The 144,179-nt window shown below is 41.5% G+C and overlaps 3 protein-coding genes across 4 annotated transcripts; 2 read left to right on the top strand and 1 right to left on the bottom strand.

The window, feature by feature from the left end:
* Positions 1–28,583: 28,583 nt before the first annotated feature.
* Positions 28,584–106,371, bottom strand: LOC138064565 (succinyl-CoA:3-ketoacid coenzyme A transferase 1, mitochondrial-like). Its single transcript, XM_068927786.1, has 17 exons — positions 106,214–106,371; positions 103,389–103,497; positions 101,810–101,900; positions 90,287–90,422; positions 88,486–88,635; positions 85,603–85,709; positions 80,713–80,773; positions 64,008–64,115; positions 59,701–59,812; positions 59,128–59,222; positions 58,431–58,479; positions 54,877–54,949; positions 54,039–54,114; positions 44,805–44,894; positions 38,685–38,765; positions 36,607–36,708; positions 28,584–29,848 (listed from the first exon to the last, which is right to left on the bottom strand). Exons 1-17 carry the CDS (start codon positions 106,289–106,291, stop codon positions 29,813–29,815), a joined length of 1,554 nt encoding a protein of 517 aa, XP_068783887.1. The 5' UTR covers positions 106,292–106,371; the 3' UTR covers positions 28,584–29,812.
* Positions 106,372–119,446: 13,075 nt separating this feature from the next.
* Positions 119,447–123,481, top strand: LOC138064371 (RAB7A-interacting MON1-CCZ1 complex subunit 1-like). 2 transcript variants are annotated; one of them, XM_068926496.1, is made up of 6 exons: positions 119,447–119,557; positions 120,128–120,234; positions 120,688–120,834; positions 121,245–121,376; positions 121,627–121,741; positions 123,040–123,481. In XM_068926496.1, the coding sequence occupies exons 1-6, from the start codon at positions 119,458–119,460 to the stop codon at positions 123,342–123,344; spliced, it is 906 nt and encodes a 301-aa protein (XP_068782597.1). In that variant the 5' UTR covers positions 119,447–119,457; the 3' UTR covers positions 123,345–123,481. The 2 variants fall into 2 exon arrangements, with proteins under 2 accessions (XP_068782597.1, XP_068782598.1); XM_068926497.1 differs by lacking the exon at positions 121,245–121,376.
* Positions 123,482–123,667: 186 nt separating this feature from the next.
* Positions 123,668–131,297, top strand: FBXO4 (F-box protein 4). The gene is made up of 7 exons (XM_068928787.1): positions 123,668–123,877; positions 123,959–124,194; positions 125,853–126,073; positions 127,093–127,168; positions 127,705–127,883; positions 128,818–128,993; positions 130,039–131,297. Exons 1-7 carry the CDS (start codon positions 123,668–123,670, stop codon positions 130,126–130,128), a joined length of 1,188 nt encoding a protein of 395 aa, XP_068784888.1. The 3' UTR covers positions 130,129–131,297.
* Positions 131,298–144,179: the final 12,882 nt, after the last annotated feature.

Here is a 144,179-nt window from a genome sequence, read left to right as displayed (position 1 = left end):
GAAGGTACTTGCTGAGTACCGTTCCCTAGGCTTTTGGAAGAGTTTGCAATGTGGTGGTAAGGGGGCCTCCCTTCCCAATTCCAGCCGGAGCGGCGCGGCGCAAGCTTCAGTCAAGACTGCCGGACCCCTCGTCACCGACTCGGCAGCGGCCGCTGGTGCGTTTAGCAGAGGGTTTGCCCCGGGAGGTTTAGGGGGCTTGGGCGGAGCGTCTTTCCCGAAGCGGGTGGCTTCCTGGGCGTTTGGGAGAAGCTGTCGCCTAACTGCAGCGTGGCGAGGGCCAACGCGAGCGTGACTTTAGCGAGAGGAGCTGATCTGCGGTGTCTGAGCTGGGGGGGGTGGGGGAGTAAGGGTAAGGAAGGGAAGAGTTGGCTTGAGCTGTGCAGAGCTCGCCGCTGTCCCTCTGTCCTTCAGGCAGAGAGGGGACTTGGCCCTTTGCGGTGCTGAGGGTGTCTGGTTTCCTTTGGAGCTGCTCGCGGAGGAGAAAGGAGAGGAGTCGAGTGGAACTGCGAGTCAAGAGTGAGCAGGAAGAGGAGACGAGGAAGAGCGGAGAGGAGGGCAGAGGAGGGCGCTCTGGGCAAAGGGGCCCTCCCTGTAAGCAGGGCTGCGGTCCCAGAAGAGCATCCCTGGCAGCTCTGGTGCCCTTGCTGCCTGTGCGCTGGGCGACCTCCCTGTAAGCAGGGCTCGGGTCTTTTGCTTTTGCTGGCCTTTTGCCGTGTTGCTCCTTTGGCTGCCTGGAGAGAGCGACGACCCTGTAAGGAGGGTGAGAGTCCCTTTCTCCGCTCCCGAGGGGGAAAGGGAGCTCGCCGGAACCCATGCCCACCCTGTAAGCAGGGGAGGGCCCTTTGCCCCCGCGGCTTTCCGCCCGCTGGCAGCCTGGCCAGCGTGACCCCCTGTAACCAGGGTGCGTCGCAGCAGTTGCCCTTTGGCGACACGCAAAGCCCCTTGGCGTGTTGAGCGCTCTGGCCTCCATGCGGCCTGGGGCCAGGTCTGAGCCTCTCCTCCTGCTCGTGGGTCCGGACTGGTCCCCTGTCGCTGGCTGCCCTGGGCCCGCTTTCTCTCCTGGAAAGTCATGTTTGTGCTTGGCTGTTGTCCGTTGTCCGTTGTCCTTGTCCTTGCTGGGGTGAGTGAGCGAGCGAGTGAGCTTGTCCTGTAGGCCTCTGTTAAAAGCGCTGCAGCGTGCTTAGCTTTGACTTCCCAGGATTGAAAGAGCGGCTTTGGGCAGCGACAGAGCGGGGGTCCTCTCTCGGCCCCGGAGTTGAGGAGGGGGAGTTCAGGCATGCCCCCTCCTTCCTAGGGCAGAGCAAAGCCACTTGGTAAGAGCGTGGGCAACGGGACCCGCCCGTAGTCAGGGCGGAGGTCTCTGTGCGTGTGGCTGCCTGTCCTGCTGGCCGCCTGGCCAGCGTGGCGGCCCTGTAATCGGGGTGTCCGTCACGAGGCATGGAGCCCTTTGTCCCCAGGAGCAGCTTGGCCTCCCTGTAAGCAGGGTTGAGGGGCCTGCCCTCCTGCAGCCTGCTGCTTTAGCCAGCCAACAGGAATGACCCCTCCCTCGCCCTTTCTAGGGGGCAGGTTGAGGAACTGCTCTGCTGGAGGGGTGCAGTCCTGCCTCCGGCACCGCTTTTGGTGGCGGTGACCTCCCCGCAGCTGGGGTTGAGGTCCCTCCCTGGGCTCCAGAAGACACCGTGTGGTGCTGCAGCCAGGATGGCCAGCCCGTAGCTCGGGCGTAGGTCAGCAGGGGCTTGTTGCGAGTGCTGAGCTGTGGGGGGACCGCCCTGTAAGCAGGGTTGCGCTTGTCCCCTGCGCTCTGCGGCAGGTGCTCGGAGCGACCCCCAGTAAGCAGGCGGGTGTCTCGGGCCCCCGCCTTTCAGAGGTGTGGGGCCGAGATCTCTGGGGCAGGGCAGGGCAGGGCAGGGCAGGGCGGGCCCTCCCTGTAGCCAGGGCTAGGGTCCCGGCCCCCGGCCTTTGGCCAGCCTGCTCCGCTGCCTGGCTGTTGAGAGTCATTCCTGTTGCTGTGGGGGAAGGCTGAGCTCTCTGGCTCCCTGGGTGTCGTTGACCTGCCCGTAATCGAGGTCTGGGTCCCGAGCCTTTGTGCTCGGCTGGCAGCTTGTTTTGGGGTGACCACCCCGTTTAGCGGGGTCCAGGTCGGAGTGCCCCTGAGTGGGAGAAAAGGAGCCTCCCATAGCCCCGGGGACCAGGGCTGCCCTGTAGCTCAGGGACTGGCTAGTGCCCTGGGGCCCCAGGTGTTATGCACTCCTGGCAGTGGCCCGAGCCCCCGGTAAGCAGGGGTGAAGCCTCCTGGGCCACTGCTTTCCATGCCCAGCTACGTTTGCCCAGCGTGCCCGCCTCTGACCCCAGCTCCAGCCGCAGCCGGAGCGGCGCGGCGCAAGCTTCAATCAAGACTGCCGGACCCCTCGTCACGGACTCGGCAGCGGCCGCTGGTGCGTTTAGCAAAGGGTTTGCCCCGGGAGGTTTAGGGGGCTTGGGCGGAGCGTCTTTCCCAAAGCGGGTGGCTTCCTGGGCGTTTGGGAGAAGCTGTCGCCTAACTGCAGCGTGGCGAGGGCCAATGCGAGCGTGACTTTAGCGAGAGGAGCTGATCTGCGATGTCTGAGCTGGGGGGGTGGGGGGGGTGGGGGGTGGAGGGGGCTGCGGTGCGGTCGTTGGTGGGGGGGGGGAGGGGGCGCGAGGGAGGAGGGAAGAGGAGGCACACACCTTGCCCTTGTAGTGAGCTGCAGGAGTGGTGCTCCAAGAGTCAGGCCTTGCCTGGGTGTCGGGGTGTGGGCTTGGCCCTTTGCGGTGCTGAGGGTGTCTGGTTTCCTTTGGAGCTGCTCGCGGAGGAGAAAGGAGAGGAGTCGAGTGGAACTGCGAGTCAAGAGTGAGCAAGAGGAGGAGACGAGGAAGAGCGGAGAGGAGGGCAGAGGAGGGCGCTCTGGGCCAAGAGACCCCCCTGTAAGCAGAGCTGCGGTCACGTGAGGGCATCCCTGGCATTGTCGGGATGGTTTGGGTTGCTTTGGAGAAGGTACTTGCTGAGTACCGTTCCCTAGGCTTTTGGAAGAGTTTGCAATGTGGTGGTAAGGGGGCCTCCCTTCCCAATTCCAGCCGGAGCGGCGCGGCGCAAGCTTCAGTCAAGACTGCCGGACCCCTCGTCACCGACTCGGCAGCGGCCGCTGGTGCGTTTAGCAGAGGGTTTGCCCCGGGAGGTTTAGGGGGCTTGGGCGGAGCGTCTTTCCCGAAGCGGGTGGCTTCCTGGGCGTTTGGGAGAAGCTGTCGCCTAACTGCAGCGTGGCGAGGGCCAACGCAAGCGTGACTTTAGCGAGAGGATCTGATCTGCGGTGTCTGAGCTGGGGGGGGGTGGGGGAGTAAGGGTAAGGAAGGGAAGAGTTGGCTTGAGCTGTGCAGAGCTCGCCGCTGTCCCTCTGTCCTTCAGGCAGAGAGGGGACTTGGCCCTTTGCGGTGCTGAGGGTGTCTGGTTTCCTTTGGAGCTGCTCGCGGAGGAGAAAGGAGAGGAGTCGAGTGGAACTGCGAGTCAAGAGTGAGCAGGAAGAGGAGACGAGGAAGAGCGGAGAGGAGGGCAGAGGAGGGCGCTCTGGGCAAAGGGGCCCTCCCTGTAAGCAGGGCTGCGGTCCCAGAAGAGCATCCCTGGCAGCTCTGGTGCCCTTGCTGCCTGTGCGCTGGGCGACCTCCCTGTAAGCAGGGCTCGGGTCTTTTGCTTTTGCTGGCCTTTTGCCGTGTTGCTCCTTTGGCTGCCTGGAGAGAGCGACGACCCTGTAAGGAGGGTGAGAGTCCCTTTCTCCCTTTCCCCCTCGGGAGCGGAGCTCGCCGGAACCCATGCCCACCCTGTAAGCAGGGGAGGGCCCTTTGCCCCCGCGGCTTTCCGCCCGCTGGCAGCCTGGCCAGCGTGACCCCCTGTAACCAGGGTGCGTCGCAGCAGTTGCCCTTTGGCGACACGCAAAGCCCCTTGGCGTGTTGAGCGCTCTGGCCTCCATGCGGCCTGGGGCCAGGTCTGAGCCTCTCCTCCTGCTCGTGGGTCCGGACTGGTCCCCTGTCGCTGGCTGCCCTGGGCCCGCTTTCTCTCCTGGAAAGTCATGTTTGTGCTTGGCTGTTGTCCGTTGTCCGTTGTCCTTGTCCTTGCTGGGGTGAGTGAGCGAGCGAGTGAGCTTGTCCTGTAGGCCTCTGTTAAAAGCGCTGCAGCGTGCTTAGCTTTGACTTCCCAGGATTGAAAGAGCGGCTTTGGGCAGCGACAGAGCGGGGGTCCTCTCTCGGCCCCGGAGTTGAGGAGGGGGAGTTCAGGCATGCCCCCTCCTTCCTAGGGCAGAGCAAAGCCACTTGGTAAGAGCGTGGGCAACGGGACCCGCCCGTAGTCAGGGCGGAGGTCTCTGTGCGTGTGGCTGCCTGTCCTGCTGGCCGCCTGGCCAGCGTGGCGGCCCTGTAATCGGGGTGTCCGTCACGAGGCGTGGAGCCCTTTGTCCCCAGGAGCAGCTTGGCCTCCCTGTAAGCAGGGTTGAGGGGCCTGCCCTCCTGCAGCCTGCTGCTTTAGCCAGCCAACAGGAATGACCCCTCCCTCGCCCTTTCTAGGGGGCAGGTTGAGGAACTGCTCTGCTGGAGGGGTGCAGTCCTGCCTCCGGCACCGCTTTTGGTGGCGGTGACCTCCCCGCAGCTGGGGTTGAGGTCCCTCCCTGGGCTCCAGAAGACACCGTGTGGTGCTGCAGCCAGGATGGCCAGCCCGTAGCTCGGGCGTAGGTCAGCAGGGGCTTGTTGCGAGTGCTGAGCTGTGGGGGGACCGCCCTGTAAGCAGGGTTGCGCTTGTCCCCTGCGCTCTGCGGCAGGTGCTCGGAGCGACCCCCAGTAAGCAGGCGGGTGTCTCGGGCCCCCGCCTTTCAGAGGTGTGGGGCCGAGATCTCTGGGGCAGGGCAGGGCAGGGCAGGGCAGGGCAGGGCAGGGCAGGGCGGGCCCTCCCTGTAGCCAGGGCTAGGGTCCCGGCCTTTGGCCAGCCTGCTCCGCTGCCTGGCTGTTGAGAGTCATTCCTGTTGCTGTGGGGGAAGGCTGAGCTCTCTGGCTCCCTGGGTGTCGTTGACCTGCCCGTAATCGAGGTCTGGGTCCCGAGCCTTTGTGCTCGGCTGGCAGCTTGTTTTGGGGTGACCACCCCGTTTAGCGGGGTCCAGGTCGGAGTGCCCCTGAGTGGGAGAAAAGGAGCCTCCCATAGCCCCGGGGACCAGGGCTGCCCTGTAGCTCAGGGACTGGCTAGTGCCCTGGGGCCCCAGGTGTTATGCACTCCTGGCAGTGGCCCGAGCCCCCGGTAAGCAGGGGTGAAGCCTCCTGGGCCACTGCTTTCCATGCCCAGCTACGTTTGCCCAGCGTGCCCGCCTCTGACCCCAGCTCCAGCCGCAGCCGGAGCGGCGCGGCGCAAGCTTCAATCAAGACTGCCGGACCCCTCGTCACGGACTCGGCAGCGGCCGCTGGTGCGTTTAGCAAAGGGTTTGCCCCGGGAGGTTTAGGGGGCTTGGGCGGAGCGTCTTTCCCAAAGCGGGTGGCTTCCTGGGCGTTTGGGAGAAGCTGTCGCCTAACTGCAGCGTGGCGAGGGCCAATGCGAGCGTGACTTTAGCGAGAGGAGCTGATCTGCGATGTCTGAGCTGGGGGGGTGGGGGGGGTGGGGGGTGGAGGGGGCTGCGGTGCGGTCGTTGGTGGGGGGGGGAGGGGGCGCGAGGGAGGAGGGAAGAGGAGGCACACACCTTGCCCTTGTAGTGAGCTGCAGGAGTGGTGCTCCAAGAGTCAGGCCTTGCCTGGGTGTCGGGGTGTGGGCTTGGCCCCTTGCGGTGCTGAGGGTGTCTGGTTTCCTTTGGAGCTGCTCGCGGAGGAGAAAGGAGAGGAGTCGAGTGGAACTGCGAGTCAAGAGTGAGCAAGAGGAGGAGACGAGGAAGAGCGGAGAGGAGGGCAGAGGAGGGCGCTCTGGGCCAAGAGACCCCCCTGTAAGCAGAGCTGCGGTCACGTGAGGGCATCCCTGGCATTGTCGGGATGGTTTGGGTTGCTTTGGAGAAGGTACTTGCTGAGTACCGTTCCCTAGGCTTTTGGAAGAGTTTGCAATGTGGTGGTAAGGGGGCCTCCCTTCCCAATTCCAGCCGGAGCGGCGCGGCGCAAGCTTCAGTCAAGACTGCCGGACCCCTCGTCACCGACTCGGCAGCGGCCGCTGGTGCGTTTAGCAGAGGGTTTGCCCCGGGAGGTTTAGGGGGCTTGGGCGGAGCGTCTTTCCCAAAGCGGGTGGCTTCCTGGGCGTTTGGGAGAAGCTGTCGCCTAACTGCAGCGTGGCGAGGGCCAACGCGAGCGTGACTTTAGCGAGAGGAGCTGATCTGCGGTGTCTGAGCTGGGGGGGGTGGGGGAGTAAGGGTAAGGAAGGGAAGAGTTGGCTTGAGCTGTGCAGAGCTCGCCGCTGTCCCTCTGTCCTTCAGGCAGAGAGGGGACTTGGCCCTTTGCGGTGCTGAGGGTGTCTGGTTTCCTTTGGAGCTGCTCGCGGAGGAGAAAGGAGAGGAGTCGAGTGGAACTGCGAGTCAAGAGTGAGCAGGAAGAGGAGACGAGGAAGAGCGGAGAGGAGGGCAGAGGAGGGCGCTCTGGGCAAAGGGGCCCTCCCTGTAAGCAGGGCTGCGGTCCCAGAAGAGCATCCCTGGCAGCTCTGGTGCCCTTGCTGCCTGTGCGCTGGGCGACCTCCCTGTAAGCAGGGCTCGGGTCTTTTGCTTTTGCTGGCCTTTTGCCGTGTTGCTCCTTTGGCTGCCTGGAGAGAGCGACGACCCTGTAAGGAGGGTGAGAGTCCCTTTCTCCGCTCCCGAGGGGGAAAGGGAGCTCGCCGGAACCCATGCCCACCCTGTAAGCAGGGGAGGGCCCTTTGCCCCCGCGGCTTTCCGCCCGCTGGCAGCCTGGCCAGCGTGACCCCCTGTAACCAGGGTGCGTCGCAGCAGTTGCCCTTTGGCGACACGCAAAGCCCCTTGGCGTGTTGAGCGCTCTGGCCTCCATGCGGCCTGGGGCCAGGTCTGAGCCTCTCCTCCTGCTCGTGGGTCCGGACTGGTCCCCTGACGCTGGCTGCCCTGGGCCCGCTTTCTCTCCTGGAAAGTCATGTTTGTGCTTGGCTGTTGTCCGTTGTCCGTTGTCCTTGTCCTTGCTGGGGTGAGTGAGCGAGCGAGTGAGCTTGTCCTGTAGGCCTCTGTTAAAAGCGCTGCAGCGTGCTTAGCTTTGACTTCCCAGGATTGAAAGAGCGGCTTTGGGCAGCGACAGAGCGGGGGTCCTCTCTCGGCCCCGGAGTTGAGGAGGGGGAGTTCAGGCATGCCCCCTCCTTCCTAGGGCAGAGCAAAGCCACTTGGTAAGAGCGTGGGCAACGGGACCCGCCCGTAGTCAGGGCGGAGGTCTCTGTGCGTGTGGCTGCCTGTCCTGCTGGCCGCCTGGCCAGCGTGGCGGCCCTGTAATCGGGGTGTCCGTCACGAGGCGTGGAGCCCTTTGTCCCCAGGAGCAGCTTGGCCTCCCTGTAAGCAGGGTTGAGGGGCCTGCCCTCCTGCAGCCTGCTGCTTTAGCCAGCCAACAGGAATGACCCCTCCCTCGCCCTTTCTAGGGGGCAGGTTGAGGAACTGCTCTGCTGGAGGGGTGCAGTCCTGCCTCCGGCGCCGCTTTTGGTGGCGGTGACCTCCCCGCAGCTGGGGTTGAGGTCCCTCCCTGGGCTCCAGAAGACACCGTGTGGTGCTGCAGCCAGGATGGCCAGCCCGTAGCTCGGGCGTAGGTCAGCAGGGGCTTGTTGCGAGTGCTGAGCTGTGGGGGGACCGCCCTGTAAGCAGGGTTGCGCTTGTCCCCTGCGCTCTGCGGCAGGTGCTCGGAGCGACCCCCAGTAAGCAGGCGGGTGTCTCGGGCCCCCGCCTTTCAGAGGTGTGGGGCCGAGATCTCTGGGGCAGGGCAGGGCAGGGCAGGGCAGGGCAGGGCAGGGCAGGGCGGGCCCTCCCTGTAGCCAGGGCTAGGGTCCCGGCCCCCGGCCTTTGGCCAGCCTGCTCCGCTGCCTGGCTGTTGAGAGTCATTCCTGTTGCTGTGGGGGAAGGCTGAGCTCTCTGGCTCCCTGGGTGTCGTTGACCTGCCCGTAATCGAGGTCTGGGTCCCGAGCCTTTGTGCTCGGCTGGCAGCTTGTTTTGGGGTGACCACCCCGTTTAGCGGGGTCCAGGTCGGAGTGCCCCTGAGTGGGAGAAAAGGAGCCTCCCATAGCCCCGGGGACCAGGGCTGCCCTGTAGCTCAGGGACTGGCTAGTGCCCTGGGGCCCCAGGTGTTATGCACTCCTGGCAGTGGCCCGAGCCCCCGGTAAGCAGGGGTGAAGCCTCCTGGGCCACTGCTTTCCATGCCCAGCTACGTTTGCCCAGCGTGCCCGCCTCTGACCCCAGCTCCAGCCGCAGCCGGAGCGGCGCGGCGCAAGCTTCAATCAAGACTGCCGGACCCCTCGTCACCGACTCGGCAGCGGCCGCTGGTGTGTTTAACAGAGGATTTGCCCCGGGAGGTTTAGGGGGCTTGGGCGGAGCGTCTTTCCCGAAGCGGGTGGCTTCCTGGGCGTTTGGGAGAAGCTGTCGCCTAACTGCAGCGTGGCGAGGGCCAATGCGAGCGTGACTTTAGCGAGAGGAGCTACCAATTTGTTGTCAAAAAATTCGTTTTGTATTGTTTTGTTCCCACACTGGCTGAGGAGAATGAGCTGTCCTTGTGGAATGGGTTGCAATTTTTCCCTTTTTCGGAAATTGGCTCTGAGTCTGTACACAGGCTTTGGGAATGGTTTTTAGGAGCAGGGATTTAGACGTGGTTTCCTCTGTTCTAAAGGTATTTTTCTCCTTCAGCTTGGGCACAGAGGAGAGATCAGAGGGACCTCTGCATCCTGAGAAGCATATTCATCTTGTCCTGAAACGTCTTGTATATACCCTTTTTCCGTTTACTCAGTGTTACCGTTACCCAAGAAAATGGTTTGTCAAGCTCTATGTTACAGTGAGCAACTTTCACACCCAACTCTGCCTGCATTCATGGAAACAAAATTGCACTGCTGAGATGGTTTTCATTTTGCCCCAACCACTGGAGTTTTTGCTCTTATGAGGCTAGTGTGGGGTTTGTCCTTTGCGGTTCCACGTGGCATATCAGGGACTGTTTTGTGTCTTTCAAGTATGAGGTTTTAATGCAGTGTTGTTGGGGAAGTTTTGTGTTTGGAGTTTGGTAGTACTGCATAGTTGTTGTGGATGTTTTATGGTAGGAGGTATTGCAGTACTGCAGCATTGTGGGAGTGTTATGGTAGGGGTATGGTGTTACTGCAGTGCTGTAGGAGGATTTATTTTGGTTTATCTTTGGCCTGCAGTATAGGACAGTGTGGTTAGCATATGAAAGTCGGAGAGCTGAAGAGGCCTGTTAGGGGCAGAGTTGAGGTTGCCTGTGCAGTGCAACGGGACTAGGGTGCAGAGTTCGTCTGAGTTGGGTTTTGAAAGCTGCCTGGCTGTGAGGCCTCCCTTGCTTCTCCAGCTTCTGTCCTTGTGCCTTACGGGGCTAAGGCACGGCCTGCGTAACTGAAGTGCTTCAGTGATGCACTACAGGGTTTAACCTCACTGACTTCAAGAGAACGTGTAACTAAATTCCAGAAAATACAGCTAGAACTTCTGTTAAGCATCTGCTGCACTCTTCTCTGCCCACAATCAATTAGGGTAAAAGTCCCCCGTTTACCCTGTCCTGTTTTTACTGTCTGCTCTGTATCTCAGCTGGACGAAAGCAAATAAATAAATAAATGAAATAAGAAGTGTGTTTAGTTTGGTGTACACTGAAGTTGCATTTCCACCGGGCGACTGTGAGGGCGGGATGGGCAGGAGTCACCAGAAGCGCCAGGGAGGAGGCCCGGGCCCGCAGGGCGCGGTGGGGCAGGGTCCGGGGAGGGCGGGGGAAGGGGAGAGGCGAAGCCGCTTCCCAGCAGCCGGGCTGGAAGCGGGACGCCCAGTGGTGGTGCCGCAGCGCCTGCTCCGAGGGCTTTGTGCCGCGGGAGGGACCCGCACAGCCCCCTTGACATGAACCTGGGCGTGCAGCTGCCCGGCCGCACCGCGCTGCGCCACGCTTAGTTATAGCAGGGTTTTATACCGGGTTTATTCACGCGTCGGCTCGGAAGCCTGTTGTAAAAGGCGACCAGAAGGGTAAGCGGTAAAGCGGTGGATGCTTCTAGAGCATCAAAGGGGAGGGCTGTGCCCTCAGTACTGCGGTTTGTTTGGTTACCTGCTTTGGAAAAGGGTTGCGGTACTAGTGTGGAAAAGCCCGGGAGCTGTTTTGGGCAGGAAGGAGGTGATTGGTCACAGCTTGTTGAAATGAATTGATGGGTTAGTTGCAGTGAAAAGTTGCAGTGTGTATTTAGCAAGTGGAACATTGCTAAGCTTTGAAGGCAATAAGAGCACAAATTTATGAGCAACTTGCTGCTAGTGCAGATGAACAGGTTCCCTGGTACCCCAGTAACCAAGGGAGACTTCCTGAGGTGGTCAGCATGTCAGCACAGCCCTGCTAATGCTAGTTTGCTTTCCTGCTTGCTTGACCAAGACGTTTCTGGTTTCCTTGAACTGGATAGTTTCTCTAGATTGTTTCTTTTTCTTTTTTTGCATATTCCCATTTATTCTTTTGGCCAGCTTTCACAAACATGGTCAGTACATTCACAAACCATTTGTTGGTTTGTGAATGTGCTGTCAAGATGGTTTTTCTGCTGGTGCATGCTTTGCAAAGATCAGTGTCCCGCACTTCAGTCTGATATTCAAGTCTGATTCGTGATGGCTGCCAGAATGCAGCCAGAGAGCACCTGCTTACAACAGGGCAGAGGCAGTAAATCAAATCTGTTTACAAAATCTGCAGACAATTCCTCAGGGATCATGAAGTGTTTGAGAAGGGCGAAGCAGTTTGGCAAATAAAAGAGTTAGTGAACTTGTGGAGGTTTCCTATGCCTGATTTTTTCAAACTATGCTTGTACTGAAGCAAGTTAAAGTGAATTAAAATGCATTTTTGACAGTCTGTTATTTTTCTACATCCTATTAAGTCAGAATACCCAGATAATAATAACAACCAATAAGAAAAATTTTTGCACTTTAACTGTCAGGAAGATGATTTGTTAGGGGAAAATGGAGACGAGTACATATACAGTGCTTGGGGCAGGCAGTTTTGTAGGAGAAAATGAGTGTCAAGCGATTGTGGCTCTGGCTTTTTTGTGTTCTGCTGAGGCATAGTGTGTGCAGGTTGTGGACCAAGTTCCTCCTTTCACTATTACTGACCTAAATCATAACATCCGTGTTGATATTGTAGACCCTAATTTCCAGGGCTCAGGAAGCTCACCACGTAGCTGAAATCCCTTCAACCAGGCAGCTTCTGTATGAAAGCTGTGCTTAGGGCAGGCAGTCTTTTTCAAACTTTCCCTGCTCCTCACAAACACGATTGTGCCTGGTCAATGTTTCATTTTTTGTCTCCTGCCCTGCAGTTAGACTTAAAGTGCTTTGAGGCCAGGCCTCTTTCTTGCTTTTTGTGCAGCAGTCAGCCCCAGGAGACCTCTGTGCTAAAACCAGGGCTCCATAAGGCTCCTTGGGTCCTCTAGGGCTCTGTTTTTATGCTCAGAGGAGGACAAACTTGCGACAATACAAGCTAAAGAAGCAGCAGGCTGGGATACAAAAAGGCAGACAGAGGAGCACTTTGCTGAACAGCTCCTTGCAGTCCCAGAGTGCGGGCTCAGGGCTGCTTTACTAAATATGCTCTCAGGGCCTCCCCTGATTTCAGTAATGCAGGAAAAAGCCTAGTGTGGGGAAGAACAGAAGCTTCAAAATCTGTCCCCAGAGTTGTATCTGCAGCTAGCTCGGAGCAAGGAAGATGTATATGGGTGCTAGCAGCAATAATAGGGGATCTTCTACACTCAGGTTTTACCGATATTCCTGTGCTGCAGCATGTCTAAGCAAACAATCAAGTCAACAAGTAGCTGACTTTGCCGTGCTTCTTGTTCCCCTCTGCTCTGAGTCTGGGGAATCCAGGGCTCCACAGGGAATAGCTGTTGTCCAGTCCTTCCTTTTGGGAGATTGTTGCTTTGATGTTGTCATTTTCTTCTTTTTGCATGGGTGGATAACAAAATCGCTCCCAATTTGTAATAGCAAGAGGTGGGGCAAAAACATTCATGTTTGCTGGTAGTCACTAACCATAATTTATACAGACAGGTTTATGTCTGCAGTAGGGAACTGAAGGCTTTTTAGCATTTCTCAAAGTATTTGCCAGTCGTTTGGGCTTGCATTCTAGGTGATGTGAGGTTGCTCCTGATCGAAATGGGAAAAGTGGCAAGGAGGTACGTTGTAGCATTTTTTTTTTGTCCCTGGCAGTGGTGCACAGTGTTACTGAAACCTCTCTGCTAATTAGCTGGGAATGTTGAAGCATTTCATTACCGTTTTTGTGATAAACTGAGTAGAAAGAAGGGGAACGTGTGCCCCCACATTATAGCACTAGCAAAATAGATATTTATTCTAGAAAGCAGGTCAGGCAGGTCGGCACCTGTGATGCTTGGGTGAAAAGATACCTGCAGTATTTCCTATCTACTGGAAATTTCAAATCAAATTGCATTTTATTTAACAAGTAGTTTTGTGAGAAGTGGAACCTCTGAGGCCTGAATTTCTGCAGCTTTCGTTTGTAGTTCTCTCCAGTGCAGATTGTTGGGTTTCTAGTAATGCAGGTGAACTCACACAACCAGTTTTATTCTAGCAAGAGCAGGGAGCTGGGCTGTCTACTCCTCTATCCATCTGTTGGTTTGCTTAAGTTTATCAGCAAACTTACTGTCTCCTATTTAATTAAGTCTTTGTTAGTTTTAGCTGAAATTGGACAAGGGTGAAAGTGTGTTGGTGGGAGAAAGACAATTAGCTATTTTGTTAGTGGACGTATAATTTTCTAGGAAACCTGGTATCCAGGAGGCTTTCACTTGGCTACTGGTATTTGCTTATTCTGCTTATAGCAGCTCTCCAGTTTGGTATAGGGCCATTGCTAAACTACATTGGGAAAAAGAAGAGGAAAGTCCTGTTTGGACTTTTGACCCTCTAGTAACGTTTGAGCTCTGAGAGAAGGTTTACCTGTGACTACGAGTTTCACACTGACCCCTTCTGAAGGATGTGCTGATGTCTAACAGTAAAGTTGAATTTATGAAGTACCCTTTTTCTACTGAGATACTAATTTGGGGCATTCCTCTTTACTCAGCTTCATACTTTGATGAAATGTGCTAGAAATACAGTCTCTGAGAACCTTTTCAGTCTGTCAGGTTTGTTTGAAGTTAACCAAGGGGGTCAGAGATTGTAGACTGAACTAACATGTCATTGTGTGGAATGGCACAGACAGATATGTTTTCCTCAGAAACTGGGGAGAGAAGGAAAAACAAAAGGAAGCAAAGGAATAGTAGAACTTGCAAAAATTGGAGGTAACGTCAGGCTTTTGGTATCCACATTGCAGAAGTGAGCAGAATAATGTTTGTTACATTTCCAAGGGTGATGTGAGAGTGAATTAGTTTTGAAGGAACTAAAGCTCATTTTTGTTGTCCCCATTTGCATCCCACTAAAGCTGCATTGTCAAAGCTGACTCATGTGCACTCTTGGTTAGACAAACTCACTCCTTGAATGTGACCTTTCAACTTACGCTGCAGTTATTCATCGCTAAATGCATTGCTTCCTGCTCTGAGTTAATTGGAAATGGCTTTTGGATTGCTTTTGAAGAGGCATAATGCAAACACCTGAGAACAGTCCTCGAATGATTTCTCAAGGGATTGTAAGGTGGACACATATCACTTAACCTTGAGGATCAGTTTACCTAGATTGTTCAAGATGGCATTAATACAGCTGGATCTGTTTCCAAAGGACTTACAAACATAGTCCCTCTCATGCAGTGTTGCTTATAAACTGATCCTCAATGGATTTTGTTCCCAAATGGGAAAATAAAATTAAAAAAAAAACAAATCTTCAAGTTTGTTTATTATGAAAAAATAGTGTCACAGAAATTATGTGTTTGAATTGTCACAGAAGGAAAACCAAATGCCAAGTTCATGTTCCTATTGTTATTACCATTGCCTTACAATTTGGTTAGGTCTTACATATTGAGCATTTTGCTAAGCTGTTGTGGCCTGTGAAATGCAAAATATCTGTGATCAGGATCTGGAGAAGCTCTGAGCAAGAAAAATTCAGAGAAGACAAAACCTGTGCCTTCCTTCCGCCCAGCCTTTTCTGTCTCCTGTGTCTGAGGAGAAAAAGCCACTTATTGTGTCTGTGTATGTGAAGGGCCTCTTCTAGTGGAAGAAAAACCTGTCTTAAATAGAGCTCAGGGTGGGTGTCAATTTTATTTATGAACCTACTCCATAGAGCACCTGGCCTACAGAGACCTCTTGTTCTAAATGTCCCCTCACCTGGCTCCTCTTTCTGGAGCTTTTTAAAAGCAAAAGGAAAGGGGTTGGGTTTTTTTTTTTTTTTATCTTTCAGCAACTAGGTCAGACCTCTTTGGACACGGAACTCAATGCGACTCTATGACCCTAAATGCTGTGTCTCGATTCAAGCAGCCGTTGCAGAGAAGGGAGTTTGCGGGTGTGCGTATGGCAAATCTCAGAGCAGGAGCATCACAGCTCTCCACTCACACAGCTCTGCAGGATACAGCCCAGATTAACCAGCAGGGTGTAGCTAAACCTTCTGGCCTATATAAATGAGGAAAAAATGTATCCTATAGTAGATTTTCTGTGTGAAGTTTTTTATTTGGGATATGAATGAAATTTTGTAGCTGATCCATACAGATTTAATTGTGATAGTAGTTTAATGCTGTTCTTGTCAGCTACCCACTAACTTCCCAGGCAAAGAAAGCATACGTCCAAATCCAGCAAGAGCAATTTTGCTGCTTTAGAAATGTCATTTTGCAAAGAGATGCAGTTGAGTGTGATGCCAGTGTGACATATCAGAAAATTCAAATGTACTATAGGGATTCTGATAGCAATAATTTGACTGTAGGTTAGGCACAAGCTACAGGAGCCCTTGGTTTTTGCACTTTAGATCCTACTATTTAGATTTTACCCAGGCCTAAGTAGCCTCTTCCTCAGACCAAACCTTACATTTGGGAAGAGCAATTCCAGAGGTAACATCTGCAATGTAAATCTGAGATCTTTTAACTTTCAGGTCCCTTAAACTCTTAAAGAAACTTGTTGTTTAACTTTACAGCAAGTTAAAAGACCTAACAGTTCGGCTTAAAGACAGTCTATTTTCTTAGAGTCTACAGGGCTTTTCACGCTTGCACCTCTATTCATGTTTTGAAGAGTGAGTGACAGATGTCTGGGTACAAATGGATCCTTTGTGAGCACCTCAAAGTGATAAGGCTGATAGAAGCTTGTCCTTGGCATCTTTCCCAGAGTGACAGGAAGCTTGATAAGACGTGTGGCCTGACTGTCCCTGGGCAGGGCTCTTCCCTCACAGTCAACCTTTGCCTTTGACAGGTATGTTAGGGTAGAAGCTGCGGCCTTTGCTGGTTTCGGAGCACGTAAGAAGGGGTTACAGAACGTGGATGCTCAGCGCTCATATGTGTATTGGTCTCTCCAGGCGGAGCCTCTGCAAAGTTTAGGAGCAGGCTTGCCTCCATTTACACAGAGCTCACCAGCCATAATGTGCTAGAATCTGTGGTAGGAGAGTCTTACTCATATTTCTTTTAAATAAAAACCAGTAAAGGTCAATGCTGCCTGCCAGATTATTTAGGTTGGAGCTTGCAGGATTTTGACCAAGAGGCTCCTGCATTTGAGGCCAGCATCCCAGAGACTAGGCTTTTCTTTCATTCTCTCCCTTGAAACTCACAAATCAGCTGTACAAAACAGTATATTTAGGGAAAAGTTACCTCCTCCTTCTAACCATCTCCATTTACTGAGTTCTTCCTGTTCTCCCCTACTAGCCAAAGAGCGCTCTGAGAGTTAGTAAAACAGTTTTAGTAGGTGCTTGGAGATTATCTGCATGGTTTTTTTCCTTTCAGTCTGCGCTTACTTCGGGTTTAACCATCTAATCTGCAGAATGTACTGCTGCTGCAATCAGAACACTTATGTTATTAAAAAAGAGGGGGATTTAACTACTAATTGTACACACACACAGAAGTTCTGCAGTGTGCATCTCACATGCAATTTAGATTAAATCAGCAGGTAAATATGATAACAGGCTGCTTTTTATTGACCTATCAAACAGGAAAACTCTATCTTTAGGAGCTGGCAGCAAAGCTGCGTGAGCAGTCAGCAATGACTGGGCAAACCCTCACCTACTGTGATTGAGCATTTTAGGCACACCTCCAGAAATTCTACATGAGAGAGAGTGCTATTTATTGTTACTTTAGACATGTCTTTCCACTCTGGAGAATATTTCTTTGCAGCCAGCTTTATTTCTCCATGGCTTTAGAATTGTTATCACCAATTGGAACAGTGGGAGAGGCACCAGCAAGACCTGCCTTGGTTTTGGACTCAACCATGGGTTTAAGCTGTCTGCAGGTTGAGGCCCAGGGGCTCTTACTGGAGGTTCAGGATATATGCCTGCCATGCAGTGGTCCAAGGTGTATTGCTGGGTACCACAAGAAGATTTACAGCTGTCTTTAAATTCATATGGGCATGGGCATTCTCCACCCCACCACTGTTAAACATGGATCTCTGAAAAATCCCTGATTTCTCCACTGATTGCAGAGGAGACCAGCCAGGTTATGGCTACAGTCATTGACAGAAATGCTCATGTTAGAGCTCTTTGGTAGGTGATCTAGTGCCGTTCATTACCACAAGGGTGGTGTTCCTGTTTAGAGAATAGGAGATCTGCGCTGGCTGAGAACTGGTTCTCTGCTCTGCTGCTAACTTCCCATGTGATTGTGGGAAAATCAATGTCTCTTCAAGCCTAGAGTCCTCACTGATAAAATAAGACAGTGACAGCAGCATTTCTGCCATTCACCAGAGGTCCTGGTCCTACAGAGGTTTAAGCAGGAGTAGTCCTACTGGAGGTAAATAAATGCTTAGGCAATTAAATGTTTAAAGCTTTAGGCTGTAAACCCTCCCAGAAAAGGGGATGTTATCTGTTATGTCTGTACAGTATCCTGCACCATGAGGCGCCCGTTGGAGTCAGAAGCCTGGATACTGCTGTTGTACAACAGTCTATAGGTAGGAGAGAGAATTGCTATCTTTGTAGGGAAATCATCTTCCAGCTGCAAGGGAAGCTGCTACCTTTATTTTAATCCTGTTCCTCCATTGAAACTGTCCCTGGTGCTCAGTTTGCTCACAATCATTGCAGAAGGGGTATCTCTTCAGAGGCAGAGTTCCCAGCTGGCTGTTGGCATGTAAATAGGAAGCACAGGTTTTCTCCCTGTATGTAGCCTCTTGGGGTGTGTGTCCAGCTCACTTATCTAAAAACAAACAGCAAAAAACCTCCCCTGCTTTCTTCTATCTCTGCTCTGCCCCCATGTTGTCTTTCCCTGACACCTGGCCTGTGGCTGTCAAAAAGTGCTGATGATACCTGAGTAGCTGGGTGAATTAGTGTGTACACTGATTTCATTATGATTTCCAGAAAGTGTGCCCAGTCTGGGAGACGGATTATTCTGTGAGGAGGCAAGTGAAGGGGAACAAAAGACAGACTCTGGTGAGCACAGGCACTGGAGAGCACACTGCCATGGAAGCCAGCAGGCTGTTCCCTGAATGCCTGATCCTGGCCAGGATTTAGGCAGATCTGAAATACTGTGACACCGAACTAGGTGGTGAGTCCATCTGTGCCTCAACACCTAGCAGCAGTTCATGCCCAGCATCTCAACTACTGAACCACCCAATTCTATTTTTTTCTTTACCACAAGGTCAGTGCAACATTTACCTCTTTTCTGTGTCCCAAAATGCTCAAGGGTTTTTTTCACTTGTTGGCATAAAAGTAACTTTTGAAGTTACTTTTGAAGGGAGAGAAAGAGAATTAGAAAGACGTGCAAACGCACAGGGTTAATTTTGCCTATCCTACCGGAGCTCCTGGAATGGGAGCAAGGTCATAGAGAGCAAGGACTGAAGCTCCTATAGTTGCTCTGATGACACTGCACTGGTGCATTAGTCTGTCCTGCTGCCCCACACATGGAGCAATGCTATCCATTGCACAGTAGTCAGTTCCCTGACTTTGCTGGGTGACCCCAGCAAAGTGTGGGGAGCTGGTGGTCAAATCTATCTTTTATCTTAATCTTCAGTTCTGAATGAAGTGAGAGGGTGAGAACTATTAGTGATCCTATCAGATGAGAGGTAGAAAAATAACTTCTGGTAACCAGAAAACTATCTACCACCATTATCCACAAATGTGCTTTAAAACAAGTTTCACAAGACTTCTTGTAGCCATGAGCAATAAGCAAACTGTTCTCTTGGACTTAAATTTATCTTGTTCTTCTGCATATTCTTAAATTCAGAACAAGTTTTGGAAAGAGAGGAGCTGTTTCATCACTCCTATGTTGTTTTCTACTATGTACCAAGACCCACTAGGGATTACTCCAGAGTCCTACTGATAGCAGAAGTCCTCACCGAGTGTGCCATATCTACCGCGCCATGAGCCCAATCCCTGCCTTTGTGGCCCCCTTAGCTGCTCAGCTGCTGGAGAAGCCGTTCAGAGGCTGCCGGGAATGTCACGCTACATCGCTACCAGCCAGCCCTGGGACCAAACACGCTTTCCATTCTGTAAGCAGAAATAGTTGTTTTAACCTGCCCAAAAGAAACTAGAGTAGGTAACACACATCCCAGTTACTGGAACCAGATCTTGCTTTGCTGCATACTTCTGTGCCAGCTCTTTACCTTGCCCTGCCTGGTTTGGAGTTGTCCAAAATACTAATTGGCAAATTGCATACCGTTCGGTTACAAAAGAATGTTTTAAGACTCTAAAAGGTGAATGTTTGCCTTTTCCCTCATTTTAAGCTGCTTAAATACCGAGACATGGGATTTTCAAGCACTATGGGTCATGTTACAATGTACTGTCCCTTTTCTGGGACAGGTAACATGGCAGTGATCTAGCCATAAGAGCTTTTTAAACTACCCTTAAATTAAAGCATTCCTCACCCCATGGCACTTACTATCACTTTAACATGATCGAGTGCCATCCGCTCCCCCTCTTTCTTGAACATGCACACACAAGCACACAGACACACAGATGTGCAGAGGATCCTGAGTCTATCCTGTTAGCAGCTGTGGAAGAAAAGGTGCAAAAATAAGCTCCCTTTCTTGTTGCAAGAGACAACTTGAAAAGTTGGTAATTTTTTTTTTTTATGCCGTACAGGGCAAAGGGTGAAAGTCAAAGCGTGTGTGTATGTGTGGGACTGAGGGAGAAGAATCATCGTGAGGGAAGGCCAACTCTGCCTGTGCTTTCTGGAGATGGTCCTCCACTGCAGGGATTTTTTTTTTTTGTTTATTGGCATTAGCAGTTATCTCTGAGATCTTGCTTAAGTGATGAACCACTTGAACAAAAATAAGATTCAATTCACCTGAGAGGAAGCAGCGGCCTTCCTTCTCTTGTATTGGGTATTTGTGACAGAGGCAAGCTAGGAATTTACCTTTTCATTTTTCATTTTCAGCCTTTTTGGATACTGACCTTTTAGAGGTGCAGACTCAGGTGTGTGTTTGCTGAGTAAACCATTGCCAGCCACCTTTGCTGTCGTGCTGATTGCTCACACTATTAGTTATACACCGTGCCTTACGCAACAGGGGCAGAAAACTCCCTTAGGAGCACTGTTTTCTACTGTAATTCAAATTAAAAAAATCCTAGGCATAATGGGTCAACAGTAGAGACTACAGTGCTGATGTATTCGGCAAACCGAGTTCTCTTTTTCATTTTCTACCCTAAAGGTTCAAAATAGCTAAAGAAAATCAAGCTGTATTCATTCTTACTTTCAACAGTTTCACCTGAAAATTAGCATGTTGGAATTATCACTTTTTTTCTATTATGTGCCTCTCAGTAATTATGTAGATGAATGAATGCTGCTTTGTTTGATTTGCCCTGTTCCTATTAAAGTGTCAAGCAGTGTGCAAGCATCGGAAGTTTTGAAAGCTAAGCGACAAGAAAGTCAAGGTGAAGCCTGTCTTCTTCGGCACTCTTTCTTTACTGGATTTTTATAGACCTTTTCAAATTAGATTTAGCTATTAGATTTTTTCTAGATTTTAATGCAACCTTTCTCGATACTTGAAAGCCATAAGGTTAAAACATTTACCCACTGACCTGGGAGAAGAAAACTTGGGATTCTTAGGCCACAATCACATTGAATTATTAAATGTATAATATTTAATGTTTAACCAATTAAGATGTGAGTGTGCTTGGGCTCATGGTGAGGCCAAAACATGCACTCGGTGCAGGCTTTTGCTGTAGCTTTTGTATGTCTGTGCAAAACACACTCTGTTTATAATCCCCAGCTTTCAGAATTCTGTTTCATGCATCTTTATTAATCAACTCCTATCTATTTTAAGGCGCTGTGCAGTTTTAATGCTAAATATTTTAACTGACAAACAGGCTTAGATGAAAAGACAAAACAGATATTCCAGGAAACTCAGTATTTCACTACTATTCTAGATGGGCTGTTTTCATAGTTTATGTTTGTACTTTTTTAGAGGAAGGGCCTTTCCCCTGGCACATGAAAGCAGTACCCACACGCTCCCTCACCTCGGACCACCAAGCAGAAGCCAGGGGAATAAACAACTGAAGGTCACTTGGAGGAAGATGATGTCCATGCAATGCAAGGAGCAGCAATGGAACAGGCTCACCCCGCTGAAGGTGTTAATGCATGTAATGACCATGTGGATGGAAAAACTGTATGACATTCTACCAGTTCAGATGGGTTTTAAAGAATTCTGAGAAGAAACAGCTGTGTATCAGATTCGAGGCGGGGGGAGACAGAAAGGAAGGGATGAAGGAAGAAAAATAACTACTTAATCAAGGCAACGATTGTTTGGTTTATAATATTTTAAGCCTTTATGAGCAACAAAAAAGCAATGTTTCTGCAACTTACAGATATCCTGTACCCTTTTAACTTGGAGCATTGGATAGGTATTGCAGATATTCAGTATTTTAAATAGATATTTGTCATTTAAACGGTGCTTTGTTGATCCTGGTTTGTAGGAGCAACTCAGGTCCAAAAACTATTTTCCTTGTGATCTGTGGACGATCTGAGTCTCATGCTCCATCGCTCTGGGATGAAGCATCACCGTCGTCACACTTGTGGGGCTCACAAGGTCCATGCTGTTGAAGACCTCTCCCTGCCCAGGCGGGAACCTGGCCTTCTGCGGGGCACAGCAGCGACACTCTATAAGGAGCAGCAAATGCCCTACCACTGAGGAAAAGGGAGGAAAACCAGAGTCAGGGCAGAAACCTTGCTATAGCCAGGACTTTCAGAGTCTTTGTTCCTGGATCTGCCTGCAGGACTGCCGAAGTCTTGAGAATCCTAGCAGGAGTCCTGAAATCCTGTATTGAACCTACCTTCATCTCTTCACTCTCTGTCCTGCTAGTATAATGGAAAACCACCAGACAACACTCTTGTGTGCTTTCAGGTGTGACAGTGTCTAGAGAAAGGGTTGTGGCCATGAGGTCATTTACCTGTGAGTTTCCCATTTGCTGTGCATTGTTTCTATTTGCTGCTTTCTGATCTTTCTATCCATTTCAGCTCAGCTGTGAAAATTATCTGCTGCACAATTAAAATCCCCATAGAAACAAGATCTCCAGTTGATATATTCTCAAATGGATTATTCTGCAAAGGGTCAAACAACTTGTTAGGTAGAGATTTATAACGCTGATGATTCAGATAATTACCATTTATGACCTTTCTCACTTCTGGTATGAACCGATCAATGATTCTTAGTGTTTCTCTGATCAGTTCATGACAATGTAGTCAAACTCCACACGCAGACTGGTCTGTGGCATTTTCTTTGTAACTATTGACCTGTTTACATACTGCAAATGACTTTCCCACATGACTGAAGGAAGGTACTTTGCCAATTGTAAATTGGATTTTGCAAATCTGCGGTTTATGTTAAATCGATCTGCAGCCTCTTTTCCTCACTGCAGCAGTTAACATGTCCTAAAAATGCGGAATTGCTCTTAATGAGAACAGGGATATGCTATTGCAGACTAATTTCACCATTTTTCAGTTTTATTGCTAGGAGAGTTATGCAGTTGGCTTTCTTTTTTTTTTTTTTTTTTTTTTTCCCTAGGCTGTAGGTTGCTTAAGAAAGAGAAGAATCTGAAAATGTCTATATTAATCAATACACTGGCATATCAGAAAATACCATTCTGTAAGACAGAAGAACAAGGAATAATCAGGAATACCATGATACCATGAGAAGCATCTCCTCATGGAACCAAAAGCTTAGCAAGGCTTCTGCCACACAGGATATAGAAGGTTTTTAGTGTCATTTGAGTCACTAATCTCAACCCTGTCTTTTATCCTGAAGAAGTCCTGAGCCATTAACAACCCACATAGCCAGAGGTGCAGATGTATGGCACTGCCCTCCCCTGCCACTGGCTAAGCCTGGGACCTACTAAAGAATCCCGAATTTGAAAAGAGCCATGTCCAAGTCTGATATCTTCCTTCTTGCCTCTGGCCTAGAAGAGGTGGTGTTTCAGCCACGCAGCATTCACAGGCCAACTAGCTCCCAGGGCTCCCCACTAGGATGTCTCTATCTCACAGAAGTGCATAATTTTCCAAACACAGGCATCCAAACGACCAATCGCCAAGTTAAAATGAAATGAAAACAGAGACAAGAATATATTACCCACCTTTTAGGAAGGACCTGAACAGAAGTACGTTAGAAACAGGCCAGCAGACCACACATCTGAACTTCAGTGGTAGCTTTAAATGGCATACTCCAGCACCATCTCTGCCTACGCAACCGCAGCTACAGTCAGGCTGAAAGGCAGCCAGACTAAGCAAGTCTCCCTTGTGCCCGAGCTGGTCCTGGCTGAGCTTTGTGGCATTATGAGGGGGCCTCTTCTCTCCTCACAACCTCCCTTTTCTGATTTTAGTTCTCCCTCTGTCATAGGTCAATGGACGCACACTTCGATTCTACAGCTGAGAATGAGCCCAGACAAGCAGGAAGATCACTGAAATCTGAGCACGTCGCAGCAATATCTTGAGCAAGGGGAGCTACTCCTTTAGCATTAGGAAGGTGCCAGCAGAGCTGATTGATAGTGGGGAAGAAGCAAAGCACATGGGATGGATATTATTCTAGAAAATGCAAGCTGAAACTAGACAGAAATGTCTGACAAGCCAGAGTTCCTGATAATAGCCTTAAAGTTTATATTTTAGGGATATTTATTGAACAAGACAACTTTCCCTGCTATCGCCTTCCTGAGTTTGCTTTATTCTTGGACAGATCTAAGAGAATGTGTTAATTGCTCATACAACCAGATTTTTATCCAGAGGGGTGATGAAAGGACTGTTTTGCAGGCTATGAGCATCAGATCCAATTTGTAGTAGTTATTCACTCATCGCCTAGACAGTTGGGATAGAATTTGTCCTAGAAATAATGTATACTGTCTGTAGGTGGTACCAATGTGCTCCTTCTGTGGCTTGCTTTTATTTTTTTGGGTAACATGCAAGTTTGCTTTTCACATTGTTTTTGCTCAGTTTATGCAAGTATTCTAATTCTCCTGGCTGCAGTTGTTACGCTTCTGCTGGTGATGTATTTTTTCCTCATTAATTAAATTTTTCACTTCCATTTTCTACCTACCTACTTTCCAACTGACAGATGCAAAGAGAACGTTTAGGAACATATCCAAAAAATAAAAATATTTAATGTAGACACCTACAATACAATTTGATTACTTAGCACAACCTAGTTTTAAAACTGTGGTCTGGAAAGTCTGCTCTGTACCTCGCTGCGTTCCCAGGGCACCTCACTGCTTGACCTGCCAGTTCTGTAGGTGTCTTCAGATTTTGTTCTGAGTTTGCCTAGAAACACTTGCCTTAATATAGGTAGGTGCCTACTCACTGGCGATCCAGAAACAAGGGGAAGTGACTTGCTTAACACAGTTTATAAAATAAAAACTATTCTTCAGAGCATACTTCAGGCCTTTCCACTACTGGGTGAATGACTTGCACACTAGACAGTCTTCTGCTGCTTCTTGACTTCTGTAGTTATAGTCCCATAGCCCTTGCAATTTTTCCTACAGCATAACTCAGTTTCACTAGGAGAAGCTCTCTTACTCAGCTGTCGTGTGGTGGTTTAGGTTCTTTCTTGGGATAAGCTGCATGTGGTTTGAATCTTCTTGGACACAATTTGGAACTGCAACTTGACAAACACTCTCCTCACTGGGTTATTATCTAGAAAGAAGCCTCATCACTATTTTTCAAGTGACTGCAGTTGTGCGACTTCTGTGTTGAGAACTGCAAGGGTTGCCTCCCTGGTGAGACCTCCCCCCCCACCCCCAGCACAGTCAGGCAGACAGACACCCAGCTTGTGAATCTCATAGAGGCACCAGCTCATGACAAGCAGCATGCTCTGCACTACACTGTGTGCAACACTTGTCACTCTGCCCAACAGCAGCGTCAAAGTCTAGAATGCATTGCAACAACACAGCCTACCACAGCTTTACACAAATTTACCAATTTCTCTCCAAATTGCATGCTCAGGAGACAGCTTTAAGAACATGGAAATAGAGATTTTAGTCCTAGACTCTATTGCTTGCATATATCAATAATGTTCTACTTGCTTTTACAAGCCATTATAGTAATAAAGTAACATGTAATACCTCAGGAGGCAGACAGAGACCCCTTGAAGGCAAGAATTTCTCTTATGCTCTCACTTCTTCTATGTATGTAACTAACTATGTAAACCAGGCATATTTTCTTCCACACAAGTTTTCTTCCACACAAACACAGTAACTGCTGTTTACAGATCCTGGTGCCTCAAAAATATTAAGGTATGTAAATAGATTCAGGAAAGAAAAGCCCTCCCTCCCCAACTTGGCCCTTAAGTTATTCCACCAAAAACTGTCACATATACTGTGGTATAAGTACATCCCTACAGATAAGAAGTCTGGTTTATAGCAGCAGATTGACATGGGCAGAAGAGTGGCTCAGAATAATGCAGTGCATCAAAGAAAAACACTTGGATACTGTACAATAGGCAACAATGCAAGGTACATAGGAAGCCACAAAACTGCTCAGATATGCTTTTAACCAGCTGGGTTCTTTCTCCTCTTGTCAGGGTTGTCCTCTAAAGGGTATAGATGAAACTTTACTTTCTATATTTGTATGAGTGAACTTTTAAAGCTGCAAGAATGGAGTAGTCTCTCAGTGTTTTTTACTTACCTTGCATCTCTAGTTCATGGGAGCAAGAGACTGTTGGATTTTGACAAGGCACATACATAAATTACTAAAGATTCTCATTTAAGAGGAAATCGTCAATTTTTTTTTTAAGATTAAACATTTTTCTTCATGCTTTTCAACAGTTTTGTTCTATGATATTGGAGATAAAATGGTACCACAGCATATTTACTCATAACTTATATGTATGGAAGGATGAGCCTACTATCCACAGACAAGCCTTTTCATCGCTTTGCAGTCATCCAATTTGTCATTCACTAGGTTGTTAATGGAATTTTCTTCATCCGTCATCTAGTACCATCTTCAAACTGCAGCCACACACTAATATCAGTAATAAACATGTAAAATGCCATTTCTATAGCAGTTTTAATCAAAAGGTAAAAATTGCTTTTTTAAGAACTATGTTTGTAGGCCATTCTTCAACCTGTTTGAAAAGCAAGTCATTAAAGAAAATGGATGTGATAATTATGTTTCAGATTCTCCAGTTCTACTTCTGTCCTTGATGTCTGTGTTGGGTCAATCTGTTAGCTATCTGAGCTTCACTCTGTTTTATCAAATCCCTCCACCTTAAGTCAGGATCTTCACGTTTTTCTGTCTTTTGAGGTGTGACATGCTCATTTGAGCACGCGCTAATTGTTTGCTGTTCCTAATGGCAAAGCAGAAAACCATTAAAAAGGTAACAGTGGACATAACCTGGTATTTTTAATCTTTTTTTTTTATTTGATTGTTTTGCAAATACATAGAAGGACTTTGACATATAGTTTACAGCGCTTACAGTACAATTACATTTTATATAATGCTTTCATTTTTTTTGTTTCTCGGGGCAAAAGTCAAAAAAACATCATGTGAAATAAGTGCAACATGATAATATGGCAGAATCATCACCTTTGCAGGACACATATCTGCTGTCCTCATCTTGTGAAGTGCTGTCAAACAGGGGATGATCTCTGTGATATCACAATAAACCTTCATGCATACTATTTTTCTTACAGCCATGGAAGAGAAAGAGGAACAAGACTCTCTCATGCTCATAATACCAGTCATCACAGCTACTGCTCAGAGTAGACCTTTCAATAGCTATGAACCACACTTGCTTCCACAGAAAGAGAAATGCTTCAGGAGTGCTTTAATTTCTAAGCCTACTTTGCAATCCTTAATAAAAAATGGAGTCACAGCTTGTTGCAATTGGCTTGTGGGGGCACCTGACATTTTCATCACAATACCAATAGCCTACTACCATATAACGTTTCCAAGATAAAAAATTTGAGTGTGACATACATAGAGATATTTGCACCACTGATGTCTAGTGAGAGAAGTCTGTTCTTCTTTCTTCCCCAGTTTTTGGCACCATATTGACTTTTGTTTTCTTGCATTGCACTAATACAAATAAGAGAGAGAACTAAATATCCAGCATGTATGACAGTCTTCAGATACTCTTCCACACTCTTAATCGAGTGTGATAGCCAAGCTAAAGAGAAAAAAATAACCTTGTTGTACAACCTTAGCTGGTTAATCCTCACAACATCCCTGTGAAGTAGGAAGCAAAATATCTCTCTTCAGCTACAGGAACTGAGGCAGAGAGTACGTTTCTCAAGGCAATAAATGGAGAACTAGAAAAGCTGAAACTCAGGAGTTCTTGGCTCCTAATTCTTTATGCTGGAAACCAAGGAACTGGACTCATAGACATTATCAAGTCATTAGTCTTTTAACAGCCATAGTTTAATGACAACTATGGCTTCTGTGCGTATGCCAGCAAAGCATAATTCCATGGAAGAAGAAACATGTACCTAGTGCTACCCTTAGATACTCCTCCTGTACCTTACATATGCTGATAAATGTATGCTCTAATTAACTATTCAGTACTAAGATTAATATAAATGCAGGTGATTGCAATAGATCAACATTTCATTTCTAGATTTTATTAAAGGTTTCCCCATTTATTTAAATATATAGCTTTCTTTCTGGATAAGTTAATAGCAACTCCCTGTTCCCCCTTGCATAGTAGTTTTTATATTCCCCCCCCCCAAAAAAAAAAAAACAGCATCCATTCTGAGTGCTCTCTACTAGACCTCTAAGTGATGATGAACAAGACTCCTCCTGGGATCCCACCCATGCCCTCGGTGTAGCTCTTAACCCATCCGCAGCTCTGAAGGCAATGAGAGGCATCTTCTGCTCCATACAGCACCACAAACAGTACAGTTTTCAGTGAAATCTCTCTATGGACTGAGGCTTTGACTGAGCCAAAGGTCTCTTGGCTGCTCTATCCAAAACCAAAATTGTTTCATACTGGGCGACCATATAGTCACCTTTTGTTATATGGAGACTTTTAATCTGCAAAACCTCAGTGAGTAGAACTTAAGTCCAACACTTAGATTATTCCATAGCAATAGAAATGGCCAAACTTTAAGCAAGCAACTTTGCTGGAAGTAGTGAATACCATAGGGACTATACCTAAACAGAGAAAACAGATGAAAACTAAAACTAGGTTAAAAAAAATTGTGCTTATCCTGGGTTAAAATATTCTGGAGCACTTTGCTCAATGTAGGTTCAAACCCTGCATACAAATCAGGCCCTTGCACAACACATTTCTTTCTCGTGTGTCCAACACACTGGGTCTTGCCTTACACATACAGGCTATACAATGGCCTACCACCCCTTAGCATCACAGTAAAATTCAAGTCATACAGCCTAGTATGGGAAGTACTTCTGTACTAGTATAAAGGTGCTTACAAAGGTATTTTTCTTATTCCTTTGTGGGAGGAAAGGTAACTTGTATTGGCAAGACATTATCAAAGAAACGTTTAGAATAAGTCCAACTGAACCAAAGTAATCTCTCTAATCAAAACAGTTCTATTGCTGTATAACCCATGTGTGCATCAAGACTAATTTTATAACTGTCCCATGGAAAAAAAAGTATTTCTTACTTTAGAATGGAAAAAATGCAGGGCAAAGGCTACTTAACCTGTCCAAGGCCACAAGGAGCTAGATATTGCAGGAATTTCATATCTGGTTCCCTAGAAATGTGTTATATTCCTTCCGTAACATGCACTGAACACAGTGAATACCATTTAGCATTAGAATGCCCTTCTGTACCATATCTCAACTCTGCTCATCACATATATATGATAGGCATATGTATATTTATGCCTGTATATTTTACCTATTTTTCAATTACTTAACATGCTCCAGTGCTGATGTCAGACACACGTCAAGAACTGTTTTAACTTAAGTCTTTTAAGTGTTTCTATTGAGATGAATGATAAAACCATTGTACCTGTAAATAATATTATATTCTAGTAATTGCAGATTTCCAGTCAACTCGTGCTCTACATGACAAAGATACATTGTGCTGATCTGGGATGTGAGATCGAAAATATAATCGTAATTATGCTACGTAGTCACTTCGTAATTAAGATCAGGAAAAGGGAGATCTTCACCATACATCAGAACCAGTATGAGAGAATAACTTTTCATTTTGATTGTCTCATGGCATGCCTTCTAGTTATCATGAGTTTGGGTTCAAAAGACTTGACTATTTGCTGATGCCTTGATCAGCAAATGGTGCAAACTTGCTGCTTTTACCCTCAACCAACTGTATTTTCTTCAGAACAAATCTAAGCGCCCACATCACCTGTTTCTCTATGTAACACTGGAAGGACAGCCCTCTTGCCAAAAACAGTCTTCACTTACCTCTGAATGGAGGCTGGGGAGGAGAATGGTCATCTCTAGAGAGTGACAGTGATTAACATGGGACAACTGTGCAGCTCTCAGTTGTCTGGACAGAGATGGGGCCTTTTATTTTTCTCCTTCAAGCTAGTCTCATTTGAGCCTGTACCATTTAAATAGAAGGGGTCAGAGCTGGACTTTGGCAGGACTAGGCTTCTTAATGCCAGCAAACAGACACCATGGAAACAGCAGATACATTCAGGGTTAAGGACCCAGTTTCCAGTGATATAAACAGTTTTGTCATCAACTCATTAAAAGAGAAGTCCAGAGGTCCAGATGCCTCTCTACAGCTGCGTACATTTGTTATATACCACTCCAGAAGAAACCCACAGTTTTACAGGAGAATTAACATAGTTAAGTGCTGTAGTTCTAGGGCAAAGGAGTGATTTGTAGGTTTAATGACATCATTAGCAAAAGCCGAGGCAATTATAAATTTGCACAGGCATTTTCTGAATCTCTGTTTAAAAAAACGTAGTCTTTGGCAGAGAGACTACAAGGCATTTTTCTGACAAGGTTCGCTAACATTTTAGTACAATGTTATTCAAAATTTAGGGAACAAATTCACCATTCCATTACAGTTGGTAAAGTTACATAAGTAAAAATACAATTTAGGCTGCTAGTCACAGCCTGACCATCTGGAAACTACTTACAAAGCCCTTAACAAAAAAAAAAAAAAAAAAAGGTAAAATTGCAAAACAGACATCCATTTCTCTTCACTGAGCTCCCATTTGATGACAAGCCTTCTGGCAAGTCAAGCCCAGTCTGCATTTCAGGTTTAAATCTGCCTCATTGGTATGAGTTTTGGCGAAACCTAGCAAAAAGGAGGGGAAAAAAAAACACAACAGTTGGCATACAGATATAGCAATGTAACCCACAGTTCACTTCCGCCACTGAAGATTAGAGACACTATATTTATTTAAAATTATATACTTGGAGTATTTCAGAGGTAAATGCTCCCACCACTAAATTTTCTGATGCAGTAATACAAGATACACGTGATGCTAGTATCCAGCTTGTAAGCTTCCTTTACTGAAGAGCTGCGTTATTGATTTAAGACTGCAAGCAGATTAAACTTGGATAGCTGACTCTGTATTTGCCCCTGCTAACTTAAAGGTCCTCTTAGAGGGCCCCAGATGCCAGAAAAAGGGATAGTTGAATGCCACTGAAGCAGCTCCTCAGTTATACAGCGTACAGGATGGTGCATTAACATCACTCAAATATGCTGTGGCTTAGGTTAATGTACCGGACTAGAAAAAGTTTTATTTTGTGTATGGTGAGGCTGCACTTGCCACAAACAGCAACAGGACAGATAGCTGGAGACAGGCAACCACTTCAGCCATCACCTTTTAATCCACTTGCATTCACACATCAATGCCCGGAATGATTCAGAGGCAACAAAACAGATTATTTTCAACACATTACTGAATTGTCACTGCAATAATAAAACAAGCCTGCCAAAGAATCTTAAACTACTGATTTCCCTTCTTTGCTCAATAGCCAAGTTCATTCTGCCTCTCTTCCCATACACCAAGCAATAGGATGCTGTCAGCCAATGGTGGGTCTACACAGAAGGAGTCAACTGGGTTTTAGAACGTGGGTATTAGCAGTGGATAGACAATCAACTCAAACGCACAGTATACTGCATGCAAAGTTCAATATTTCCAACTCAAACTAATATCAAATTCATTTTTATTCCTTGCCTTCTTCCATTCACGTTCATTTTCATGTCAGGACACATTTATGTATTGCGTTCTTTTGGTTCTACACAGTAATAAAAATCAATTAATGGTATTATAAGAAATCTAGCAGACAATATATAAAAGACCGTAAGCCTAAATAGGGAAGTAGAGGAGGAAAGAGGGTGTAAATAGGAACAAAATAGAGAAGATTTTGGAGTGAGGAGTACCAATGGTTAACAAACAGTTGAACCTTGACTGTAGCTCTACACAAATATTCTGTGGAGAAGATCTCCACAAAAGATCTCTTAAAATATCATCTGGTCCCAGCCCTATTTAAATAGGTGTCTCAGGAGGAAGATCAGAAATGATTCATATGATCTTACTTGTGCAGGATGAAAAACAATTCCATGGATACTTGGCTCTTAGTTGATTAAGTGTCCCAAGTGAAATATCACCTAATGCATTCCTTCTGCCTCCTTACCCCATCTTTTTCACTTAACACTACTGAACAAGCTAACTTATGAAAGAATGACATATAAAGACCTTTCCAAGCACTAAAGCCTCTTTCTTTTAGAAGTATAGGTCTATATTTCCTGTATGTTAGATTTCTAAGTTACCCTTCCTCCACCACAATATAGCATCACTTATAAACAGACCTTATGAAAACAGCCACTGAGGGAAAAAGCTTAGTTCATGAAGAATGTGTTTACTGTATCAAATGCTAATGGAGTATTTTTGGTGGATGGAAACCATTCACTGATCTTTCAAAGTTCTGTAGGGAATGGGATAATAAATAGATGTAATAGCTACAAGTGTGGAGGAGCCGGAGAAACTTCCTGACTGTACAAACATTCTTGGGTTAGTTTCAGAAGTGTTTCAACATTTCCAAAGTGGATGCGTGCTTCACTTAATGTAGTCTATTTCTGTCGTCCTGAAGTAGCATCCCTCACCCAGGAATGGTTCCATTGAAGTACAGACAAAAACTGGAGGACAGAGATGGTACCATTAAAATCTATATTCTGAAAATCATGACAACAGACAATTACCAGAAAAGATTATTGTTTTTCTGCTGTCATAGTTTTTGGTGCCATCAAAACCTCAAGTGTTTTATATCTGAATGAGCATATTACATTAAATGTAATGTCTGCACATTTGATGCTAACAGCTGTCATTTGTGTGTACCACGATCTGCTCCAGTAAGGGTCTGATCCCAAGAGGTGCTGAGGTGCCACACGGCCTGCTGAACATAAAGGCGGTGAGAGCTCAGCACCATGCAGAAGCTGGCCCAAGCAGAACAGTTTGCTCTAAAGAAATATGATTAAATAAGCAGAAAATTGCTAATGTAATAAACGAGACAGTTTGGGGTTGGAAAGCAGGGAGTCATCAAGTCTGAAAGCCCCCCCGAGTCCACTGCTTTAAATCCCAGTAGAGCCTTTTAATTCAGTATCACCCTATGCTAACAGCATAGCATTCGCTAAGGGCTGAACGCGCTTACCAAAGACTATTCCAAAGTGTACTACCACAGAGTAATTACTTTCTTAAAGATCATTCTAAGCAACACATTCCCTTAGTATTACTTCATGGATGGACAGACTAGCTCATCTTGGAAGCTTCAGAATAGTCTGCCAAAGGTGAAGACGTATACTGGGAGCCGTGTGCCTCACCAGCCTGCTATGCCGCATCAGAACTGGGTAAGAGGAAAAAGTTGGCTGAGGACAGATGATCTCAGGAACTCCCTGCAATTCAAGCAGGTTGACTCCTTGATTTTCAACCTCATACTATCCTTTTCAGCTACACAAACACCTGCACGCTCACTTTGTTATGTTTATTTATAGCAAGCTAGCAGTTCTATCTAGGCCTGATCTTGAATGGTACTGAATCCTAATAATCTTTCCTGATCTCATCAGGAGTTGCAAAAGCAAATTATTGTGCCAACAGTGTAAAAACATTCCCTCAAAAAAAAAAAATGTATTACCATATTTGTTCATTAAAATAATAAAAGTTGTTTACTACTTCTTAACTCCAAATTACTTGAAATTACAGATAAAAGCAAACCATAATTCTAGCATCAGCTTTTGCACAGAAGTCTGTTGCTAACATGATTTTTTTAGCGGAGCTGAATGATCAGGACAAAATGCAATTCCATTTAAAAACAGACTTCATCCTCCAACATTTCTTTTAAGGAAAAAATACTGCTGTTAAATAAAACTACATTGAGCTTGCTGATATCATATCTCTCTCAATGCTATTTATTATTTTTCACTCATTGGCTTGAACTTGGATGGTTTCAATTTCTTTATAACCATAGATGAGGCAAGTGCTATTCAACTATGTTGTGTTTCTTTTGTCCTGGCAGCCGCTTTTCCTAAACTCCATGGTATCTTTTCAGCTCTTTTTGTAAAACTCAGCTTTCAGATTGGAAAAAGGGGAGAGGAATTTTTACATAGAGAGACTTTCCCTGACTATTTTTATAATGAAATACATCTGCAAAAGTTTTATTTCTTGGTCTGTTCTCTGATGGTCTCATCAAAGGTATGAGCCGGTACAAGTCAAAACAGATTACCTGCCAAGGTGATCTATATGCTAGGCAGCAGCAGATCTGATTTAAGCATACAAGATAAGCCAATACTTTGTCTTCACAGCACAGTGAAACTGAGGGTGAATTGTTTCTTTTTGATATGATGCCAGTCTATAATCAAGATTGCTGACTCTAAATCATTTTTCCTTTGACATTTTGCTGTTGCAAATGTCCTTTAGGAGATTTTTTCCCAAATAAGCAGACTGTGCAAATGGGAATGCATGGCCCAACGTCTCTCAATGTCGTAGAGGCTACAAAGCTCTCCTCTACAAAGAAAAGTAGCTCGCACAGGTAGTACAATGTGAACGTACAGTCAGCCCTTAAATTCTCAGTTGTAATGAATATAAAGACGTGCTAATTTTAGTTAAGATTGTTCTCTTAACTGCAAAAACGTTGTCAGAAAAACATCAACTCCTCATTTTCCATCTACTAGTCTTGTTTCAAACTAGCATGATACATGATGCTAAAATTCTGCTTTTACTATCGCAATAAAATATCATTATAGTCCCTGTCAGCAATGTAAACAAGACGTTTCATTCAGTGAACATAAAGAATCACAAGTGCAACTGCTACTCTTGTAAGGAAGCCTGAGGCAGTGTATTGATATGTGGAAAAAAAGGACCAAGGATACTACTTTTTGAACAACTGTCTACCACAGTGCTCAAACCTCTATTTTCTTAACTTCAAAATGAAGTGAGGGAGCGGTAGGTATTCTCTGTGTATGAAAATCAGGCCCTCAAGGGTCCAACTTCACACAACAGTAACCCAGGGTTGCTGTCACTGGTATCAACAGAAGTTTTGCTAAGGACTGCAATGAGAGGAGGACTGGGTCACCGTGGCCTGGAAACATTCTTTAAAGGAAAAAAAAAAACAAACAGCGAGGAAGAGCCAGTGATTTTCCATGCTATTGCTGAATTAAACAAATCCCTTCCGTCTGCAGAGCTATAAAGATTTCAGGTGCTTTTGGAACTACCAGTCAGCAGGTAACGCTGACCCAAGCACATATCCTGGCAGAGCTCAGCAAAGTATGTGCTTTGCAAGCGTTTATGCAAGCTGCACGCTTTCAAGATATGTATATGAAAGCACATAAACCAAGCAGCATCTACATTTTTCATGCCCACAGTTCTTTTAGTGCAACTCATCATTTCATGCATGACCAAGCAGTTGTACAAACAGGCTGCACTGGAGTTTGCCTTTTTGAGCGTCAGGAATCCAGGTGCTTTTGAAGAGTCCCTTCCTGATCCCAGTGAGACACATTCCAGGGACCTCAATGATATATTGCTCTCTCTCTCCTCAATTGCTATTTAAAGGCAAACCTAAAGATTCAGAATTTGTACCACTCCTGTCCATTTACAGGAAAGCAGTAAGTGCCAGTGAGTGGTGATAAACTTTTCTTTGGTCCTGATAGCTACAGTCTTGCCCTGTCTTACCCATTCAGAGTTACTGCTGCAAGGCTTAATCTCATGACCCATAATTTTGAGCTTGTCACCTCTTTCTCTGAATCCCTTGGCTGGTTCTGCTTTTACTGCCTCAAGCATAGGCTGTTGGACCTCACTTTGGGTAATACACAGCCAGTTTAAAACAGCACATTGTTTACCTGACCAAAAATAAAGCAACTCCTTCCAAACAAACAGGTAATGCATCTAAGCACCAGTATCCTCTGACAATAAAGTCCTTTCCTGTAACTTCAGTCTATATAAATGCTTACTAATCGTGGCACGTTCAAATTCATCATGAAGTGAATCCCAAAATTAAACATGCAAGAATAAAATAGTGATTGACTGCAACAAATATAAATCTATAAGTTCAGTTTTTATGTTTCAGGTTTGGATGTTAGCTGTTTGAGAGGCTGATCAGCCAAAGAGAGATGAGCCATGACATTATCACAGTTTTAAAAAATTGATCACTTTTCGCTAAATCCCTGGGAGAAACTGAATAAACAACTTCTTTTGCACATAGAATGGCTGAATATGGAAGTTTGCTTTCACTGTAAATTAAAAAATAATAAAGACTTCCACCAAAATCTTCCAAAAAATGGAAAATGAATAATGGAGCAAAGTGGCTTGTAGCAAATTTCCTCCTGCACGATGCAGTTGCAGGTCAATCATCTTTAAGATAATTTTTCTCAGAGAAATGAATATATTCATGTAAATGAATGACTATGTAGTGAACTGCTTTTTATTTAAAATATTTTGAACTCCATAAGAAAAACATATGCTATCATATTTGGCTATCAAAAATTATTTTTATGGACACAGAGAATGAATGAAATTCCCCAGGCTTTCAAAGCACATTGTTCAGAATTTTTTTTACTTACTGCCAATAGTTTTCAAAGCCTTAATAACAAACTCTTTGACCTAATAACTGCTCTGCAGGCTTACAATTATGTGCCCTAGCCCTGCCATGCAACTCTGCAAAGAGGAAGATATCCAGAGTACAGCGCTCCATTACCAAATGTTCCCCAGCTGTTCTTACAGCACAAACTGTATACTGTCATAGTCAGTGTCCTCACCTAAAGAGGGCTGACCTACCCCACAAAACTTTACAACACAAGAGAATAAACATCATAACTCGCATGTGGGAGAAGGACATGAAGAAACTATATTTGTTATCAGCCACACATATGGAATCAGTTTCATTAAATGTCTCTTCAGTTATACTCCAGTGTATTACAGCTTTCCATTAATCAGTCAGTTTTGTATTGGCATTAAGTGAATCTCTTAAGAAGGAATGTGAAGGTGTAAAGGCAGTGACTTTATGGATTAATGCAGAACACAAGTTTCATTCATGTAAGACAACAGGAAAGAAAGAGCAAAAATACCAGCAGTAGAATCATGTAAATGAACAGCATCAGTGGCACAGAGTGGACACATGTAGTCACCCTTGCTGAGAAGAGTCACAACCCCATCTACAGATATTATGAAAACTTACCAATAGAGGGTTAGGTAAATCAATGTATACAGAGGAAGAACGAATATTCATCCACCTCAGATATGAATCAGCTGTCCTCTTCAGAGCATTACAAAAAGTTCCCACATTACCCTTTTTAATCTTGACCATTTTCCTATCTCTTCTGTCTTATCCAGGTGGATTCTAATTCCAGTGCCTAATACAATCATACTTGATTAGCCCTAAGATGTCCCATAGGGTCTCTTCCTAGTTTCACCGTAAATCCCACAGGCAATCTACCCAATACCTTTCCACCTGCAAAGGGGAAACTTACTGGATCTAGAAGTCATCATGTATTAACTAGCTGTAAAGACTATTTTTTCTGACAAGGGAATAATTATATTTGTTCATAGAATGACTTACTGTGAAGTCACAGCCAGTGCTTTTCTTGATATCATCCACTGACAGTCCTTCCCAGATTTCCACAAGGGTCAGCCCCTTTTTCTTGTCCACATCAAACACAGCCTGCCAGGTTCAAATAGCATACAAGTAGTTGGTTTTTTTTTTAAACATGAAAACAGATAGCAAGGAAATAAACAGTTATATTGTACAAAATCCATTGAAATAAGTTTTATCAGTAACAAATGATACCATTATCAATCAGTATCACTTTACACATTTCTGACTGACCATTAAAGGTTTCTCCAACATTCATCTCTACTTGAAAGATTATGAAGTATGAGGCATGTTAATTTTGAATGAAAAACATGTTCCTGCTTTTCTGCACATAAAATAAGGACTGTGCCTTCTGCTTCAATCTGGTGAGAACTGGGAGAGGGCAAAGGAAAGGGCAGAGACATACTTTGCTACAAGGCAATGCTCACCAAGAGATCACAACAGAAAATAGGGAAGAATAAGGGAGGTATTGTCTGTGTTTTTAGGGCAGCAGAGAGGTACAGAGTGGCTTATCACTGAATCATCAACAGAGGATGATCTTCACCAACATCAGTTGCACACCCGATTTCAGTACAGATTTTACTGTTTTCAGAAGTTAGCAATGAGAGAAGGCTTTTTGTTTTATCTGTAATAGAAAGCCTGGGAGGAGATGGCTAAAGGGGCAAAGGCTGCTCTTTCTAATGTCTTCACAGGAAATGATTTTCACTCCCAAGACTCTCAAGCACATCAAATAAAAACACCTGTAAAATGATGTGCACTTTAATAGTGCCTGCCAGAGGAAGATATACGAGTCACAAGCTAGTTGCCAGGGAAACCATAAAGACTAGACATTTCCATAAAGAAAGTCAGTAGAAAAAGTCTAGTGAAGATTGAACTCGGACGGAAAGTGAAGTTTTAAACTCATCACAGAAGTGTACTGAAGCTCAGCTATCCTCCTCTGGGTATATGAGACTGATTCACGGGACTAAAATGTGATAGCCAATCTAAATCTTAAGACAGAGGTTGGGAGTAAGGAACATCCACCCAAGGAAGCTGGTAGGGAAACAGTTTGCAATCCATTTTAAGTGCTGTTATAACTTTGTGTCATCTCCTTACAAAACAACAAGATCTAGGTGGTGATGCTTAAAGAAATTTCTCCAAGTGTTTATTTTCTATCAGTTCTTGTTCAGACTCTTTTTTTTTGCACTTTACGTCTGTATTTGGCAAGATAGTAGAAGACTGTGAACAAACTTCCACGTGTTCATCTATTTTTCCCTACTATGTGGAGGAAGCCTTTAAATAACGGTGGTAACAGACCACAGGGAGAAAGTAAATGTGCACTTTGAAGCGTTCTACTTAGTGTGACAAAAGGATCACAGGGAGACTACTTTTAGCCCTTAAATATGTAAACATTGACAATGAAAGAAGTATGATTACAGCAAAAACCTAAGTCACTTATCCTGTACTGAAAACATCCACTAACTTACTTTGAGCAGCAGCAAGGTCACACACTCTCATGGACTTAAACTGGAGAGTAAATTGCTTCACAAACGGACTTCAGGTAAGGACAAAAGAATTAAAGCCCTGGTATAATTACAGGTACTGTTAACATCTTCTCTAAAAGAGCCTGAAGCGTACAGCAAGGAAGGTGCCAACTGTCTGATGTATATTGCTACAGTTGTTCTTCCACTGGAAAAAGTGATTTGTGACACAGCTCCCTTAAAATTGTGTTTGAGAATTTACATCTCTCAAGGACAATTTTCAGATACGCATTGGGAATAATAAGTAGATACATAACTTTGCATAAATAGTGCTCATGCGTGGCATCTCTGTTCTGAAGGTATTTAAGAATGTGGTCCAGTATGTTAGATGTCTCTGGTGAAAGCTTTACAAGAAAAAATATGAGCCACTGAGCCTGGGGAATTGAACTCCAAGGGAATCTTTACCCTTTGTTGGTAACAGATACAGAATACAATCTTCACTTTTACTAAGCTTTGCTACTTCTACTAAGCGGCATTTCTCAAGGATAGAGGATGAAAGGATTGACAAGGATTCAAGTACTTTACCTTTTCTGTAATGATGCGATTTACACATTGTTTCCCAGTAAGTGGTAAACTGCATTTTTCCAGGATTTTATGGACATTGCCCTGTGTTTAACAAGATACAGACAAACATTAATTTTCAAAAACAATCCAACTTACTCAGCATTCAAATATGAACATGAAAAAGGAACATCACAGCTGAAGACACTCAGCATTATTGAAATCCCACAGTACTCACAGAACATTGTTAGAATGCGCCTCTATGGCAGATTATATCTCAAACAATTTGGGACAGTTCTTACTTAAATCCTACATAAAGCGAGATGACTAATAAGACTCTCGCTATATCACAGTGGATTCCTGAGTTTAGAAGTTCAGCATACTTCTGCTTAATTTTTTTCCTTCCTACTGGCACGTGAGGAAAAGAGACAGATGGAACCTCACTGATGACATGTCAACGACAAATTAGAGAAAGGCAAAAAAACAATTTACTTTCAGGCCCTTTCTTTCTGGGACACCAAATGCCAGCTATGCTAAATCTTGTAAGAAATATCACCTGATGAAAAGACATAGTTTTGATAGGAAGCTGGATGTTTAGGGTTGGGTGGGGAGTTACTCTTTTTTTTTTTATATTGTTCTTTTTTTTTTTTTAATAGGAGTTCACAAATGGCTTTAGATCCTGCCAAATGAATGTAGGCTGAAAGCGCTCTGAATGGATACGAAATGGATGGATCACTGCACTTTTAGTCGCTATTTGTAGCCATTTTACAGAGGTAGCTTTGAGCATCTCTCCCTTTATCACATGCTTTTAATTTTTCTCTAATTATCAGTTTTCAGTTATGCATTTTAAAGATCTCGGAGTGTAGTAAGTCTAATTTAATCATCTGAATGCAATTTTTAATTTAATTTTTTTAATTTACAATCATCAATTAATTTACAATCATTCTGTGATCATCCATTTGCCTTAAGGCTTAAATAAACTGGGCAACTATACCTCAGCCAGTCTGATTTCTGAATGATGACAAAATGAGCAATCTGTGTGATCTGAATTTATCTTCTTCTGTGAAGAATTATTTCTTCATTCTAATTATGCTGGCAAGATCCACATCTCATATCAAGGCAACTACTCTGATTAGACTGAAACTGACTCACTTTTAATGAAAATAATGACTTGAGGCAGAGCATTACTTGTAGTCGATCAGCTTATATTGTGTCCATCTCAAGGACCTTCTTGCACTCTTTCCCTAAGAGAGAAGATTAATCTGTGCTATTTTTAACATTTTCAGTAACATATCAGGTGTACTTCTAAGGCATATGATATGCAATATCCCTTCCCGGCACCCAATTGAGATTGAAACATATGGACTTGAGGAGGTGACAGCTTGAATGGTTCCTGTGACCCTGAGCACTGACACATTGCACCTTCTTAACAGTTGATCTGAAGATTATAATATTACCAGTTAGCATTAAAGGTGACTTTTAGAACTCATCCGTCACCATCTGTGCTTTCAGGGCACCATCAGAATGGGAGTGCAAATGGAACTGCATGCATTTTTTTATAGGATTTGTTCAGATAAATTCATAGGATTTTTTATAGGATTTGTTCAGATAAATTCAGGAAAGATTTTTTTTTTGTAGATGTCCAAAACCTTAAGGTACTTCCATCTGCTTTAAACAAAATATTCTGTTGCTGAAGAACAAAAAATGTCCTTAATACTCCACAATGCATCAAAATCAAAACTATTCACAATGATAGAAAAGAGCATTTCAATTCAATATTCCATACTTCAGTCAGATCCACAGAATCACAGAATGGCCGAGGTTGGAAGAGACCTCTGGAGATCATCTAGTCCAATCCCCCTGCTCAAGCAGGGACCTCTAGAGCCCATTGCCCAGGATCGCGTCCAGGCGGGTTTTGAATATCTCCAGGGAAGGAGACTCCACCACCTCTCTGGGCAACCTCTGCCAGTGCTCAGTCACCCTCACAGGAAAGAAGTTTTTCCTCATGTCCAGACAGATCTTCCTGTGTGTCAGTTTGTGCTCATTGCCTCCCGTCCTATTGCTGGGCACCACGGAGAAGAGGCTGGCCTCATCCTCTCGACACCCCCCCTCCCCTTCAGATACTTATACACAGTGATCAGATCCCCTCTGAGCCTTCTCTTCTCCAGACTGAACAGGCCCAGCTCTCGCAGCCTTTCCTCATAGGAGAGATGCTCCAGTCCCTTAATCATCTTTGTGGCCTTTTCACTGGACTCACTCCAAGAGCTCCATGTCTCTCTTGTACTGGGGAGCCCAGAGCTGGACACAGTACTCCAGGTGAGGCCTCCCCAGGGCTGAGGAGAGGGGGAGGGTCATCACCCTTGACCTGCTGGCAACACTCTTCCTAATGTACCCCATAATACCATTGGCCTTCTTGGCCACAAGGGGCACATTGCTGGCTCATGGTCACCTTGTTGTCCACCAGGACTCCCAGGTCCTTCTCTGCAGAGCTGCTTTCCAGCAGGTCAACCCCCAGCCTGTACTGGTGCGTGAGGTTATTCCTCCCCAGCTGCAGAACCCTGCGCTTCCCTCTGTTGAACTTCAGGAGGTTTCCCTCTGCCCATCTCTCCAGCCTGTCCAGGTCCTTCTGAATGGCAGCACAGCCCTCTGGTGTATCAGCTGCTCCTCCCAGCTTTGTATCAGCAAAGTTGCTGAGGGTGCGCTCTGTCCCTTCATCTAGGTCATTGATAAATATGCTGAACAAGACTGGACCCAGGGCCAATGACCGCAACCCTCTGAGCTCTGCCATCCAGCCAGGTCTCAATCCACCTCACTGTCCACTCATCCAACCCACGCTTCCTGAGCTTGCCTCTGAGGCGGTGATGAGAGACAGTGTCAAAAGCCTTGCTGAAGTCCTGGTAGACGACAGTGGAACAATAACATGGAACCATTATCAGCCAGTACTTTATTATTTCTTGCAAAGAAGGCCAGTGATGGTATGGGTTAAGAACTTGATTTTTATTTCTCTTATAAGTAAGAGAAACCTATAGCAATATTTCACAACTTGGGCACAGTGTCTGTTCAGTAGATTAAAAAACATTACTACTCCTGTACTATTGTTCTTCACAGTTATAAAGAAAAAAGTTAATTTAGTAAAAAATACATTAAAGAACTACCATTAAGAGTTAGACTTAAGGTCCCTTTGCCCAGTCTCCCACAGTGCCCTCCTGGTTCCTGACTTGCTGTGATTTATGGATTTCTTGAGATGGAGGCTGCTTCTGGACAATCCTATTTATTTGTCAATGATGAGCCTAGCCTCATAAACCAGTTTAATCACTCCCAGATAAACTTAATACTTTGAGCTCCTACAACATCCTGCCAATGATGCACAACTTTGTTAGTTGTCTGCGAAAAAATATTTCCTTGTTGTTTTAAACCTGCTACTTACTAATTTCACTTGGCTCTCACCAGTTCTTTTACAGGATAGTAACAAAACATTGTGCATCCACCTTCTCCATGCCATTATTTTATATGCTTCTCTGTTACTCTCCCTTAATGATCTCTTTCTTAAGCTGAAGAGTCTTCTACAAAAGTCATTTCATGTCATCATCCTTTTTCTGTACCTTTTTATTTTCAATTAAATGTAAACATTGTTATTGAAACAATGTGGAGCAGAGGGTGTTTAGTTTTGTTTATAGCATACTGTATATCACAGTTTAAAAAGAAGAAAATCCCTGGAGTATTTCTTTGAGCATTAAGAGAGATACTAGATTCACCTTCATAATTTAAGCATAAATTGTGTCTTGTGTTCACTGCAAGGACTCAACATCGTGAGACGTTTAAAAACTACAACGCATACTGAACAGAGAATGAACTTTTAAATTCTAAGAAATTGTATTTTAAGGTTTAACATGCCATCGCGCTTAATAAAAAGAAACTTGAAAGGGATTACAAAGGTCCTTTATAAGATCACAAATCAGACAAAACTGATTACAAGAACTGTCTACTGCAACAACTCTTGAACGTGTTCATTGAAGATACTGTGTACATCCCATAGCCTTCCACTGTATTTCAGGCCATCAGTTCTTGACTCCTGTTGATTTACAAGTGGCTTTAGTATCTAGTAATAGATACTATTTATTGGGAAAACAAGACAACAAAAACATCCCTGTTCTTATAAGCTAGAAGACATACAAAAAATACAGCCACTGTATCATCAGCTTCTTGCTAGTACACCTCTGAACAAACCAGCATATTCTCACAGTACATACATACATTTCTTTCACTCAGTAGCATACTGTGCTCTGAGCAGGACAAAAGAGTGCTCCTGAGATGTTTGAAGTGCTTCTTAGTTACGGATGAAATAACAGTTTGTGAGAACATCTTTAGAGTAAAGAAATAAAAGGACCTGAACGTAAAATCAGCTCTATAAGAAGTAATCACTCCAATAGAAGGCTTCTGACTTTCAGAACTTGTGTCACAGGTACTATAAATTTGTTTGTGCATACAAAATGAAAAAAAAAGGAAAGAATAAAAAAAGGAGCATCTGTGGCTGTAACAACAGCTTTGGATTTCTGAACAAAAGATTTATATATTTCAGCCTCTTCACTTCTGGAAGAAGAAGTATGAAGACCCCCAAAAAGAAGCTCCTTAAGAGGAAAGTGCTCCAAGAATACCAGTAGCCTCCATTTTAAAATAAGTATATAATGCAAAATTACACTGTTTATTTTTGCAGTGCTTTCTAACAAAAAGCAGAAGCAGAAGAAATACTTTACGAAAGCCTACAATAGTCTTTCAAGAAGTCCACCCCAGGCATCCCTTGTACCTAATGGCCCAAACTATGTATACATACACAAAAATAAGTAAGTCTATGCCTGCACTGTTTATAATAGTGAACCAACCTGTGTTTCCATCCTTCTCAGGTTTCAGTACTCCTACTGACTAAAAACAACCAGCAAACAACTTCCAAGCACTTTACTGAAAAAAGACTTTGGCAATAGCATTTTAAAGAGCTAAAATGGCATGAATCATTGCAGTGTGTGTGGACTCAAAGCCCTAACTGAATTCCACAGTATCTGGAAGTTAGAAATAAAAATTCATTCAGACGACAGTAATAACAGAAGCATGTGTCTAAGCAAATGGGTAATTGCACATCCAATTTTGGGGGGACTGGGATAGAGGAGCAAGACACACACAAATTTGCTTTTCCCATGCACTTTTGGGTCAGTCTCAATCCTGTTACTGAAAATGTGCCCCTTGAGATCACAGCTTAGTATAAATTGTGCAAATTCCATATTTTTAATAGTAATTTTTTGAAAGTGAAAATTAATTCCTTAAATCAGATTTTAAACAACCAAAACTGTTAATATATTTAACTTTCCTATTTACTACCATGAAGACTCCTTACGCTTGCCCTAATATGTCCTGGCAGGGATATAAACCTCACACATAGATAAGTAATTCTTATTGCAGACATACAATAGAGTTGGAATAACAGAAACACATAAATGAAAGAAAAGGTTAATTTTAAAATATCTATTCCAGTTCCCTCAGAATAGAGATTTTGGCCTTCAGTCCATTTTTCTCATATCCTGGACAGCCCAGTTTTAGACGTTTCAAATGACAAGGTTCTTAGGACTTTCTGTGGGAGGCTGTTTATGTCTACAAACCTTCCACACAAAAAATTCTCCAGATTAACTTCTATCATATAATAATATAATATGTAAGGCAGCTCGCACCATATCATACCAAAAAGATCCACTTTATTATTTGTAAGTACTAATTTGATTGGCAACTTCAAAGGTAAAAATATTTTCATAATAGCAAGTGTTTAGCCATAGGAAAACTCATTTTTCCAGTTGTCCTGAGGTAAAGAGTAAAAAACCTAGGCAGCATTTACTGCAGCTCTGGCGATTGCCACTAATTAAATTTGCATAAGTAACTAAAAAATGTGTGCAGTTTTTAAAACCCAACTTAATATTTAATTTTTCCAGGGCGAATGGTTCGCTTACAAGAGGCAAGGAACCACACTAACCCCCTGTTGTACCTCCATAATAGCTAACAGCAAAACTGTCAAACCCTCACAAAGAGGGACAATCAGTGTAAGATATCTTTTTTTTGGTACAGCACAGAATATTCATTTAGAAAGAAGCGGCAGAGCCTTACCTTGGCTGAATGTTCCATGGTGACAACCACTTTTGTCTGTGCGCTGGATACCAGGTCCATGGCACCCCCCATGCCTTTCACCATCTTACCCTGAAATTAAATTTTTACAAGTTTAACCTTTTTACTATAAACAAGATAGCTATATTGGCTGCATTGACAGGACACTATATTGACCTTTTTTCTGTATAGAAAGACCACATATTTCACCACTGTCTTCAGACAAAACAGGGCTTCACTTGAGAGCAAGCAGTTGTTCATTGTAAGCTCTCTGTGATGCAAATGGTAGAAGAATAACCGGTGGTACATGGGGCTGATTGTTATGCTTGGTATCCTGGGGTGTAACTTAAATCTAAGTAGTGTCATTGACTTGATGGAAGCCCTAACACAGAGAAGAGATGAATTTAGTTCCAATGGTTCTGACATTATAAAAGCAAAACGTTCATTCTCATGGTGACAGAAATAAACTTTATTCCCTCCAAAGAAATCTTTGCTTATGAAAACGTAGTAACGAGAACATCTGAGCACTCTCAAGCTCTCCACCTGCCAGTTTAGAAAACCATGGCTTGTATCACTGTATCAGCACAAACTGCTCTATTTATTTCAGTCCAGATGTCTTTGGATGCCATTTTGGAAAATGGGTAAATAAATGAATTTGGATCAGTATGCATTTCTGTTTGTCCCCCAAACCAAGTACTGTTTATCACAGCAGCTGTATTATGGCTTGGTGTTCAGCTACCTATATTTTTATTTTCTGTAATGCCTCACCATTCATTGAAATTTGACCCCTGCCTGCTTCTACCACCTTAAAAAAATGCATCTGGTCTTGGAAGGTGAGAAGTCCAGGTGAGAAGTCCAGACTCAGCTCAGTTTGCGGATAAGCAATGACTAAAAGTACAACATTCTACCAGTATGAGCACAGCAGTTATGTTTGGGCAGCTGGCAAACACCAGACCCCAAAAACCAAGCTAGGTTTGGGAGAGACTTGTCTCATTGAGCTGTCAAGCCAGCAACTTAGTGGAAGTCTCTTTAGCATAGTGAAGGGAATATACACAGAAAATGGTATTTTCTTATTGTTTGCAGAATGAAGAATAAATGACCTCTTTCTATATCTGTAAACACCCTTGGTATTTCTCAGATCAGATTAATATTTAATATTAATTACCTGAAACATTTCAGGCTTTGTCTTAACACACTGCTAAATATTTCTTTGTCGATACAAACCTAAAAGGGTTGACAGGATTTACCTCCGCACTTAATTTCCTGGCACTGCTTGTATAATTCTACATCCTATCTTGAAATACAGAGTCCTTACAGAGACTGCAGTGACCTCTCATCAGCCTGCCAGAGGCTCACCAGCAAAATAACGTAGAGTTGCTGAAGCTGAGGCATTATCTTCCCATTAGCTCAAAATATGTTTCCATCAAGGATTATGCTATCAATATATCTATCTATCTGCCCTAATAAAGCCATTAGTTCATTTTCCTGGCTTTTTAATTCTGTTAAATAGTAAAGAGCTGCAGCAACTGGGAAGTTCCTGAAGAAATAAGTACAGATGAAGGACAATGAACATCTGCTGCTGGAGAAGATGTCATACAAGACGGAGACAGGGAATTTCTTCCCTACATGTGTGCAGAAGCAGTAAAATACAAACTGAGAAGGACTTTGGGACCCTTAAAGCAATCCATGTGCTGTTCTTCTTTAGGCAAACATACTCACCCTGGCAAAGCAAATAACTTAAAATATAAACATGGCTAGCTGGAGTTAATGCTTGAGGAATATCCAGAGAATAAGAATCTTGTATTGCTCTTAGGGCATCATCTGTTGAAATTTCACAACTCTAAATTTGAATTAGGATGCTCCACAAAAAAGATTCCCAAAAGACATTTTGTTTTTTTGCCCAAGATAAACATGCAGAACAAAACGGTTCTACCACTTATGGTGGTATATTGCTCATTTATGAACAATGAGCAATTTCTGTTTCCTTCAAATTTTAATAGTACATTTGATTGCACCTGACATAAGCCAGACTGTTTTATTTGAATACTTTGTAAAATGCAGTGGGTCATAGAAAGAAATATTTACACTTACTGGGCACCAATTGCAACAGCCAGCTGTGATGTGAAATCTCTGATAAAGGCTAAGTAGGGCTGATAGCACTGTATACTAGTCGGGACGGCAACTGTACACTCCACTTTTAAAAAGTAGTCTTCACTTTTTTTGTTTGTTTTTCACTGAACAGGCCAAAGTGCAAACAGTATAATTGTTCTCTTTTTGCAACTTGTTAAGACACAAGTGTAATTTTTAAACCTACATTGAGTTGAATTGTTTTAGGCAGCTCATTAAAAAAAATTTCAAACGAGCAGCTCCTGAAGTACACCTGCAGTTTTCCTGCTCCTTCTTAGCACGTTGTCAGGGGCTCAAGGTTTACATGGTTGTACGCTTATTTTAGATGAGCTTTGTAAGCTCCTAAATAAATTAGTGCTGCTAGCTTTAGAAACTGAAAGATTTAGTTCAGTGGCACCGCTTCAAATTACAGTGCTCTATTATAAAAACCCACGTTATCAGTTAGAGCTTGAAGCTAGAAGAAAGTTCTTCAGATTACCTTTGCGCTTTCTGCGAAGTCCAGTATTGGGAATACTTTTTAAAAAGGGTTAGAGAGGACAGAGACAAGCTGGCAGTTTCCTTGCAGCTCTTCTGTTCCCAGAGTTACTGCAAAGGGTTTATGCTGCTGAGAAGAGTGTTACCTCTCTCAGCTCACCTTGTCAGCAGTTTTGGCTAAGTCTCAGTTCCAATATTTTTGGGAGGGTGTGGTCATGCACAGAATGGATTTTTTTTTTTTTTTTTAAGATATTAAGCTTGTCTTCTTTCTTAGAGCTATTTGCAAAAAAGAAAATTACAGAAAAGAGGGATTTCTAATAAAGCCTAGGTATTGTAAAATAAAACGTCATGGTTATAGTGGTGATGGGGTATTTTTCAGAAAATACAAGAGAAGATTATGTATTTTTCACACAGACAAAATAGGATAGGAAAAAGCCCTCAAAAAGGTGAAAGGAAGATTGAAGTACAGCTAACATGATGTATTTCCCTTCTCTTTTGAGGCTCCAGGACTCTTCCAATGGTAGCAATTATGACCTGCAAGGGCTCTGTAGGCTTTGTAGGGAGAGAAAGAGTAAGCTGATATGCTACTGTAGGCTTCATTCCAAGGCAGGTGTCCACAAAATATCACTTCGTATTAAAATAATATCCCATTAAAACCTAAGTTTCAAAGGACAATCTAGGTAACTGCAGGTCCTGTCCTTCCTCACTGTTAAGTTACTACTAAGTCCTACTCAGGTATGTCCTAGGCATTAGACAGACAGCTTCACATTAGTGCTGAGAGATGCACACACTCATTAAACGTAATTAATCTAATTGCCTAATTTGCAGTGCTTCATTCATTATTTTACTGACAATAATTATAAAAAAGGAAATACGTTTCTCATAAAATTTCTTGCAACTTCATGCTGTTCAACTTGGGAGCAAATGCAGACAGTTCAATGTATTCAGTGCAACAGAAATGCTGGAGGTAGCACTTAGCAGACAGTGCATCTGGATTCCAAATGAAGACAAGCCTTGTTCAAAAATCCTCCTCTTTAAGCAAAGGTGTAAATAGCCTGCATTGGGACTCCTTAGAGAAGAAGCTACAATGCTCTGAGGAATCCAGGAACAGGTATGCTTCCTCCCACCATCAGCAATAACCACGTCAAGTCGTCAGAAAACCTGTTGCTTTGGAGCCTTCTGCTTTTAGATTAGATGTTACAAACAAATAAATAAATGAAATAGATAGATCAGCAACATTTCTGCATTCCTCCTGCCATTCAGCTGGCCTCTGCCATAGTTCACTTTCACTGTAGGCATACAAATGACTCGACTGAGGAACATGCAGTTCATCTTATGCTCAGAAAGTCCAAAGTCGTACAAAAAAGATGTACCTTGAATGCCTGTAAAAAATCCTACCATTTAATGTACAGAACTGCATTCCTAACATCTTAGGTTATACTGACCTCTACAGATAGTAAATTAAAAGAATTATTACTAGATTTGATTGGGTTTCCTCATTGTTTCGTTTCAGATAATCTCATTTGATAAAGCTCTAGAATTTTTGTATTGCTTTTCTTTCTTTTCAATTTATTTCACTATTAACACTTTAATCCTTTAAAATTGGCTGCTCCAAGTCAGAGCATTTAAAAGTAAAGGCTGCTGGTTTTAAAATCCAAGGGTTTTTTTTTTTTTCATTTTGTTGTTTTTGGTTTGTTTAAAAAAAAATCCACATTCCAGTGTCCAACAGAACCACCCTCCATACATTACAACAGCCTCTTGATCTGCCCCTTAACTGCATTATCTATCTTAGCTATCAAAATGAATCCTGCACTCCAGCAGCAGAAGGTACAAAGCTACAATTAATTTTCTTGCTCAGAATTTTATTTGTTTCATATTGTTTGTCGAGAACAGAGATATTAAACAAACAGTATCAGCCCAGCATCAACCCAGAGGCTGTGTTAGTCAACTGTTGGTTACTACACTACACTTTGAGCCTCGTGGCAACTACCAGCTTCCTCGGCACCTTCAGATGCATCCTGCCCAGCCTCATGGACTTCTACATGTCCATTTTACTTTAAATAGCTTGTAACTCAATCCTCTTCTATAGTGGGTACTCCCCCAAATTCCGCCACTAGCCACAGAGACGCCACCAGTAAACTCAGGCAAATAAGTTGTTGAGTACCTCAGCCTTTTTCCATGTCCTCATCCAGAAGTATGTTACCCGCTCATTAATGATGTGCTTCACCACATAACTTCCATCTGTAATAATTTTCTACCTAGGGAAATGTTATGTCACAGAAAGCTCATACATTTTACTCTTTCAGATTCTTTGACCTCTAGCTGCAGGGCATCTCCATCATTGGTTCAATGTTTCTTCTGCTGGAACATCATATCAGCAATATCAGTAGTTATGTTATTAATATCACTGAACCCTTAGGAGGTCTCATCCATCACTTTTAATCTTTTTTTTTTCCTCCTGCTCTTAAAAGATGTTGTTTAATGGCTAGGAGATGTTCAGAAATGCAGAAACATTATTAGTTAAAGAAACTACATTAATAGGCCATATCAGGTGCCTTTTTTCCTTTTTATCTGGAGACAGTGTAACTGACTTCAAAAATTGTACTTTACCATGTACAAATCAAAAGACCAGAATTAAATGCTCAAGAAAAATTACATATGTCGTTAAATATAAAGCTATCCAGGTACAAAAGGGACCAAATTCCGCTCAGAAGTCAGGCACTAAAATGCAAGACACAACAGTACTTCACTTTTTTGGTACCTAAACCTTGTTTTTTGATCTCTCCTTTAGACTACAGAAAAGTATTTACTCTGAGCTCTCTGAAGGAAGTGAAATTTCCTTATACTAAAATTTTAAACAAAAGCAACAATTAAAACAAGTAGAACCAATAATAAGGCAAAGCCTCTGGTGTCACAGGGGTGACACTTTCAGAAGTTCTGACGTTTTGCTTTGACCTATGCCCAGCTTCTGCTACGTGTCTCAGCGGCAAACGGAGTCATATATTTTCTATCAGGAAGGTTGTAGAAAAGGAAGCAATATTTCCCAGTATGATGCAGCCACTAGAGAGGCTGCAGAGACTGAGGCGCTTCATAAAACCCTTCTTTAGCAGGGTCCCAAGAAGTCACAGGTAGAAAGGAACTACAAATGAAGCAAATACAGGCAGGGAGAAGTGCAGTCAACTCCCTAATTTTTAAAAACTTGAGTGAGGCAAGTACACTGCCACAGGAGCCAGGACTGTTGTGACCGTCTGTGCTGCTGCTCTGTAAGCATGCACTGAAGCTGTCCTGCTAGCAGCAATTTCTGACAGTAGCTTGAGAGAAACAGGTTGGATAATGTGTCCTTCACTCTTGAAGTGAAATGTGGCTCAATCCAGCAGCTCCCAGCAATCATGGTCACCCATCTTCTCTTGCCTGCTTGCCTGCCTTCCCTCAGTCTCCAGCCCTCCTCCACCATGGCGTCCTCAGCATTTCTATTCCACCCTCCTTGGCCACCCTGCCCCAACTGCACTCAGTTCCCAGGGGCGCCTCAGAAATTTGCCGCCTCCTTCTCCCTCTCCTTTCCCTCGTTTCCTTCTCCAAAGCCCACTTGTCAGTTTGAGAAACACCACAGGGATGAAGTCAAAAAAGCCGTAAGTAGTGTTTAATGAAATAAATCTATCAATAAATGCCTGCATTTAGGAAGAATCTCCTGCATAAGCAAACGAATAGCATGGTTTACTGCATGTGCTTTGAATATTCTCACATTCTTCTCTTAATCATAGGATTTTCCTCTCTATTAGAAATCAGCAGATAAGAGTGAAGACAGGACTGCAATTATTGCAATGAACCTTCCTAGTTCAGGTCACTTTTCAAGAACAAAAGCTCCAGTTAAAGAAAAGCTTTTGGACTCAGTACAGAGGCACTGTGTGAAATCTAATATTAAGTGTGGTCAGATAAAATTACATGGATCTTTGGCATTAAAATCTGTCCATTGATGAATCAGGAATGCCTATTTTCAGACATTCCAGCTTTGTGAGATATCATTATATGTTCCTTTTTGCTAGATTACAAAGGAATACTGTACAGCAGGGACCTGTATTTATCACTTGTTCACTTGTGTATTTTGAAGATGCTTCTCTTGCCCTTTCAATTTACAACAGCAACAATAAAGCAAACAAAGCAATTCTTCCTGCCTAGAATTCAACCTATCCCTGTCTACTTTCTAGTAGGTCTCTCAGAGAGGAGCGTTCAACAGAGCTTTTGCAGGACAAAAAAACAGAGGAAGAAGAAAATCCCAGAGTTAAGTTAGCTTGATTATAAAGGGCAGTTTATAGATATTTTAATATCGTGACTTTCGGTTTGCAAAAGTATAAAGAAACTCAGTCTAAGACAACCCAGCCAAATGAAACACAGAATTTATCTGACAGTTGAAACTGAAAAAAAACTATGGATTAAAATCATCTTGAATTGTGCCTATAAGAAGAATACCTCTAAATTCACAGAGAAGTAAATTATTAGTTGGGTTTACACGGTAATAATTTACTTTTAAATATGTTTTCTAGTCGATCTCAAAAAAGCAATTTGACAGAGAATGCAATGACTCAAAATAATTTTTCTAGACATTATATAAACAAGTACTTAATTTTATGCTTGTGTAAGACCTCATAGCCACCACGAGTTAAAGTAAGGAAGTGCTTTGACAGAAGCAAAGCTACTTCAGCAAGTAAAAGTGAAAAAGAGAAAAGTAGATCTTAAATTGATGTAAAGGAAAAAAACATCCAACCCTACTTCTCGGTGACCTGTATCTGCACTATTGGACTAACACTACAGATTACTTAGATTTATTTATATCTACCATTTGGAAAACTACAGCTTAATAAATGTAACTTTCACACAGTTAGCTATTTAAAATTTGGGTGACACATTTATCACACCTTTGAGATACAGGGCATGTATAAATGAGGCAAACTCCAATTTTAGTACCCAGTTAACTCCTTGAAAACTTTCAAAATCATTCTTTCGCCTTGGTTCAAACAGCAAACCTGGGGTTAAAAACATAGTTATCCCTTATATTTCAAAGTGTTTTCTTCCCCAGTAAAGGCTGATTTCATTATTTTGGATTCTAGTGACAAGTCCTTGTAACCCAAGACAAGAAAATAAGTTCCAAATCAGATTCAGGAGACCAAACTACCCAAAGATTTTAGTACAAATTTGGAATTTGGGTAATGCAAAGCTGACCAGCATTACCTTCATGCACATCACACTTGGACGTTTACAATTTATCTGATTCAAATATAGAGCGCTGTCAAAAGACACAGAGTAGTAAAAGAAGAGCGCATATAGGATCCTAGAGAGATGCAATAGGGGGAACCATTAACTCTCAGGCCCCATTTTTCACAATATTATTCAGCTAACACTGCAAACAGAAAATCATCACAAAAAAGCCAGAATGTCTATCAGTGGGGTCTGAAAAGATCTAACCAGCACTAGTCCCTCTATTCTCAGTTAGGTGACTATAAAAGCAAGTTATTCTGTGATCAGCAGAACCAAGGAAATCCGCTTTTCTTACGGATTTGTGTCATATGCCCCATATTCCAGTCTAGCCATAACCCCTTCACATTCCCTATGATTTCTCTCACGCAGACACCTGCAATATCCCTTCAGATATCCCTTTCTCCCATATCTGCCCTCACAGATCCTATGCCCCTCTCGCGAAAGGTATCTTATGTTCCAGCCACTGCTACGCTGCCTGCATGCCATAGGCCTGTTGGAAGCTTCCCGCAGGCTGTTGCGCTCCACTAAAGCTTTTTCCTCAGACAGGACATGCATTTGGATTTTTTCCTCCTTTATACAGCTCCCAATTTTTAACTACAGCTCATTACCTTGAACCAAACTAAAAAGAATATTTGGATCAGAAGAGATACCTGGAAACAACAAACAGTATTGTAATGTAAGCAGTTATAAATATCCGAAACAAATTGGTAAAACATGTAAAAAACATTTATGCTGTTTAATGTTAAAACCTAAACTGCATTCAAAGAATGGTTAATGCTATCAGCTGCTTAAATAACACTGAGACTAGCTTATATTTCTCTGTTCGAAACCTGTAAAACTATTCATGTTAACTACAATAGTATGACTTCATTCTAGATGTATTTGAAATGGCAATGCTGTGATCCTTTGACAGGAACACTGGGGAAAGAAAGGCAGCCAATCTTTACAGTCTTACAACTTTATAATACCTACGCACTCCTTCACACCTTTTGTCAAGCTCTTGTTCTAGTCACGTAACCATACAAAAGCCGTTGCTTTCTCAAGAAAAAGCATCGTCCTCCGTCCAAAAATGTGACATTTCAAAGACTTACACCCAAGAAGAAGAAAAAATGCTAAACTAGATCATGTTTGGTTCCTCACACATTATGCTTAACATAAGCGTAATTTTAGAGGGCTGACTTCTGATATTTGATTGCTTGGTTCAACGTTATCCAAGAAAAACAGTATTAACCTTAAAGTAGCACCCATCTCTATTTTAATGCTTTGAGCTTCACAACTCCCCTTCTGCTTCAGCCCTTTGCTCCTTTGCCCGACTCTCAGCTTCTCACACATGTATATTATCCTCAGTACAGTGCAGTGACAGAAGTACAAATGTCTACTTACAGGAATCATCCAGTTGGCTAGGTCACCATACTTGGACACCTGCATAGCTCCAAGCATTGTCAGGTCAACATGGCCTCTGGCAACAGAAGCAAAGTGTTTAACTAGCGTATCATGTTCAAGGAACAGCCCACAAATCTTTACAAACTTTTGTTCACACGCTCATCATACCAATGTAAAAATGGTGGTATACCGCAGAGACAGACATTACGTTTCATGCGTGTAGCCATTCTTTTCTCTAGATCTATCACTGATGCAAACTTTTGTCTGCCTATTGAGCCTCAAAATGTTATTTTTGTCAGGTTTTGGTTAACTGCATGCACAGTCAACCAACTCTGAACTCATATTTTTATAAGTGCACTTCTTCACATATTTATATGCACTCATTATCTTTTCAGAGCCATTATGATTTAGTGTTTGTTTGCATCCAACCTCCTTCCCAAAAAACAAACAAAAAACAGGTGCAGACGGTGAATTAACATTAGCGGGGTGGAATGAGGACTGCAGTTGCAGGCTGAGGAACGAGAATATACAGTGTGCAAGTATAGAGTAGATACTTGGAAATGACCAAAACGTATTTGTTAAAACATAGTTATAAATGTGTTTATATATGGCCAGGCAGTGCTAGACGCGAACATCAGTATGGTATCTATTAGTTACAGTGTATTTCAATTTCCAACAGCCAGACCTAATTCTCTGTAAGCCACCACTGAGCAAGTCCATGATTATTTTACAGGTGTTAAATGCTCATCACATTTCGAAGAATTACTAATGAGTTCAGTCACGGGCTCAGTTCATTCTTTTCAAATTTCCAAAGATATGGGTTTATGTTGTTACGCACCCTCTTATCATTGCAAATGATTCATCACTAGAGAAATAGGAAGAACCTGGAAGAACAGTCACTGTCTCCTTTCCTGTAAAAGAAATAAGCTATTGTTTGTATATATTTTGTGTCTTTTACAAATACAGTCACAGCTATTAAGCAGAAGGAAAGGATTTTTTTTTTTTAACTAATTCCTTTGGATTTTGCACAACTATGGACTTGATTACACTTCTTAATCAATCATAATGAACTGTGGAGTAGTTTATGTGACAGTTTTTATCACAGCATTGCCCATTGTTAAACCACCAACAGCACCAGGCAAGACATCATTGAGGCCAGAGGTTAAGCAATCCCTGTGGACTTCAGCTTTCTCTTCTAGCCACAGGAAAAGTGAGGGATAATCGCTTTTGGAAGAGAAAAAAGAGCATCTTCAAGAGACAGAAGGGTTGCAAGGAAAAGAGAGCAGATCAGATGCTACGTAGTCTAGTCTGAGAATGATATAGAAAACAGAAAAATAAACAAAGGAAGAGCAGACTAAATCTGTCATTAAAGTGCACAAGAAAATGTGCTTCTTTGTGCTGTACTGTTCTTTGCATGGTTCTTGGGTCAAGTAATGGGGCACACAAAACTTCAGCCAGTGCCTAGTGCATAAATCACATGGAAGGGTCTGATTTTGACTCCATTCAGAGCCCTCTCTTTCCTCCCCTGCCAGTTCTTTGAATCAGCCTGCGCAACAACCATCTATAGAGAGTGCCTGTGGAAATGTGTAAGAAGCACAACCACGGGTAGAATGAGCAGCCAGGCATGACAAACTGGAGAGAAAAGAGACCATACTGCAAGATGACACTGAGAAGAAAAAGTCAGTGTAAAAACAGAGGGTAAGAAAAATGAGACATCATTAAACAGTTTCCAGAAAACAGGGTGGGGTGGGGGCGAGGGAGAGAGAAGACACTGAGGCAGCAAAAGTGGCAGGAAAACATAAGGAAGCATAGTTGGAAAGTTAAAATGGAGAACTAAGTTACTTGTTTTAATTTATTTAGTTCATATATTATACCAAGACACCGTAGCAAATTAAATTTTGACATTGAAAATAGTATAGAATTAGGGTCATACAAGTGGTCTTGCATTCAGATCTCAAGAATTCACCATGCAGTCACCCAGACCAGCAGTGAGACCGCCTGAGCTGTCTTTCCCTCTCAGGTACCCACGGGGCTGGAGAGAGCGCAAGGCCTGTAAGCAATGACGTGGGCCGAGAACCCTGGGCTGCAGAGAGAACCTAAGGCAAGGCTGAGCAGATAGAAGCACAGACTGAGGGCCAAAGGATAATGTTATGAGAGCTCCAAATGACCCAGTTCTTGAAGATGCTGTGAGCAAGTCAGTATTTATGTATGTTCATTTATGCTATAAGACACAGAGGTCTACCTTTATGTTACGGTGAAGATAAGCTTCATATAATTGAGATATTCAGCAAAGTGGACAAACAAAAAAAAAGACCATATCTCTTTTGGAAAAATATTATTACATTTTCAGATTAAAAATGGGAGAAAAAGCCCAAAGCAGTTTATTTTGAAAATGTAGGGAAAAATTTTTTTTTTTTTGTAACAGGCTTTTGAATGATGGGAGGAGAATTAAATCCTATTCCTTTGCCATTTAGCTTCTGTCCTCGTCATATGGTTTTATAAATTTGGCTGAAATGCTCAAAGGCACCTCGAGTGGTCTGAACCCAAGTCAGTGGGATTCAGCAGTTTCTGAATGTTTTACCGATGAGAACAATAATAGTCTTGTTGGTAGTTCTGAGATTCACCTAATCCTGTGCCCTGTTTAGCTTCAGATACAGACGTTAAGATGCTCAACACTGAATTACCCAGTACTAAAATAACCTAACTTCCATGTTGCATTTTATTCTAATCTCTCATCTGTTATGCTTCATGTCTATGCTTCAACCCAGCGAGGCTACCTCTTGAAAAATATTTGCTGATCATAAATAATAATTCAAGATAGTCTTGATATCTACAAAAAAGCACAATGATTTTCTGAGTCTGATAAAATTCTTGGAGTTTTAATAATCCTCACTCTGCTAAAATGTTTCATTTCTAATACATCCATATTAGACCTTATCATTACCAATTTTTATGGTAAATTCTTTTATTAGAATTTTTTTTCTTTTCAATGACACCCTTAATCAAAAATAAAAAAAATACTCTGTTTAGTTCAGGCATTAATTCAACTCCCATATGTCTCTGATATTTCCCTTCTTACAGTGTATCTCAACAGCTAGCTACCGGTAAAACACTGAAGATGGGCTTAAATAACTCTTTATTTAAAAGATAACACTGAAACGAGGAATAACATAGTGGGTATCAATTATCATATATCAAATATCGAAGTGGGTAGCAAACGTTTTAAGTCAGTGAGCAACTGCTGGAATGTATCATGTTATTAAATTATAATGCTTTATCGATGCTTTTTCTCATTTGGCTATTCAGAGTTTAATTGTACTAAGAAATAGTGATTGGCAAAGGTACTTTTTTATATATAAAGATATAGTAGTTTCTGATAAAGACAACTTTGAAAAAACAACTCTAAAATACCAGCTATGGATCCATAATCTATGCTGTTAATATCAGTGGGAATTTATAAGGTCCAAAGGCTTCCTGAAGTTTATCACAATGCAAAAATAAGAGGTCCAGTTTTATACAGAAGCAGTCAAAGAGAACAGGTACATGCACAGCTTACCATTAAGAAAACAGAAATCAGGCCAAAGACAGACGCACTAAACCTTAAGAAGTTTGTGTTTTCACATTTCATGGCTGCTTATGAGGTGAAATGCCCCAAAACAGATGGGAACAGTGCAAAACTGAACTGGATAAATAAAAGGGAGCAGTAGCAGGTGATATGTTTGAAAAAGGGAAAGCTCTTTCAGACAGAGCAGTCCCAGAAGCGCTCCTCCTTTGCTGACCTCTCTCACGGCCAGGCTGTTCTCAGTGCCCGTGGACCTCTATTCCTCTCCTAAAGTGCCAAAAGTAGCAGCCCAGCAGCAGCTTTCCAGCATGCCTGGCCCCTTTTGGCAAGCCCTTTGGCTCCTGGCCTGGCTACAGCTCCCTCTCCAAAGACGTAATTGGGTATCACTTATACAATTCACTACATAGGGAGAAACCAGGCTGTTATACACACAACCCTGAAAACCGTGTCCCAGACACGAATCATTGAAAAACATTTTCTAGAAGATACGATGTGAGAAGTAGCCGGAAAAATATATATATTCACATACAGGCCTCGCAAAACAATCTCACTTCTGAAAAGGAAAATTTGACCCTCTGCTGCCTGGGCTGTAAAAGAATTTCCTTCGGTAGCTACTAATATGTACCAATGCATAAGCGCTAACCAGAATATTAAATATCTACGTTAATTAAAACCAACTATAACTTAAAATACTAAAAGAAGCCACACACATCATTACTTACAAGTAAACAAACCAGGAATCTGGGTTCAAATACTGAATCAAAAGAAACATTTTAGATTAACAATGAATAATCACTTTCCATAAATGAAATTTATTTGAAAGATTTTACCTGCATTAATCAGGTCTGGATCCACTTCATTTTCAAGTGGATAAGGACCCTGACAACAAAATAGACCTATGTCAGCTCTATATTAAAATACCTTTGAGATACAATTCATAGCAGCTTTATCATTTCTCATGCTTATTACTTAAAGCAGATCATTACCAACTTGCATTTTTTTTTCCTCCTTGGCACAACATCATCCTATATATACAAACCAAAATTCACATTAACCAACCTATCAGGACTGAAGGACACATTGCTGGACGTTAGAATTATTAAATGACCACAGAGTCATTTTCACCAAAATGACAGATATTTTTCAGAGGCAGGTATCCAATGCAATTCAATAAAACTTTACCACAGTGAGAATAATGTTCACTTTAAGTTTTAATTTAAATTATGTTTAACAAGCCAACTTACAAGGCTTGGTCTTGCAAACTAGTGAAGGTTCTGACCCCCTCCAGCAAAATATGTTACTTAAGAACATGCTTAGTTGTAATAAAATAGCGCTATAATCCTGAAACGAGCATTTCCTTAGAGACTTCCCCACACTACAAGAACTATAGAATCCTGCAATTATGGCAAATCTTTGAATATGCTTTTTAGTATAACTATACCGAGGTTGGTGGGAACACTAAAAGGCAGCGGCACAGCAAGGTATGTACACTGCACTGAATCATCAGTGACAGTGATAGATTCTTACCAAACCCAGGACTCCATTTTCACTCTGTAAATGAACGGTTATATCCGGACTGATGAAGTTACTGGCCAACAGCGGGATTCCAATACCCAGATTCGCTGAGTAAATTGGTCAAGGCACAAACAGGGAACACAGTTATTGCAAACTAGTACGCTAACAAAGTTACCATTGTACTATGATTCGATTAGAACTGTTCTCTTCACAAACATTTTATTTTTCAATCAGATGCCTCACATTTGCACGGAATTATTTTGGCATTTGGACTGCCCAATTGCATTCTGTCAAACGCCTCACATGTTAAAAAAAAATCCTGAGCAAGTAAGCTTCGTTTCCAACGTACTTTTTCAAGAACTTCTTATGTAACATTCAACTGCTAGCAAACGCTCTGGATGTGCCTGGATAAAGACATATGCATTAACCTCCCATCTATTTCAACAGGGCATTAATAAAAAGACAGAATTCCAGGTGCTGGACAGCGCAAAGAACAGACATGGAAATTAACTTGTGTTAAGCAGAACAGCTGCGGCCACTCTAGTGAATCACCACAGCTTTAGCTACAGCACAGCTGGAGGATACCATACATGCCATCCTCAAACTCTAAGGCAGCTCGTCTGATGATCCTCTCCCTCATGTTGTCTCCTTGTTTTTGTTTGGTTTTTGAGTCTTCAGGCTTTCGGATTGATAAGCGCTGCAAAAGAAAAAATAGTCCTAAGCAAAGATGAGCATCCAAATTGTTGCTTCTCAAGACATGAAAACCTGATTTGTGATTGCACTGAGATACTTGGTCTAAGAATAAGGTTAACAATCAGTTTCTTACAAAAAACAACCTTTTCTTCCATCAGTTCAATCCTATCTAAACCAATGAAGTCATCAAGTACCCCAATGATAGCCTTAGAGAAAAAGTTATTTCTTTGTCCGTATTGCCAAGGCTGAGTGGATACATGATACACAAACACAACTGGTTAAGAATAAGGAAGAAAGAAAGCACCAGGCATTAGTGCAGATACAAGCAAGTCCGAGATTCATTTCCCCATAAATAGCTACATTTTTAAAATGTCAGCCTAAAATGCAGATACTGCCCTCTTTCTGCATTCATTCCATTCAGTGGTGCTCTTCTAGATTTACATGCATGAGACACACAAATACCAGTCATATAAAGAGCTAAGCAACTAAGTTTCAAAAATACTTTTGCAAAAATCTGTTCAAAAGGCATTTCCTGAGATTTCCTGGCCTGAAGTTGATGCTGTCCAAATCACACGTAGGTGAAAATGCCATGGCATTCAAAGAGTTTGTAAGTTTTTTTTTTTTTGTAAGTGAGTGTGTACATGGATTCTGTTCTTTGTGCATCACTCCCATGCACCATTTTGGACTATTTTGGACAACATCAGGTTGCAGGTCCTGCACCCCATATGTCCTCACATTCTCTCCAACTCCAGGCCATAAAGGACAAACTAGGCAAAATCATCCTCTGTTCCTTTTCACCACCACAAAACAACTTCTTCAGTGCTTTTTTTCTCCTTATATCGGGAGCCCCTTTCCTCCTGGGCAGTCAGGGACCAACACTGTCAGTTCCTCTTTAAGTCCTCAGCAACTTCTTCTCTGTATCGCTTGCCAATGACGACTACTACCTTTATAGAAGGCATAACATTGTCTCACACAGTAAGAAAGACTCAGACTTTCCTCATAGATCTCCCTCATGCAATCTTTCATAAAGAGGAAAGTTGCCCACGAAGAGGAATTTTGCCCATAGTTGTTACAGAGTTCCACATTAACCAGTTTGTTCATCTGTTTTCTTTCCCTTTACGTCAGGGAAGCGTTGCTCCATGCACTTTAAGTTTTACGGGCATCAGCGTGTTACCTTAATAGTACGCTATCATGCAGGATTACCTTCAGCTGCAGCTTTTGTAGACAAGGTTATGGATAGCCAATATCCTTGCAGATATCATAAGTGAATCTTCAGTTTCTAAGAATGAGTTACAAGCTGTTCAAATTATATCCTTTTACCCACCTTAGCACTTATTCATCTAGAACTTAAGGAACTTCTACTACTGTTTAGGAACATATATATTTATATATGTACATACAAACATATTTATACATATAATAACATATATATGCTCTTATAGCTACATACAGAGTGGTTCAGACCATTTAGAAGAATTTCTACTTTGTCCATTAGGGCGTATGCTGTGGGAGGACAATTCTCAACTCTGTAGTAACCATGATTCCTCAGGATGTGCTGTCTCCACGGCCCTGGTGATATGTCCCTTTTCTCTACATCTGACATCTCCCTGGGGCTTCTGAATTAACACAAGAACTCCACCGTTTGTGTCGTATATGGAAAACTACAAGGACAAACACAGTGCAGACAGTCTCTCTGACAATCCGAGCCAAAAGAATTTACCGTGTGCATTGTAGCATATATTCTAGGAGCAGAATCTCCAAGGACAAGACATCTTGGGAAAAAAGGAGCTGTTCTTTTTCTTACTTGAAATATGACAGTTCTTGACCCACTTGAAAGAGGTTCCTCTTGTGCTCTGTAATCTTCTAACTGCATTTTATTTAGCATTCTAAGCCACAGATTGGTTCTTTTGAGGAAAGATAGAATACCTTCCTCAAAATCTCTTAACATTTTATAGGGATAAACTAACTAGAAATACAGGAATTTTATAAAACATATAGAATTTATTATTAAATGAGTTCCTTTATAGAAAAGAATTATCCTACAGACCATATTATATAGTATCATTTTCACAATGGAAGTCAAAAGATTGGCTGAATATTTCTAGAAAAGCTATCCTGCTTTTGAGAACTTGAAGTCTTCTTGATAAAGGCATTTTACAGATGTACTCCACTGAGAAAATCTTTGCCCAAAATATATTTCCTGGAATCTTAGTTTTTGTGCTTGAAGCACGTGAGTGAGTTTGTGCTGAGGAGGCCCTTCCTTAAAGGATAGGGGCCAGTAGCAGGAACTGAACTAAATAAGAGTCATGTTCAGATAAAACTCATAATTAGATTTCCCTTTTCCCATCTATTTGGAATTTCATTATACAGAAAGTTTTATGCTTTGGCTAATTTCCCTAGAATTGCTTCGCTTTCCAGTTATGCAAAAAGTAAGAACAATCACAGAGGATTTCTCTCTATAGTGAGTGAAAGGCTGGATAAGTATGACAAAGGTATTTGCAGTAGAGGGGTCAAGTCTGAGTTCAATTAGGCAGGAACTGCCATTTAAGACCAGTAAGAATTATAACAAACTAGTTTCTAATTATTCTTCATTTCCTCCCCTTTGCCAATTATCATGCTTTTATAGGTACAGCCTCTTTCTTAACATATAATCTTTTATAAAGCGTAAATAAATAAATCTGCCATTTTCTTCCTATAATTCTATTAATGAGAGGCACCACTGCTAGAATTACAAAATTCCAAGGACAAAGTTAATCTCTGCTGCAACTTTGCTGTGCAGTTTATAAAAGCTTTCCTATCTCTGCTGCAACTTTGCTGTGCAGTTTATAAAAGCTTTCCTCTTTCTCTCTCTGACTTCCTTCTTTTTCTTAAGCATACAAAAAAAAAAGGCAGTTGTCTAGGCATCAAAGGAGTTCCCACTTACGCAGAGAAGTCAAAGAAAATCTCAGGCAACCTGAGATATATTTTGTATACAGGTCTTCCCTGGGTGCAGAGTTACCCCTTTATCTGGTGCGAAACTGTAATAAGAGCAGCAGTTTAATATATGCAAAATGGATTTCTCTCATGAAAGGCGAAAGCTTTTTTAAACTGAGATATTGCATCCATTCAAAAGGAAGGAACAGGGTATTTATTAATTGCAGTCTCACGCAACATGCCCAAAGAATAAAAAGAGGTTTGACACATCTGTCTCCAGTCCACTATTCAATGAGGCAATATGTTTTGGCAGGATGAGCAGATGGAAGAGGAACGGGGGGTGGAAAGCTTTTTAACCTTAACATTCCCAAAAAGAGTTTACCCAGAGAAAGGGACTTGTATGATTTTTTAGGACTTTGTGACTTAATTTTAATAATAAAAGTTTAATTACTACAATTTCTTTCTGCACTTTTCTTTTGTCATAAAGTTTTTTTCCTTGTATCACATATCCCTCCCCTCCCCCACGTCTTTTAATGGCATTTTGAATAATTTCCACCTCTAGAGGTATGGAGACACTGCAGAAATACAGAAACAATTCTGCAGCTGCAATTTAACAGCATTGTCACATCACCAAAAATGATCACAGGGACATAGCTCAAGTGAGGCAAAGCAACAGAAAAAAAGAACAATTATATAATCTTCCCTATCTTGGAAGTTTTCAGTGTTGGAATATTATTGCTGCAATTTTTAATAGCCATTAACATCTTGTATTTAGTCCAGAAATGGTACAATAGTTCCTGTTTAAAGAAAAGGAAAGAAAGTTTCCAGGGCCTTTGCAATGCAATCCACTACATGGCACAAATGGGACTGAGATTCGCCCTACCTGCCCACCTCAAAAGCTCTCCAACAGAAAAGAGACTTGTGTTTCTGATTGTCAAAGTTAGCTCTTAGTCTAGGCATTCCTCACTGTGTCTACAGCAGAGAGAGAAAGAAGGAGAATGGATTTCCCATCAACAAATTTCCAATTGCTACAAAGTCTTTCCGGACAATGGGCAGTTGCGCTAACTTTTTTACAGTCCAAACCAGAGAGAATGAGGCATGAGACACAAGGCTTAGTTGTCAGCCCCTTCATCTACCTACTGTTCTCCAGCATTTAGTGAACTTGGAAGGTCTTTCTCACAGCATTTTCTCACCACTAACACTTAGGAGCTAGAGAGAAAATTCTGTAAATTCTAAAAAACACTCCAAGTTGAAATATGTTGTTACTAAGAAGCTGAACTTCTTACTTCAATTCTCTTCTCAAACTTCTCTCCCTGTATCAGACGATCAACATAGATTTTGGGAACATGAATGTCTTCTGGGGCAAACGCTCCTATATCAACAATTTCTTCCACCTACAAAGAGAAAAGAGAAAGGCATTCAGTGACAGTTTGTTAGCAATTAAAATTCAAATATTAAATATATAGCGTATCAAATCACTTAAGAAAAAGCAAGGAATAGGACAAAACAGAAATACCCTTTAAAATAGGCTGTTTTAGAAACTTATCTTTCTTCTTTCACATGCAGCAAACTGCAGCATTTTTCGCCAAGGGTATTTCTACATAGAAATTGAAAATAGTTGATGTTCTAACAGCCCAAACTATACAAAATCACCTTAAAGAAATATACCATGTACGCTTACATCAGAGTTCTTTGTACCTACAAATAGTCTACATCTAAACAGGAGGAAATAATACGGTGGTAGCCAAAAGTCAGAGTACGAACAAGAAGCATGAATTTTGAGCTTACAAACTCAGAAGCTGGATTGAAGCTACTTTGTATTGAAGCGTACTCAGTGATAATGTTGAAAGCATTTGAAAGGCAGTAATTAATTGTAAGCAAGATGTGAAGATCTAAGCCTCAACAGTTAGTGAAACAGAGATGCAGCACAAAATGGCACTGATCCACATGTGGTACAGTTTATGTGTGATTTTTCTTTGGGACACCGCAGGCATTAGGGCTGTCCCTCCTGCTTTGTCTGAGTTCAGGGCAGTCCCATGCTCCTTGGCTGAAGACCCCATTGTGGCCACATGCCTGCAGCTCAGAGCCTTGGCCATGTCTGGTGCTTTCTCCCTGGCAAATCTCAGCTGCAAGGAGCACATCTCTTCCTGCCACAAAACTCACAAACAGACACTCATTTTGGAACTGTACCTGCATCAGGCCACTGAGAAAATATAAAATGTTAAGCAAAGCAATGGGTCAAAGACAACGTCTGAAACAATCTACTTAAAAGGGAATCAAACAGCTTCTGAGTTACATTACCAGGAACTAGTTAGACCGTTAGAAATGCCTGAAAAGTCGTCTAGGAATCCCAAAGGACTCATAGAATATGGCACATCGGTAGGGCTGCATCACTTAGCAGCCATCACCAACGAAGAAACATTAAAGAAAGTAAAATTCAATTTGACATCCTACTGCTATTGCAGAATGTGATCAATAATAAAATCCATAGTACATCTGATGGACAATTACCTTCCTACTGCGCTTTGCAGTGTGACAATAAATAAACAAACCAATCTACCGCAAAAAGCAGCAGAGGGAGAGGAAAAATTAACAGACCAATGATCACAGGATCAGTTCCACTTGACCCCTGAAAAGAGCCATGGGGTAAACAGAAAGGAAAAGACAAGATGCAAGTTCTCTAAAGTGAAGGTTGCAAGGAAGAGACTATAACAGCCACAGTGACACAAGCCACAGTGTTCACGAATATCAATATTACACATCCAGAAAGTGCAAAGCTATGAGAATTTTTGCAAGGTAAAAAGACAATAAATTTAGGATTTTAAAAATTCAAACTATTTCATTCAGGGAAAAGTGGTACAAAGGCATTCATGCCCTGTCTCACTAACTTGAAGGTTACTATTTTACACATTAATATAGAAAGGAACACAGAGACTAAGTCAAACCAAGGATAAAATGAAAAAATCCTGCTGTGCACAGATGAAGATGCTCTCTCAGAGTACTGTCTGCTGCCAGAACAGGATCAAAAGGGAGGAGAAGCAGGAAACATACAGACTTTTCAGTGAAGCCACATGTAAGCAGACAATCTGCTACCAGCAGAATTCCTAAATTCACCTTTTCTAATTAACATTTGTATTCATTTATCAGGTGAAAAATTAGGCCTGGAGAATACTAATTGCTACTGATTTGAACCTTGTTATAAAAGAACTACTGCAATCTACTTAAGCAGCTGTGATTATAAAACTAAAGTCTTTGCTGACACAGTTCAGCTGACTTCAACAGAATTACGCTATCAGAAGGCTTGACACACTGTATTCCTCCCTCCTTACAATATACAAAATACATAATTTATCCAAACAATACCAGATTTTGTTATTAATCACTCCCATTCCCTTAATTGGTAAGAATTCTGTATTTTTGGAAACAGCAACCAGCATGATAGTTTCTCTTCATAAGAACTACTAACATCATTATTTATTTTCCCAGTATAGTAGCCTAAATGAGTATGACACACAGACAAACAAGACGGATATTGTCCTAGGGATTTTAAATCAGCATAAGGACCCTTAAACACTGGAAAACTCATGTTCACAGGCAACCGCCACACACCCTGTTGCTGTTTTGCAATTTCCACATTCCACCATTATGAAACAAGTACCAAATACAATTAAAATTAAATACATTAGAAATATCCATATAGACATAAAATGGAATTTCAAAAAGAGATTAAAAATTTGCATGTAATGTCTGCAAAAATCTATATCATCCAGCCCTGCAAGCAAAATTAATCACCATGTCTATGTGGCAGAAATTAAAAAGCAAGAAGTCTCACAGGGGAAGCACGAACGTCACCTGACTGCCACTTCTCCAACTCTCTCTCCTTACTCTGCTCATAGAGAAACTACATGGCACTACAGGAGGCTATTGGTAGCCCACCCACACCAGTTTTGCCAGCACTGCTACCACAAATGAAGCTGTGCCAACAGAAGTGAAACTATGGGAAATTTGATGGCTATGGGAATCAGCAACTTAACTTTATATGCAGCACTACAGTGACCACCACAAGACATAATCCAAGCATCTTTCTAGATAAGAGTGATAATCCAAAAATTAACAGTTCCAAAGCTGGGCATATTCAATTCCCTTGCACGTAAGTCTTCTCTTTAACACGTCCCCAGCCTAAGCCTCAATCACCTTTAAAGCTAGGAAGACATTTACATGGGTAGCTAGAAGGATGTGAATGGGTTTCACCAGATTTTTTTTTCTTCCTGTTCGACTTCTGCATTTTATTTATCCTTCTGTTCTTTCTTCCCCTGATTCACTTTGCCTTAGGCTTTATTTTGTCATGCACAGAAGAATCTTTGTAAGCATCAAAAATCATCATTTGACATCCTGCCTAGAAGACACACCATGAAGCCTGGCAAAGTGTAAAGAGGGAAGTAATCAGGGCAGAGCACCTCCTGTAATCTTTTTAATTAGTGAGTAAAAATATTTTGATACCATTTAGATTGCCTTGATCACATGTGATCATTTTAAATCTTACCTTCACCAACAAAGTGACAGGAAATAGAAAGTTTATAACTTTTTGCTACACAAGGAAAGCTAAAAAGTAACTTTGAGAAAGTTCCCTCTCTTTGGAAGGCTCTGATTCATGAATCAAAAAAATCCTTTCATTGTTTCAAGAGCTTCACAGTATCAGTTTTCCTCCTCTGTGTAAGTATCCTTGCAAATATGTCTATGCTAGCAAAGCCCAATAGCAAACAATGGGGGCAAAATAAATGAATCCTATCATTTCTGAATATTGGTTTATCTGCAAGTACACCCAGAACATAAAAGCTGTTCCCTGCTGTGATTCACAAGAGCCTTCTGCCATTCCTTTTGATATCAGTAGTCACTCACTGGTCACTTGTTTCAAAATATCACTTCCTCCTGTAATTTACATCCAATCTTCTCTTTTCAGTAGTTAGTTTAGTAGTTAGTTTATTGTTGCTTATAGAAATTCAGCTACTCTCCTAAAGCTTTACCTCAGAATTTCCAAAGGCTTCTAGAGAGAGAAACTGAACCTAGAAGATTACTAACTTCCAGTAAGATAATGAACACTTATACCTGACCAAAACTTGGCAAGGGAATTGTAATGGCATGCCTATTCATGCCAAAACACTTAACAGTAATAATAAAAAAGGGCCTTTACTTTGAATCTTTTTTTCTTATTTCTGCAGCCTAATTAGGTGCTTTATGATATATGAAATGTTCACAGCTGTTTTAGTCATAAACCTCAGTTTCCATACAACTAAGCTATAAGCAGAAATGGCAATATAATTCCTTACTATGGAAAAAAAAAAAAAAGTGGTGGGGAGAGAGAGAGCGCGTGCGCACAAGCAAGCATGCACATGCTTAACAAAAAACAATGCATTCTTAAGTAGCTTATTTTTAAAATGGCTCTATTGAATCTCTCTATCACTGTCTTCATTATCCCCGTACCCTTCACTTCTCCAAACTGAAAAAAAAAGAGAATACCCTGCAGAACATAAGTAGGGTAAATATTACACCTGGTCAGATCTCCAAAACAACAGAAGAATGAAATCCAATTGAGCCCCTTACATGCTAGAGACAAGTTCATTAGACCACTTCTTCAGTTCACCGCAGGAAAGTCAGGACGTCACTACAAAATTCATTGTAACATATATAAAGTAGTAAGAAGTTTAAAAAATAAGGCGATGAGGAGAAGTTGTGTATGTCTGGTCCAGCTGAGAGAAGATTGAAGGTAGTCAGAAAGAGGACTGTGATCAACTATTCTAATGACAACCAAGAAAAAAAAAGTCAGCCTTAATTTAAAGAGATTAAACTGAATATCACTGAAAGCTTTTGATATTGTAAAACAGTGGAATATATTCTAGGAATTGGGCACTGTAAATTCTTGAGAACAAACTATACAAACATGTATTGGGCTGGAGGAAAGAGGAAACGAGTCAGTATTTACTCAATTCTGCCTGAATGCAGGGAGAAAAAAAAATAGATGCTCTTCTGATCGTCCCTCTGATCTTCTGAGAGTCTCAGAAGAGTTCTGCCCTTTTCTGATTCTGTGATGAGGCTAGACCATGCAATTTCTACTCCTGTCAAGCTACCACTGAAGTGAAATGACAGTCAGTCAATATCCATCCTAAAAAAGAGACATTTACAGTAATTTTAAAAAGCAAGTAACTACTAAGCAGTTAGATAAAGGCATGACTCAGTAATAATCACTGATTTGGGCCCACTAAAAGCTTGGAATAAATATCTTCATAAATTTACTGAGGTGAAGGGGAACCATTAAATCTTTAAAGTTCATATTCATTAGAGAACCTGCAGTCTCACCAAACTGATCATCTGGGTGACACACTAATTGTCCTGCGAACTAGTCCATGAACCCTCCTTCATAGCAGAGGACAGGAGCGTAAAAGACAGTGTTATACTGCTGGTAATACTCTTCCCAGCTTCTAGCAACATGAAGTTTAGGGACTTCCTGGGTCAGAGGCTGCTAGCTTCTGACCATCTTGCTAGCTTCTGATGGACCACGAATTTGTTTAATAGTTTTCTGAGGCCACGTACATCTTTAGCACCAAAAACTTTCTGTACCATTGCATTTATTCAGCTTGACTGGTGTTAACTTACTCATCAGTGACCTGGTTGAAGGGACAGAGCGCACCCTCAGCAACTTTGCTGATGATACTGTACTGGGAGGAGTGGCTGATACACCAGGGGGTTGTGCTGCCATTCAGAAGGACCTGGACAGGCTGGAGAGATGGGCAGAGGGAAACCTCCTGAAGTTCAACAGAGGGAAGCGCAGGGTCCTGCAGCTGGGGAGGAATAACCTCACGCACCAGTACAGGCTGGGGGTTGACCTGCTGGAAAGCAGCTCTGCAGAGAAGGACCTGGGAGTCCTGGTGGACAACAAGGTGACCATGAGCCAGCAATGTGCCCCTTGTGGCCAAGAAGGCCAATGGTATTATGGGGTACATTAGGAAGAGTGTTGCCAGCAGGTCAAGGGTGATGACCCTCCCCCTCTACTCTGTATCTGAAGGGAGGGTGTCAAGGGCCAGACTCTTCCCAGTGGTGCCCAGCGATAGGACGAGAGGCAATGGGCACAAACTGAAACACGGGAAGATCTGTCTGGACACGAGGAAGAACTTTCCTGTGAGGGTGACTGAGCTCTGGAACTGGTTGCCCAGAGAGGTTGTGGACTCCCCTTCCTTGGAGATACTCAAAAGCCATCTGGACACATTCCTGGGTAATATGCTCCAGGTGACCCTGCTTGAGCAGGAGAGTTGGACTAGAAGATCTCCAGAGGTTCCTTCCAGCCTCAACCATTCTATGATTCTGTGGAAAATATTTCTTATCATGTCTTGTAATTTCACTGGGTGCTTCCTTCTCCTGGCATATAGGAAAAGCATGCAGCTGTTCTTTGTCTTTTCCATACTAATGGAGATTCTATGTATTTTTATATCCTTTTTGGTTACTAGTAGACTGTTATGCTCTGTGAACACTCCAGAGAAAACCAGTCGGAAATACCGCATGCCCTAACTGATCATCAGAGGAGCAAAGCTGACAATCTCCGAGGTTTGCCTCCAGCTTTTTCATCATATGGCTACAGATTCTCAGAACTTAGGAGCCCTTGCTACATAATAGTCATTTTACCTTTGTCTTCTCTGTTCTAAATCTCCTCAATTACCTTCACTTCTAGTTGCCTCAGGCTTAATTTCTTCTTTTGTATTTCTCTGCACCTGCTTCCTCTGTTTTTTTCCAATGTTCACTTTCCATTCCATGCCTTTAACCTCTTTCTCCATGCTGTACTGGTGACAGCAAACAAGAATACAGATTGCACTAAATTATCTGCTCTTGATACGTGTGCGTAGCAGTTCTGGGATAACAACTGCAAAGAAAAGAAGACGTATACTTGATTATCTGCAAAAGCTATCTACTTGTAAAATTGTATGCATGTATGCACAAATGAAAGGACTTGTCAAATTTAGTTGCCGGTCTCTGAAAAAGCTCTGCTGTGCTACACATATGAACATTCCTTCCTCAGGAACTTATAAGTCAGTCAAATTTCAACATAACCAGGATATACAATATTCTGAACTTTAAAAGTCATGTTCAAAGTCAGAAGATACTGAAATTCCTCAAAAGAATAATCCTAAGAATATAACAGTCTCAAAATAATCTTTAGAAATCACTCCAGGAAGTGATCACTTCCTAAATCCTTCTTAAAATCTGGTTGTTTGGATACAAGTCATCAGTGAACCCACTCTGCTTGTAATCAGTTAGATTTTGCAGCTTGTACTTTCCAGATAAAATGAGGTGATTTCATAGTGTTCAATACTTAATTTTTCTATACTCACCTAGATACTAGCAGTACAACAGAAATCGGGATGTAATTATGTTATCACCTCTTAATTAGAAAGCACCCAGTTTATATTCAATACTTAACACAAAATGAAACATAAGCATCCACACTGAAGAGCTGTAAAATTGCTTTCTGAGCTCTAGAAAAGGCATTTTTGGAAAATAAGTTTTTAGATTACATTACGTAATTATTTTGAAATTAATCAGCATAATGGTCCAGGGGAAAAACAGGTCTCTAGGAGCCAGGGGAAAAACAAACAGAAATCCCACAATGCATGAACAAATTCTTTTGCCATTAGTTAGTCCTTAATGAATAAAGAATCTACTTAACCTGTACTACTTACATATGCCAAATAAGGAAACAGACCATATCCCTACTCTTTCCACTCTCAAATAGAACAGCTGCTCACAATATTAACTATCAGAATGATATAATTTAACATTTTTGCAAATAAAAGTTACACTGCCTTAAGTAAATTATTCCAGTACTTCACTGCTTATTTTCAAAATATGTTAGATTGAAAACCTTTGCATTGATTAGAAGGTAAAAATAAATAACTGTCCTTTTTATTTCATTATCATTCATAAATTATCAGGAAGAGCAAAAACCTAAAAAAAAAAAAAAAAAAGCTTTAATCTCAACAAAAGACTTGTATTTTCTTACTCATATCAGAGAAATGACAAATGCAGAGAGCCTGAAAGAGATCTCTCATCTCCTACACATTCAAAGGAATATAACTCAAAGGTCAGGAGATAAATTTAAGTTTTACTTGCAAAAGTGATTTAAAAATAAATGTAACTACTGAAGGAAAAGGTGGAACATTTCAAAGAAATCAGAGAGATTTATTTGCATCTTCCAGGATATGCAAGTCCAACTAAACCCCTCTGAAGTTCAGGGAATACGCCTAAGAATCAGGCCAGAGCGTGCTGAACACATGATATATAGTAAGGTAATCTGAGTGAAGCAATGTAATAGCGGCTATTTAGTAACAAATTAAGTTGCTCGTTCCCTTTGGGAAGAGAAAGAAAGCCCCCAGGTATTTCACTAAAGAAGATAAAAAGATACATCATCACAAAATGGCACCCTAGGTACATGCATGTATTACTTGTCCTCCTTATTCCACATGTTCATTACAAATAGTGATAGTTTTTAAATATTCAAAAAAAAAAAAAAAAAAAAAAAAAAAGCATGTTACCGGTTTCTTTTGCTCAACAAGAGAGCAGTGTGTTTTAACTCACCTTCAAAACCATAGCAGGTATCCAAAAACCCCAAATATTCAAAAAGGAATACAGGAAGAAGGCAGTCAAGAGAATTTTTCAAAGAAAAAAAATCAGAAAAAAAAATGAAGTGACAGTAGTATTATGTTGTGAGGTATAAACAGTCTCAATAGCTTACTCAGAAATCACAGGAATTTGGGTAACAATGGATTTTAAGTAACAAATATTAAGAAAAATAAAACTTCTCTTGTGCCTGCACCTTATCCGTCCTGAGCTCTGCCTGGAAAGACAGTGCCACATGCATGGGAATAAATAACAGGAATGAAGGGCCTCACAGAACCAAATACAAGTTATTTGAAGCTGAAACTGACACAAATGTATGAAATCAGACTTTCACCGAAGAAAGAAACTTTGTTTATCAGAGCCCAATGAGAAAATTCTGATTTATTTGCCTCTAAAACCTGTGAAGAATTGTCTTTAGCGAATCTGATATTGAAACAAGCATGATCTCTAATCTCCCAATCACACCAAGTTTTCTATTTTATCTGTGGTATTTGTTAATTGGGAGAATAATAGATGAAGCAAATCAAACTAATACTGATTGTTTTTCAGCTGCCAAATACAACCCCTGTATAACTTTTCCCTTCCCCGGTCCCCCTCAAAAATAGAAATACCTGAATCACAGGTGTATTTGTTGTCTCTGATTTATCCAAATTACCGAAAAACAAGAGCGCTCACAAAGCTTTACATTCATTTAGTGATTTTTGTTCTTCTTGTGTCTGAAAGTCTAGATGTTGCTTTGAAGTGAGTGGTTGGGTGGTCAACGGCATGTAACTCATGTGGTTTTCCCCTTTCTCATAAATTTCCAGGCAGACAACTAAATCAGATACATTTGGTTAGTGTATGTTCAACCCTGATGGAATCTGATTTAACTAACTCATCACAAATAGAAGATCATTTCTACTTGCACCATAGCTAGACTTACTCCCTTAGATCTGGGGTGTCTTATTACAGTTTAGTTTTATTCTGAATCAGTGAAGCACTCTACATCTTCTATCATATCTTTTTCAAATATAAGACAAAAATACTTAAAGAATAGCTTTACTTTTCACTTTTCTCAGTGCATGAATGCCAGAAGAAACCCAACACATACATAGACAGCTCAAGATAATCAAGGGATAGGCCACTTGGGGACGGGGACGGGGGGATCTTTATTGGTTACTGGTGGCAAAAACAAGCAACAAAAGTGTAACCCCTCCTAAATACCTTACAGGAAGTGACCAAATACTACAGCACCAGGAACGTGTGCTCTTGTCCAAGCTAGGAAGTCCTGTTTCTTAGCTAGCCTCATCCCATAATGTTACAAAAGGAAGCACAGTGCCATCTTTTCTCAAGCTACAAGACTCCTCATAAGACAACTCTGACAAAGAACAACAGAACAAAGCTATGGCAACAGAAGGCACAAAAAACTTTAATTCACTTAAAAGAAGCAAGGCGAACCAGTATACACACCAGTGTATCTTCCAGCAGTCTGGAATTCAAACAGGTTAAAAAAAAAAAGTATAAAAATGCGTATGTCTATTTTGAAAGTACTGGGGAAATAAATTAGTACCTGAAACTAATTTAAAAAAAGAGATTTAGTTTACCTAAAAAACTAATTGCTAGATGTGCTTGTGCCTTCATTTGCAGCTCCTGATGCTTAGAGTGTCTGAGAAATTCAGCACTTCAAGACTCTTAAGGATAGATATCCAAGTTTGAAATTGCCAGTTGTTATGTTTAGAACCCATGTTAACCAAATATCCCTTTCAAAATTCAAAATCCATATTCACAAATAAGTCAGAGAAATCATGCAGGACCTACGGCTTTATCAGGAGAGCCAGAAGGGCTCTAGCCCTCCTTGGCTTATTAGCTTACATGATATGTCAGGTATATACAGTCCCCATTTTTATCAGGAATACATCTATCCCAAATCTGTTCTTTGCTTTTCTCTGCTTCTCTCAACAAGGAAAAAGAAAGATATAATACCTTTGACTTATTGCAAAGGTTGGCAAAATGGGGAAATGTCCCTACTTTTCTGCAATCAAAAAAATACCTACATAAATCTTAAAACAATCTCTTGTTTCAATAGGTATCACTTTCTCTGGCTTCTCATACATGAAAAGAAAAACTAGCATGGTATGAAGTTAAGACAGCCTTGATATCTTAATCCTTTACTCCTCTTTAAACACTTAGTTTCTTCAATGAGTAATTCTGTTTTAGAGCATTTGCATGGAAGGATGATGCAACAGAACATTAAAGTCTGAGCTGCTGATTGGAATGACTATTTCAAAATTGTCATAGTAGTAATAGGTGTAAGGCCGCAACTTTTCAAATCTCAATATTTTGACCACCTGAAAAAATGCATTTGTTTTACATCAGTAAGTCGTCACTCAGTACTGTGAACTAACTTTTTGTAAGACTGAGTTTTAATGGTACATCCTTCTCATTTTGTATTCATAAACTCTATTAGAAACTACAAAAGTTATTTATAATATTTATAATAGCTAAAGGCAAAGCATGTAAAGAAAGTAGAAATATATAATATGTGTGGATATATAGGCATATAAATCCGTTGAATTATGCCTGAAACTATCTTCTGCATTGTTTTTACAACAATATAATCATGTGAAATGTGATTTAAAATGCAAATACCGAAAAATCACAGATTAATGCATCTTAAAAAAAAAACCAAGGCATAAGAACCATCATGAATTCCTTTTGCATACTAGTATGTACAATGTAAAGTTCAACCTAGACTATTTCAAAATCCTATCCATTTTCAAATTCTCACGACATAGGACATGTGTATTGTTAATGAAAAACGCCTCAAATGCCCAACATACTGTGCTTTCTACCAACTTATTGTGAAAAAAAGTGAATTTAGCTTTATGAGCAAGCACAGACTATCCATCAGTTTTCACAGCACATCGTCTGTCTGGTAATCTGTAATATGTACTGATCAACCATGAACTTCCTTTAGCATATTATTTTTGACTGTCATGTTTGTTCTTAACACATATCAAGGACTCAAGGACTTTTTTCATTGCAAATTATATTCACCATATCAGCAATGAACTTCTGAAGCCAAATACTGAAATAGCTCATGAAACTCATTCAAGAAACTATCAATTTAAAAAGAAAAAAGATGAGACAGAAAAACAAATACAACTCTTCTAGCACAATGCTGTGTGCAGCTAAAACTGTCTGAGCAGCAGCCAGCAACATTTTGATCTGCTACTAATTTTACCACTTAACGTAACATTCACTACCTCAGCGATGAAGTGCCAAATCTGAACACAAATAATTGGAGGTTATATATAAAGAAAATCAACAATGAAAACCTATAGTTGATTTTCACTATTAAAGAAGTTTCTTCTCCCAAAAAATCAGCAGCATATTAATGAAATGTAAAAAGAACTACTTTATAAAGTCCCTTCTAACCCAGTCTATTTCAGTGCTTTTCAAATCCTCCAGAGACAGTCTGTATAATGCCTGTAAAAATGTTTTGTTGTTGTTGTTCTGTCTTGCCTTTTCATTAACACATGCATACACAAACAAGAAATCAAATACAATTAATGGAAATAAAAACAAAAAAGGAGTGTTCAAGTCTAGGTGTGGACTTTTTTTTGGGGGGGGGGGGGGGGGAGCATACTATGGCAATCGTGTACTAACGGTCCTAGGAGCTTCACACCCCCTCCCCTTCCACAACCCCCCCAAAAAATGTGCAAGCTGTCCCTGGATTTCAACTCCAATCCTTCTCAGACTTCTTCCTGAACTTTCTATGACTGGCACCATAATAGCCATCAAACTGCTTTTTAATATAACTGAAGACTGAGGCAGTAAAGGCATTAAACACGTCAGCCTTCTTTCCACTCTGCATTGGTAATTTTCCCTCCCTTAACTCAGCAGTGAAATATCAGTGTCTCAGTGTCCTTGGTCTTCCAGCTCACTATGTATGTACTTTCAGAACAATTTCTTGCTACCTTCATGAATTTTTTATGTCACAGTGGCCTGGAGTTTTCTGAGTTTGCCTCTGTGTGCTTAGGCTTTTTCTTTTTTTTTTTTTAATGCTCATCCTCAGAAGTCTGCTTCTGGTGTCACTTTCCATAATTTTTTGTTTCTATGTTTGAGATGGTAGTGATGATTGTGATGAAGTTAAATTCATCTCCTGCTGCTCTTCCAGTGCTTCCTCCTTGACGGGAAAGTCCACTCTCAAGCCTTTCACAAGGCGTTCCTTGAAATGAAGTCAACTTCATTTCTTCTTACCTCCCAGAAGCCTTCACTTACCTCCCAGAAGCCTTCATCTACCTAATCTATCAGCTCATGAGGTCAGTTTTCCTAAGAGTCGTTCCTGATATTTTGCTGTTCTCCCTTCTATGCTTTCTAAGCATCATGAACTTGTATTTCGTAGCTACTCTCCCTCAAGCGTTCATTCCAGTCCCTTTCACCTAAGGTTCCTTTGGAAGAAGGGATTATAACGTCTGTACCCTACAACTAGGTTCACTTTATTGATTTTAATATTATCTAAATCCAGATCGACAAACACCTCTGATGCAGGATTTAGCCAAAGCTTAGGCATGTAAACCCAATCATGCTGTCAAAGTCCCTGACTAACCCCTAGGTGCTTAATATGCAGTTTTCCATACTTATACTAATAAATTACTGTGGCAACTAGAATTCTATTGTCACTTGCCAAAAACTTCTGACAACGCAGCTGGACTAAGCAGCTCAGTGCCCATCCTGTACCAAATGGGATTCTCAAACAAAACATTCCTCCACTGAAATCCCCTGGGATACCCTCTCAGCAGCCATCCCTGAGCACCTGGACAGCAATATCGAGAAAGGCTCTAGCTGCATGACAGCTCAGTGGTTCAAGCACTTGGCACTGAAGAGAAAAGATATGGGTTTCCTGTCCTCCTGGGCCTCAGATCCTGATCTGGGGTCCCACAGAAAACTGTCCTAATGCAAAGTCAGCGCCCATCCCAATTTCAGATTTCCTTCCTGTGCCAGGGTACAGTTTCAAGTTCCATGACTGGGGCATTCAGGTAAGGAAAAAGAGACTTAGATTCCTATTCCACCTTCAAACACAGCTTATAGGCTTTTTATAGTAAACAGTCACTGTGCAAAAACACTGAAGAATTACTCAGAACAGAACTATGCATCTGAGGACAGTTATGTTGGTGTTAAAGTGTTTGGAGAATTAGGCACAAAAAAAAAGGTCATTTTTCAATAAAACACAATGCCATGATTTAGCGCAGATAATAGGATACAAATGACTATTTCAGTCTGCTTGTCCCTCAGTGCAGCACAGTTCGTTGTACCTGAGATAATGGCGCTCACTGACGTGACTGTGTTGCTACTAGGCAACCAGAGATAAAATGCAGGGTTTAATGATTTTTATTTAATGTGTTTTTATGAGAAAGTACACTCTTCTTTTTCCTCCCCGATATTATTTGAGGTAGAAATGCTGTTTATATGGGGAGATATATTTAGCCATCCTCTCGCAATCTGAACAAAAAAATGATTCAAACTGGATATCCAAACAGCCTGTCTATAAATATTTTTAAACATATTGACTATCACCACTATCAAACATTTATATCGTGGCAGTGGCTGATAGCTCAAATCAGCCCACCAGGGACAAGTATTCTGTAGGTCTCACAGCAAACAACAGTGACAGGGAACAGACAGCAGCTTAGGGATGTTTATGGCCATTCTGGATGTACTCTCTACATTATGAACTCTCCAGGGCAGCAAATGAGAACCTGAGACTAAATCACCCTTCACCTCTCCTGTGTTGTCATGACACCCACACCTGGCACAATCACATCACGTTTCTTCCTGTGGCTTTAGGTTGCCTTGAGACTCTCCAAAAAAGAAGCGTCACAGCCAAAGCTGTTTCTCCTAGTGGGACACTGCTCATAGGAGCTTCTGCAGCAAGACACACTTCTCTGGAAGCAAACTTCAGATTGAAGTGTCTGACCCTCAGTCTTGTTTATTTTAACTAGCAAAATGGTCTAAAACCAATTGCCCTCAACCATGTGCCACAGACATAACTGTAAACACAACAGCTTTACTTCCCCCTCCTTCAGAAGTCTCTCTATGCACAGACAGTATCACTCCTCACAACACGGTAAAATTTTTAGGCACACAATAGCTATCAGGGTTTGGGTTTTGTTTCTGCTTTTTTTTTTTTTTTTTTGTCTCTTTGCTCTTATCCTCCACATTCCCAAATGCTGCCAGTTTCTCTCACCTCTGAATTCTTATAAAAATTAAGTGTCTGTTCATACTTCAGCTAAGACGGTATAAATTGCCACACCGACCTAAACTAGGGAAGAGCAGCTTTAATACATTAAAGAAAAAAATGCGTCCATGCACAGTTCTGTCTGCATATTTCACAGCTCCATGAGGAATCTTAAAAGGGCAGGTTAACAAAAGCAATCAATTCCCAGGGCACTTCCCACTTTCAATAAATTAACAGATATCCTGAGACTGGATTTCCAGTAATTAATATTATCCTCGGCAGGGACCTCACTATGCTCAGTGCCATTCCATATTTTTAATCAATGATCAGAAACTAAAAGAAATATGGAGAAAGATTGGTGGAATAATAAATCCTAAAAAGGAAGCAGCAGCATCAGACATAATGGGTAAACTGGGATGAAACTCCCTTCAGTCCTCCTCAGTTCCCTAGTGACTAGCTCCAGACATCTGCAGGCTGACTACGCTCGGCGCTCAGGATGTTCTAGATGCCGTAGCAACATATCTCTTTCCAGTGCCTAAGATCTGAGCTCTTAAATCCTAACACAACGTTCTGGATTCCACTCTGTAAGCAAGACATTTCAAAGTTCAGCTAACAAGGCACTGCATTTGGTCTGAAATTCTTATTTTTCCTAACTCTTCACTTATGCTTCTCTGCCCATTAATTTGTCCATAAAAATTAGAGTGGAAAAATAATATTAGTGTGCCATCCTGCAAAAAGCATATCAGGTACTAAATAGTATTGAAAATGCAACAAACTCGAGGTGGACACCGCTCATGGCAGAGCTACTAAACACTCTTAAGTGGGATTATAGCAAGAAGGATGTCACATAATTACTGTTCTCTGACAAGAAAATTCTACCCCATCATATGTGGAAAGAATAGTAGAAAGAGAGAATGAGATGGAACGTAGGAGGAAGGCTTTGATCCACTTAAATTCTCTAATACACCAGAGTATGGACAAAGTATGAAGGGCAAGTGAATAGAAGGAAGAGAAACGATGAAGGATTCTTTATTTCATTTTTAAATAGAAAAATATTTTAAGCCTTTCTTGAAAACCAATTGTGAAAATTCATATATTGCTGCTGAAATGTCACTGTAATTCAAGTGACAAATTCTAAGGGAAATCATACAGTATTATTTGTTGAAGCTCTGTGCAACACAAAGAAATAACTCAAGTTCCAAAATGTATTATGCAGACATGTTTTTATAACAAACATCTTTTCCAAATAAGTTTTTACACACAAAAAAAAAGAAGAAGAAACACAAGCCTCTTCCATTTAGAACTTACTAAACATGTTCCAGAATAGTTTCTCTTGATCTTACTGTAAAATCCTATTTAGCTTTTATTAGGCTTATAAAAAACTTACCACGGAGCAAGAAAAAGCCAGTAGAGCAGTCTATCTTTTGGATGTTACTTTGCTTTAGCAACTCTTCAGTCACCAATATATTTCCAGTCTAGGCTGTGCCATGTTTTTAAACATATTTTTAGACAGCAAGGAAAAAGGACCAAAAAAAAAAAAAAAAAGGGACAAGACTGGAAGAAACTTCTAGATCTAGTCCACCTCCTTACCAGAAGCATGATCAAATGTCGCTATGTCATGACTGATATTTATCTAACTTATTCTGAAAGATCTCCACTGTGAAAGCTCCATGACCTGCCCAGTCTATGCCGGTATGTATTTATCTTTATTATCAGGACATTTTTCATAATGTCATATGTAATTCTTCTCAGACACAGCCTAAGCCTACTGTTTCTTCTTTTATCCACATATTCTTTATTTTAACATCTTTTTCCGTATTTGAAGCCTGTTCCCATGTCTCTCTCCCAAAGGCTAATCACAGTGAACACAAAGGCCTTGCTGGGATCAGAGAAATAATAACCGGAGGAACTCTGGTAAACAAATCCTTAAAACCGAACTCATTGATTTGGCTACTTCTACCACTCATATCAACAAAGAATTATTAGACCATTGTCCATAGTATGAAATCCACCAAAATTAGTCAAAGAAGGGAACTCCCTCCCCACAATGCCACACAAACCAAAGGGGTTTGTTCCTACAGGGAACTTGGTACACTTCAGTTCCCTACCTCCACCACAGTTGTCTTGGCAGCTTTGCACATAGGTTGGTTGAAGTTTCTTGCAGTTTTCCTGTAAAAGAAAAGAAAATGAATAACTACTGAAAGCTGTAGATGTACATGGAAACACCTCTTAGAACTAACTACTGCAAGTATCTCTCTAAAATAAACAACATACATCTTTTTGCCAAATAGCCAGGAGACTAATAAAAAAAAGGGGAAGGAAAAATATTGCAGAAGCGTGTAGAATGCATATGAAATTAAATTGTATTTTACTACATTAGAAAGCATTAATTACAGCTCCTCTGAACTTTTAATCAGCACATTTTTTATTGAAACTAGGTGTGCTACTGATACCTTCATTTATCAGACGAAAGAGCAGCAGAAAGCTGTGTAAAATGTCCCTTCCTATTACTCCATTGCACACAGAATGAAATTTATCTCCACGAAGGGGCCAGCATAGGGCCTAACAACCTCTCAAGTCCCACATATGCCTTCATAATTCAGCCTAGGCAGCAATACGGACTTGGACTAGCATTCTGTGCAACAGTAAATTTAATCCAATTCTCTTGATTAAAAAAGCTGTGCCAGTTTTGCTGCTCACTACAAGCCTCTGACATTTTTGTCTTAATTGCCATACAGTGTTTCTGTAAAAAGGAAAAATTATCTCTAGGAAGTAAAAGGAACACATGACACTATAACTATGCCAGGATCTGCACCCAGATCCCACTGGGCACAAGGAACAAAAGACCCACGTCAGCACCTCTATTTTCCAGAAAGCAAACAGCTGCGGGGCATAATATTTGAGTCAAGGATACATATTTTGGTGGAGTTTCACTGACAGCTTCTCAGCATTTTTCTCTTTTAAAAAGTACCGTTCTTGAAAATTTTTCACCAAAATGCATGCAGCTGAGGTTCAAGTGTTTGCCATGAGCTAGGTTAGGCAGGGACCTGTACATGTGTGTCCACTATCTTGGATTAGATTCCTCTCCAAGTAAAAGGGAACTGAAAGATCTTGTTTTTGATTTGTATTGCAAAAAAAAAAAAAAAAAAAAAAAGTCAAAACCTCATTTTTCTGTTTCCACGGAAGTTTTTTTTTTTCCCCTGACGCTCCTTATTTTCCAACGTATTTTCTTCATTTCTTCACCCTTTTGTCTAGGGACTGTTTCTAGCGCTACAGCCATGCCCCCTCGTGGTCTTGGAGGCGTCGGGGGTTGGCCGAATGCTGAGGCGCAGCACCTACCGTGCAGTTTTAAGATCATTTCTAATGTAGAAGAAGGATAGAATGAAAACTGTACCCCAAGGCACACATCTGGGGCAGCACTGGCTTATTAGAAATGTACAGCAACTGCAAAGCCCCTAACAGCGGCTAAGGGGCCCCATCTGTGGCTGTGTAAACACAAAAGAACGTAAGAAGAAGAAAGCATAAAAAATGATTAAAGTTTATAGTCTTCTCTCAGTGCACGAATACAACACTAGTTGGCAGCGATTTAGGAAACTATAGCCTTAAACTAGGCAGAGGAGAAAATGAGAAGAAAAATAAAGTTACAAAATAGAAGGACACAGACGGGGGAGGGCTGAAGTGGCAACAAAGAGTTCAGCATTTCTTCCCAAATGACTACTTTTCTGAGCCAAAGTCTTTCTCAAGATCTTACTGGTTGATCTGCCTGTATAAGAAAGTGACACAAAATTATTTTCACACAGGAGAAAAAGTTACAAGAAGAAAAAATTCCAAAGGCAAATTGAGAAGAGTTGATGGTCTTGATTCCCACTCTATTGATAAAAGTTTCTTCACTTTGAAATGTTTTTGGGTAGTAGAATTGCTTCTGAAGAAGTAGTCGTCTATAAGATCAAATTTACCTCAAAGGTCTTAGCTCTGAAGAATACACCAATCAGAAGGAAAAAAAAAAAAAGAAAGAAAAAATAGAATATTAAACTTACTTTCCAACACAGAATAATGTTCAGGTTCTGAGGGTTTGAAATCCAGAAACTAGCTAGCTAAGTCTACCTTTTCCTTTTAAGGTACCTTACTGGATATCTAGACTCAGCAATGCATACAAAGCTCATTGTTCCAGCAGACCCATGGGCCTCACAATAGCTTTTCTGCTAAAGGCAGAAGATAGCAAATTAGTTCACAGTAAGATAAAATAACCAAGCGTCTACCTAAAGGTACCAGGGTGAAAGGATACTTCAGATATGGGCTGATTTAATGTATTGCAGAGCCACTTGAAGGATGAAGAGACAACCTGACATGACTGCCTGCGATAGTCAGGATACTGCTTCAACTTCTCTGTTCCCATGTCAAAAGTATACTTTTAATGATATAAACCACAAACTCTCACCTTACAAGTGAAGGTATCAGGCCAGAACAACTCCAAAGCTGAACGGTACTAATGAAAAGGGAATGCAGCCAAAATAAGTAGAATATCCACATATGCAGTGGAGCTCCCTGCTGTTGTCCTACCAAGGAAAGATCTTCTAAGGGAGCTATAAGACCTGGAGACAAGCTGTTCGGCTAAGCAGAACTACTACCCACCACAGATTACCAAAGTTATGCACCCATATATGCATCCTTACAGCTAGCATAGGAACAAGGTGGAATTATTTCATCAAATTTGAAGAAGTCTTGGATCGGTAGTCTTGGTAATGGTGCATTATAACTAAGAATGATTATCTACTGAGCCAAAAAAACAGGTCTTGTTAGGCAAGGGTTGTGTTGCAGAAGTCTGCTCAGCCAAAACATATCTGGAGGGAAGGCAGCCACAGCATACTGTATGGAAGAAAACTGAAATGGGACATAAAGCCTCATATAGAAACTCTTGTTTAAAAATTGATTTCTAAAGGACCCGGTGCCGTTCAGGATCCAGGCAAAAATCACGAAGGAATCATTTTGACTTCATGTACAAGATCAGACCAAAAAAAAAAAAAGAAAGTTTCACTCACTGGCTTGTGTGGTCCAAATAATTCTATTTAGATATAGTTTAAGTACACCTTTTAGACATAAAAGAAGCTCTTAGCTTGAGGGTAACTAACAGCGTGGCAGACTCTTAATCCACTCCTATTGGCACAACAGGTATCAGAATCTTGGGAAAAACACTATAAATAATTTCCCACTGCTGTGAAAGCAGGGGCAGATATGAGGAAGCAAAGGGTCTGTGCTAACCTAGGTGGGTCTCAGCAAATGGAAAGGGAGGTCATATAGCAAAAAGTAAGTATGGAACGGTTCCACTGACATAAGCAGAATGGAACATGATATCAAAAAACATATTCCTTTTCAACTTGTAGGCTGCAAATTTAACAGCAAACTATTCCAATTTCCTTCTCTGTTGTCTCTGGCAGGCTATGAGAACAGCCTATGTTTTACTGTTCTAGATCATCAGGCAATGTGTGTCATTCAAAAAGAGAATGGGTCATCGCTTAGTATAAGCAAGTTCTTTTAAACTAGCAACACTATGCATGGATTAAGACATTAAATGTTGATGTTTCCATCTTTTAGTAGTAGCATTTCAAAGGAACAGCTAAGATTTTAGGTCTCCCGATGGAACTAGTTTTGGTATCAACTGTACCGTGTGAATTCCAGGGAGAGAGGGAGACTTCTGAAAAGAACGGGTGGCAAAGTGAGAAAGAAAGACCAAAGGATGCAAATGTGAGAAAAAGTGAGAACACAACCAATTTGTATCTGTGAGGTATGAAAGAAATTCAGAGATAAGTAACCATCAGGGGACAGACACCAGGTAGAGGCACAGAAAGGAGAGGCTCAAGATCAAAGTTAAGACAAATCAAAGGAGAAAGACCACATTTTCTATATTCCATGTCCCAGAGCCCAAGGAAAGCAGTTTAACAGCCAAACTTAGGTGTGTGTACACAAGAAAGTTCAATTTTCTATCAGAAGCAATCTTATCTTGCCAGTGGGGAAGCCAGTACATCAAGCATTGCGGGGCAGGGGGAGGGGAAAAGTAATTCTCTTCACTTTATTTTTTGCTTGTTTGTTTTACCTATATTATAATTATTATAGATAGAAATATTTATATATATATGTATAAAATCTATATTATTTTATCTATAAAGTTTCTGGACAGTTGGGTTATGACTGCTGTTTTCTCAATACCTTGTTTCTTCTAATACATAGAAAGGCAGACTGCATCACTCAGCACTTTCTTGCCGTAATCTGCAACTGATTGCTATAACACTTCCCTTCTCATCTGATAGCCATAAAACAAATAAATAAAAACCAGGCATTAAACATAAGCAAACCTCTCCTTCAACTCAGGACAAACCAGAGCACCACTATAACAACCTAAATAAATGTTATCACTAGCACAATCTTTTAACTACAAGATATAAGCTTTGCAAGCTTTTAAAGTCAAGTGTAAGCTTTTCCCTACAAAACATGTTTAAATTCACATAACGCCTCTCCTTACACCACTGAGATTAAACACACTCTTTTCTGGGGACAGGATTAAGCTTTCTCATTACTTACTGGCCAGGACAAAAACTCAGCTCCTCTCTGTTCTGATGTGTATGAACCTACACTTTTCTTGGGTCAGCCTTCAGATGTACAAGAAACAGGACCCAAACTTTCACATGAAAATTGCAATGTGAACAGAAAGTCATTATGTTTCTCAACAGTCAGCATAATGGCTTTTATCTCCTATGCCTCATTTTTAACTACCAATGTATTCGTAGTTAATATCAGCTGTATTTGAATTCTCAGACGCCATGAGAAAAAGAAATTATATTCTGTTTTTTATAGCAGTATTATCTGAGAGTAGGGAAAGGCAATATGAATGAAAATGAAGTCAGTAAAACACTTTTTTGCCTCCACACAGGAGAGAGGATTCTCTTTCTCTTTCATTATCTAAACCATTAAAGTATCTTTTCCCATTGGTAAACAAGCCGCACCTGAAAATGATGTTTCCTGCACGATCAGCCTTCCATGCCTTCACAAGAGCAAAATCCCCTGTAATTGACTTCTCCATAATAAAGTGACGACCATCAAACTCTCGCACCTATACAGAAAAGTACACGAGTGAGATGTAGGTTTCTTCAAATAGACCTCTCATATAATACTTATATTATGGGATTAAGTCATCCATGGACAGTTTTATCTGAAAAACTGTAGCCCAAGTATGTAATCAGAGAGAAGCATGGAAAAGCTGTAAAACACAGATTTATCATAATCTTTAGTGTCCTCGTTTACTGAAACACAGTGAGAATCAGATGCCTGTTCCTGCTGCTCCATCTACTGGAATTTAACATGCATTTTGGTGCACATCTACCAGCTAACTAAAAACCAAAGTGCTAAAGCAGAACTGTTGAAAAAGTTCATATTCACTGTGGGAAAAGTATGCCCACCAGCAGAGACCCGAAATCTAAATGAAGAGGATTTAAGACTTGAGTACTCAATTCAGATCATTTGTTCATTTCATCTGACAGGCTGAATTTCATTAGGTCTTCTCTGCATTTATGAGCAGTATTTTTAATGATATTGTGCAAGAAGTCAGAATATAAAACTGACAAACTACCAAACTAAATTCATTTTGTAAAAATAAATATAGGAAGAATCTCTTATCATCAAGGTAAGAGTTTTTCCAATTCATTGTCAAGCTCATTCGTAACAACTGTGTGAGGGAAGCAATCTAAAATTATAGAATTATATTTAATGTAGAAACGGAATGAAGTTAATGAAGTATTCTGCCAAATTTATTCCTAGAGTCTCTAAAACATAATTAAGTTCTCTTCACAATCACAAGTGAAGCTCATCACTGAACCACTTCATAGGATAAAGGCAGAACTGAATGTCACTGGAAATCAGTTTGGTTTCAACATGGGTAAGCTCAGCGTATACATAGTTAATCCATCTGATCACTGATGCCCTCAAAAAGGTACTAGACCTTGTTAAATCCTTAAAACAGGGATTCAGATTATTTTTAAAATTATTCATGAAGAACTGTGTTACAACACATACTGAAATAAAACTCAAAGATAAAAAACGGTCAAAAATGAAGAAGATAAAAGGAATTCCTCCTATATTATTAGATGAATTTTAGGAAATAAGGCCATTTTCACACTCTCTGAAGCCAGCTCAGTCCTCCCACGGGAAGTTAGCTGGACTATGTCTCTACTCTCTCCAAGTTCTCTGTCAAGCTGCCTGAAATTATGAAATACCCTCCCAGCCACACTGCAGACCGTGGCTTCTTCGAGAACATTGTTCTTACCCATCTTGCTTTATATGACAGTTCCCCAAGTCTATGTAGAGCTGTATCTAAGGCCTCAGTTCCTAAGAATATGGACATTCCCATGAAACACAGAGCCAGAAGTAAAACTAATATTCCTTAAAATCTGGATTACACAATAACCAAAACTAAACCTCTTCATCAAGCATTTTCATTACTGAATATTGCATATCACTAGAAACCATCGCAGAAAAAAAAGCAAAAGAATATTTAAAAAAAATCAAGGTAAAAAGTACTACTGCCTCAGAAAAGATGGTGTCTATATTTATAATTGCCAATTACCACCAAACACGTAGGACACAAATCCTATATAGAAACATGAAATAGCATTTCTCCTAACAGTGTCGAAGGTGGTTAGAGTATCCACAAGTACTACTGGAGCATAACCTAAAATTTCTGAGACAGGAAGAGAGTACAGTTTTGGGTTCTTATAAAAGCTCAGATCTCCTTTTAACAAATGACACTTAGATGTGAAATGGATTCGGAGAATGAATTTGACCAAATGATGCTGTTGATGTTATTAGTCCCCAAGAAGACTGAGGAGAGTAAGATATGCTTTTTGAGAAATGTTAAAGGGAGAAGAAAATCACTATCAAAATTATAAGCTATTTAATAAAGGAAACAGTCCTTGAAATGGTAAAATATCATAATGACATGTTCAGTAAGAAAATTAAGAAAAGAAAAGACTAATTTATTGATCAGATAATGGGAATATCATGTATAAAATATAGGAAATCCTTGGGATGAAAAAAGTTACCTTTATCTTACTGAGATTCTTCAGGTAGAAGAATGGTAATGCCTGTTGCAGCCTAACTGGAACATACAACATTAGCCTACTTCCATTTCTTCAAGTACAGTCATAGTACTGAGAAATGTCTTCCCTTCTCCAAATTCTCCATTCAGTTTCAATAGGAAGTCCTCATGTTGAAATTTCAATGTGAAGTCCTTGCTTCTCACTTGGAAGCCGCACTGTTTTTTATTTCTTTGCAATTTCAAAGGCTCATACTAAACTGCATTTCAATTGTTGGTATATCTGTTTGCTGAATATGTTTGTGTCGGTTGAGCTTTTTCCTGTTTACCAGGAAGACGTCCTGTCTCTTCCAATGCTAAAGCTTCCTGTTCAGTGGCAGGGCTGCTTAATCCATATGACACTACTTAAGGAGCACCTGCCTCCCTTATAGCAGCTTCTTCTTAATTCGTATTGGGCAGTGCACTGGCCTGGTACAAGATTTGTTTAAATATACAGAGAATCAGGTCAGAGAACTGAGTCCAGTGAAGAATAACTCAGCAGGGAAGGTTTTCCCCTGTATCAGTTTCTTGATGCTAAGTCACCTTAAAGGTGCGAGGAGAACTTCATTAGCACTTCACAGGGGACAGAAATGACAGGAATGACCGGCGAGGGAAATTAATGCATACAGTACCACAGCCCTGCTATTAATCCAACATGTCAGGATTAAACTTGGCATGGAGAAGCTTAAGTTACTATTTATCCTGGAAATCCATAAGAAATGCAGTTTTCAAAGCTTCCTTATAACAAATGACATCTTACCTCTCTTGGCTGGCTGGCAATGGCAACAGTGCCATCTGTATTGTATTTGATAGGTGCCCCCCCTTCCTGCACCAGCGTCCCATAGCCGGTGCTGGTGTAAAACGCTGGGATTCCTGCTCCTCCTGCTCGAATGCGTTCAGCAAGCGTACCCTATGGGAGAACACGTTCAAGAGTTTAGCCACTTGGAAAAATCAAATCAAACTCTAATGTTTCACTTGCGTGAACTTATTTTTATATCCTATCATTTGGGGCTTTTCCTTCTGAACTCAGTACACTGTCATCTATTTCTTCTTCCCATTAGTTCTCCTTTGCAGGACTGGGACAGGATTTGGCAAGAAAAACTTCACACTTGGCCATGAGTTGCTCCACAGCGCACAGTCACAGAACTCATCATTGTCTCCCAGGCCCCAGCATTTTGTTGTCCCTTTTGTAACACCTTTCCTTTATTTTGTTTCCCAAACTGTTCCTCTGAGAAGAGTGCAGAGTTTTTTTCTCTTTCCCACTTGGCCACAGGAGGTTTTTCTTTTATATGAACTCTGTATATTTGTTTAAGTTTCATTCTCCAACATCTCAGGAGAAACTTAATAAATACCTCCTTCCAAGTTGAGACAACCATGCCTAGCAAATTAAGAAAGAAGAAGGAGTCAAGTAATCTAGCCTCCCTTTGTTAAAAATGTCAAGAAGTTGATGGAACAGCATTTCCATTCAGTTTGACCACCCTGGTTATGTTCTGCCCTATGTCCAGTCAGACCACAGACACTAACATCCCAAATTCCTTATTAGCTCCAACTATGGAGTCGGGGGGGGGTAGGGGGGGACACTCATGAAAGGCAGTCTGCCTTTCCTTAGTGCCCTACCACACATTTTATTAATATTTTTCTGAATTTAAAGCAAGAAAAGATCATCATTGTTATCTAGCTTACCCGTCTCCAAAACACAGGCCGCATTTTCCCTGGTACTGTCCCGCTGGATCTACATAATTTGTCTGGGCAGTGCACACAGCCAGTTATGTGTTTGAGGAGATGGAAATTTGGAAATATCACACAGTGACATGCTGCAAACTTTAAAGTTATATTACTAATTTTGCAAAACCAGATCTCAGTGGCATATGACTGCTACTCTGACTTAAGATCTCATTGTATTCAGGCTACGCATGTAGCCTGGCAGCGCTAAAATAGTTATAATTGTGGTGCTAAAAAGTAAAGCTGTAAATAGTAAAATCGTAATACTATACAGAGATTAATTCGGTTGAGATTTAATCCGCAAGCACAATAGGAGTAAGGTATCCTTAACTTTTTAAGTCTCACAGCAAACTGAAAGCTCCTCTTTTGACTCCTAACCACTAGATGGCAGGCACTGCACGCACGATACCCCTACGGGCAACGCACAGATGCGACCAAGATGGCATTCCAGGAATTCTCGGACTCGTTTTCCCCTTATATGGACCACAGCAGCGGGCCAGACCTACTTCATGTGTTTTTCTACCACGCAGGAGATCTAGCAAAACCAAACACTGTACAATAAAACATTTATATTTATATATATTTAGTTGAAATGAGTGTAAGGCAACAAACAGTAAAAGGAATTTACACAAAAAATTTGGTCAGTTCTTAACAGACCAGCAGAAGTCCGCAGCCCGTGATCTGAAGATGGCAACTACCATCTGTCTTACTGTACATACATGCACCAGAGAAAACATCTGGACTGCAAAATAATTTTAAAAAACACTTTAAGAAAAACTTATCATAATCACTATTTTAGACAAAAAGAAATCACCACTCTCCTGAAGACCCACTCTTACCTGAGGTGTAAGCTCAACCTCAAGCTCACCAGATAAATACTGGCGTTCAAATTCGGCATTCTCTCCAACATATGATGATACCATGCGTTTTATCTGCTTAGTCTTAAGCAGAAGACCGAGTCCAAAATTGTCAACACTATGTAGAAAAAGATAGACAATACTCAGCATTTATAACAGTTCCTTGTTGCATTCAAACACTGGATAACGTTTAATGAGTTAACATGATAAAATGAAGTTACCCTCCCCTCCCCCCATTTTAGGCTTAAGGAATTAGAGATGAAATCAAATTCCAGCTCCCGAGGGGAAAGCAACAAAGTTACAATTAAAATTTAGGAGTCCAGTGTTCACAGACCTCATCTCTTCCAAGGGAAGAATACACCAGCTACAGCCAAAACTTTCATTTTAAAGACATTTCACATATACCAGCTACAAATAGCAATTTAACAAGTGGTGTTATGTTACATATGTGCTTCTTCAAAAAGTCTTATTACTTAATAAGAAAGTCACAACAAGGCATAATCTGTTTTTTAGTGAACAGAGACTTAATTTTTGTTTAAAATCTTGCTTGCAAAAAAATAGTACAGCTTCCTAACTCAAAAAATAAAAAAATTCTTCAAAAATCAATTTATGATGCTGAGTGAGCAGAGAAATATTTTGCACAATAAATCAGCACAGGTCAAAGGAAAGAACCCCTTGGGCAACAACCAAATCTCATTTAATGTACTTTAATACTCTACTGCACCAGACTTCTATTTTAGATATCTATCTCAGCTGCTACTTCCTGGCATCCTTTCAACAGATGAAATTCAGAAAGTTAACAAACATAGAGTTCTCGTTTTTTAATTTAAAAGAGGTAATGATGAACCTTATCCACATGCTCATCCATTTTTATTCTGAAGTTTAATACTGATTAATTAACTTTGACAAGTGTAGCATCATATACGGTATTTCCTAGTCCAGAAAGCTCAACAGACACCAAGTGATCAGCACAGAGTTCACATTTACCTCTCACTGTTTTCCAAACACAGAGATGTTGAAAGTCTAAAAATTTCAAACAGAACGAGGTGACTAGGGGGATGCCAACCTTTACCTTTGAAAATCTGCTCCTAAAATTAATCAAAGGTCACAAAAGAGACCAAGTTTCTCTTCTTCAAGCCAAATCAGGCCTGGCTCACCTGCTATTACAACAGGACAAATACTTTCTTGCTTGATGGCACTGACTTTCCATAGTATGTGTTACATGTATTGACAGAGTGGAAGGAACAGGGGCTGAGCAGTACCAGCAACAGCTCTTCTTCTCCTATCATGACATTCAGAGTAGTTGCACAGATACAGAGTACAACATGCAGTCAGAAAGACTTCTCAACTGCATGTATAACGAGGACTATTTTAAGATTTGGCAGCCCAGTTCTATGCATACGCAAGCATCTTGGAAACTCTGCATGAGAGGAAGCAAAACAAACTTCTCTGATTTAGTTCTCTGATCGGATTTGTGTTCTCTAAGTGTAAAGAGCTTGTCTTATTTTAAAAGCTTTTTCCGCTCCCCAACTCTGGCCTATAGAAATCTAACCCTAATGCAATATTTCACTGTGTCAAAAATGTTCTAGTGTCAAAGCAGCCTTGAGAGCAAAATGTGCGCTGACTGGAACAACCTATATTTTTAATTCCCCATACAAGGACTTCCACCCATCTGGAATTAAGAGAACTGAGAACAGAACAGAAACAGAAGTACTGAGGCCAAAGAAAGGGATAAAAACCTCTAAGTGCCAGGATTTACTGCATCAGGTCACTAATAATAATAGCAGGAGAATCCCTTTCACAAGAAAGCCAAACTCTGACTTCTCATTACAAAAGATAACAAGAAAATATAACAGAGCATCCAGTATTTATTAGCAGTTTAACAGGGTTTGATAGCCAGCTAGCAAAAAATAGATGTAATAGTGTGCAGTGCCAATAGCACGAGAACAACCAGAGCAGTATTTTGAACTGTCTAGGGAATGCGATTTGCTGCTTTTACATATCATTCACTCAGGTTAATAATGCTCTTGCATTCCAACACTTGCAAGCTGTGAAATAGGAACAGGCAGACATGAGGTTTCCACATATAGACCCAAAATTCTGAGTGCATATGCACACAAGAAAGGGAAGACAAGTGAGAGTAAATAGCAGATTTGTAATGGTTAAAGATATAGTCCCTGCTCCAACAGTCTTAGAAGCGGCAATTGGCATATGTTATTAACAGGACTTTGTACATCTTCCTGCAGGATCCCATATGGATATGTCTGAGTCTCTTACCTACTATAGGAAGATATCTTCTTTCAAACAAAAGCCTTTAGTTACAAAGATCACTATAGAAATTAGACAACAAGCTACACAAAAGTTATTCTCTGTCAGGCTCATCAAACAAGTTCATCACTTCTTAAAGTTACTCTTTTTCCTTACCAGAAAGGCAAGAGGTTAGGATTGCGAAAGAAAAAATCTCCTCCATCTCTCTTCCCTTCAAAGATGCTTCATCTTATCTGTTTTACTTTGTAGCATCAGTTTTGAGCTTCATTTCAAACACTTTTCTCCAAGTTACGTGCAATTACATCCCCTAACAGATCCACACTTTCTTGAGAAGTCCAGATATGCTCCCCAGCTAAGTCAGATGCATCAATCATTGGCTCTTTCACTTGTCTTAAATACACAGACTTCAGCTTTCAGGCTCACAAGACAGCCTGAATTATGGCATGAAACTTGACCAACATGAAAGAAAGTACGTGGCTGAAGATATCATCCAAGTTCTTAGTGATGCACATCTGCAGCTCCACAAGACGACTTATAAAATGTAATCCTGGCAGCACCAGACAGTGACCCTTTATACCCGTTGTGCAGAAAACAAGTAGCAGTGTCCAGCTCCACTAGATGCCCTTTGTCAGAAGACACCAAACACAAGTGCAGTCACACCAAGGATAAAATAAACACGGACAATCACTCACATAACAACTCTTAATGACTTGTCTTCCCCAGCCGTTTAGCCATTGCTTAACAGTGAGACCATGTCCCACAATATTCCCTCATGAATTAGGTTGAAAGATTACCAAGGAGCCAGCTAATATTCTGCTTCTACTTCTTTTCTTTCCCCCCTCTCTCAGCACAGTACATGGAATGAGGGGATGATGAGGAATGGGAGTTGACCAATGGGGGAAAAAGTGGCTTAAGCTCATGGAGAGTTAGTTAGATAGACATAATGTTTATTCGCCCCATTGATCCTTGAGACGCTGTCTTCAGCCATCCTTTTTCCTTCCATTTTCCTAAGATATTTTCCTATCTCTCCCAATGAGAGCTGCTTAACGGGAGGCAGAAAAGAGAGGCAGAAGGTGTCAGAGGGAAGGTGACTGACAGAGTGGAGAAAAAGATAAGTATTGAAGCTCTCAAGAGCTAAGAGGGCCCAGGTCAGGAGAAGGAACAGGTAAGACGGAAAGGAGGGCAAGAGTTCATAGCTCCAAGAAACACAGAACCTATCTTGCCACCTTTTCAGCCCATGGCAAAGGACAAAGGAACCAATGCACTGAAGAGCTCTCAGCTCAGCAGCCTGGGACTTCTTTTATTTTCAGGGGAGAAAGAGGGACGAAAAAAGGGAGCGCACCGTTGTTGGGAGCCATGAAGCTGCAAGTTACCAGCACGATTCAGCTGAGCCTTAAACTCCCTCTGCTTTCTCTGCAGCATCTGCACAGTATCCTTCTCCCTCCGCTACTAAAGCCTTTTTTAGAATAACTCTGTCCTCTCTACTCCACTAACTTCAACTCTGTTCCAGCCTCACAGCTAAATGGCAGTACTTTTCCTCTGCCATCCTTCTCCCCCAAAGATGTACCACCGCTTTAGGGATGACTGACGCAGGCATATTTGGCAAATCCGTCAGAAAGTCGCAAGGGCAGATTTGTGAAGATATTGCATAGTTACGTCAGCAGCGAATTCTCATCTTTCCGATGTTCCTTTCCACTATGAAATGACATGTTGACCTGTTCCATCTATTCTGAAATTCACTCCAGAAGAAAGTATAGTCTAATCTGTTGCTTTTATTTATTGTATTACTACTATATGGAAATGAGCCTACTGTAATTCTGTAGGGTTTGGGAAACACATTAAATCACAGATGTTGTCATTAATAAAGTCAGGTTACTAAGTTTAAGCATCAAAAGCAGACCAATTAAAGAAAAAAAGCTCATTTGATATAACTCTTAGACCACATGCGCAGCCAGTATAAGTAACAGACTTCATTTTCACCTAGCACAAATTCAGTCTATTGAGATGGTAGAGACAAAAGATGGTTAACCTTAGAATGAGTTTATATGCAAAATTAGTTATCCATTTCATAAAGCACATAAAATGAGTCATTTGGAGCCAACATCTTAAACCTTTTTTTTTTAATATTTCATTTTGTTGACTGTTAGCCACAAGAAGATAGTTTTGTTGCAACATAGATCCTGGAACAATAGGCCTGACGTACTAAGACTTCTCTAATGCAAGCTAAGTTGACCTGAAGTGTCCAAGTCTACTGTAACCATGAAGTCAAGGTTACCATGAAGTCAAAGGCAAATGACAAAACAGCCACGTGCTAGAAGGTATTATATAGTAACCACAACTATGTAGGGGATTTACTCAGTCGAGATTTAAAACAAGGATGTCGTAAAACTACCGATGGACACGGAGCTAAACAAATCTTAGCAACGTGCCACAAAGATTCAGTAAAATTGATTTTAAGTAGCCTATTGAGATAGAACCTTCTAACTGTAAAAGGGCTTATAATAAAATATTGTAAATGAAATACTTAAAATAGGAATAATGTAGACAAAACAAATTGTAAGGGAAGGTGTGAGAAGTGGTACTTTAGAAGCACACCCACCCACCATGGTAGATTTCACTCTTTCACTCCAGTTTCCTTGCAGTGAGTTGTGTAAACATCAGAGATACTGGATATTTGTACTGCTTCTCTTTCCAACACTTTGCTTTGTTTGGCTTGGCAAAAGAGTAACTATATTTCACTACCCAGCACACAGTGCGTGCACGCACTAGCACAACACAGCAACAGACAACGCATTGTAGCAGTAACACGTTTCTAAATGAAGGAGGTAGACTAGAGCACCCCAACACCAGTGTACGTTCTGTCCCTGGCAGCTTGTAATAGATGAAAATAAGGACTTTCCCTGACAGTAACTACATGAATGGAGCAACGACTTGCATGAGGAACCCCCTCCCCCTTACTCTGAACCGCTGCCTATAGTGTGTGAACTGATGGCCATCCTACTCCTCTGAAGCTGTTTCCAGACCCTGCTAGGTGTTTCTAAGCTCTGCTGAACCTTCTTTCCAGCTAAAGGAGAGAGGGAGCTGGTAAGAGTGCTCCAGACTTCCTACTCTCAGAAATGCCAGCTTAATTAAGCACAGGTACTGCTAATATTTTTCCCCTGATGCAAGTGAAATGCTGTCTCCATTGCTGCTATTTTAGTTATAAACAGATAGCTCTGCAACACATTTGCAGTTCTCACATACTGAAAGCCATCTGATATAGACCATGTGGCTGCACTGTTCTCCATAATAAGTTGTCTGTCTAAGTACTTGGCTCTTTTCCTTCTCCAGTTGCAAGCTGCCTACTAATCCCACTGCAGGCTAAATAAACCTGACCACAGCCAATTACCACCTCTTTGCTGCGAGAGCTGGAGAACAGAAAGCAGCTGCAGTCAGGAGGATGAAACACAGCCGGGCATCAGCTGCAGCATAACAGCACCAAAGCAAAACACTGAATCCAGAGGCCTCTTGGAAAACAGCAAATTACTCATCCCACGAAGTATATGATAACCCAAGATTAGAGGACCAATTCATCCTTTCAAAACTGTTGCTGCAGAGTATATCCAGGCTGTTCTGGTTACTTCAGTTTTCAAATCTATTTATTGGTATCATAATATTTGGTAATACCACTGTACTTTTTTGTATTATAATATACTTAAATGCTGTCGTTCACTGTCAACATAGTAACCTGTCTTTACTAATGATAACATCTGTGATTTAATATGGTTCCCAAACCCTACAGAATTACAGTAGGCTCAGTTCCATATAGTAGTAATACAATAAACAGAAGTAACAGATTAGACTATACTTTCTTCTGGAGTGAATTTCAAAATAGATGGAACAGGTCAACATGAGATGAGATCAAAACCAGGCCTTTTTATAAACTGGACTTTATGAATGTCCCTATACATTTTCAAATCACCATATCCTATAACTTCTACAAGGAAAACCTAGCAGAATTGCTGCTCCAACTGCTCCTCAAAGGTAACAGTCATTAGCAGATATACAAAAGGAAAAGGACGATGAAAATGTCAAGCACCTTGAAAATCTGCAGAGCTTCCAGCAGTCTGCCCTGGAGACAATCCAAATACCAGCAGCTTCTGAGTGTGTCAGAAAGAGGCCTGGACCATCATACTGTCTTTGATGGGCTTATCCAACTTTCATGAGTGTTCATGGAAAACTAGTTTCAAGGAGAACTGAATTAAGCTGCGCTTTCCCACCAACCAAACCTTTACAATATCTCTCTCCAGCCTCAAAGACTGCAGAATTATCAGGAAAGTTAGCATTCTTTTGAACTGACTTAATTCCAACCTACAATACCACCATCAACATATAGAATACAACACAAAATAGCTGCTTCTCAGTTCTATTACACAATGCTTCTCCTTCTACTTCTTCCACAACACTCAAACCCCCACCTCCTTCCCAAAAACATCTGTGCAATCTCTCTATCTATATATATGTTTGTCGTTCAGAAACTTCAGAAAGTGATTGATCTCTATTCTCAACAGAAAACAGAGAGTACTCTGGGCTCTCTCTCTCCTTCTTCACAGAATCACAGAATCGTTTAGGTTGGAAGGGACCTCTGGAGATCATCTAGTCCAACCTCCCTGCTCAAGCAGGGACCTCTAGAGCATATTGCCCAGGATCACATCCAGACGGGTTTTAAGTATCTCCAGCGAAGGAGACTCCACTACCTCTCTGGGCAACCTGCTCCAATGCTCAGTCACCCTCACAGTCAAGAAGTTTTTTCTCAGGTTCAGGTGGAACTTCCTGTGGTTCAGTTTCTGCCTGTTGCCTCTTGTCCTGTTGCTGGGCACCACTGAGAAGAGGCTGGTCTCATCCTCTTGACACTCCCCCTTCAGATACTTGTACACATTTATGAGATTGCATCTCAATCTTCTCTTCTCCAGGCTGAACAGGCCCAGCTCCCTCAGCCTTTCTTCATAGGAGAGGTGCTCCAGCCCTCTAATCATCTTGGTAGCCCTCCGCTGGACTCTCTCCAGGAGTGCCATGTCTCTCTTGGACTGGGGAGCCCAGAACTGGACACAGTACTCCAGGTGAGGCCTCCCCAGGGCTGAGGAGAGGGGCAGGATCACCTCCCTCGACCTGCTGGCAACACTCTGCCTAATGCACCCCAGGAGACCATTGGCCTTCTTGGCCACAAGGGCACACTGCTGGCTCATGTTTAACTTGTTGTCCACCAGCACTCCCAGGTCCTTCTCTGCAGAGCTGCTTTCCAGCAGGTCAACCCCCAGCCTGTACTGCTGCATGGGATTATTCCTCCCTAGGTGCAGGACCTTGCACTTGCCTTTGTTGAACTTCAGGAGGTTCCTCTCCACCCAGCTCTCCAGCCTGTCCAGGTCCCTCTGAATGGCAGCACAGTCTTCTGGTGTGTTAGCCTCTCCCCCCAGTTTAGTATCATCAGCAAACTTGCTGAGGGTGCACTCTGTCCCTTCCTCCAGGTCACTGATGAATACATTGAACAAGACTGGACCCAGGACCGACCCCTGGGGGACACCACTAGCCACAGGCCTCCAACTTGACTCTGTGCCATTCACCACAACCCTCCGAGCTCAGCCATCCAGCCAGTTCTCAAGCCACCTCACCGTCCACTCGTCTAGCCCACACTTCCTGAGCTTACCTAGGAGGATGTGATGGGAGACAGTGTCAAAAGCCTTGCTGCAGGCCAGGGAGACAACCTCCACCGCTCTCCCCTCATCTACCCAGCCAGTCATTCCATCAGAGAAGGCTATCAGATTGGTCAAGCATGATTTCCCTTTGGTGAATCCATGCTGACTACTCCTGATCACCTTCTTGTCCTCCACATGCTTAGTGATGACCTCCAGGAGGAGCTGTTCCACCACCTTTCCGGGGATGGAGGTGAGGCTGACAGGCCTGGAGTTTCCTGGCTCCTCCTCCTTGCCCTTTTGGAAGACTGGGGTGACACTGGCTTTCTTCCAGTCCTCGGGCACCTCTCCTGATCTCCAGGACCTTTCCAAGATGATGGAGAGTGGCCTAGCGATAACATCCGCCAGCTCCCTCAGCACTCATGGGTGCATCCCATCAGGGCCCATGGATTTATGGATGTCAAGTTTGGACAAAAGACCTCTAACCTGATCCTCCTCAACCAAGGGAGAATCTTCCTTTCTCCATACTTCCTCTCTTGTCTCCAAGGTCTGGAATTCCTCAGGACTGGCCTTAGCAGTGAAGACTGAAGCAAAGGCAGCATTCAATAACTCTGCCTTCTCTGTATCCTTCGTCACCAGGGCACCCGCCCCATTCAGCAGCGGGCCCACGTTTTCCCTAGTCTTCCTTTTGCTCTTGATGTATTTGAAGAAGCCCTTCTTGTTGTCCTTGACATCCCTTGCCAGATTTAATTCCAACTGGGCCTTAGCCTTCCTCGTCGCATCCCTGCACGCTCTGACAACGTCCCTGTGTTCCTCCCAAGTGGCCTGTCCCCTTTTCCACATTCTGTAGACTTCCTTCTTCTGTTGGAGTTTTGCCAGCAGTTCCTTGCTCATCCAGGCAGGTCTCCTGCCCGCTTTGCTCGACTTCTTACTCAGAGGGATGCACTGATCCTGAGCCTGGAGGAGGTGATGCTTGAATATTAACCAGCTTTCTTGGACCCCTCTTCCTTCTAGGGCCCTGCCCCATGAGATTCCCCTTCCTTCCAACAGAAATTATTTAAAAAAAAAAAAGGCTCTGAGGGGCTTGAATTTGACTTTCTATGGGCCAAATATCAATACAAATTCGCATCTTCTGTGACTGTGCAACTGCAAGCATCATGCACTTCTAATAAAAATGAAGTATAAGACATGCTGAACTTCATCCTTAGAAGCTGGGACCATTTATACACAGACTAAATCTCTTCTACTTAAAAAAAAAAAAAAAAAAACTATCTTTCAATATAAGACAAGTAAATATAAAAAATAAGACTGGTGGCTTATTTCTACAGCTGGCAGAAGAATTCAGACAAGAAAGAAGAGCAGTGAGAAGCTTAATAGAACTAAACATAAATATCTTACAGCTTTCTCTACTTAATAGGATTCCATCAATAGCTACATGGCCTTTTATTAAATATATGAAGTTTTGTAACGGAATAGGAGGGCCACGTACTTTGCCAATTTAACCAGATACTTCAGAATTGTCATAATCTTTGCTAAAAAGAATATTCCAAGATTCTGAAAATGATGTACCCAAGAAAATTTACTGATAAACTCATTACTCAAAGTTTTACCTCACGGTATCGAACTTTCAGCAAGTAGCATTGAAACTAGCAATGATAAAAGGAAAAAAAGTGTTTCAACAATCTACAGGTCAGTACTATCTTATCATCCAGTCAACACTATCAACAGCAGAGACAGATAATAACAGAAACTTTTGTTAATGTTTAAATCTGCATTTGAAAAGGAAGCGTGAAGAACCAATACAGATTTTTGCTATTTCCTTGTTCTATTACCAAGAAACTTTATTAGAGGTGATTTAAATGAAAACTAAAACATGATGGTTCAGCAACACAGGAAGGGATAGCAATTTTTAAAATAATCATGGCATTTTAAAATGCCATTTTTTGAATAGTATTCTGGTTTTAACTCATGTTAACCACGGTCTGGTTAAAACAAAACACTAATATTGGGATACAAACCTATGGACAAAGTAAATGGGAGATGCAATTATATAGCTACAAGTAGCATCAAGCACTACTAGAAAAATTCAACCTAATTACTTTGTTTGACAAGGCTGGAGTTTAACATCTACTTTTACCCTACATGAGCAACCAACTTCTTTATACCCAAGCAACTGTTCTGGCTCACGTGACAAACTCCTTTTTCTTGTATTCTGACATAGCCACAGCAGAAAACAACTTCCCAATCCTTTTGCCCTTACATCTTTTGTGCTGCAATCATGCAAAGCCTGTACAGAACAGATGGAGACTTCCAACCCAAGGAAGGAGCTCCTAATTATAAGCATTAATGAAGCTCCACTGAAAACAATATAATATTCTTATTATTGTGTGTCACAAATTCAGAAGAAGTAAACTCATTCAGAAGTAAAAAGTTCACAGAAAATATAATAACACAGGCATTACTGTTTGCTGAATGTAAGCAATACCATTAAAAAACAAACAAACAAGAATACTAACAAACTAGCATCCTTAGCAATTACAGCTTGTAACTCCAGTACATGAAGCTAGGATGTCTTATTTCACGTGACAAGATAGTTTAAGATGAGCCACCTCATGAGGAAAAGATTGACAAAGAAAGTACAGTACTGCCAGGAGACGTCAGTTATTCAATATTCTTTAAGCCTGTAATTAATCAAATTACACTGGGATTATTATGTTGCTGAAGGTGACATTTAATACGATAAGTCAAAGTAACTAAATTAGGGTACCTGCAGATGCTAGTCATCCAATGACACACTGCAAGGAGAATTGAATATCAGCCTTTCTGACCACACCAATTTCAAACATGAGTCGTCATATTCTGCATATCAATATTTTTACTTTAGTTTCATTTCTATCCTATCAATGCACTTTAACAGAAGTGGCTGTAATTATTTCTCTATATGAAGTTTATTAGTTGTTACACAGTCTTTTACAATGAATGGCTTAGGTAAAAATTAACCCTAATGAGAAGCTGAGAAATTTTATATTCATATATATATATATATATACACACACACACACAAACCAAACAAAAAAAATAATTCTGTCAATCTCACTTGAATTTCTTAATGAGCAAATGTTTAAAAAAAAAAACCACAAGACCTACTAAGAAGGCCCCGCATTCTTTTGTTAAAAAATTGAGAATGCTTATAATAACCAAACTACAGTAAAAACTTGTCAAAAAGCATCAAATTGCAGTTATAAAAAAATCCCTATTTGGATCTTCACACACATTCAAAATCATTGATACCACATTTAAAGCAGCTAAGTAAGATCTTTCATTTACAGTCCACCAGTTATATATACATACACTTGCTATGTTCTACAGCAATGACAACTACTCCCTGACAAAACTGGATATACTATACTGTACTTTATAAAGTCATTCCAAAAATAACACAGCTAAGTGAGTTAATATGGAAAGTTATGCAAGAGAAAGTAGGACTTTTTCACACATATCAACCTACCCATGTAAGCAGACTATTTACTCTGTACTTTTTAAACTAGGGACATATATGAATTCTTACCCTGCGTTGTTACTGACTGCAGTTATTTCCTTTACTCCAGTCTTCAGTAAACCCCCTATAAGGTTTTCAGGGATCCCACACAATCCAAAACCTATGCAAAATAAAGAAAATTGAATATGTAACAAGTGTTTGAAAGAACACAGTTCAATCAAAAGTCTGGCAACATGCACTGATTGATTGAAAATCTTTTCTGAATAGACAAGAACAAGCTTCTTGGATGACTAAAGAGCCCAATACTTCTGGAAATAAACTTGTTTGGAGTAAGAATAGTGGACTACAATTAACTTCCAAATCTGAAGTGCTTAAATTCAGAAGTGCGACCAAAGAGCTTTATCCAGTTGCACCCTTAGTGCTGGAATCTCCTAGAGTCACCAGATGCTTCCCAGCTTGGATGAAAGCAATTTAACTCTTAGAGGTCTGCTCATACCTAAATGACCTTTGGAGCAGGGCTAGAGAACATCAGCTCTCCAAGTGTGCGTCCTAACCACTACATTATGCCATTTTACTCATTATTTCACCCTCTCTTTCTGCCTATCTGATCTTCAGCTCTTTGCTGCATATAATGTCAAACAGGAGTGAAGAGTTCTCCCACACAGTATAGCCTATCATTAGATGATAAAAATCTGAGAACCTTAACCTGGGGAAGATCTGTGACACTGGAAGCATAACAACCCAGACCTCCACCCAGGCTGAGGTGCCTGGAGCTCCTACCTGTGATGCAAGAACCCTGTTTGCCTAACAAAGTACAACGCCAAATCTGAGGCATCTAAAGGCTTAGACTGGGCTTTAGCACCAAGACCCTTAACACTTTGTTTCCAATCACTTAGCCTCAGATCTTCCTTTGTTCCCATCAAGCAATAAAAAAAAAAAAAAAAAAAAAAAAGGCAGTAATTCTTCCCATTGGGCATTTTGCCTCATTACAGATCTCCAATGATGCTTCCCACATTTTACAACATTATGTTCTTTATTCTTCTTCAATACTAAAAATCAGCTGGAACCAATTACATAGAGAGATTTTTTTTTTCTTTAAGTGGATTGAATTGGGTGAAATTCTGAAAATCAACTAGAAGACTCAAGAGCTCAATACACATTGAAAACCAACATGACGCAATTTCTTGACTCTTCTGAAAATATTACGCGCATCCATTTAGTGTAATGTAGATAGATATTATCTTCACTTCCCAGTCAGAAACAGGTTAGGCGATTTGCTCAGCATCAAAAGAGCCGGTGACAAGGAGCTACAAAATATAGAGAATGCTACTACAAACATGATCAAACCAGAATTTCATACCATTTGAAAAAATAACACTAACCTGAAAAGTCCAAGTTAATATTTTGCATTAAAATTGGCACAAGTAAAATCTAGTATTTCATTAGTGGGAAAAAATAATTCTTCTTCTGCTGATTTTTCCTCCTCTAGCAAGCAAATAGGAACTTCCTCACTGAAAAAGTTTGTCCCATGAGTAGCAGTAAGAAATCACTTGTTTAAAATACCCATACAAGAATATGGATTCTTGAATTAGTTAATTTAAAAAGAACCAACATACAAGATTTCATCCATAACAAATCGAATATTTACCACCAACAAGTATAGTTGCCCCATTGGGTATATCTTTTACAGCTTCCACAGGATCAGTATAAAACTTGGTGTTGCGTTGACAGCTGGTAGAAAAGTAGCACCCACAAATCTGGAACAACATTAATAGAAAAAAATGAAGTAATAAAAAGCATTACATTGTAGATTTATAATGATGACTATCCCCATAACTAAGTAAGGAGATGTACAAAAAAAGACTGATATTGCCACTCGAGACACTAAATGTTTGTGGAGAGAGAGAGAGAGACAGAAAGATAGAGAGAGGTTCAGCTGCAGCATCTTTTATGGATCAGTATCACTCTTACATCTCTAAAGCACGGAGTCATCTGTTTTCTCTCCCCCAAAGTCATAGCACATTTTGCTATTCTGTTCATGGGTATGATAAATGCTTTAGGCGTAATACAAGCTGCATCAATCTGACAACATTCAAAGATATTTTAAATTTCTGAATACTATACTACAGGAAGTCCCAAGCTGTCAACAGTTTGAACAGGCTCAAATGGTAATTGTTCAGCATGAGTTAGAGCAACCCAAAGACTGCTCTAGCTTGTATATAACTACCTGGAGCTTCAAAGATATCCAGGCACTACAGACAACCAGAAGTTGCTGAAGTAGAGGGCCAGCATCACCACGGAGTTGAAGAGGAGGTCGATGAACTGTGCAAAGCACTGCACTGTGCTGGCAGTATAGTAAGCAGGGACTCTTTGACAGGGTGACACTTCCACCAACTTCCTAAAACAGTTTTAAAGCTCCTTCTGAATCTCCTTCATTCTGGGTTGTTCTCGAACAACAGAAGGAGCTCTAAAACTCCTGTTTTAAAACCCAGAATCAGGGATCAATAAAACATCACTAAGTAACATCACTAAGGAGTGATTCTACACTGGCTGAGAAAGAATGAAAGACCAAACCTCACGGTCAATTCTACCATGACCATTTCTTCCAGAAACATTCTTTCAGGACCACAGCGAGGTTGCAAAGAGCATCTCCTCTGGCCCCCTTCTGTACGGAAGAGACAAAAGGAGCAGCAGGCACTGGCAGCCACAGGAGACCCAGTCCAACCAGAGGGCAAGCGGCAGGGCAGGATGGCTCCTTGCCCTCAGGCCTGACGAAAGAGGCAGGGCTGGAGAGAGGCCAGGCCACTCACCCCATGGACACATGGGCAACAACATTTTAAAGGCACCACAGGTACCTTTTCCCTAAACCTAACCTAAACAGGTATACCTGTAACTGTGGGGAACAATATTCTAAGATTAAAAGAGTATACACTACTCTGTTTATCCTCATTCAAGAAGCAGCAAATTCTGGTCCTAAGAAACTCACTATCCTTGCCCCTAGGCACACAAATAATGGCATTTATCTCTTCAGTCATTGTGACCAACTTCCTTAAGAGTAAGTTATATAATCTTTGTCTGACTCTTAATTACAGTTAGAAAGAAATGAAGATGAAAATAAAGATGTAATGCCAGTATAACAGCAAAAGTGTCTGCCACTGGCCACAAAGCTTTGTCAAGACAGTCAGAAGAAACTAACAGCGAAATCCAGTTCCCGGTGGATTCTTCTGAACTTATTTCAGGTGTTATGTAAACATAACAATAACAGAAAGAGTACTTGAACTTTACGCAAATGTAGACATGAAGTGTGACAATAAAAGGAAAAGACAAATGGATAATCAAAGGAACTTGGACCAAAAAAACAAAAGCCAAGTCAAAATCAAGGTCTGTACCAGACCTCTTCTAAGACAGGGTAAAAAAAAAAAAAAAAAAACAGGTTACAGTTACAATGAGGCAGGCTGTGTTATGCAATACCAGGTTGGATAGCTCCAAGAAGGGTGTCTGCCCTACTGTTCTAAACATGTTTTTCCTCAGTCCCTTACCCACCCACTCTGCTGTTTGAGGGCTATGAGTTTTCATTAAGCCAAGGTGCCAGAGAGCACCCACATTAACCCACAACCCCGGCCGGGGAAGTTAAACACCCTGCACTCGGCTGTGAGTCTGGCTGCCCAGGTTCAAGAGGGACAGAAATAAGATGGGAACAGATCCGCCATTAGGATAATCAGCAGAACAGAAGGAAATAATACGGAAGAGCAAAACAACTTAGCAAAACAAAGGCTGAAAAAGATACAATTATTATCCATAAACACATCAGGAATAAACCTGGGGGTGAGAAGGAGAGTAGGTGAGCTTAAACTAAAGCAAAACAACAACACGAAAAGGCAAAGAAACAATTCTGGCTCAAGAAGAAACTACTTGGAGTACAGTCACACGCAGGCTGAACACCAGTAGATCAGTGGGGTCCCGAAGAGCCTTCCCCTAGGAAGGGCAGAAGCAAAGGAGCGACCCGGCTACGCAACAGAACTCAGGGCATTCGTGAATGGGAATTTAGGACAAGGTGCCGGGCACCGTGCTAGCTGACCCGGACCCTCTCGCGTTCCCCTGTCCACCCGCATGCAGCCCACGTCTAGGAAAACGCTGGGCAGTTATGTGTGCATGTATCTATATCTATACACATGTGTGGGTATGCATACACACACACACGCATATATATATATATATAAAGCGACTTCCTGTAATTATACAGCGATTTCAGACTTCGAAAAAAAAAGAAATTCGGTGCAACGTCTCCAGCCCCCGTCGCCCCAGGTCACAGCATCCCAGGCAGCTGCGAGCCGAGCGCCCCCCGGCCCGCGGCTGCTGCCCGCCCTCCGCCGCCCCCACCCGCTTCGCACCGCGCCGAGCCGCCCCTCATCCCGCCAAGGTCACGGCCACGGGCCGCCGAGCCGGCGGCGAGGGGGGCCGGGGCGGCCTTACCTCCGCCCGGGCGGCCCGCGCGGCGCCCAGGAGGATACGGCGGCCGCGGGGCGGCAGGAGGAGTTTGCAGGCCGCCATCTTCGCGCTGCGCGGCACTGGGGCGGGGAGCGGCGCGGGCGGCGCCTCTGCGCAACGGCGGGCGAGGGGCGCGGGCCGGCCGGCCGGCCGGCGGCGGGTCACGTGGGCCGAGGGCGGGTGGGGGGCGCGGGCGCGGCGCCCACTGACGTCGGCGCTGGCCCAGGCGGGGCGCGGGCGCGGCGCGGAGCGGAGCGCTGTACAGCCGCCTCCGCCGCCGCCGGGCGAGCGGCAGCGGGGCCACCCGGGCCCGGCCCGGGCGCCGCCGTGCCCCCTGCGGGCCTGGCCCCCGCCTTCCCCCCGGAGGCGAGCCGCCGCGCCCGCGGAGCACAGGGCGGCAGCAGCGCCGGGCCGCAACGCCGGAGGGGCGTCCAAGAGACAAGGACACGCGCGGAGCACGTGTCAGTGCTGCAAGCCATTTCCGTGTTAAACTGTTTTTTATTATTATTATTATCCCCCCCCCCGCCCCGTTTTACTTGTAAGGCTCTATCACCTCCACAGACAACCCAGAGGCGCCACCACGGAGGTCTCCCTGAGAAGCTGTCTCTCAAGTCTTCCAACGTGACCCAGAATTTGCTGATTTACTTGTAGATGGTTTTCTTACATATTCAGAAAAGGCCACTTCGATTTTTCTTCCAGCAATCTGTGGTCAAGAATCAAAAACACTAGAACGGAGCTGCTGATAGGCGCTTTGAATGGTTAACGTGCAGAGCTGTAGTGCTCAAGGTTAGCCAGTCTCCTGTAAGCACATGGTCTCTACCAGGCGCTTGGAGGCTATGTTGGATGGAAAAAATGTTACTAGAATAGATGGATACTTGTTCAGTCACATGATGCGAACGGTTTCCTGCTAGCAGTTCTGTTCCTGCTAAACGGAAAATTCACAGCATGCCTCCACCATCATTTACACTTTCTAAAAATACCCGGAGTGATCAGTTCATGCCCTAATGATGCCTGATGGAAGATACAGAGAAAAATGTGACAAGCGGTTTAGATGCAGGAAAAGATGAATTCCCCCCAGACACGACACGAGGTCACACTTCTCTCCTGCCACATTGCTATTGTTGTTTCCAGGCTCTCTCCAGCGCAGCTGCCAGCCTTGCTATACAGAACTTAGAGAGGGTTGAATGTGACAAAGGATAATTTACAACCAGGAAGCCAACATTTTAACGGAGTGCCACTAGCCTCGCTCTTTGTGTCCGTGCACGTTATTTCACTTTATTCCAAACACAGGTCCAGCCTTCAGGGTGCTGCTCTGCGACACCTAGAAGCAGAATTTGGCTGTGTCTCACTGGCCTCCACCATGTCAGTCTCTTACGCATTTTCAGAGAAGTGGTACTTGTAGCTACACTGCATAAAACTGACAAATTTTGCAGATGCCAGTGAAATGTGTGGTGGACACTGCTTTCGTGTTGGGCTCTCGGGGATTTAGATCAGGAATGGTTTTGTTTCTAAACACCTGTTGGATTTAGTTAGCCAGCTAAGTCTGGGGCAGTTCTAGGTGTGAAGAGCTACAAATTACCGTCAGTGTCAAGCATGTGACATTAGTCAAACATTTCTCACCTTTAACAACATTTAGAGATGAATAGTGGGAGAGTTTTAAGCCCTTAATGCCAAATACAAGTTAGTAGATAGGTATTTTGGAGCAACTGCAGGTTAATGATTGCATATTCCGTTATAACACCCTTTAGTTATACTGCTACCGAGCATACGAACACGTCAAAGTCAGACCAGTGCAATACACTGAAATACCGTGTCTCAGAGAAGTCCAACAAAAGCCATAAAAGAGTTAGCAAACATGCGGGCATTTTTTACCTACTTGCTTTTATCTGTATAGGGGGAAGATCTTACCAGAACTCTGAGATAACCAATTTATTTCTGGGTAAACGTCTCATCAACATTTGTTTATAAAGTTGTTATACTTTTAACTAGATTTTTGCCTGTTTGTTAGACCCATTAGAATTTGGCAAGAAAATTCAATCGCTGAGCCATGAAAATCACATATTGAATCAAACAGAAGGGAAAGCTTGTTAAATTATGCAGTATCTAGAATACATGCACAGAACACCTAAACTTACCTTCCAACACGTTAATAGGTCCCAATTTGAAACAAGAGGCTGGTGTTTACATACTTTCCAATATTACTCAAAATACTTACATACTTTTGATATTACTTGTTTAAGAGCACAGGAAACTCATCTTGAGATAAAGTAGAATGAATCTGAATCCCTGGATACGGAAGGGAAGCTCAAAGAGAATGAAAGAAGGTAATTCATAACATCTACATCTTTCTTCAAGAGTGGAATTTCTACAAGGAAAAGCAAATCAAGGAAAGATTCAGAGGGGAAAAAAACCTTAAACATACTGCAGGTTACAGACCTAAAGGTACTGCATAGTAATAAATGCATTCCTGCTGGCAACATGAGAATAACCGCATCGACCTGTGCAACACTATTGAACAATTTTAAGATCCACTCATAGCTTTTATAGGATATATATTTACCTCGGGAAAGAGAAAAGGGCTGCCAGCTGCATCACCAATGATTACAGTGGTCAGTCACGTGAACTTAAATATTAAAATTGTAAATATAAACTTATTAGCAAGGGTCAGGTGAAAGGAAGGTCATTACAAAGAAAAATTTACTCATTACATAGAAGCATTTGTGAGTCTAGTCAAAGCTGTACTTGCTGAAAACTAGCAGGTAGTCACCAAATGAAAGCTCACTTCATTAATAAATACATATAAAATTAAACATAAACACCAAAGGCAAAATCAAAGTGGAAAACAAAACAAAGCAAAATAAAAACCCTAAAAGCCAAACGTCTAAATAGCTATGGCAGTGTAAAGCAAGGGAGAGAACCATAGAGCCAAGATTTCTGAAGGAAAACGACCTAGGGAGCTGCTGAGGAACGCTTTTGCCCTACTGGCAAGATTTCCTCTTTGCAGGCCTAAGCTTAGGATCAAAGAGGATACCAAGGTATGAGAGGATCCTGAAGCTACATAATAATCAACAGCTTTTTGGTTACACTTCTTTATCTGTGAATGAACTTTTGAGCAGTCAATAGAAAAATACTACATATTTTTGCTACAATGAATATCTTAGTAGACTATAGGAATACGGTTAATTCAAGTAACTATAAAAACTTCTAAGGAAGTTCTCATGAGCATATTGGATAAGTAGATTGAAAAATCTAGCAGGGGGATTTTTTTGCTTGCTTCATCCTTTTCCTATTTCTATTTTAGTACTTTCATATTTTAGGCAGGATGTCCTACTTTATATAGAGAGTTTCTAATATCATGTCAGATTGTGTATCATGATTATAAGCTAGGATAGGCAACTACGCAAAACTTTTTCGAAGCCACTGAATATTTTATACAAGGTCAAAGCTAGAGAATTAAAGTTATTACAGCAAGTTATTCAGTTATTAACCTCCGCAATCCTAACAGAAATAGCCACTGAAAACTCAGTTAAATCCACAGTTAACTGGTTACTGTAATTTCATGGTCTTAAAAATAGACAGAGAATTTCAAATTTTCCAGCAATTGCAAATTCTACACCTCAATTCAAAACCAGAACACTTACCATGTTAAGTTATACAGAACTTAAAAATTAAAGTCAGTCAATTTTGTATATTAAAAAACAGAAAACTATTACTCAACATGATCCTTAGCAACTCTGTTCAGGTTTTAATAACATACATTTAGTAACTGTCATCAATACAATCAAAAGTAGTGAAAAGTAATAATCTTCAACAGCGACAGTCCAATACGCCTACTAGTTCTGGAAGAAGGATAACCGATTTATCATTAATTCCCTTACTGCAGGAATGAGAAAAAACAAAAGGCCTATTCAGCAGATATTCACAGACACCAGCTGCAAAAGTGCCATATATTTGTACACCAACATTTATAGAGAATGCTTTTAGTTCTTGCTGAGGAATGCTACTAATCTCTTACTCCTCATTTTTTGCCAGGAGTTTTTTGCTGCAAGAATGCAGCAGAACAGGAAAGTTTTTTCTTCCTTTGGCTAAACAGAAATCATGGGGTTATTTTACACTCTAAACAGATAGTGTTGTAGAAGATTAAAGCAAAACAAAACAAAAGGGGCTACTGGAACAGTAAACTGGAAACAGGAATCCTGAGCAGCTGTCATGCTGCACGTCAGTTCATGTTTGTTAGCACTACTGCAACAGGCTTTTCCAATGCAATGGTATAGTTAAAAGCTACATAGAGGTACTTTCAAACTGACTTCATCTGCAAACAGAATTAGTATGTATTCGAAACTCAGAATCTAGGAAGAATGTGCAAAACTGTTAGGAAAAAAAAAAACTCTTTATTTGTGTTTGATACGCAACTTACCAAAACAACTACAGAAACTGAAGAGGATAATGTAGAACCACATCTGCAGGAGTTGTATACAGTAAACAAACCACACAACTCCCATTGCAGATAGTGCTGTGGAATAAGCCAACTGCACAGATGCTAATCAAGAATTACAAAAGGCTAGCATCTGTTTAAGTTACAAGTTTCACCTATAAAGCTGGTTTCCTTTTTGAAACTTGGACTTTGTCATCCATTTCATGGGCGTGGTGCTTATTTGGCAACCACCATTTCTTGGCTACAAGAGTCTGGCACGCAAACTCATGCCTGAGGTCCAAGCCTACGTAATTATTTTATCATCCTTAGGGAGTCGGTTCCCTACATGCTCTGATAAGACAGTCTTATCTGAATTACTTGTTTTGCCCAATTCTTCTTGTCCATTCAGCTACCGAGGAGCAACTCTCTGGAGTTCAGAACCACTTCCCTTTTACAGTGGGCCAGTTCATCAGTAATTGGGTTAACATTCTCAAGACAAAGCATGAGCTAAAAATTGTACATGTAGGCAAATCAGACAGCTGTTTCCTGTTCCATTTCATTTTTCAGTGGCAATCAAATGAACAGAAGAATTGGTAAGAACTAGTAAGGAAGGTAACGAAACTTTCACATGGAATATATGGCAAAATCTGAAACTTTTGTTGAATTCTTCATAAATACATTTAAAAAGAATACTTACATTCATTCGTCCATCTTTTAAAAAGACCATAGAATCAGTCAATCAGTCTTAGAAATGTGGGTTTTCCTTCAGCTCTCCCCTGGTTCTGGCTTAACTGTCTGACTTTAAACTTGGTTCTACAAAAACACACTCAAAAGGAGCTTGGAGGCCTGCTAAGCCTAAGTGTGGGTGAGCACCTCACATTTTCAGGCACCCAGCTATTTCTCAGGACAGCCTCAGGTCTCTAACTCTCGAATCCATCAGTTGCAAACGTCACCTAAAGATCAGGAAGGTCTGTTTGAGGGGCCAGATTGAAGCCATACTCTGATAGTTCCCTGAGGACTTCAGCACTCAGCTGTGGGGGTTTTGTACAGTTTTAGGAAATAAAACCATTTCAGATTGATATTACTATAGTGAAACACCCCCATTAAATGCCACAATATATCGAGCACACTTGTAACAGCCTGTGGCATCCTACTGAACTCTCAAGCAGGAAAGGGAAGCAGTTTTACATTTATCTTCCTCCAGCATCAATGGCTTCCGTCACCTAAAATAGCAGGCCCCAATTAGATGTTACTTCTCTACCAAGTTTCACATACATAACTTTAAATAACAACGGTAACCAGGTGGACTCAGTTGAATAATTCCTATGGGAATGGTGAATCTCATAGAATTTTAGAGGGCCTTTTGAAAGTCTAATTCACACAATTTTAGATTATTCACCCAGTGAGTGAATATGAAGCTTCCTGGATGTGGTGCATTTAAATTGTTGATCACATCAAGTAAGAACTTGAGAATTTCAATGAGGTTGCAAGTTATCCACAACACGAATCAGAAAATCTGTCATAAAGTAATGATCTTAGATCTCCCATTTACATCACAGAATAAAACCTTGGTTACTATAATCATAGCTCACCATTCCTACAGTTGTGTAGGAATGTGACGGAAGAATTACTTGTGACAAAAATTGTTCTTTAAATCTCAGTAATATTTATATTTATTTATTTAGGCCTTTGAAACATAAAGTACTTACTTGAACATCGGTTCAAGAGGGTACTTTTAACAAGCATGCCACCAGCTAACAGACTTCAAGAATGTAGACAATGTGCATCCTCCTTTGCCCTGAGTGTATCAGAAACACAGACTTCTTGCTCTTGCAGCAGATGAGTTCTCATGTGATCTTCTCCACGTTTCTATTTTTTAGGGAACGGCATTAATTCATTCTATGTTATAGACATAAAACAAATTCTTCTGTGGTGACCTGTCATGACAAATTAATGACATAAGCCATTAGTTTAAGTTGCTCTAAAATAAATAATTATATTCCCAAAAATGTACATGTCTATAATTGGATGTACAGACAATCCCTGAGTGCTGCCAAAATGTTATATGAAAATTATGCTCTTATAATTCTAAAAAAATAATTTTTTGTTTTCAAGCTCTACCCAAAAAGGAAAATGTCACAGCTCCAAAAAATAGCTGCTGCTTTTATGGACTTACTACTGCAAATTATAAAGGCTGAATTCTCAGGCCCCCCCCCCCAACCCCTTCTTTTCTTTAGTATGAGCTTCCAGCACTTTTCCAGAGCTTGAAGTGACTGTTTTATAGTGACCACTATCTTTAACAGTCATAGTTAGAAATGCCAACAGAGTCCCAAAGTTTCGTCAGGAGAATATCACCTCTGATTTTTTACTTAAAATGAAAATACTGTATAGCTGTGTTAACTTTCTAGATTGACAAGGCAGGGTGGTCAGTTACCTCGCTGTACAATTTAGCAAAGACTGCTAATGTATTTTTAAAAATAATGTATCAGGTTATTTTCCCAAATTTTCTGAAACTTCTGAATGATTTTTCTAAAACTCAATGGAAAACTAACAAGTACTATCAAATTTTCTTCACTGAGGTATACTGTGAGCAAATAGCTGGACCATCTGGCTGAACTAAGAAGTAGCAAGATAATAAACAGCAAATAGGTAATAATATAACAAATATTAGAGATATTTTACTGCTTAATTATAGATCAAGTTAAAGTAAACACGAATATACTAACACTATGTATGTAGTAAGTGACATTGATGTTTCCTGTCCAAAAAAAAAAGATAACCAGCAGAGATTCACTGTATTTTCTTATTTGGTAAAACTCCCCCTCTTTTCAACAGAGGACTTTTTAAAAATGAGTCTGAAGGTAAAGGAAGCATTCAGCATCCCTTAAAGTTTTGTGTGAGAGGGAAGAGGCTCTAAGTTTGAATTTTGATTCCAAACTCAAGACTCAAGTAACCTCTCTTTAAAGGCAGAGTAAAATAGGTCAGGTTCTACTTCTAAAGCATAGTTTGACTGGTATTGTTTCCAGTTCATACTGCCTACCCCACTCCATGCCAGTCACCCATCAGTCAGGACAGTACAGCCCTTTATGTGACTGCACATTGAACTGCAATCCAGAAAAAGGGGAGGGGAGGCTTCAAACCAAGCGGGAGGAAGAGGCAGCAGAGCAGAGCAGCTGGTTAAACTTTTCCAAAAGAAATGCTTGCCAAGCTATGATATGACACCTCTGTCTTTCATAAAACTTTCTCAAGCACGAACGGTGGCTCCTCTTTGCTGTGTTTTAGAAATGCATGCAGCACAACAGGAACAGAAACATTTGTTCTTATCCATCCCATGATTCTTCCAGGAAAAGGTATGTTTTTTTCTCAGGGGAAAACCTAGAAGAACCAGAAAAGCTTTAATGCTAAGTGCCACATCAGTTAATACAAAACGCCAATTAGCAGATTTAAGTGTGCTATGATCCAAGAGAATCAACAGTTTATAAAACCTCTTATGGTGCCATAAAAGTTTACTAAAAGCCAGATGAAGGTTCTCTGAGCATAAGTTACACATAACAGCTTCAGGAGGGAAGTTACAAGTCTCAGACAGGAGCCAAACCCACCAAATTGACAGTTATGCGTCTCATACAGCTCATGGTTACATAGATCAGTTTAGTGATCCAACTGGAGGCTAGGTCTGTGGGAAAAATTATCAGCATTTAGTCCGATAAGCAAACTGATCTCATACACCATACTGTCATGTGACTCTCGGATTAATACAATTAAAGGCTGGGAGCACACAATCAGGGACAAGTTTATGGTCACTTGTTTTTTGACCGAATGACATTATTTTTATGTTAGCTAAAAGTCAGCTGTGAAACAATACCCTAAATCACATAAACAATAATCTGTAATGCCCAGTTATGGAGGCAGGCGTGAAGGCTACAGTAAGCAAGTCTTCCTGTATTGCACGCGTCCACAGTACACGCAGTTCTTTGATCAGTAACCATACAGCAGAAAAATCCCGTCTTGCCTGTTCTAAGTAAACTGTTTCATTCTAATAGAGGCATTTGCACACTTTATAGTTACTGTTTAAAAAGCTACCTGAACCTTCTCCAGCTCCAAAAAGCAATCCCTACTTGTTGGTCTCATGCCCCCTTTTTATAGGGAGGTCACTTCAGAAGAGCAGCTACATCTTCAAAGCTCACTGCATATCATTTCCTAATAATCAACAATCAACTGCTAAATCCTCTCATATGTTCAGAACCTATTCACATGCAAATCCGATGCCATATTGTCCCCCGTGCAGAAGGCCACATCATAAGAAAGCAGCTGTTTTATATTTTGTCAGGGGACAAACCCAACCTGCACGTACACTTGAAACAGGTAGGCAAGGAACGGTCGTGCAAGGTTAGGCAAACAAAAGTACAACACAGCTACAATGTCTTTTAATAGCTGGCATTCACATGCTTCTCTGTAACTAATGTGTTTCACAACCACTGGTGCAAAAGTAACATTCCACTACAGCTCGCCCTCAGGCCCGATTTCACGTTTGAGACTAACCATGTGAATATCAAATGCTCTGACTTAACTATATTTCATACTGAACACACGGTTTTATTTTCCATTTGATGCAGAGCAAGAGGGTATGTATGCGTCTAAATAAAAAGACAATAGTAGAGGACTGACTGATTTAGATACTTTTCTATTCAATGATTTGACGTTCTTGCCTGCCATGACCCTGATTTCTGGAAATCATGTCACAAAGCTTAACTCCATGAACACAGAGGAACTCCTTGGTGACTACTTCCCACTTTCTTAGCATCGTCTGGATTAACTTCCAGTTTTGCACACCTTCCCTGGTAACTTGTATTTTATTAGTTCCACATATGCCGTATGTGAAAGCATGCATCTTCCTGTATGAATCAGACAGACATTTCAAAGCTGGTACCTTAATACTGACCATCTTTCTTATAAATAGAGATAACATTATATATAACACACTCACGAAGCTCACAAAGAATAAATATATACCCTTGCCTAATAGTTCCTGTGCATGAAACCACAAATAACTTTTTTGTTTACCTTCAAGAGCAAAAAGAATTGATTCAAAAAGTAGAATGACAAAAGACAGGTAAAGGATCAAATATTCTGTAACACCTTTTCACAAACTCATTTTCTCTCAACTATTTACATAGACAACATTTCTCATAATCCTCAACTAACAAAATTTCTCTCAGGTTACTTTCTCCAATAATTAGTATGATTTCACTATCATCCCACTAATGTGTTCAAGAAAATTTGCACTACCTGCAGAACTTAAAAGCTCTTGAGACTACTAAAAATGACAAAAGTTTATCTTTCATTGCTGTGAAAAGCTGTTTTCTCCAGACAATCCTGTACTTTTAATTAGAGCTAACAACATTTTCCTACCACAGTGGCTTTCCAGTTCCTCTCTGTAATTATGAGCTTTGGTAACACTGAGTACAAAGAGGAACAACACACATCATGACCAAAGAAATTCTTTAACTTTCACAAATAAAAGAGGTTACAAATCATTGTCTAAAGCAAGATAAATTATTAGAAATTATTATAGGTCTTGAATATACGTATGCTTAAAGTTTTCACATATTTAAAGATGTCAAGACATCCCAGTTTCACTGTTAAATATATCAGAATAGGTAATAAGTGCTGATGGAATAGCACAGGACAAAAGTATTTCCAAAGTGTGTACTTGTAACCAGTCTGTTCTCATTTATACAAACAAATTTCAAAAGGACATAAACAGTACGTGGCTTGGAAGGAAAGAAGCAGTGGAATCCACTGCAGTTAAAAAAAAAAAAAAAAGTTCAATGAAAATAGATCCTAATGCATATGCTGGAAATACAAATTTATAACACAAAAAATCATAGCCATATTTATCGCTTGTGTAATTCCAAAGTCACTGCACAGAAACAAAGAATATTATATGTTTAAATATATACTCCATATAAAAGCATATACATTGTGTATACGTATATACTCACAAGGGCCAACACACACAGAGGTGCATTTATATATAAATCCCAAATGCTGGGAAGACACAATTGTGGCAATGCCGCATTCCTGGCTCCAAAGGAAGAAACCTTAACAGCCTTCCCTTTTCCATCAACCACAGCTATTTAAAACACTGTGATACACTTCCTTTTCCTGTCGTGCTTCCACCCATTTAGGAACACTGTCTGTCTTCAAATAGGTACCGCTTTATGTTTTGCCTTGTTAGTAACTGCAGCTTTAAAAACAGCAAGTGCTAGGCAGTAAAATTTCACAAAGTTCATGCAATATCTTCACCAGAAATTGTTTTACCATACTGTAACCATTCCTTAAAGTAGCTCTAAAGGGTAAAAATAGGATTTTTTGCTCCCATATAATTTATGTAAGAGTCATCCAGAAGGAATGAGTTTTCTTAAACACAGAAGGCTTTCAGAAAAATAGTAGACACAATGTTCTCTTTGTATGAAGCTCTGAGAATTTGAATTGTAAGATTTCCCAAGCCTGAAAAAAAAAAAGGGAGAGGTAGTAAACCCCAAACCAGGACATTCTCTTTCAAACGCTTGGAAGGGATTTGATCCGAACGAGTTCTAAGCAAAAACAAAATATGAGGCAGACTGAAGTCCTTGTTCTCTCAAATAATCAGATAGCCATTCTTTTATCAAACTTGAGAACTGAGTGGTTTGCAAGGTGTGGGAAGATTAGCACAGCAACTCTCTAAATTACAAAATACAGCTTGAGGTTTTAGTGACTTCACGGATACAGCTTAAAGGAGGGATGGATACTGGAGCTGTTCAGAAGCCACTCCAGCCAGGCGCAGGGAGAGTCCAAAGAGAGGTTAGGGCTCCCACAACGCACTAAGGAGGCACCTTCCCATCCTGTCTCAGCACAAGCCCTCCTTTCCTAGTTTATCCTCCTCCTTGTAGTTTGTCAAGGAATTTACCCAAAACTCAAGCCACCCTCTTTCCTTGCAAATCAGTTCCCAACAGGAAGTGTGTAGGGCACAACACAGGGAAAGAGCTTGAAAGCCACTATAGGTGTCTTCCGCTCATTTACAGATGATAGACCATACCACATTTCATGGTAAAGCCAAGTCGGGGAGGGGGGCAAAAACCTTTCAGGTTCAACTTTTCCTCAGAAAAGTGGACACCACCACATTTTTTCCATTTGTCTGTTACCACGGACATCCTGAAAAAATGTCTGACATTTCCTTCACTATTAAGGGATGACCCACTTGACTAGTTATAAAAAAAGCAACTAAGACATAAAATCAAAGCCTGGAATTAAAAAAAAAAAAAAAAAGTAAGGGCAGGAACAAGCAAGCAAAGAATCTGAGGAACCAAAAAGGAACTTTTCAATGCACAGACATTTGTCATTCCCAAAATGAACATGGGAAGTGCTGCATTTCATTTAAAACATAAAGCACCATATCCTCTACTCTCCGTTATAATTATGCTTAATTGTCAGGATAATTTTGGTATTGTTAACACAAGTGTTCCTTAGATGAAGAGCTCTATCTGGATACAGACTATGCAGGAGTAAATGGCAATACATATCCAGCTAAAATATTAGCAGTTTTCTTCCAGAAATCAAATTATTTCTGGAAGCAAACATAATTTTGCCTTCTAGGTTTTATTTTTGTGTTGTATTTAGTCTGTTTGACAACTCTTACGTATTGCATAACGAGGTTAATACTAAAAACATCTGAGCATGGGTAGGTAGGTGACTTTTCACTACCTAATTTAAAATACATCAGTAAACTGCATCCACTTTCTCTAAAGGACGCTAATGGGACACAGACACTAACAAACAAGTATTATATGACTTGAAAAAGTTAAGATTATCATGCAAGTAGGGAAAAAATGTTGTTAGTCAATTATTCTTTTAAAATGTTCAAGCTAACAAAATCCAAAATATTGGGAAAGGTCATGACATATTACTCAATTGGACATCTAGGCGCTATTTTTTCTAGACAAGTAGAGAGAGAAAATTAGAGAAATGATAGAGTAAAATACTCTATTGTTATGCTAATGCAACATAAAGTATAGTGCTGGATGGTTTACAGTGGTATAGCAGCATGCTTTTGTTACGAAAAATATAAGGAAAATTGATTTTTCTTCATAATATGGAAACTGTTCAGCACCTCAGGTTCATGAAGTACACTAAAGCTGGCTGATTAACTGGAGCGTAGGCGTGATTTCTCTAACCACAGGCATGGAGTTCAAGATGATTAAGCTCAACTTTTTGCAATTGTACCTCTACAAGTTAAATAATCCCAATACTAAAAGTAAAAAATCTCAATGAAGAAGTATTTAGTGACGGAAAAAAGAAGCAGCTTTCGATCTGATTTGCAGCCCAGCCCCCCTTGGGCAGTCTGTCAACACTCCCTTTAGGTCACAAGAAACGTTTCGCAGGGAGCCTGGACAGCGCTCACCTCGCCAGAGCGAGCGCAGAGGGACGCGCCAAAGGCTCTCCCCAGGCACCCCGAAGCAACTTTGGGGAACCCATACACCTCCGCTAGGAAAGAGCTTTAAGGTCCTCTAAAAAGGCAGCGGCCCCAGTTCCGTTACCGAGGGCCGCGGGCCAGCCCCGCCGCGGCCCCCCAACCGCCACCTCCCGCCTCCAGCCGGCGGGGCGGGGCGGGGCGGGGCACGCGCCCGCCCACCAACGGCCGCACGCAGGCCGCGGCGCGAGTGCGCCTGCGCAGCCCCGTCCGGCGGAGCAGCGCCCCGGTGCGCGCCGCCGGGCCGGGCCGCCCTCGTGGCCGCCCCGCCAGGTCACGTGGCCCCGGGCGCGGGTGGCGGTTGGGATGGCGGAGGCCGGCGGCGCCGTGCCCGGGCTGCGGCCGCGGCTGGCGGCGCTGGGCCGGCGGCTGGCGGCGCTGCGGGCAGCGGGAGGCGACGGCGACGGTGAGGGGCCGCAAGGGGCGGGGGCCGAGCGGGCCCTGCGTGGTGTTCCCGCCGGCCCGCTGCGCCCTCTGGTGCCCTCGTGCTGCGCGGCATCCCTCGTCGCGCCCCTGCTGCGGGGAGCGCCGGCGGCCCCGTCCCCGGGAGGCTGCGGAGGGCCGCGCTTTCCCCCCCCCAGGGAAAGAGCCTTGTCCCCGGAGCAACGCCTCAGGTGCTCTCTGCGGGTCTCCCTGCGGAGGCTGAGCCTTGAGACTCTTCTCTGCAGCAGCCTGGTTGAGGCCTAACATTTACAGCTGCATAAGAACAAGCAGCGTTTTTACTTTATGATTTCTTTGCAAGTGTAGTGTTTGGAGTGATTTTTTGAGGCATCAGACCATAGCTGTTAATGCCGTGAATTTGGTCACGAGAGCAGTCGTCGTAACAGGGCGAAGTGCCAGTTTAAGTACTTTATTATTCAGCTCTATTGTAGGTATCACAAGGACGAATAAAAGCATATGAAATGAAAAGGGGGAGCAAGCACGGCTGTTGCTGGATGCTCTTCAGTGCTAAGAAAGCCTTGTATTCTTCCTTCAGATGCTTTCTTAGTAAAGGGCTCTGCTACTCTGGAGAGACTGAAGGACCTCTGTAAAGAAGAGAAAGAAAAAACATATCCTTCCAAGCTTTTGCAGCTTTATACACAGGTAGTATATTTAAAGCATTTGGTGCACCGCTTTTAGAAGATTGACTGTGTAGGGTATAGGAGCAGGTAGGGTGTAGAAAAGAGGATATAACTGAAAAATATCTCTACACTTACTTGTTAGTGTGTGCAGTGATTACAGAACTTTCCCAAAGTATAGGCCCGATTTTTTTCTAGACTAGAAAGTAACCGAGAGTTGATAATAATTGTACAAGTATTGTGAGCATAAAAAAGGGTTTTGAGTTTGCTTATTGTGAACAGTCTAACAATGTTGTAGCTTGTAACACTGTTGAAAATTAAATGTTAAAAATTATCTTTAAACTTGTAATATTTTGTAAACTATAACAAGTTTGTATGTATGCCACCAGCTGCTTATTTTGTTGGCAGTTTTTTACTTATGTTACTTATTTTTACTTATTTTATTTTTTTTACATCGTGCATCTTCCTATTTTCATAGGCTGTCCTAGATATTACGTATTTTGAGGAAAACCAGCTTGTGGATGAAGATTTTCCAGAAGATTATTCCTTACGAAAAGTTAAAGAACTTATTTGTATTCTTTCAGAACCAGAAGACCTAGTGAAAGAATGCAACGTAAATGAAGAAGTGAGTACTAACATTATTCAGTCAGAGAATTAATTATTCTATTATTTAAAAATCAAAAATCTAAAACAGGATAGCGGCACTTACATTTCTGATGAGCAAAATTTGAGGTCTTTTGAAAAAATTCCAAGTCTTATTTGTATTTAAGCAGTGATTCCCAAATCATTGCCCATAAATAATTTTTCAGATAACTTAACGGGATGCTCAGAATTTTTCCTGCTAACGTTTCAAGATTCCAGATGATTTCTGCTGTTTAAATCCAAAGTATTAGGCTTGTGTCTGTGACCATCACTTTTAAGTATATCTTCTGAAGTTAAGGGGTTGAAACAACACCGTTTGCATGTGTCAGTGTGCGTATGTGTAGTTCACATGGTTACTTTTGGCTTAGCACGTTTTACTGGGATTTATTTCAGTGCACCAGCATCCTTGGCACAGAGTTAATCGAATGTCTTTACTGGAGAAAAGGAGCCCTGCTTTACATGTATTGTCACACTGTAAAAGAAAGGAGTGACTGGCTAAGGAAAAATATCGACTTATTTGAAAAGGTAAAAGAGGCTTTAAAAAAAAAAAAAAAGGTCATCTCCTGAGTGTGTAAATGTCCATAAATACACTTTTGAAGTATGACATTTTCTTTTAAAGAACAGCTTTTTCTTTTTTTTTCTTTTAAATAACTGCTTGCAGACTTCGTATCTAGAAGCATTTCTGGCTGTCTTTAAATGGCTCAGAATTTGTGTAGGTTTTTTTCTCTCTCCCTCTCTCTCTCTTTTTTTTTTTTTTTTTTTAAATTTTAATCAGTGCCTTAATGATGGAGTCCATTACTTGATGAAGATGCTTAGCTTTAGATGCCCTCTCCAACTGGATGAAGATGTCTCATTTCAGGATAAAGATACTGCTAGATTACTCAGTGAAGGTAAAAAAAAAAATTTACAAAATGCCCCAATAACTGCCCCATTTTATAGAACCCTTCATTGTGTATTTTTGTTGTATCGGGTTGGACTTCATTGGTACTAAAAAACTAACATTTTAGAACAAAAAATAATTGTGAGAGATTAGCAAGCAGTAGTATTTTCCTGCCCTTCTAACTCTCCTTTCTTGTGACTCACAGATTTTAGGAGGTGGTAATGTTCATTTTCTCTGTGTTTGTAAGTCCATCTGAGAAGATGAACAACTGAAGCTGTTTGTGTTTCATGCACAACGTGCATGTTTTAAAACTATCCAGTTTTCAGTTGACAAATCTGAAAAGCATAAATAAGACTGTAGAGGGTGCTAAGTGTTCTCATGTTGGTCTAGATCTAGGGGAAAACAGGCATGATGAGTTACTGATTTCACACAGGTAGAAAGAGTACCTTTTTTAGAGTCACCAAAACTTGGTTATCACGCTTCAGTGTAGCTTTATGTACGTTGTATTACTATAGTGCGTTTCACCTGAGCATCTGAGGCCATGCCAGTGTAATGCAATTAGCGTCATGCAGTGGGAGTGGATTTTTAAAGTTAAACAGCTGGTGATGAGGTCCGTATTGTACGCTACCAAAACTTACTCTGGTCTGGTCCTGTGGAACGGATGCATACATGGGATGGAGCACTTTCTCATTTAGTTTCGCCTGGAAGGGACCAAGAAAGGCTGTTCCAACTCTGTTCCGCAATACAAAGCCAAGTGCAGTAGCTGATTTCGTAGGTTTATTTGGTAGGATTTTTTTTATTTTTATTTTTATTTTTGAAATGATCACGGACACTTACCATGTGGCTTTCTATTTAAATAGTAAAGCTGCTGCTGGTTAACCTGAGTTAAGCTGATGCTGAAATAGCATCTTCCATGAGGCCTAAAGTGTGGGAGGCATAGAAGTGTGCTAAAGTAAATATGCATAGTCATAGCTACACTTAATGGATTATAAAGAAATACAGAAATATAAATATACAAACAATTTTCAGCAAATATTTATATGTCAAGCTTAAAACTAAAGATTTTAACGTTGTGGAAAGGCAAAATGGATGGAATAACAAGCAAGGCCTTTGATTCAGGTTCTCGGCAGTATCGGTGCTCTAATGGTCGAAACTTGTTCTCTGGTATGCCTCTTTAATAGGAGGCATATACTGGCTTTTTGAAAAATTCTTGCTGTGTTACTGAAAAAGATTTTGAAGTGAACAAGTCACATGCTTGTTTAACAAAAGAAGAATAAAGTATTTGAGTTCTAAATTATCTTTTTGCAGGTGTATTTAGTGATACGCACTTACTGGCGATGATGTACAGTGGAGAAATGTGCTACTGGGGACTGAAACACTGCAGAGAAAGGGGAAGTGGAGAAGGGAAGCAAGAAAGGTGCGAGACGACAGATCCAGCGTCTAGTAGTGACCCATGCTGCGGATCACAGAGTGCATCACTGGGTTTCCGAGCAGCAGGCAAAAACATATTAACGAAATATGTGGCGGTATGCGAAGGACCTTTAAAAGGACAAGGGTGGAACACGACAAGTGCAAGGCAAATGCTGTGTTACTTCAGGAAATCCCACAGCTAGAGTTGCTGCTGTTGCGCTCTTCGGGGAGCTCGCTGCCTGGGGCTCGCACCTAGGGAGGCGGTCTGCACGGAAGTGAGGCAAAACACTACTAGCTGTCTGACTGTACTGGTCAAAACGTATGCTCTGTTGTAAAGAGAGTGATGCCGAGACCGTCTGGAACATCGCTCCAATAAAACAGTGTTTTCAGAACAAGCGTTTAGTAAAGGTGGGGGCAGGCTCCCCGCCTCTGGAGCGGTGTCGGCGCGGCGGGGCCGAACCGGGCCGGGCCGGGCGCCGCCCTCGGCGCGGAGGCGGCGCCGGCGGCGGCGGCGGGCCGAGGCGCCATGGCGGAGGGCGGCCGGCTGGAGGCCGCCGTGCGCGGCCGGCTGCGCGGCCTGCGGGAGCGCTGGGCGTGGGGCGCCCGCGAGCGCGGCGCCGTCAGCGCGGGCGCGGAGGCGACGGCTGGGGCCGGGGCCGGGGCCGGGCAGGGCCCCCGCGGCGGCGGCGGCGGCGGGGGGGCCGCGGAGGAAGTGAGCGCCCTGCAGGCGCTGCCGGTGAGCGGGGCCCGGCGGCGGGGGGCGGGCGGGCGGGCGGGCGCGGGCTCGGCCGCTGACCCGGCGCTCTGCGTGTTTCAGATCGACGTGCAGCTGAACATCATGTCCTTCCTCTCGCCCCAAGACCTGTGCCGCTTGGGCAGCGCCAGCTCCTACTGGCGGGCGGCCGTGCGGGACCCGCTGCTGTGGAGGTGCTTCCTGCTGAGGGACCTGCCCTTGTGGGCGTCCGTGGACTGGAGGTCGCTGCCCGACGTGCAGGTCTTCCATCAGGTCTTTGCAGAAGACAGTGGTAACACGCTGTACGACTACATGACCGTGTGAGTACCTTCGCGTCCTCTAGCAGGGCTTGCAGCCGCTCGACGGCAGAAGTAGTCACGCCACGGACAGCGTTCACGCGCGCACCGGTAAAGCTCTGCTGTCAGATGCTGCTGACGTTTTCATGTGGCCCGCTGTCTCAGATCCCTTGCTCGTTTTGTGAATATGATTTCCTGTTATGTGACAGTTTGGCCTGCTCTTTCCATCTGGAATTGAAGAAGAATGTAAAATCATGTTTTAAAAAAAAAACTTTTTGTAAATTGTATGCCAGCTATGCCACAGAAATACAGCCACCTCAGAAGCTGTGCGCGTTGTGCTGATCTTGTTGATGAAGATGTGTTCTCCACTCTCAGTTCAGAAGATAATTACTTATTCTATTAAAAGTTCTAAGTCTTTAAAATGTGGCAAATGAATCTTAGATTTTTTATGTCATATCTGGCAGACCTAGAAAAAAAATGAAATGTCACATTGTGCGCATTCAAAAACAACAGGTTGTCTTAGCTCTGATGGTCTAAAGACGTGAGACAAAGACCATGCTTTCAACTAGCGTAGTTGAAAAACATAGCAACACTCATAAAACATAGCAACATTCATAATATATGTGGATTACTTGAAATTTCTCTAAGTCAAGCAGATTATTTTGTGTGTGTGCGTGTGTGTTTAACTTCATTCAATGCCCTGAATTAATTCGCAGTATTAAAATTCTACATGCAATAAGAATTTCTGAAGGTGATTTATGAAACCATTGCTTCACAATAAACGCACTAACCTTGGCAATCTCTCTGTCACTCACCTCCATTTTACAGCCAGGGAAGAGGCACCCCAGAACTTGAAGTGCAAAATGTCCTTTAATTCTGAGCATTGGTCTCGTTAGGTCTGAATACTTCAGAGCACATCACATACTTGAAGCCACCCGTCACTGATTTCTGTTGTGCCTGTGAGCACTTAATATTTGTGCTGATATCAACTGAAACGTCTCAGGTGGGATACAGAGGAGCACAGCGTTAACGTTTTCTTGAAGTGATTTATCTAGCATCATGTGACCAGAAGCAAAGACTGAAGCCACTTCTCCCGGATGTCTGTCAGTCCCTTAACGTTACGTCTTTTTCTGTGATTGCTAAAGTCTCTTTGTGCTTCTGCATCAAATGAACACATGAGCTTCCAGACAGCACCCACCTCCTTTTACAGCAAGCGTACTTTATGCGTGAATGGGATAAGGTCCTTCTCGTAAAGAGTTGCCTTTTTTTATAATTAATAAACATAAAAGGGGTCCCATTAAGGGTGGACACACACTCAGCATTCTCATATGTTTTTATATTGTGTTTGACTGCTCAACTTTGGTGCTATTTTACCCATGTTGTGTGAGCTGGGGAGGGGTTGGGGGAAGTTTTTTTTTTTTTTTAAGGTAGAAAATCCATCATATGGAACTGTATTAAGGTCCAAAAATCAATATTTGGAACTTGGCAGGACTAATGCTTTTACCTGCTTTGTGCTGGTGATCTAAACCATCGATTTTTAGCTATTTGTTATTTTTGAGCTGTGCTTAAGTTGTTCTGGTAACACAGCATGAGAAGTTTGGGACCTAAGTTAATCGATGTTGTTTGATTAATGCCTCTTTTGTATTTTGTGTTTAATTTCTAGTTGCGTCTATTTTACACAGATATAAAAAAAGCTGTCCTCAGAGTCGAAGAAGTGTGAAATCAAGCCGTCCCCGGTATGGGGCTGTGACATCCTTTTTGCAATCACTGGTCACTCAGGCAGAACCTCGTTTTGCTATGTTTGGGCCGGGGTTGGAAGAGCTGGATGACTCTTTAGTGCAAAGGATGATGACTTGTCCAGAAATTCTACTAGTGGCTGGCCTACCCCAAAGACGAATTCATGGTAATGCTCTTCTTTCTGATTTTGGGGGTTTTAAAATTTTATAAAAAGATATATCGTATAAAACAAAAAAAAAAAGCTAGGGGAGAAATAGGAAAAAAAATGTTTTTTAATGCTCTCTTTGAAGCTCAATAATGTCATTGTAAAAAATTCTTTCTTCTGTATATATATAGTGAAAAGGATAAACACAATAACCATTTAGGATAAAGTTTTAGCTCCAGTGAATTTAATGGTTAAATTTGTACAGTGTCAGAGAGTCTAGATTTTGCTCATTGTATTTGTATTTTGATCCTAAATTCCATGACACACATGCTGTTGTAACGGGTAAGTGCAAGCATGACTTCCTTTAAGGAGTGCTTGCTACTACTTAGTGCTGCTATTACTTAGGGGTTAAGAATAAGCTTGTCTTTTTATACTGATCCTTTATCTGATTCAATATTCTGATATCAAGTGGGGGTAAACTTTCTTCATTTGAAAAGGGTTTGTAGGATCAGGTCAAGGAATTTTTTCAATATTTAGAAGGGATTTTAAAAAAAGCATAGTTCTGAACATCTGTAATTTTGCTTCAGTCCAAACCAGAGACAAAAACTTATGATTGTTTTTAACTAAGAATAACTGGTATTTATTTAAGCACAGCAGAAATGAAATAATTAAATTATATTTATAGGCAGTGGGAAAGTATGCCTTCTTTCCTGTTGTTTTCTTTTCTTTTTTATGTCCTTTTCAGTGCAGACTAGAGCTTTACTATGTCAGTTTAGGCTATCAGGTGCAAAGCAGCTCCTCTGTGACTTAAGTTTCTGTGTTCTAATACAAGTATCAAAACCCAAACAAACTGGGATCTATCATCTGGTTTTCTTTTATTTTTTATTTCTTTGTGAAATAGTAAGTATGCTTCCCCCTAAGAGCAACACCTCGGTTTAGATGGGTCTGTTTGACAGCCGCGGTAGAATTTTTGGCCTATCACTCAGCTGTGTTCAGTAACCAGATATTTGTAATCTCATATGGTCATTTTCTCCCTGTAGGGATTGGATCAGGAGTCAGTTTTCAGTTTAATAACAATCAAAAATTCAATATTCTGACATTATATTCAACTACCAGGTAAGATTTGTTCTCCGCAGAAAAAAAACAACAGTGCAGTTTTTCAATTATTTCATACTTTTTCTCATGGTTTCATGATGTCAGTTTTATGCTTTTATTGCATGCATGAATATCTCTTATAAACTGGAGCTTCAATGTTTCTGTCCCTTTCTCCAACCTCTAAATTTCCATGTGGAAGTAGTGAACCTTCTTCCCAAAACTGATGCGTAATAAATGTTTTGTGATAAATACATAACAGATGTTTCTTTACCTCTTGATATTCTGGCTGTTTCCCTTTTGAAACATTATATAAATTCATCCTGGGATGTATTTTAATGAGCATCTTGCAGACTGCTAACCATCTGTATGTGCACACTCGGGAAAAAAAAATGGAGGGAATGAAACTATTTTCCTGGCTTAGACCATTTTCCTGTCACTTTGCTGTGCTGGTGTCTCTGCCTGGACTCTGTTTTCTCATTTTCTATCTAAATTAACCTGGCTACTAAATGGCTATTATTTCAGCTATTAAATGGCTGAAATATTTTAATATCTTTCAGTGTGGAAAGGAGGAGAGCAAGGGCAGAGCAAGCTGTTGTTGTGAATAAGATGTTCTACCAAGACAGCAGCACAGTGGGGAATCAGCAAGCTGTGCACTACAATGTAATAGCTCAAGTTAAAAAGGTGTGCGAAGTAGTTGATGGATTCATCTACGTTGCTAATGCAGAAGCTCATAAAAGTAAGGGGTTTCTCTTTATTGAATGTGCTCATATTTTGTGAATGATTCAAATGTCGTAAAAGATCTGTGAAGAATATGGAATGCATCAAAATCCTCGTTCAAGTTGTTTCAAGGTATGCTTCCTTGGTGCTATTTTTTCCAGTGTCTTTTCGAGTTGAAGAGCTCCTCTCTCCTAGACCTAGCTCTCCCTCACCTTCCTGTAAGGGGTTGTGACCCTTTCTGTTACTGCCAGTACCATATGGCTGCTCTCTTAAGTCAGATCTGGGAAATGATCTGGGTTTAAAAAAACAGAACAAAAGGAAACCTGGGAGCAGGTAGGGCAGTGGATGGGGTAGAGTGGGTGGGAGAAGCAGCCTGAAATGTAGCAGTGGTGATGTAATAACCTGGAAACGGAGCCTGTACCGGGAACACTGCGGTGAAAGATGTAGCCAAGCCAAACTAGGATTGCCCTATAATAATAGCCTGAATAAGAGTAATCCAAACACCTGTTATGGTAGACTGTCTTTATATTCATCAGCTTTAAGTGGAGGGAAAGGGCTAGCTCAGGAAAGCAGGGAATAAAAAGAATGTGGGGGAATATACTGGCAAGAAAAATTTAGTCAGTAGGGAAGAGCTATTGACTGTGTAGTGTGTCAGTATTTCTTAATGGCCTATTGTGATTTTGATCTTGGAAAATGCTCTGATGTTACAGACTGGAATAGGTTGTCTGTGAATCTGTGGAGGTCTTTAAATAACAGCTAAGAATGACGTAAGTACAGCTGATCCAGCCTTGAGATAAGCAGAATTAGATAATTTGCCCATGCCACTTCCAGCCCTGTGTTTCCTTGCTTCTGTGAACTGAAATAATAAATATTTGAAAGTCAAGATAAAAGAAAAATATTCTGCTTGGGATTTGCATATATTTAATACTCATATATTGCAAATTGTTTCCTAGAGCATGATCGTGAAGAGGAGCTGGCCCATATTTTGGCAATGATTGATCCAGCTCTTGGGCCTCGAAACAGACCTCTGCTGGTGTTGTCTTGTATCTCTCATGTTGGTGTGAAAAGAATTCCTTGTGTTTACATGGCACATCAGTTGCAACTGAATCTACTTCGTCAGCCCTGGATGGTACTTGCTTTTAAACCTTTATTTTCCTTTTGTTTCCCTGCAGCTTAAATACAATGTAGGCTTACTGTAGTTCTTGAACTGTACGTATCTAAGTAAATGTATAGCTTTTAACACTATTATTTGAGCACTCCATATCCTAGAGATGAATTTAGCTTCTCTAATCTGTGCGATAAAGCATTATAACCTAGCATAACGTAGAAAAGCTAAGTGGCTTGCCGGGAACAGACAAGAAGCTTCACATGGAGCCAGAGTGGAAGGAAGGATGATATGCTGGTCTTGAAGAGGGTAAGAAGGCTTCAGTTAATTTGAATCTCAATTTCCTTGACCCAAGGCCTTAGGCACAAGGTAGGCTTTCCTGTCATTTTCAGGAGACTAGTTGTCTGCTGCTTGACATGATGTACAAGGTTTTTGACAAATCACAGTTTTTTGCCTGGCCTGTGAGGTCCTAGGCCCATTCTTTTATGCTTTTTGAGCACAATGTGTATCAGTGTGGCTCAGTAACGTATAAGTTTGTTTTAAATGGCATAGCATAGCTAAAGGATAATACTTGATCAAAAAAAAAAAAAAACCAACCAACCAAATTTAATTCTTTGTTTTCATACGGACAATGTTTACAAGCTTTTTTTCCTTAAAGTAGCATTGATAATAACCACTTCATAATATATTAGAAAATTTAAGAAGTAGTAATATGTCTTGAATTCTAAAGCTGACAGCATTTTTCCTCTAAGAATTATTATAAAAAGGATTTCAAGTATGCCATCATCTGTAAAGTAAATAAAGTGTTGCAGAATAGCTAGTGGAGGGCTTCGTATAAAATGTGCTATGATACCAAGAGTGCAAAGCTTTTCTAATGGCTCTCATAATTCGTTATTATTCGTACCTTACTCTAAGAAACCTGTCCTGTCAAGGTACCTAGAAACCAGTGATAAAAATTTAGATTTGACTTGAGTATTACTGACATAAGGATAGACATGGAGTGTTGACACAATATTGTTAGATCCGTTGCCTGTAATCTGTAATATAGTAGCTTATCTTATTTTTACAGGTGCAGGACACTGTAGCTGCTACTTTAGATGGACTGCTAAGTGGACTTGAGTGGCTCTTGGAAGAAGCAGACTGTAAAAATGCACAGTAATTAAACTTGCTTCGTTTTACTGTATAAAGACTTTAGCGTGTTGCAATTCAAATGAAGTGAGAATCTTGTCCTGACACGGCATTGTCAGATAAAAGATTTAAAAGACATGCGTATATTTGACTGCATATACTTTAATAATTAACATTCTTCCAACTGTTGACCTGAAGTAGAACTACAAGTAGGATTACCTGGATTCCAGCAGCTGGTGAAGAAGTGATTTTTTTGGAAGCTGTTGGGTTTTGTCCTCATTTAAGCTGAGGTGTTTACAATGCAATCTTTTCTCTGTACATCTTATAATCTAATCTGTTTTTGTAAAAATATACCTAGTACTAGGTTAATTTATCAGCACAGCACTATGGCAGATATCACTTCACATTTGCAACGTATATTCAGTGGAGATCTTGACATTGACAATTCCCAACCAAAGAAAAAACACTGTACCCTGTAGTGTGCTTTCAGCTCATCTTTTGTAGTAGGTTGATATAAAGGCAGTACTTCTTTAAAAATAATAAATTCCCCTATTTTTTTTTTTTCCGGAGCAATGCCTAGAGAAAAAATAGTACTTGAAGGAGAATTGTCAGCCCAGAGCAAAATCCTTGGAAACAAACCCAGCAAAATATCCTATATGAATCATTTATTTCTTGTTTGTCATCTTTATTAACCAACCACAAAAGACTTGAGCATCTTCTGCTTTCTGCTTCAGTGGAGTTATTAGTTTGAGCTGGACATGCTTCTATTATCGCAAACGAATGTTAGATAGAATCATAGGATTTTACAACATCTATCAAATGCATAGATCCCAAGGATCTGCTAGTTACTCAGATAGCTGTGGCATCTGCAGATGTGAAGCGTGCTTGGCTTGAGATTTTCTACACACAAGTATTTTTATAAAAAGGGAGACAACATTTTAGAGCTGGCATTATGTTTTCCATATTGATGCCTTTTGAGATAGTTCTGCTTCTAGTCTTCCACCTTTTTATTGTTTTTTCAGTTACTGGATGAACGCTCATAAACTTCCCTTGGCTTTTTTGTCTAAGCATATGTTTGTTTTCTTTTCCTGCGTCTCTCACTGTCTGTCTTCTGTCTTCTGCTTCATTTCTATGCATGGAAGTGCTATAGCTTCACAAACAATTGTTTCTTGGTGTCTAAATAAATTGAAGCGTGCTGTACATTCAGCTGTCATGTATGACTGTACAATGTAGCAGTAACTGCCCTCAATCTGATAAGTGTGTTTGATGCTTAACTGTTTTAGAAACATTCCATTTGGGAAGTCTCTTTTTTATAACAAAGTAGGAGGCCAGAGGTAGAATGTCTTTGCATTTTTTTCTTCTTTATCCACAATTAACTCAATTTTCTAGACTTTTTTTTCTTACTTCTAATCAGGGCATGTGGGAGTATTTCAAGGGAAAATCCATGGGAAACTGTGCTATGCGAATTCTGTGTTTTGTCCTTTTTTCATAAGTTATGTGTACCTTCCCTTTAAAACAGTGGGGACACAAAACGTGTGTCAATATTTGGGGGAAATTTCCATATTTTGTTGTTGGATGCATGTGATTTTCCTGCTAGTCATAATAATTCTGTAACGATCCACCCACATTTTAGAGGGGCAGGTGTTGCAGTCTGATACTATGTTAGCTATGAGTGTGTTTGTTTATGCACGATCTTCATTGTAACATTTTTCTGCTTTCTTCCTAAAAAATATATTATTTTTTGAAAAGAATGATATTTCCAGCCTTTCTCTCTTTGTGTGTATGTCTGTGTGTCTGTGTCTGTGTAGGCTTAGCAATGCCTGTGATTGTGCTACAACAACAGATAACAACGTATCAGTATAAACATAGTTTTCTTTAACGACTTCAATGTTATTGAACGTGTCATTAACAGATATTAATTCACTGTAATTTTAAAATGTGAAGATAATGTAAGCAATGTAATTTTTCTTAACCTAAAGGATATCAATTGTAAACCTAAAGGATATCAATTGTATTAAAGATAGATTAAAGAGTTTCAAGAATGCAGCCCAGGAGACAAAAGGTGGGAATTAGACATTGGTGTAGTCCCAGAGCTCCAGCATCACTAGAGTTGCAGAGCTGGTGGGACAGCTTGCAAGACTGATTGATACAGGCAGGGAGGATGAGGAGCAGACTATCCTATGGGCAAAGGAGCAGCTCAAATGCTCGAAGCTAAGCTATGAAATGGGCAACTGGCCTGTGGAGAACTCATGTGCCAAATAATCATTGCAGACGTGCACTGTAAATTCCATGTCTATTTTAGCAATACCTTTTAGATTTCACCTTATGCTTACTTCTGTTTTAATCTGGGACTTAATCACTGCTCCAAAATTAGTTGGGTGATGAAAACTAAAATGGCATTAAAACTTACTTTAAATCTAACAGTTTTTAATATAAACAACTCAATATTTTTAATCCATTCAATTTTGTATTCACAAGATTAAGGGCAACTGTGAAGTGTCTGTGAGAACGGAAACCATGAAGATTTGGTTCCCAGAAATGTTGTGTCCTCCTCCGCTGTTATGAAGAGGATCCTGACTATTGAGGCAGAACATTTATCTAAAAAGTGGGCACCAAATAAATAAAAGCAAAAAATCAAATTGATACTTCATCTGCTTTATAAAAAAACTCAGTTATTGAGCTTTCCTCTGAGCAGCTTTCCCAAAAAGAAAGCGGCTGTGGAGATGCTAATTTTCGTGAAGTCTTTAAAACAGAAAAACAAAAGTCACGTGCTGTCAGTTCCAAAGAAATATGTGACAGTACCTGCCAAGGCCATAGGGCGAAAGAGGCAGGACACTGACAATATCCAGGTAACTCGCTAGGTGTCACTTGCAGTTTCGTGTGATGGAGCGGCCCTGGCTGGTGTCTGCGGGTCCCAGGGGAGCGGGGTCTGGACCCTTCTCCCTGCCGCTTCAGTGGGTGGCTGCGGCTCGCTGCGTTTCCCGCTGGATGGCACTGCTGATCCACACCCGCCACTGCGGCTGTCCAAGCAGCATCCTTAGACCGTCTTACAAAATTGTTTCCTTTGAAGTAATCTATTGTACTCTCTCTTCTCAGATATGGCAGCAAGCAGATGCAATTATAGAAAAGCCTATGAGAAAATCGACTGTTTTTTCAAAAGCGTATAGGGGACTATGCTGCCTCTTTCAATCTGGTGGGTATCAGTACCAATTTGTACGGCAGGATGGGTATTGCTGCCGAAGAGAATACCTGGAGTCGTTGTCAAGGGGATTTATGGAAGTACTGCTGGCATCATTGCGAGGTGATAGAAGCTTTAGTCTGTGATGTTAGTTTGTCTTTTGTGGCGTTTTAGCGCTGGTGGTTCTGCATAAAATATTCTCATGTGTGAGAGTAAAGAAATAATTTTCTCAGGCCAGTTACGGGAGCTGATGCTATTGCTAGAGCTTATGCTTAAAGTCTCAGGTCAGCAGACATCTCTGCCCATGGGCTGCTCTCAGTTCCCTCAGCAGGACAAAACTGCAAATCAAGAATACAGGTAGGCGTGTAACGGAGGTGTTCAGCCGGTGAGACCCATAGTGGGATCTGGATACTGGTTTAAGAACCAATGAGATTAGAGTTTTTATGCTACTTGATTATCTCACACACTCACTCATTCCCTCCCAACCCAACATTACGTTCACAAGGTCTCAACTTCCCTTCCCAGCAGGGAGATTGTTGCTGACCCAGGGTCGGGCAGAAGGTCCTCTCAGTTCATGCCGTGGAGCTGCTCACACTTACCAGTCTCGGGGGTTATCGGCCGAGGATGTCCCCCAGCATGTGCGCCAGCCCTTTAAGCCATTTAATGGCCCTTTGCTGGACCAAAGTTGAGCCCTACAGGACTTAGACTCCAGATTAATTCCTGTGCAGTTTGGCAAACGCTGACAGAAGACACCAGCTGTGAGTATGAAAGTCTCATACTGCCCCAGAAGTATATTTCTCCAAGCTCTGAAAAGTCTTACATTGTGAAATGATCCTGATGACAATCCAGAGACACCTACTCTATTTGTTAAAAGTATTTAATACCTCTTGTAAAGTGATGACAAGAAAAATAAACTATTCTATCCAGTCTCAGAGGTGACAATAGAAGAACTGAGGTAAGCTGAGAGTGAATGGGGACTGTACTGCTTAATCAATAGTGCTCCCTTGATAGAGGGATGGTATCATTTTTGTGTGTCATCTTTTATATCTTCCCCACAGACTTGAATTATGAAGGCGATTCCACAGCTCAGGGATGTCAGGGGAAACATATTCCACAAATGTGAATATAAAATGGCTACTCTCCAAAGACAAAAACAATCCTCCTTCTCTGCTTTGAACTGAATCCAGCTTGTCTTTCACTAAAAGTTCTTATACAAGATTCTTATGTAGATGAATTGGCTCCAAAATTCCTCCTGTAAGCTGGATAGTATTCATGGCCGATTACCTTTGAAATTCAGTGGGTTCATGTTCAATCTGAGAGAGTAAAAGATATGTCAAAGCGATAGTTTAAATGCAACCCCCTTATGCGCTATAGATTAAATGATATTAGATAAATTCTTTAAAATTATGACATAAATCTGAATCATGAGGATTAAAATAAATTATAAGAGTTACCTGGGAATCAGGTTTTTAGATTATAACCTTTATTCAGCGAATGTCCAAAACCCAGCACAGTGCAGCGTAAGGATATCCTGATACAACAGCACATGTGCTTCTTTCAAAAAAGCACAAACTATTTGCAAGACAATTAATGCAAATTATAAGTTTAACTAACCAAAAGACAAAAAGAATCTTATGGTTTTCAAAGACTAGATATTCAAATTCTGTAAAAATATACATTTTGAGAGCAAAGAACCTAATTACCTGATTACTGCTGCATCCATATAAAACAAGAGGGGCAGCTCTGAATACGATTAACAAGTGGTTCAATTTTGCACTTGAATACAAGCATCTTTCACTCTTGTGGAAACAAATTACTGATGAACCAACATAATTATCCTTCTTTTCATCTGATATACCTGATATATATTTTCTGGACTCATTAAAAAAATTAGAACTGCTACAAAGTATTTATATACTTTAACTTGCACTCCACCACAGAATATGAGTAGATATAAACCAGCTGGTGTATAAATCCACAATAAGGGATTTCTTTCCTCTGAATGTGCTCTGATCACTTGTTTCAGACACAAATTGTTAATAATTTACAAATAAATTGAAAATTAGTGCGTAAATATTTTAGGAGTGGCGTGGTATGCCTGAAGGGCCCAACTTAACAGACTCTCCCTAGGGCTGTATTTCATGGATCTTTTGTGTTCCAGCAGTATAGCACAGCAGTTTCTTTCCCGCTCTGTTATTCTGCTTACCAGATTCATTTCATGGGCCTCATCTGTGATCTCCTGAGCAGATGAACTGCCCTCTAAAGTCAAGGAGTGGAAGAAACTGTGCAGAACTCTGCTGCATCTGGACCATGTGTCCTGCCTGAGACTCTGCACACAGAGGTGCTGCCGATATGCCAGGAACCTTCTCCTAGTCCTAATCATATGCCAGATGTAGAAACTTGCCCTGTGCTTCAGTGCACAGAATTGTGTATGCTGGGAGAAAGGAAAGCATCTGAATTCTTGAGCTGCATCTGTAGAATTTCAACAGCAGTGGCCCAGTATGTCGCGCAATTCCTCAAGTCGGACTCCGTATTCCTGGTGGAAATGCTGCTTGGATATTTGCATGCATTTATATATTGCTAGTTTGATTTCTTTGTGTGCACAAAGAAGGGAAACACAGATAACTGGATACTGGAATATCGATGTCGTCACTGGATTCCTTGTAATGGCAGAAAGGTTTGTTCCAGAGGGGCACTTGAGGCATTCCTGGAGATTGTCAGGCTGCATATTCATCTGACTGCTTGTAGAAGCCAGCATAACTGCTAGCTTACCACCCCTCAGTATCTTATTCTTGAAACCTCTCTGAAATATTAAAGGGCCTGTCTACATTTGAAAGTCAGCTCAAATTGCACTGAACTCCAAAAGAAATTGCTGTTCTTGAAAAACTCCATGTAGGACCACTCTTAGTCCAAAATGAGAGCACTTTGTTCATTCAGAGTGGCTTAAACTACACCAGAAGAATGTACTCTTGCTCTAGGAAAAGAGCATCAGCACAACAGGGTCATTCAGGAACAAAGTTACTCCAGAACAACTGCACAGAAAATAAGCCTTAAAATAAGCCTTAAATGTAGTATCTCATGAGATTAATTAATATTGCATATCCAAAATAAAAATATAGTGAGTTAAACCTCTGAATGCAGTCTTTTTATTCCTGGATCGTTCTTTGATGCACTCTAATCACAGAGGCTCTGTGGAGCGTGCATCCTGGCCTCAGTAAGCTGTGGTCTGTGCTTGCACGGTACTTCAGCTGCAGCACATCCCGAAGAGATACGCTGTTTGCAACACTGGATCACCTTGACATCCTTATATGGTGCCATATTGTCATCAGAGCGTGTTGAGTTGTACATTTGCGGTTCCACTGCCAAAGCCTGGAGCACATCCCCTTTCTAGTTTATTGGCTAAGTGAATGAGATTAGCTGGCTGACTCCAAGATGTGCTCCTTCGCTGATAAGAGCTGTTGTGAAGAGAGCTGGAAATGAGCACCTGCCTCTCCTTTCCCTTGGAAACTGCTTTTAAGCCGAATCCGTACTGCTGGCCCTCACCTCTGCTGCACTGAAGCTGTCTAGCAACTCTACCTCGCCTGGTTTCCTACATCCACAACTCTGACCCTGACCAGGACCCGCCTGCCCAGCTTCCTGGCTTGACCTCAGACCTGCCTCATCACTATGGACTTGCTGGATGACCAGTGGACTGCATCTGACCCCTGATCCTGACCCGGACTTGCCGCTCTGTGTCTGGCTCCTTGGCGGAGAGGGCACTGCTAGCACCTACCCTCTCGCTGCGCTCTGCTCCCAGCTCATCTGCCCTGGCCGAGCAGCCAGCCCTCACTGTTCCCCAATACCCAGGTCCAGCAGACGCAGCTCTACCCTAACATAGTCGATCCAGGGTGACAGCAAGCTGTAGTAAGGACTAATGTGGGCTTTTCTTCTCAGAGGGGACAGTGCTCTGGAGCCCACCCAAAACCTAAAGCTTAGTCCCATTCTCACTGACGGTGAGCTGGAACCAGCTCCCGAATAGAGTGCAGAGGTAGCCAAATCCGCTGAAATCACTGCAGGTTCCCACTGGCTCAGGTTAGGACAGGATCAAGGAATTGTTAATTAGGACCCTTCTATTTATCTCTAAGGTTTCTAAAGGGACGTTTTCATCATATGTCTCGGGGAAAAATATTTAAGGGCATTTAAATAGGACACTGTTTGTGGTACCCAAAGTTAGGGGCCCGGACTCCCAGGAGAGAGGGACAGACGGACCTCTGGAGAATAATTCAGAGCTCCTGTGTTACTTCAGCACATTGCTGTATAACTGCTCATACGATGTCTCCTAAAGAATTTGGTTTAGGATATTTAATTCCTTTTGATTTATCTCTTTGAGACACCCTGAAAATCTTGGATGAAAAAGTGTTGGAGTCTGTCCCAGCTAATACTCTGCTTTTGTCTGGGCACTGGCAATATCGTGTCTTGCTCCTTGCTATCAGTCACGCAGAGGTCATAGTGCTGTTCTCTCTGGGAAACTAACAGATTGTTTGCCTAATAATAAGAGCTTCCTGTACAGACTGTATCTATTTAAAGTCTAAGACTTCAGAGAGCATTCTGCCATAAATGTAATAGGGTCAGTGCTATTATTCCTTTAATTTGTTTTCATATGCTCTAGAATCTGACTCTAGATTTGGATTCCGCAAGTACCACAAACACGAAAAGGGTCATCAAAGTCAACAGTGCTCACATGTCTGAAATTTAATATGCGAGTCTTGGCAAAACGAGTGTCTTGCTTTTACTACAGAAGTGATAAAGGATTTATATGTGTTTGTCTAATAGTTCACTAATTCTGTTTTATTGGGTTGAGGTATTTTCATTTTGGCTTCTAATCAGACTGATTTTGAAGTTCTAGATTTATTTGGTGGTATAGATGTCTTGGTTGATTTCATTGTCTGAGACTGAAGACTTCAGTTTTCCTAGTTTTATGCTCATCGGTTCCCCTGTGTACAGGACAAGAGTCGCCCTTTGCTGATATCTGGCTTGCTGCAGTGATTTTCTCCCATTTAGCCAGATGCTACAGGACAGTTGTTCTATAGGTTAGTGGCATAACTCAAACAGTCCATAGCATGATGAAGAGTCTCACTAATCAGGGGAGGCTAGAAGATCTTGATTTCAAAATTAAACAAAAGTGATTAGTGGTATAATTTCTGCCATTGAAATAGAAACCGATAGATACCAGGGAGGGGGGAAAAATCCACTCAAGTCAGTAGTGATTCTTTACTTTGGCTCAAGAGCCAAATAATTTTTCTTGATTAGTGCATGGGCCCCTCTTCTAGTCACGATCACACCTCCCTCTTCCTTCCGTCTGCCTGCAAAGGGTTTGACCAGCATGGACAAAGCTGCATCCCATATTCTCAGCACTTATGTGCCATTCCAGCAGTCAGCTTCAATGCACGACACCTGGCCTTGCAAGTCCTCTGATCTCCTTTCTCCTACCAGACCTAATCCTGGCCTCTCTCATTCATCTGTTCCCCGGCTCAACAGGTGCCTCCTTCACATGGCCCCACAGTCCATGGAAAAAAAAGGAACTTTTCTGCTTCCGACGTACAGCTTCACAGTCGATTTCCTTCATGGCAGCTCCACCAATGCAAACCTATATGTACTAGTGTAGTCAAACAGCTACTGGTCTGCATGTCACTGGCACATGTCTGGCTTCTTCACACTACAGAAGCCATCACTGACTTTCCCTTAATTGGAGCTGGTAGCAGAGCCACTGAGTATGGCCATGAATAAATTTATTCTTAGCCATTAAAATGAACAGCATAACTGAAGTAGTGGGGTAAACGAACTAAATTTGTGGAAAGGGATTATATGACACCTAGACACCACAGAAATCCATCAGGAGCCTGGACTCAGAGGCATAAGAGATGCTATCTGGTCTCATGTTCCTGATATATTTTGCTACAATGTCCTCAAGGAGAGTCTGGCTAACTTTTCCAAAACTAGATGGGTGAAATCCAACAGAAGTTGACCTGCCAGTCCCCCATTCTTCTCCCTTCTTCCTCAGATCCCATGGTTGTTTTTGCTTTCTAATAGCTGCATGTTAGTTTGAAGTCTCAGATTTGTTTTCTACCAATACCTGTACTATTCAAAAAGCATCTTTCCTGGTCTTTCCAGACCCTTCTGCCTTCTTCTCCTTCTTTGACTGCAGCCCGCATCTCTGACTGTTTCTTCAGCATCTCTTTGTCATTTATGTAAGATCATTAGAATAGCCGTAGAGGGTCAGTCCATTATCCCCAGCAGCTAGTTAAATCATCTACAGCAGCTGGACATGAAGTACTTTCCTGGCTCCCAGCAATTTGTGTTTCAGATATTCTGAAGTAGACATGATACCTTACTAGTGCTAATAACTTCTCCTCCCTTGCCTTTTTTTATGGATGCCCCATAGATCTTTGTCCCTTTCGGTCTCCTTTCTCTTTAAATCCTTTTGAAGCCAAGCTCATTTATCCTTTCTTTATCTAGGTTACTCTTGCTATCTCTCTGATATATCAAAGTCTGAGGATCCAGGGTTTTTTTTTGTGTATGTTTATTTCTGAGCTTACTGCTCATAGTCACTGAGACTTGGGAGCAATTTGTGCAAGGTACTGTTCAAAAACAAAGCAAAAAGAAGGATCCTACTCCCCTGCACTCACCATTTAATTAGAAGATGAGAAATACAGGCGGATAAAAGAAAGTCGGGGTGTTTGGATAGGATAAGCACGGATGTCTCCGCGTAGTGATGCAAGCATCACAGTTAAACAAATTTTTAAAGAGATTTTTTTCTTTCTTTACCCATTTCCTTTCCGATATTGCTTCAGGTAAACACAGTCATCTTCCCTGTGTTTCAGGCTTGCTCATCAGCTTCTCATGCTCATGCTGGCCTCTCTCTCTTGGCCTGCAGAATAAGACTGTGTAAACTTTCACTGCTTCTTTCATTTCATTACAAAGAATCAAGGATTTCTTTTCCTGTTCACACCACTAAATCAATGCTTGAGGGAAAGCAAGCTGCAAAAACTATCAGCTAAAAACCCCTCACATCTGATAATACTGAACCTAAAACTTGCTAAGATAATCAGTACCGAGAAACGTTTTTGGAAGTGTTCTGTGTTGTCTATCTGAATAGCCCCTTTACAAGTTCTAAGCCCCTCTCTTGATGATCATCAGTTTCGTACACTATATGAAGAGAACATTTTCACGTACTGCCCTTGAAAAGAGCTTGTGGGTTGCTAGGCCATGCAAAAGTCTGCTGGCTAACAAGGAATAATAAAAACTAGTATCCTTGATTTAACTGCTTTATGAATGCTTACCTTTTCATGCTGATTATTGATGGTTTAAGCCAAAAGCCTCATCAGTTCCACTAGACCAATGAATATTACTGGAGCCTAGAATCAGGTTTGCTGTAAAACTTACTACACAGTGGCAAACAATAAAGAGCCAGAGGCTTTTTTCCCTTTTTCCCATACAGTCAGATAGGGTAGGCAGTGTGTTAATTGTTATCATGCTATTTAAGCAATTTGGGAAGGTAAAAATAAGATAAAATGGAAGACAGATGTGGGATAAGTAAGTTAATCAACTTTTCCCATAGAAGAGGAAGTCTTGAGAGAACATCCTAGCTCCAGCAGGCTCCCATTTGTTTGTTTGGATGTTGTTATTCTGTTTTTTTTTGTGGTGAGAGGCAAGATACATACAGTCTTATGCATGGTGTTCTGCTGGCGTTCTGCCTTCTCAGAGCACCCTTCCTGTTTTATAACTTTGGGTCAGTAAAGAAACTCTCATTACCTCATTACCTAAATGCTAAAACTTGATTTACTGCAAAATATTGTTACGGATTTCATATGCACGGTGACACTCTTCTCTCTATATTTCATGTGTAGCTAATGCATTTCTCTATGTATTTTGTGTGTGGCCTTTCCCATTCTAACTTTCAGTCACATGCCCACCTCCCTTAGTAACTACAAAGCTCTGATGGATGAATGTGAAATCCAGTTGTTCAAGAATATACTGCATTTCAGTCTTGAGTCTTAATCGCACCTGCTGTAAACTTGCTCTGAGTGTACTCAGCATGCCGATAGAACACGTTATATAGGAGCATTGTAACAACCAACTACAATTTAATGCTAACATTGTAAATAGGCTACCTGACTGCAGATAATGCCTTAAAGTCCTTTCACACACAAGCTTGCTGAAGCACAAATGTACCAAACAAACTTATCAATAATGTGAACAATGTAAATTCAATGGCTAATTGCCTCAATTTATTTCTGGAAGTCTTTGTTGCTAGCAGGGTGGAAAGGAAGGGTGGAAATGAAAATTATGAGTTTTAGCTTTAAGCCAGGTGAGATCACGAGTCTGCAATGCCTTCTAGGTATAGCGTATTTTCAGATTTACTTGAAAAATTGAACAACACTGGCAGAGAAATCTTGGAGATACTAGCCAGTGAGCGGCTTTCTCATCTGAAGAGCAGTAATTCAGTATACAAATTACATAGTTACCATCTCCCACAAAAATTCATACTTCTATCTCCATTTATTATTTCAAACCATAAGCAAAGATTCATCTGAAACTGTCAGATGTGATTGCTAGAGTAACAAGGTTTGACACAACAGGATCACGTTGCCCTAGTAGGAAGATGGATGGAGGACTGCAGGAGATCTACCTCACTGCAGCTGGTTGAAACCAGTGTTATTTTCTTCATGGTCATTCAGGCATACGCACTCACTCCAAAGTAGCTCTGGGCTTTTTAAAACGGCACTTCGTGGCAGATCCCTGCACGTCTCCTTCAGTTCTCAGTTCACATCTCTAGGGCTGTATGAATAGTGATATGACAGGAATTTATAGGATTTGATTAAGGGGGTAAATCAAACAACCTTTTTTAATGAGAGCTTTGGGTTGTTCTCTCAGTAAGTAGAGTTCTCAGCTCAAATCTCTGCATTCAGTCAGGCAGAGAAGCAGCCAGAATTTCCATTTTCTTCTGAATTTTAGATGACCTAAGAGCCATACTGTATAAAAGACAGCAGCACCACTGATACAACTGTCTCTTCCTCATCTACATTTCTTGGTGCAGTTACAGCCTAAAAAATTTGAAACATTCTGTTATGGAAATGGTACATTAATTGTTTTGCCATCCTGGAAATTTCTTCCTTGCTTTTTCCGTTGGCAAAGACTATTGACTGAATTCAGCCATCATTCACACTGACCAAATGGTTGTCAAACTAAAAAGTAGTAAAAAAAAAATCAAAAAAACCCAGCAGATTTCTCTGAACAAACTGTAGTATTCATAGTGGAACAAGCAAAAAGAAAAGAAAAATCTGGGCATGCATGAAATGAGATATTTTAGGTGTACCAATAACATAAATGGCACAAGCAGCAGTTTTAAGGTCTTTAATGCAGCGATACTCAGCGAAACTGAGAAGGCAGGGAAATATTTTGCAATGGGGAGGGCTGTGCGGGACTGAAGAACTATTGAGTGTACCTACGTCACGGACCTGCTTCTCTTCAGCGGCTGCAGAGGCACTACTGTAATAGAACGGCACTTCCCAAATATATTCCCATACCCCTAAGTGGGGTGCTGACAGCAAAGGTTTAGTGCGTAGACCTTGGGTGTGTGTGAGCATTTTCTGATTCAGAGCTTGGCACTCAGAATTTAAGATCTCTTTTGTATGTGCTGGAGAAGCTTGTAGGGAAGAGAACAATTTCTTCAATGCAATATTTTTGTGGTTACAACACTTGCCCTGAAAGGATAAAGCACGTTGTTGACCCTCATCAATCTGCAAAGATTTAAGCCCACTGCTCCGGCTTTAGAGCAGCGAAGTAGCCTGAGGTAGGGCAACTCTCTGCAAAGCTAGGCCACAGCGGAAAGGCGTGCGGGACTGACAGCAGCAAAGAGAGAGGAAATCTGATTTTGCCCCTCAATGGGAAGAGTATCTCAAGTTCTGTTCCCTGCTCCCAGGGCTCATCAGCTCTTAAGTGGAAAACAGACACATGGCTCTCCCAGAGATCAGAAAACAAGTTTTTTCCTTATTCTCCTTACCAGCTGACCGAGTAAGATGGTCTCAGGGATTTTGCATTTCTGGCTGTGGACTGGTGCTTCTCTGCCTTCAGTCTGACAAGGAAATGCACGTTCGGATACTGTCAAGCCAGGCCGAGGGGATCTGGATCCCTCATTTCCTATTTCCTCGGAAAGTCTCTTACCACTAAACCACTTTGGAAAGGTCCTTTCACTCTCCTCTTTCATTTTTAAGTGAATTCTTTAAGTGCTAATTATTTGAGTAGAATATGATCAGATGACATGTAAAGTATTTCTGAATTGCAACAAAACTCAGGCTGAATTGATTTTAGGCACCTTTGAAGAGTAGATGATGTTTGAGAGTAGTTAATCTGCAAGCTCATGGTTGCACAGAAAAGTCTGTAGATGAGCAATGAATTGAACCCACACTGAAGAGTTCGGTGACAAGTTTAAATTTTTAGCTGAGTTTGGGTACCTCATCAAAGAGGTACAGACAGTATTTCAAGCAAAAATGTGAATGACATATTAGACTTACTCCGGGTTGAGAAAGTTGCTATCAATTCACAACGAAACTTTTCGTAGCTGCAATGGAGATATAAACAGACATGATAGGAATTGCATTACAAGTCTTTGTACTCTTCAAAAAAACTGCACAAGCCACCTGGTGTCCAAATTACTGAAAAGACATCTTTGTCAGTTCAGAGATAGAGAGATTAGTTGTATGCGGATGCTACCTTATGAGTCCAATTCTCTGCTGTCGTCAAGGGTTTTTTCACTCAGCAGCAGCAGCAGCAGCCTAAATTGCTTTTCCATCCAATTTTCTAACGACATTAATTAAACCTCAGAACCTTGTTTCATGTCCTCATCTGTGTCACTATGTTAGCCA

The sequence above is a fragment of the Struthio camelus genome, chromosome Z, assembly GCF_040807025.1.
Source record: "Struthio camelus isolate bStrCam1 chromosome Z, bStrCam1.hap1, whole genome shotgun sequence".
Lineage (NCBI taxonomy): Eukaryota > Metazoa > Chordata > Aves > Struthioniformes > Struthionidae > Struthio > Struthio camelus.
This window is presented reverse-complemented; position numbering and strand designations above follow the sequence as displayed.

Coding starts and splice junctions, on each gene's coding strand:
- FBXO4 (XM_068928787.1), top strand. CDS start 123,668: ATGGCGGAGGGCGGCCGGCTGGAGGCCGCCGTGCGCGGCCGGCTGCGC. Junction 123,878..123,958: donor GCGCCCTGCAGGCGCTGCCG/GTGAGCGGGGCC, acceptor TGCGTGTTTCAG/ATCGACGTGCAGCTGAACAT. Junction 127,169..127,704: donor ACATTATATTCAACTACCAG/GTAAGATTTGTT, acceptor AATATCTTTCAG/TGTGGAAAGGAGGAGAGCAA.
- LOC138064565 (XM_068927786.1), bottom strand. CDS start 106,291: ATGGCGGCCTGCAAACTCCTCCTGCCGCCCCGCGGCCGCCGTATCCTC. Junction 90,423..101,809: donor GCAGTCAGTAACAACGCAGG/GTAAGAATTCAT, acceptor TTTTCTACATAG/TGTTGACAATTTTGGACTCG. Junction 59,813..64,007: donor AGTTTGAGAAGAGAATTGAA/GTAAGAAGTTCA, acceptor TTTCTTTTGCAG/CGCTTATCAATCCGAAAGCC.
- LOC138064371 (XM_068926496.1), top strand. CDS start 119,458: ATGGCGGAGGCCGGCGGCGCCGTGCCCGGGCTGCGGCCGCGGCTGGCG. Junction 120,835..121,244: donor AATGCAACGTAAATGAAGAA/GTGAGTACTAAC, acceptor GATTTATTTCAG/TGCACCAGCATCCTTGGCAC. Junction 121,742..123,039: donor TGCTAGATTACTCAGTGAAG/GTAAAAAAAAAA, acceptor ATCTTTTTGCAG/GTGTATTTAGTGATACGCAC.